The sequence below is a fragment of the Hemiscyllium ocellatum genome, chromosome 11 (assembly GCF_020745735.1).
Source record: "Hemiscyllium ocellatum isolate sHemOce1 chromosome 11, sHemOce1.pat.X.cur, whole genome shotgun sequence".
In the NCBI taxonomy this organism is placed as follows: domain Eukaryota; kingdom Metazoa; phylum Chordata; class Chondrichthyes; order Orectolobiformes; family Hemiscylliidae; genus Hemiscyllium; species Hemiscyllium ocellatum.
In genome coordinates, this window is record NC_083411.1 from 45,542,380 (window position 1) to 45,686,558 (window position 144,179).

Sequence of the window (144,179 nt, forward strand, 5' to 3'; positions counted from 1 at the left end):
TCTAAACTCTACCTATTCATATACTCATCCAGATGCCTCTTAAATGTAATTGTACCAGCCTTCACCAATTCCTCTGGCAACTTGTTCCATTCACGTACCACCCTCTGCATGAAAAAGTTGCTCCTTAGGTCCCTTTTATTATCTTTCCTCTCTCACCTGAAACCTCTAGTTTTGGACTCCCCCACTCCATGGAAAAGATCTTGTCAGTTTAACCTATCAATGCCCCTCATGATTTTATAAACGTCTATAAGGTCACCCCTCAGCCTCTGACGCTCCAGGAAAAACAGTCCCAGCCTATTCAGCCTCACCCTTTGCTCAAACCCTCCAACCCTGGCAGCATCCTTGTAAATGTTTTCTGAACTCTTTCAAGTTTCACAACATCCTTCCGATAGGAAGGAGACCATAATTGCACACAATATTCCAACAGTGGCCTAACCAATGTCCTGTACAGCCACAACATGACCTCCCAACACCTCTACTCAATACTGTGACCAATAAAGGAAAGCATACTAAACAGGAAGTTAATATCCTGTCAGACATGGGAGATTAGGGAGAATTTCAATGCTTCTGATGATTATAACTGCAGGAAGTGAGTTTGGTTATGAATCCTATCTGATCACAAGGATAGATTGGAGCGGTAGTTAGAGGCAAAGAAGAGTTTACAGGCACCAGGGTTGTGATGGATGACAGATACCGTCAGGTAGGTGGGTTTCCTCGAGGAAAGGTAGGAGAATGAGTCAGGAATCACCAGTGGCTATGCCCATCTTAAACATGTTTACTGTTTTGGAAGATGTAGCAAGTGTTGGATTCTGAGGGGAAAATAACACTGACAGCCAGATTTCTGTACTGAGACTGGTTCTACTGTCAGGAAGAGTACATCAGGTTCCAAGCGAACAGTTGTGATAGAGGACTCTCTAGTCCAAGGCATGTACAGGCATCTGCAGTTGGCAACAAAACTTCAGAATGGATTGTTGCCTCCCTGGTGACAGGATCAAGGATGTCTTGGAAAGGGTCCGGAATATTCTCAAAGGGAAGAGGAACCAGCAGGAGGTCATTTTACACATCAGAACTAATGATACCAAAAGAGAAAAGGACGCAATTTTGAGGAGAAAATATAAGAAATTAGGCAAGAGGTCAAAAAAGTAGGCCCTCGAAGGGAGTTATATCTGGATTATTCCCGATGCTGTGGGCCAATGAGAGTAGGAATAGGAGGATAGACCACATGAATGCATGGCTGAGGAGCTGGTTCAAGCGAGAAGCCTTCACATTTTTGGATCATTGAAATCTTTCTGGGGGTTAAGTGACCTGTATTAGAAGGATGGGTAGCACCTGAATTGGAATGGGGCTCATGTACCAGTAGGGAGATTGCATAGAGCTGTTCAGGAGGATTTAAAGTAGTGTTGGGAGAGGGTGTAGGGGTTAAGGGTTTGCGGGAGGAAGACAGATGGATCAGGGAGATAGTGAGGAAACCGATCAGTCTGAGACTGGTGCAGTTGGGAATAGGAGCAAATCAAACAGTCAAGGCAGACAGGAACAAACAGAGAATGAGGGAGGATTGATAAACTGCATTCATTTCAATGTAAGAGACTTGACAGGTAAGGCAAATGAGCTCAAGCTATTTTTAGGAACATGGGATTGGGATATCAAAGCAATTACAGAGATGTGGCCCAGGGATGGACAGGACTGGCAACTTCATGTTCCAAGGTATAGATACTATAGAAAGGGGGGCAAGAGAGGAATTGGAGTGTCATTTTTGATTAGGGATAACATTACGGCTGTACTTAGGGAGGATATTTGAGTATGTCCAGTGAAATTATTTGGGTGGAACTGACAAAAGGAAAGGGATGATCACCATATTGGGTCTGTACTGTCGACCCCGCAATAGTCAGCGGGAAATTGAGAAGCAAATTTGTAAGGAGATTTGTAAGAAATTTGCAAGAATAATTGTGGTTATGATAGGGGATTTTAACATTCCAAACATAAACTGGGTTTAGATGGAGAGGAATTTAAGTGTGTACAAGATCTGTATGTGGAAGTACCTGCTAGAGAAGGAGCAAAACTTGACCTCCTCTTGGGAAATAAGACAAGGCAAATGACTGAGGTGTCAGTGGCGGAACACTTTGGGGCCAGCGACCATGTTTTTGTTAGTTTTAAAATAGTGATGGAAAGGATGGGCCTGATCTAAAACTTAAAATTCTCTAAATTGGGGGAAGACCAATTCTGACGATATCAGGCAAGAACTTCCAAAAGTTGATTGATGGCAAATTTTCACAGGTAAGGGAAATCTTGAAAATGGCTTTAAAAATGAGAAAGCGAGAGTCCAGAGACAGCATGTTCCTGTTAGGGTAAAGGGCAAGGCTAGCAGGTGTAGGGAATGCTGGATGATTCGTGAAATTGAGGTTTTAGTCAAAAAAAACGAAGGAAGCAAATGTCAGGTATAGACGGTAGGGATCAAATGAATCAAAAGAGTCTAAAGCAGTAGAAGTAGAGGGAAATCAGGAGGGCAAAAGGGGATCATGAGATAGCTTTGGCAAACAGAATTCTCTCGATGTTCTTCTCGTGGGCTGCAGGAGTTGCATGTGAAACAATCTGTTCTATTCAATTTGCCTTTTGACAGAAGTGTGTTTCTGGAATGTTACTATATTGGAACAGTAAAATAGTGATAGTTCCTGTTTTTATTGTTGACTATGCATTTTAATGCAGTTACAGCTAAGCCAGTTCTTTTCTTTTATTTCTTCTTTCATTGCATTTTAACTATTGTGTATGAATAAACTGTGTTATGCTTAATGCTGAATAGTTTGACCAATCGAATTGCATCTGGGACGCAACACCCTACATTTAGCTTTGATGTTCAGATGAGGAAGAACGTGACAGACACTTGGAAGTACTCAAGCATACCCTCATAAGAACAGGGTATGATGCTCAACTCATCAACCACCAGTTCCAATGTGCCACAGTGAGAAACCGTAATGACCTGCTTAGGAGACAGGCATAAGCTGCAACCGATCGGGTACCCTTCGGTGTCCAGTACTTTCCAGGAGCCGAAACACTACGCCACATTCCTCACAACCTGCAACATATTATTGATGAGGATGGGTACCTCGCCAAGACCTTCTCCATACCTCCACTTCTCGCTTTTAAATAACCACGAAACCTCAAACCGATCATCATTTGCAGCAAACTGCCTGGCCTTCAAGACAACACCATGCAACCTTGTCACAGCAGATGCTGCAAGATATGTCAGAGTGTTGGCATGGTCACCACCATTACATGTGGGGGCATCACCTAGATACCCTGAGCATGGTACGTTGATGGGATCGATGAGAGGGTACGGCAATGGATGAATTGACATCATACAACAATCAATAGACAGGAATATTCCCTCCCAGTTGGGAACACTTCAACAATCCGGGACATTTGACCTTGGACCTTTGGGTGACCATCCTCCAGGGGGGACTTTGCGACCCTCAACAATGAAAAGTGGCTGAGCAGAGGCTGATAGCCAAGTTTGGCTCCATGGGGATGGCCTCAACCAGGATCTTGGGTTCATGTCACAGTACAGGTGACCCCACTGCACTACACACTCTCTCACACACACGCACACACTCCTACAGTCCCACAGACCCTCTGTCATACACAAGCTCTCTCTCGTACGTTCATACATAGTGCCTCCACGCTCACCCTCTCACAGACTTATACCCCATTCCACTCACACACATACACACACTCTTTCACAGACACCCACACACGCACATACTCTGTCTCCCCTGCACGCACGCATAAGTTTGTGGGGTGTATTTGTACTTGCAGAATTGCATTTTATTTTGTTCAATAAATTCTTGTAAGCTTCTGTCAATTCCACTTTAGAAATAGCAGCAGTCTGACCTAAGACTGGCACACAGACTTTAATGCATTATCTGAGCTGGAATGGCACCTATTGTTAAAAGGTACCTTGAGAATGTAACTTTTAAAAAGTTCTGGGATTTACGTATGAAGGAACAGAAAGTAACATGGTCATCTTAATAGACTCAAGCTAAATTTGTTTAATATTCCATTCCATGACACTGCAATCCTGTTGCTATAAATTGTGTCTTATGATTCTGCTCTACAACCACCTGATAAAGAAGCAGCGCTTTGAAATTTAATGCTTCCAATAAACCGTTCGACTATAATCTGGTGTTGTGTGACTTTTAAATAAGAAAAAGGTAAATTCTAGGGGAGTTCTTTAATATATTTTGAAGGGGGTTGGTCTGGTCCATAGCATTTCAGATATGCTGTCTGAAGTGAAACACTGTTGAAACATTTTCTGTTTTTAGTTCAGGTTTTCAGCATCTAGTGTATTCAGCATTTTGAGATATCTTGCCTCTCATTGCTTTGCAAGCCAAGTGCTGTGGGAAACTATTGAATTCAATTTTGCAGGATGAGTGTAGCTGTTGAGACAATACTATACGCACTCGGGCACAGACCAAGCAAAGGATAGAATAAATGCTTTTATTGGACTGAACACCTTTATTGTCACATACATTCAATGAGTGCAGTGGAAAGTGTATAGTATTGCTACTTGGTGCCATCTTAGGTACAGTTTACCTCGGGATAGATAAGCATGGGTCTAGAGTTTAAAATCAACTAGGAGAGAGTGAGGACTGCAGATGCTGGAGATCAGAGCTTAAAAATGTGTTGCTGGAAAAGCGCAGCAGGTCAGGCAGCATCAAAGGAGCAGGAGAATTGACGTTTCGGGCATAAGCCCTTCTTCAGGGATGAGGAGGGTATGCCAAGCAGGCTAAGATAAAAGGAAGGGAGGAGGGACTTGGGGGAGGAGCATTGGGAATACGATAGCGGGAAGGAGGTTAAGGTGAGGGTGATAGGCTGGAGCGGGGGTGGGGACAGAGAGGTCGGGAAGAATATTGCAGGTTAAGAAGGCGGTGCTGAAAAGTACAGAATGATAAAAGGAAGTGACAATAAATTACTTAAATTACTTGAAGTTCTCATCCATTCTAACATAAGCCCATGCCCATTGACTGCAGAACACGAGGCAATGCTACCTCCACTCCCAGCTGGGACTCCAGCCCATGCTCACCCTGCTGCTGGAGCCCCAACTTCAGTCCGTCCTTGCCCTGCTGCTGCTGATGTTGCTCCAACACTAGCCCACGCCTCACTGCGGACCCAGCCCATGCTCTGCTCTGCCGCTCTCATGCCGGGATTTTCAGCCAAGCCTGAACTCACTCCGCTACTTCTTCGGCTGTGTGGAATGCTCTGCCCCAGAGGGCAGTGGAGACCCAGTCTCTGGATTCATTTGAGAAAGAGTTGGACAGAGCTCTCAAGGATAGTGGAATCAAGGGTTATGGAGATAAGGCAGGAACTGGATACTGATTAAGGATGATCAGCCATGATCATATTGAATGGTGGTGCAGGCTCGAAGGGCAGAATGCCCTACTCGTGCACCTTTATCTATTGTCTATTTAGCTCCGGGATTCGGTCTGCGGTTCGGCCCATACTCGTTTCGCTGCCGCTGCAGATCACAGCCTGCATGCACAGCTCCTGCCCGTGACAGACCAGCTTCCCTGACACGCTCCTCGAGATAGGGGTAGTTAATGGTTGGGGGGTTGGAGGAAAAGGGGAGAAAAAGAGAAAGGAAATGAAACTAACAGAGGAGCTCCGATTTGGACCGTCTCATTCTGCCGCCCAAGTGTCCTGGTATGTGCTGATTGTGTTATTACGACTGAATGCAGGGTGCATTCTCTCTGGTCCCAGTGCTCCATGGCTCACACCATAAAGTAAAAATAATGTTTTTCCAGTTACCAGGATAACCAATTAAATACCCATCAATATAAGACTTAAATAAGACGCCACCAACTAGAATTCCCAACAATGAATGGTTTATTTGTAAAAGAGAACCTCTTCAATAAGGATGCAAAGATTGGTTAACATATACAGTCATTGTTCAAAAGCAGCTCCCACCCAGGTCAAAATCCAAACACGCTGTTATCATCGGTCATGTAATTTCCTCAGAAACATTGTTTTAAAAAAATTGCATTGTTCACAATGAACTTTCAGTGAGTTGCTTAAAGGAAATAATTGAGGTGTTGCCAGGAATTGAAATAAATCCATTTTCACAGTCCTGAAGTCCTCCAAACATATCGTATATATTAGATATAACATAGAATTGTCACGTGTATTTTAATTTAAAAAATGACAATGATGTGTTTTATAAGTTGCCATACCACAGAGCTTCCCCATTATTGAAAGAAGTCAAAGATAAGAAAAAAGTAAGATTGAGTTCATCTCAGACCAATTTCAGTTCAGGATAGAGCCAATTAAGATAATGATCACTGGAATACCTGGAAGCTGCCACCAAAGAAGCCCTTCCCACCAATGGGAACAAGGAAAATAATAGATCTGAGGAATGACAACAGTTTAGAATTCAGCAAAGAAGGACCAAGATATTGATTAAGAAGGAGAAAATACAATATAAAAGTAAGCTTGCAGGGAATGTAAAGACTGACACTAAGTTTTGTAGGTACGGAAAGAGAAAGAGATTGGTAATGGGAATGTATAATAGGGGACAAAGATTTGGTGAGTAACTGATTACAGGCTTTGGTGCTGTCTTCACAAAAGACAGATACTAGAAATGTTGGAGTTGCAAGATTTAGTGAGAAAGCAGAACTGAGGGAGGTGAATATTAATAGAGAAATGGTGCTGGGAAAATTGAGGTTGAAGGTGGATAAATCCCCAGGCTCTGATAATCTACGTTGTTGTGGTTCTGTTCGCCGAGCTGGGAGTTTTTGTTGCAAACGTTCTGTCCCCTTTCTAGGTGACATCCTCAGTGACAACGGAATGAGGACATGCCGCAACCCAAAGGACTGGCCACACTACCATACATCAGGAGCATTTCTGAACTGACAGCCAGACTACTGCAACCACTAGGACTCATAACAGCACACAAACCAACAGCCACGCTCAGACAACTACTCACCAGGACAAAGGACCCGATACCCAGCATGAGCAAAACCAACATAGTGTACAAAATCCCATGCAAGGACTGCACAAAACACTACATAGGACAAACAGGAAGACAGCTAACAACCCGCATCCATGAACACCAACTAGCCATGAAACGACATGACCAGTTATCCTTAGTAACCACACACTCAGATGACAAACAACATGAATTCGATTGGGACAACACCACTATTATAGGGCAAGCCAAACAGAGAATAGCCAGGGAATTCCTAGAGGCATGGCACTCATCCACAAATTCTATCAACAAACACATCGACCTCGACCCAATATACCGGCCACTGCAGCGGACAGCAACTGACAACTGGAAGCGGCAGAGACACACCACTATAAATGCCGGAGGAATCAGCACAGAAGCGCTTCACAGGAGGCTCCCAAGCACTGAGGATGTCACCTAGAAAGGGGACAGAACGTTTGCAACAAAAACTCCCAGCTCGGCGAACAACGAGCACCCGAGCTACAAATCTTCTCACATACTTTGACCTGATAATTTACATCCCAGAGTACTTAAGGAACTGACTCTAGAAAAAAATAAATGCATTTGTGGTCAGCTTTCAGGATTCTATCGACTCTGGAACAGTCCCTGCAGATTGGAAGGTAGCTAATGTCTTTCAGTATTCAAAAAGGCAGGGAGGGAGAAACCAGGGAATTATAGACCAGTAAGTCTAACATCTGGGGGAAAATTCATGAATCCATTATCAAGGACTTCATTGCAGAGTATTTAGAAAGCAGTGGCAGAATCAGAGAGTCAGCATGGATTTATGAAGGGGAAATCCGGCTTAACAAGTCTGTGGGAATTCTATGAAGATATAACTAGTAAAGTTGTATTATTTTAAATTTAAGAAAATGTTTGACAAAGTCCTACATAAGCGATTATTGCACAAGGTTAAAGCACATGGGATTAGGGGAAGTGTATTGCGATAGATAGAAAACTGGTTGGCATAGAGGAAGCAAAGATTGGAATTAATGGGTCTTGTTTAAATTGGCAGGCAGTAGCTAGTGGGATGGCACAGGGATCGGTATTGGGACCCCAGCTGTTCACAATGTATGTTAATGTTTTGGATGAGGAAACAATAACATCTCAAAGTTTGCAGATGGTACCAAGTTGGGTGGGAGGGTGGACTGTGACTGGGAAACAGAGATCCTTCAGCATGATCTGGACAGCTTGGGTGTGTGGGCAAATCGATGGGAGATGCAGCATAATTTGGATAAATGTGAGGTTATTCACTTTGGAAGCAAAAGCAAGAAGGCAGGTTACTAGCTGAATGGCTGTAAATTGGGAGAGGGGTGTGTGCAGTGGGACCTGGGTGTCCTTATGCACCAGTCGCTGAAGGTAAGCATGCAGGTACAGCAGGTGGTAAAGAAGGCAAATGCTATGCTGGCCTTCATTGTGAGAGGTTTTGAGTCCAGGAGCAGGGATGTGTTGGTGCAGTTATATAGGGCCTTGGTGAAGCCACACCTAGAATAGTGTGTGCAGTTTTGGTCTGGTTTTCTGAGGAAAGATGCTCTTGCTCTCAAGGGGGTGCAGCGAAAGTTTACCAGACTGGTTCTGGGGATGGTGGAACTGACTTCTGAGGAAAGATTGATTAGATTAGGACTATTTTTACTAGAGTTCAAATGAATGAGGTTGAAGGTGGAAATCTCATAAAGACTTATAAAATTCTGACAGGGCTAGACATGGTGGATGCAGGGAGGATGTTCCCGATGGTGGGATTGAATGGCCTCCTCCTGATCCTATCTTTGAGGTTTCTATCAGATCTACATGCCGGGACAAAACCACCAAATCTGGAGATCGCCACGCCAAGCCAAGCCAAGACCATCACAATGGAAGACTACTACCTCAGGATGGATTACAAGATCTCTTCACAGGAATGAGACCACAAAGCCACACTCCAAGATGAAACCTTCATGAAGGAACTGGATGAGATTTCCACACCAGGCCATTGGAATGCCCAGAAGCTGGAATTTTCTATCCCAAATGTGATTGTCAGATTTATGTTATAATTTTCTTAGTTTATTGTTGAGCAGGTGCTGCATGAAAGCACTATTGATGACACTTTCCACCACTTGACTCATGATCGCATGTAGACTGATGGAGAGGTATTTGGCTGGGTTGGATTTGTTGTGTTTTTTGTGTGCAGGACAAACCTGGGCAGTTTTCCACATTGTCGGGTAGATGCTGGTGTTGAAACTGTACTGGGACAGCTTGGTTCAGGGAGTGACATGTTCTGAAGCACAAGTGTGCAGTAATATTGCTGAAATGTTATCACGGTTTATAGCCTTTGCAGTATCCAATGCCTCCAACCATTTTTTGATATGCCATGGGGTAAGTTGAATTTGCTGAAAATTGACATCTTCGATGCTGGGACATCTGGGTGTTTCGTATGTAAGTTGTTGCAGCTTCACCAGATTGACATCTCAATTTTAGTTTTGCGTGGTGCTGATCCTGGCATGTTCTTGAAAATTCTTGACTCTTAAAAGATTGATCCCCTAACTTGATAGTAAGGGTTGAGTGAAAATATTCCAGCCCCTGAGATTGCAGGATGTGCCAAGTTGGAGATCTGTCTCTCAGAGCAGTCAATAACCAACAAAGTCATACTAATAAAAATTAGCTATAACTTTGCTGCAACTGACTAGCCACAGAGTCTCATGGATGCCCAGTCTTCAGTTACAAAAAATGTTTAAAATCTGTCCCATTGAACCTGGTGATTGTATCACGCAACATAATGTATTAATGTGAAGATAGGACCTTGTCTCCACAAGGACTCTGGAGTGGCCACTCTTATCGATACTGCTGTGTACAGATGTATCTGCTGCAGGTAGATTGGTGAGGATGAGGTCAAATATATTTTCCGTTTTGTTGCACACAGTCTAACAGCAATGTACTGTCGGGCTCAAACAATCAAGCTGCTGAGCCACACTTCGTGGTGGACATTGAAGTTCCTCAGCCAGGTACATTTTGTGCCATTATCACCCTCAGTGCTTACTCCAAGTGATGCTTAAAACAGGCAGGACTGGTTCATCATCTGAGGGAGGCTGTTACCTAGTAAACAGCGGGTTTCTTTGCCTGTGTTTGACCTGATAGCATGAGACCTCATGGTGTCCAAAATCAATGATGAGAACTTCAAGGGCAAATCATTCCTGTCTGTATACCACTGTGTGACTATACCTATTGACTTTATAATAGGGTTGTACGATTAGCGATTTTGGACATCCTCAGATATGGTGAAGATGATATCTGGAACATTGTCTATAAGATATGATTTTATTAGTATGACTTTATTGATTATTGACTGCTCTGTGAGACATATCTCTAACTTGGCTCACACCCCAGATGTTAATAAGGAGGATTTGGAGGGTTGGCAGAACTCAACTTGCCAATGTTGTTTCCAGAACAATGTGAGATGGTCTGAGAGTTTCATTCTGTTTTATTTATAAGTTACATGCATAATAGATTGTTTTACTTCTCTAACTCTGTGTAATGAAGTCTACTTTATTTGTCCAAAGTTCTGGAATCTTGTCATTTTATTCTGTTAGTAAGCATCTGGAATTTGAAACTTTATCAACATTAAGCAAGCTAAATTGTTAATGGTGCCCAATCAGATATTAACATAATGTGTCAGTCTTGATGATGCTCATAACAAGACATCTTTAACTGATCAGATATGGCACAGATTCACTGGATTGATTCAGTCCCAAATGCAGTGCTTATCACCCTCTGTGCATTCTCTGCAAAATCGTCTAGTGCGTCTTTAAGCAACATGTATGTCATAAGAAATGATGATCCAGCTCCAAAGAGAGAACCAATGATTGGAATATTACATACAGCAAGCTCAACTGCTGAGGTGGAGGCAGCAGTGAGACCCCAACGCATTCTATATATGACATCAGGAGTTATTTCCCTCATCAGGGGAGTTGTCACCACTGCTTTAAGATCTTCCACAGATTTTCCTGTCATGTTGGCCAATCTTTGAAGAGAGACATCATCCAGACCCATACACTTACGTAAATGTATTATTGCTCCAATCAGTATCCCGATGTCACAACCAAGGGAGACTCCAGGAATTGGCACTGTCCCCACTGCCCCAGAAAGAGTTGCCAGATTCCAGATTTGTTTCTTCAGCACTTCCCTTTCTTTCTCCACAAGCTCAAGATTTTGGATTAGAAGAAGTGGCCTGTTAGAAGAGGCATCTTTCTTCACATTTAGAAGATTATCTTCAAGAGCTTTATTTAACAGGTTAAAATCATACAGAGCAGGACAGAGATTTGATATCAGGAATACTCTGGGTGATGGGATCCCTGCCTCTTGCAACTTGCTGACACAGTCATTCCTGATCTTCTCTAGTTCGTCTTTGTCATTGAATTGTCTCCGTTCCTTTTTCATTGAATCAAGATGATTATCAATTTTTGATCGGATAAAATGGAATTGTTTACCCACTCGTTTAATCTCTTCAGCGAGTTTCACTTCACTTTCTGTGAATTGACGGTCTGAGATAATGATGAAGCAGTCATATTTTTGAAATTTCATTACTCTCGCGTATTCATTAGCTGATAATTTCATTGTTCCAACTCCAGATAAGTCCCAGAAATAAACATTTGGCAGGTTGGGATGTTTATATCCCATTAGCTCCATTGTGGTTTCTGTGTTACCGACTTTAGCTGCTCCTTTATCATCGTCCCGAAGTCCCCTGATCGTATTGATGAAGGTGGATTTCCCTGTGCCGGTTTCTCCAGTCACTGCAACATTACATTCTGAACTGTCCAGATCATTTACCTTCTTTGGTGTTAGCCCAGCTGTTTCACACACATTATTCAGTGTTTCTGTTGGACTGGAGCAAGTTGAGTTTGAAAATTGAGTGATCTCATCTCTGAAAGAAAACGTTTAACATGATGTTTTACAGCAGATGAAAGAAATGGGCACTTTTGCAGTACATGCTACAACCTCAAGATATCCAGAAACTCTTTAGGCAGAATCTTCCTCAGCCCTGAGCAATGTGTGCTATGTAAGGAATTTGTGATAATTGTGTGGAACGTCAGATGAGGACTTCCTTTACATTGAAATGACAAATCACATTTTCCAACCAGATTGCCAGAATTTGATCTGATGTACAATCTCCTTTAACCATTGCGCTGGCACCAAGGATACGGGGATATCCCAGAAGTAGCAAGTTCTTCCAGTAAAGGTGGGTCTGAGAATTGAGCTAGTATCAGACAAGAGGTGCACTATAGGGGCATTACAGGCAATTAATGAGGTGAGTTTGGGATGATTGCTTAAAAAATACCCACCGGACCTTGTGAAGAGAAATCCCTTTTTGAAACTTGTCGAAAATAGAACTTAGAGAAAATTAGACCATAAAACTAGAAGACCAGTAGGCAATTTAGTCTTTGAGCCAGCTCTGCCATTTAATACACCAACTGATATTTTATCTTGGCCTCAATTCCACTTTCCTACCCACTCTTTGTGATCCTTTGAACCAATACTGATTAAAGACCAATTTCTTCTTTAAATTTGTTAAATGTACCAGCACACTCTGGAATAGTGAATTCCATAGATTCAAAACCCATTAGAGAAGTATGTGGGCAGACCACATTGAGTTATTATGTTCAGTTCTGGGCTCTTTATTTAAGGATGGATGATAAAATCTTGGAGAGAGTGCAAAGTATATTTACTAAAGTAAAACCAAGAATTATGGATTTTAGATGTAAGGAAAGACGAGAGAAATGTGGCTTATTCTCCTTAAAGCAGAGAAGATTAAAAGTGTCCTCGCAGTGTTAAAAATTATGAACAAGTTTGACATGCTAAAGAAGAGCATTCTGTTTCACTTTATTGGAATGGCAGTGAGTAGGGGTCACAGTTTCACGATTGTCAGCAAGAATGCTAGGAGTGAGATGAGGGGAAACTTCTTCACTCAAAGTTGTTAGGATTTGGATTGCACTGCATGGGAGAATGTTGGTGATGGATTCCTTAGGATGTTTCAAAAGAGAACTAGATATGTACTTGAAAGTGACTACTGAGAAAGTGGGAAAGTGAGACTAGCTAGGTAGCTGTTCTGAAAGCTGGTGCAGAAACGATGAATAGATTCCTCCTGTACTGTAAATAATTCCTTCAAAATATGGGAAAATTCAGCTCTTCATGCCCAATACACTTCTGGTGAAATAGAAACACTGGTGTCATGTGGCCACATGTAACAGCTAATATCTACACTGTGAGATCCCATAAAAAAATGAAATGAATAATTCACAAATTTATCTTTGCTAGAACACAAGCACCCTCTTCCCTGAACTGTATTCTGATGCACTGCAGCAAAGGGCAATGATTTTCTATCTCTCCATATAGTAGAGATTGTTTCTCTGATCCCAGTTCAAATCTCTATTCTCCACTTTGTGTTGATGTATCACCATTGAGTCTCCCCTCACACTTACTCATCCTGACTGAATGGGTGTTTACTGGTTGCTGCTTCATAGTACTGATGCAGTGATAGAGTTGAAGACAGGGGGTTGAGGTGAAAGTCAAACGAGATCTCCGGATATTTAGGCTACTCCTCTTCTGTGGAAGTGCTATGGAAGAGGAGAGGTTAACATATCTTTTCAAGAAACTGTGTTTATTTGTAGCAGTTGTATGGATACATAGTGAAGGTGATAAATAAGATTAGATTTCCTACAGTGTGAAAACAGGCCCTCGGCCCAACGAGTCCACACTGACCCTCTGAAGAAGAACCCACCCAGACCAATTCCCCTACATTTACCCCTGACTCATGCACCTAACACTATGGGCAATCTAACTTGGCCAATTCACCTACCTGGACTGTGGGAGGAAACCAGAGCAAACGCAGACACGGGGAGAATGTGCAAACTCCACACAGTCATTTGCTCGAGATGGGAATTGAACCCGGGTCCCTGGTGCTGTCAGGTAGTAGTACTAACCACTGTGCCACCCAAATAGTTTTAATCACATTGGAGAGCTTGCATTGGGGCAGTTTGAGGGAAGTTCACTCAATCAATGTTTCTAAGAATGGGGCTGGATCATGAGGGTGGGACAGGCTGGAATTGAATTCATTGGAATTTAAAGGAGTGATGCATCATCTTATTGATCTTATTAGATTCTGAGGAATCTTGTAAGGGTGGTTTCTGAGAGAACTTTCTCCGAGGAATCTAGATCTTGGGGATACAGTTTCATAACAAAACATCTCCTGTTTAAAACTGAAACAATGAGAAATTTCTTCTTTCAGGGGGTCAGAATTCTTTGGAGTTTTCAACTCCAAGAGCAGTGTAGGAATTGACAGTTTGACAGTTTGGAATTAGACAAGGGAATCAAGGGCTATTTGGGTTTTCAAATAGATTAGGTCATTCAGTATTCTGTTCTCTTTTGTTTGTGTTTCATTTAGTAAACTTGTAAATAAATTCTGTTTTGTTTAAAACTACATGATTTGACCAACTGCATCCCTCTGGAATATCGGCATTACACCTGCTTAAAACAAAGTTAGGATTGGGGCTACTTCCTTGAAATGTTTTGAGGGGATCAGGCCTGGTCCATAACACATTACAGAGAAGGAGCTGGACATGGGAACTGAACCCTTCACTGTCATTGAGGTATGCAGACATTTCTGACTACGGACATGATGGACTGAATGGTTACTTTCAGTGCTGGATGCTTCAGTGATTCGGGCACAGGGAGGCTTCCTTGTTATTCTGTTTAATGAACAGAATTACCTGACTGCAATGTGTTTGTGAAATTAGCTGAGGTCTTTTAAACTTCATATCCTTCACATTTTCATGTAACGCTTTACCCAAACTCATTCACCAAACACTGATCCACAGACCCCTTCCCTGAAATGAGTAAGTAATATTTTCAGCAATAAACTCTTAAAACTGAAGTATAAATAAAGCAGAATCCCTGCAAAGTTCCAGCTTAGAGCCCTTTAATTATATCAGCAACCACATTGACTCACCGGATTGACTCAGTCCCGAATGCAGCATTCACCACACTCTCTGCGTTCTCTGTAAGATTATCTAGTGCAGCATTCAGCATCTTGTAGATCATAAGAAATGACGATCCTTCTTCAAAGAGGGAACTTATGACTGGTATAAAGTCAAGGCTGTATTTAAGTTCTGATATGGTGATAGCAGTGTGACCTTGTTGTAACTCTGTAATTAAATTGGGAGTTATTTCCCCTGCCAGGGGTGTTGTTACCATTACTCTCAGATCCTCCACAGGTTTAGCTGCCATCTTGGCCAGTCTTTGAAGAGAGGCATTCTCCAGATCCAGAGATTTACGGAAATGATGTATTCCTCCAATCAGTACCTCAATATTACAGCTAATGGCACTTCCAGAACCTGGCACTGCTCCCTTTTCCCCAGAAAGTGCTGCCAACATCCAGATTCTTTTCTCAAGCTCTCTCCTTTTTTTCTCAACAATCTCTGAGTTTAAGTTTGGAACAGACAGTCTATATAGACTTTTCTTTATATTTGGAAGATCATCCTCAATAGTTTCATTAAAAAGATTAAAATCGTAAAGATTCAGATTAAAATATGACATCAGGTACGCATTGTGTACTGAAATACCCGCCTTCAACAATTCACTAACACAGTTATTTTTAATCTTCTCCAGTTCTTCCTCTTCATCAATCTCTTTCCCTCCCTTTCTCAATGAATTGAGATCATTATCAACTTCAGCCCGAATGAAGTAGAAATTCTTCTTCTGACGTCCAATCTCTTTGGCAAGTTTTGCATCATTTTCTGAGAATTGATTGGCTGAGATAATGATGAAGAAATCAAATCTTTTAAAATTAATTTCCTTCAGGTATTTTTTAGCCTGGAATTTTGGCATTCTAATTCCAGGAAGATCCCAGAAATAAATATTTGGTATGTTGGGATGTTTATATCTGATTGGCTCCATTGTGATTTCTGTGTAGCCAACAATAACTGCTTCTTCATCATTCTCCTGAAGTCCTCTCACTGCATTGATGAAATTGGATTTCTCAGATTCTGTTTTTCCCATTACTGCGATGTTCAACACTGTATTGTCTATCTCATCTAACTTCTTCCATATCATTGGTTTAACCGCTTTAAGTGCACCTGTTTTGTAAGTTGATTGCAGTTTTTTTAATTCTCCTGGACTGAAGAATGAATCTCTGTAATGAAATATTTAGCATGCTGTGTTGAATCATGTAAAAGATCTTACATTTATTTTGCACATTGCCACATTCTCACGTTGCACATCAATTTAATTACTGGTGAATTACAATTAATACTGTTATGTAACCAAATATAACAATTTATGCACTGCGATGTCCCGCAATGAGCAATGAGCAGTTAATTGGTCTCTGCTTGCAAGTATCTAGTCTTTTTGAACTCATGAGTAGGCATCACAGCTGAGGAAGAACATCTCCTATATGCTGCTAACAAGGAGAGACTTGCTCTCATATACCACTCAAAGTTCTTCTCACAGTTGCCACTAAGGCTTTTTGTCTTCTCTTGTGAGCTATCACATTGGATGCGTGATATCAATGTGGGATGACCAATGCAAAGAGGTGATCAGTTTGGCAGTAATCCATATGAGGGGTAATCAGTATAATTGGTGGTCTATGTCAATGGTTCCCTAACTTTTTCCAATTTCTTGTATCACTACAGACTTCTCAAAACCATCACTGTTGCTTACCCTGACCCTATTCAATGGTCCTCCAATCATTGTCTGTTTCTCTCCGACGCTTGCAGCTGATAGGCCCAATTACACACCACCATTGAATCTACTGGCTGCAAGCACAAGGGAGGAAAGAAATCATGGTTGGAGAAAAAGTGGGAAGGTCCTGACCCTCAGAGGCACTTGTATTGGGGAATTTCCAGGACAACAGAAAGGAGAGGTGGAGATGAAAAAGATTTTACATCCCTGAAAATCTGCCATTAAAATCACCTGAGAGGCATCTTCACACCGACAGAGAAACACAAACTCCCTTTGGGAATTCCTGATCCATATTACGATGGTTTATAGGAGGGTTTGTGTCTCGCTTTAGCCCATCAGTCAGCATAATGAAATGACTGAGAACTGACCCTTTTTCTGACAGACACTGATAGGGGAGGTGACAGCCTTGTGGTATTTTCACGGGACATTAATCCAGAGACCCATAAAATGGTCTGGGAATTCTGGTTCAATATCTGCATTGCAGATGGTGAAATGTGAATCCACTAAAAATCTGGAATTCAGGAACTGAGGATTACCGTGAAAACATTGTTGATTGAAGTAAAAACTCAACTGGCTCACTAATCTCATTTAGGGAATAGAACCGGTATCAGGTCTAAACCAAAAGAACTGCAAATTCTAGAAATCAGAAGCAAAAGCAGAAATTGCTGGAAACACACATTAGGTCTGGCAGTATCTGTGCAGAGAAAAACAAAATTAAAGTTTCAGGTCCAGTGAGCCTTCAGAAGAAATACCTGTTTTTGGTGTCTGACCGACACGTGCCTCCAGATCCAAAGCAATGGGACTGATTCCCTCTGGGCAATTGCGGATGGGCAATAAATGCTGGTCTACATAACAATACCTACATTCTATGAATGAATTTTAAAAATCCAGCAATGATTCTAAGACCAGGGTGTATGGTTGAAGGTGGCCAAATGTTCTGGCATTATTAGAAAATGGGCTTGTTTCTCAATAACTGTTCGCATTGGTGTGTGTTGTCTGTTCCAGTAAAACTCCCCTTTTAATGTAATTACCTATTGTGACTATAACATAATGTGAATGACATATATGTGTGTGGAAATGTGAAAATTACCAATGCTCAGAGAATGAATCTCATAGAATAGAATTCACACAGTTCTGAAGCAGGCCATTTGGAGTACAATGGGACCTTGGTCAAATGAGCCAATGGGTTGCGTAGTTTAACTTAGAAATAGATGTGTTTTGGGAAAGCAAATCTTCGCAGGACTTATACACTTAATGGTAAAGTCCTAGGGAGTGTTGCTGAACAAAGAGACCTCGGAGTGCAGTTTCATAGTTCCTTGAAAATAGAGTCACACATAGATAGGATAGTGAAGAAGGCATTTGATATGCTTTCCTGTATTGGTGAGAGTATTGAGTTTCAGAGTTAGGAGGTCATGTTACAGCTATACAGGACATTGGTTAGGCCACGTTTGTAATATTGCATGCAATTATGGTCTCCCTCCTATCGGAAGGATATTGTGAAACTGGAAAGGGTTCAGAAAAGATTTACAAGGATGTTGCCAGGGTTGGAGTATTTGAGCTCTTGGGAGAGGCTGAATAGGCTGGGGCTGTTTTCCCTGGAGCATCGGAAGCTGAGAGGCATGGATAGGGCAAATAGAGAAGGTCTTTTCTCTGCGGTGGAGAGTCTAGAACTAGAGGGCATAGGTTTACGGTGAGAGCGGAAAGATATAAAGGAGACCGAAGAAGCATTTTTTTCATGCTTAGGGTGGTATGTGTATGGAGTGAGGTGCCAGAGGAAGTGATGGCGGCTAATACAATTGCAGATTTAAAAGGCATCTGGATAGGTATATGAAGAGGAAGTGTTTGGAGGGATATGGGCCAAATGCTGGCAAATAGGACTAGATTAACCTAGGATATCGGGTCAGCATGGATGGATTTTGGACAGAAGGGTCTACTTCCATGCTGTACATCTCTATGACTCTATGAGTTGGACTGAAGGGTCTGTTACCCTGCTATACATCTCTATGACTCTAAGTCCACACAGACCCTGTGAAGAGCGTCCCACCCCAGACCCAACCTGTACCTTATCCTTGTAGCCCTGCATTTGCCATGGCTAATCCCACTAGCTGGCACAGACCTGGACACTGTGGGCAATTTAACATGGCCAATCCACCTAATATGTGCATCTTTGGACTATGGGAGGAGAAAGGGGCACCTGGGCGAAACCCACACAGACATGGGGCGATTGTGCAACCCCACACAGACCATCACCCAAGGTGGAATTGAACCAGGGTTCTTGGTTCTGTGAGCCAACATGCCACCTCGTACATTATCATTGGATTTGTAAACCTTGGATTTTCCATTTCAGTCATGATGTTCTTGCTGTAGGTTTGGGATAGAAATGCAACACAAGTTTCCTTCCTGACTTGCACTAGTCATGTGACCTCTGCAATTAAATTCTCACTGAAGGCTTACGATCAGCTCATTAATGACACAGTGCAAGTCAGACTGTTATCCTGTGAGCTCACAACAATTATGAGTCAAAATACACAGGGTCTAAACAATGGAAATTAATATGAATACCATTGAAGAATCCAGGCATTTCTGAGTACAGGCATAATGGACTGAATGGTCAGATGCTGTGCTGGATGATTTTATGATTCTTGGAAAAGGATAAATATTTTTCATTTAGTTTTCAACAAAGGGAATGGACTGGCTACTGTGAATGCATGAAGTTGAGTAAACTCTTTAACATTTATTTGATTCAATTTCTTGTCCCATATTACATAGTGACAAGCTCTCAGTGCATGTTCATCCATAGACCCCTTCCCTGAAATGATTGAGGAACATTTTGAGGAATTATTTCACAAAAAGGGAATACCATGGAGTAGAATTCCTGAAACATTCATGGTTAAATCACCTTAATATATTAGTTACAGATTTGACTCACCGGATTGATTCAATCCCAAAAGCAGTCTTCACCACTTTGTGTGCACACTCTGTAAGATCTTCCAGTCCAACACTCAGCAGCTTGTAGGTCATAAGAAATGATGACCCTGCTCCAAAAATGGATCCAAGGACTGGTACAAAGTAAATGATAGTCTCAAGTATTGAGAAACTGACAACAGCAAGACGCAAGGATATTCTGCTCACTTTATCAACAGTTATTTCACCCCCCACCAGGGGGGTTTTCACCACTGCCTTCAGATTTTTCACAGGTTTCCGTACCCTATTGGCCAGTCTTTCAAGCGAGGCATCATCCAGACCCAGATACATTCGGAAATGTACTAGTGCCCCAATCAGTATGGCAATGTCACATGCAAAGGAGAGTCCAGGAACTGGTACTAATCCCAATGTTCCGGAAACTATTGCAAACATCCAGACTCGCTTCTTTAGCTGTTCATTTTTTTTCTTTATAATATCCAAATTTATATTTGGAAGGGACAGTATGAAGACACTTTGCTTTATCTCTGGAAGACTTTCTTGAAGAGCTTTATTTAATCGATCGTAATCATATAGATTCAGATCAAAGTTTGATATCAGGAAAACACTTGGTGATTCAAGCCCTTCTTTTTCCAACTTGCTGACACAGTCATTCCTGATCTTCTCCAGTTCTTCCTCTTCATTAAATTCCTTCCCTCCCTTTTCCATTGAATTTAGATCATTATCAATTTTGGATCGAACAAAGAAGAATTTCTTCCTCAGCCGATAAATCTCTTTGGCGAGTTTTGTGTCATTTTCTGTGAATCGACAGGCTGAGATAATGATGAAGAAATCGTACCTTTCAAATTGCATTTCCTTCAGATATTTATCAGCAGGGAATTTTGTAGTTCCAATTCCAGGCAGGTCCCAGAAACAAACATTTGGTAGGGTAGGATGCTTGTATTTGTTTGGTTTCATTGTAGTTTCTACAACGCCAGTAATGGCAGCTCCCTTATCATCATCCTGAAGCCCTCTGATAGAATTAACAAAGGTGGATTTCCCTGCTCCAGACTCTCCTGTTATGGCAATGTTCAGTTCTACACTGTCCAGCTCGTCTAATTTATTTTGTAACAGGGATTGAACCTCTTTCACTCCATTTCTTTTATAAGCCAAACTCATTTTCTTGAGCTCTTCTCGGCTGAAGTATAAATCCTTTAAATATTGCGCCATGTGATAGCTGAAAGAAACTATTTTACATGAGTTTTGTTTCAGACTAAAAAAATGCATTTATATAACATATTGCCACAACCTCAAAACATCCACACCACCCTCTACATCTAATTAATAACGATGGAGTATGAAATTTACGAACATAGTAGGTGTAAGCCACATTCCTTGATGTCATCAGTGACCAGAACTTTACAAAGCTGTGCCTGGAACCTACTCGGTTGAGCTATCACAATCAGAAGAGAAATCCAAAGATTCATCAGGCTTTGAATGAAGGTGTTTCTCATCACCTCAGTGCCAAATGCCTTGCTTTTTATTCCGAGACTATATCGCCTGTATTTAGATCCCACAGCTATGGGAAATATCATTTCTGCATTTACTCCAAACAATTGTGTAAGCTTCTTTGAGTTTAGGGGAAGTCAGAACTACAGAGGCTGGAGATTCTAGTCGAAGACTGTGCTGCTTGAAAAGCACAGCCAGTCAGACAGCATCCGAGGAACAGGAGAATCGACACTTTGAAGAACTTATTCTCGAAATGTCAGTTCTCCTGCTCTGTAATACTGCCTGACTGGCTGTGCTTTACCAGCACCATATGCTTCGACTTCTTTAAGATTATCTCTCAATGTCCTAATCAAAAGAGTACAGACCCAGTCTCCTCAATCTCTCCTCATAGGATAGTCCCACCATCCCAGGAATCAGTCTGGTGATTGTCAGCTGCACTCCTCCTACAGCATATGTGTCATTTCATTGGCAAGGGGACTCAAACTACACACAATACTCCAAGTATGGAATCATCAGTACTCCACCATTAGACCATAAGATATAGGAGTAGAATTAGGTCATTCATCCTATCAAGTCTGCTTTGCCATTCAACCAAGGCTGTTATGTTTCTCAACCCCATTTTCCTGCCTTCTTCTCATAACTGTTAAAGCAAAACATTATTGCTTCATACTCAAATGCTCTTGAGATAAAGGCTAGTGTACCATTTGTCTCCAGAATTGCTTTTGCAACCTGCATATCAAGTTTCAATGACTTAGGAACAAGGACACTGATATCCCTTTGAACATCAACATTTCTGTTCTCTCACCACTTAATAACTCTACATCAGTGTTTCTCAACGGGGGCAGAAGCAGCCCCTGAGGGGTGTTTGCTTTCCTTCGGTGGGCGTTGAAGTCAAAGGGGGCGGCAAGGGTCCAACGAACGACTTTGTAGAGAGCTTACCAATCACTTGGAAGACTGCTGTGTCCTTGAAGGAAACTGCTGTGTGCAGACGGATAATCGCATAACATGAGTCTGTTATTTTCCCTACACCCACGGAGGCGTGCGCTCTGATTGGTTGCTGCGCTATTATTGATAGTCTTCTCTGTGAATTGCAAACCATTTGAACTCGTTCGCAGTTGGCACTGATTCTACTGCTGAGATCAATATCACCTAACTCGTGTCACTTCTAGGAAGATGAAACACAGCTTTCCAAATGTTCTATCGGGTGGCGGAATGAATGCACACTACAACTAATTAGCCAATCCAGTTTTGCCACTTGTCTGAGCGTCTTAAAATTATTGTGATAAGGTAATACCCATGATTCCATCTGGGTATTTGAGTGACAGTGTAAAAATGGGCTCATTGAGTAAGAAAAAGTGCAGGCAGTATAGTATGGACTATTTGTGATATGGCTTTATTCAATCTCCATCTAATAAGCAGTTACCACTGTGTTTGCTCCATGAACAAAGTTTTTCCAACGCGGCCATGAAGCCTTCCTGTCATATTAAACATTTGGAAAAGAACCACAGTGACAAAAAGAACAAAGATTTGGCATATTTTCAAACATTAAGAATAAATTCAATCAGCGCCCAACGATTTCCACTGCTTTTTCAAAGATGGGAGCCACAAGTGTGGCATCAATCAACATAGCGAAACTAATTGCAAAATGTGGTAAACCTCAATCCGTGGGTGAATCGTTGGTGCTTCCAGCTATTGCCAAAATATTACCAACCGTGCTACATCAGGAACCATCAATGACTATCAAGCGTATTCCTCTTAGCAACGATTCCATGAGAAGGCGCATCGATGAAATGGCCTCAAATGTTGTGGATAAATGTGTTCCCTTTTGATATCGAAAGAACTCGCCTTACAAATTGATTAAAGTACTATATGTGGAAATCAAGCTTTATTTTTGGGGGGTGTTGCATGATTTCAAGGATAAGAAGGGTGTTGAATACGGAAAAGTTGAGAAGCATGGCTCCACATAAAAGCTTCTGAAATTCTGAATATATCACATCCATGGGTTTCCTCCTTGTTGGCTTCCATGAAGTTTGTTAAATATGACTTTCTTTGCATAAATTCAGGTTAATTCTATTCAATCAATTAGTTTCTAAATATCCAGGAATCGCATTTTTTAATAATTGATTCAATTATTTTCCCCACTGTTGACATCAGGCTAAAAGGTCTATTGTTCGTGGTTAACTCTGTTCCTGGAGTTAATGTATTTTACCAATCAGTCACAGCCAACTGTGACTTCCACTTTCATAGTTGCATGAATATAGTTTTAAAGCACTAATTTCAGAATGAACAACACATTTTGCGATCTCAATAGGAAATTCCATCATGCCAAGTACTGGCAAATGGGACGAGATTCATCTTGGATATCTGGTTGGCATGGATAAGTGGGACTGAATGATCTGTTTCCATTCTGTTCAGCTCCATGTCTCTACGGTGGTCACTATTTCTTAAAGATCCTTTTACAACAAGATGATGAAATAACCATTTCTCATTGCATCATACTGGATCTAAAATAATTGGGCCCCGCATGGTTCCTCCACATGTTGCTCCAGAAGTCTAACTCAAAGACATTCCAAGAAATCCTCTTCCACAGATTTCTCAGTTTATATATAAAATGAAGTTCTTCATGATTTCTGCATATCCTTGCTATTTGGATCCCCATACCCCCCCACCCAACACCACCCCCCCTCTCCATCGCCACCCAAACCTCCTGGCTTATTCTGTGCTCTGCATTACAACCATTATTTCATGACCTGTAAGCCAGTCCTACCAATGTCTCCTGCTGCTTTCTATTTATAGCAAACTACCACCCATTCTGTTTTTCCAAGGCAGTAAGAACAAGGGGTAAGCTTTTCAGAACTGTAATGAAGAAGAATTTTTTCACTCAAAGAGTTATGAAGCTGTGGAATTCTCTTCCACTGAAATCTGTTGAGCTGATTCTTTTGATATATTCAAGAAGGAGCTGGTTGTGACCCTTGCAGCTAAAGGGTTCAGGGCTATGGAGAGAAAGCGGTGTAGGATACTGAAATTGCATGATCAGCCATGATCATATTGAACGGTGGTGGAGGCTCGAAGGGCTGAATGGCTTAGTCCTGCACCTATTTTCAATGTTTCTGTGTTTAGAAATCCATTTGTCACTAATAAACTGATCCTCTTCCTTACTGTAAACACTACACCACCTAGAATCTCTACAGTGTGGAATGGAAACAGGCCCTTCATTCCAACAAGTCCACACCAACCCTCCGAAGAGTATCCCACCCAAACCCATTCCCCTACCCTGTATTTACTCCTGACTAATGCCCCGAAGCTGCACATCCCTGAACACTATGGTCAATTCACCCAACTTGCACATCTATGTGAGGGAACCAGGGCACGCGGAAGAAGGAAAAAATATGCAAGCTCCGCACAGATTATCACCCGAGGCTAGAATTGGTCCATGTCGCTGTGAGGCAGCAGTTCTAATGACTGAGCTACAAGGCCACCCCTGTTTTACTTTATTGTCAATTCATCCTTTAACACTCAGTTTCCAGTTTTCGTCACCTGCAGCCACATTTCAGGAATGACAATTAAATACGACATAGGTTTTTTGCTAGTGCATCAATTAGAATGGTGCATGCATTTAGATAGAGCGCTTTAAATTTTGCCTTTTAAATCTTCTTTGACCTCACTTTTCATCGTCATCCAGCTGAGTGTGAGGGACGGAATGGAATCTGAAGACTGTCATGTTTCCCCCAGTATTTCAGGGAAGGAGCTCTTGATGTGAAGCACAGTGATGGTGAGCTGAGTGGAAATGGAAAATGTGGGCCATTTTGCTGTCCAAGTAAAGCTGTCTAAGTAGCACACTATGGGTTGAAGTTTATGTCCCAACCAGGTACATAATCAATGACGGTTGTGTAAAACAGGGCACTTGTCATACCTGCCATCTTCCCACATGAGCTTAGTCCCATTTGAAAAAAAAATTCTCAACCACCGTGTATAATCCAATGACTATATTCTGAGCTTTGGAATATCCCTCCTCTCCAGAAATGGTGACATAAACTAATTTTGCACTGGATTGTGGTGACAGTTGAAATTTTCACTGTATTTTACTGTGTTATTCACTGTAAAATACAAGTGACAATAAATCATTCAATTCAAATCAAACAGAAAGACTAACAAGGAAGACACAGTGAGAGGTTGATTACCAACTTCCTCTCATCTGGAGTACATCCAGCTGCAGATGTTTTTGTGGTTGATTCCAACAGGGAAATATAATATAAAGAGATTTAAAAGTGAGCTCCAACACGGGTCTGTCTGTGTTAGTGACCTGATGTCATATATGTACACTAATGTGCTGTGAATGTCTCAGCTTCGAGGATAGCCATTTTAGCATTGTTGCACTTCAGGTAAAGGAAGAGAAGAGATTGTGAGTGATGCTGTTGAAAGGATCCAAATCCAAAGAATTTCTATCTGCAAAGCAAAGAATGTCAAATTTGAATGTTCAATTGCCAATGTCAAAACTAATGATCACTGCCAATGTAAGTATTGGTGAGTTCTGAGACCTACTTTTCATATACAACTTGGAGACTGACCTGTAGATCTTTATTTTAACCTTTAATCATGAATTGGACTCATATTTTATTCTTAATTGGTGTAAATGTGTGGTGCATCACTATTTCCTTTCTCATTGAGTAATTAGTGAATTCACCATTGGCCAACACAGGAAAGCCAGGTCAAGCTGGTTCCTTTTAGTAAAGTTTAATTTGGTTCAAATTCTATCAACAGACACATCGACCCAAAGCCTATATACCGGCCACTGCAGCGGACAGCAACTGACAACCGGAAGTGGCAGATTCAAACCACTATAAATGCCAGAGTAATCAGCACAGAAGTGCTTCACAGGAGGCTCCCAAGCACTGAGGATGTCACCTAGAAAGGGGACGAAATGTTTGCAACAAAAACTCCCAGCTTGGCGAACAGAACCACAACAGCGAGCACCCGAGTTACAAATCTTCTCACAAACTTTCATTTGGTTCGTTTGGAAGATATCCAAAAGGGAGGGATCATTCTGAAATTTACCTTTTTTCCACTAACTGAGGGGACTGGTGGATAGCCAAGATGAGCCTGTTCATCCCTGTCATTTGGGAGCTTAATAATTTGGGGTTTCCTGTCTGGCACCAAAAGAACTTGGTGCACGTGATCTTGACAAAATATTCTGTCCCTGTCCAGTGAATGCACAAAGGGATAGATGTGAATAAATGTCAGGGATTGAACTGTTCAACATTTTCTTTGCAGCTCCTCTTTGTCCTGTTCTGCAATTGTATTTAAAGGTAAAAGTAATGACTATTTTTAAAGCCATTGAAATTAATAATTATGTTAAAATAACATCACAACATATGAACATGAGTAGGTCATTCAGCACCTTGAGACTCCTGTTATGATGATGTGGGTGTATTATACCCTATCTTAAAAGCCAGTGACACAATCTGATGCTTTGGGGATATAAAACTGGAGAAAATTGAACAGCTGGCAGGAGAACTGTCAACCCAATGACATCTGTAAACTGCCCAGAGAATAGCTCTCTCAAAGGTACCTTTATCGATAAGTAACCTGTGAAGCAGAATCCCCAAGAAGACGAAAAGAAGAGAGGAATACAGTGAAGGCCAAAAACTGCCTGGTTTTGAGATAAGAAGTTATGTTTTGTAAATCTTAATCAGGAGTTTTATCAGACTAGTATTATAGAAGGGAAGGTAACTGATAGGTTAGAGGAAGGAGTTGTAAATAATTATTCTCTGTTATATTTTCAGAAATAAAGTTGTTAGTTTTTACTTTAACTAGTTCTTGTCCAATTACATTTTTACAGATTACTGCTTGGGATAAATCTTTTTCTGGTTTTAAATTAGCAGAGAGGTTTACTCAATGACGTAACTCTACCCTGCCATTCGATACAAACATGGCTGATCAAACACTTCAATGCATTTTTACTCACCCCATCCTGTACACCAACAGTAATCATAAATCTATCAATCTATGTTTTAAACACACTCAAAGACTAAGGTTCCACAGCCCCCTGTGGTAGAGGATTCAAAAGATTAAGAACTCAAAGTTAATTTTAAAAATTATCATCTCAGACATAAGTGGCAATCCCTTATTTTTAAATTGTGCTCTGAGTCTGGACTCCTCATCAAGATACAGGAATATTTTACATTAGCTATTTTTCATGCAGTAATATCAAACAGTAATATGACAGCTCACTATTGTGTTATATCTCATAGTCTGTGTTAGTATACCTTTAAGACACAGAATGTGCCAGTATACTTTTAACAGACTTGTTTATGAAATCACCACAGTATCATTGTATGTGACCTGCGGATTAAACATCGCACGCTCCAGCTTTCTTCAGACTACACACTGGTAAGGTGGTGATGGAGGAGGACTGGTATGGTGTTTCCGTTTTTTTTTCTTTATTTTTATTCTTTTTTTTAATTCTCATTTTTTCCTCTTTTTAAATTTTTTTGCTGACCTTTTGTTGAAGAGCTTGTTTGTGACAATGGCATTGGTATCAGCAAGTAGGCCCAGCATGGATTCATGGCGTTGGTGCGGACTTATTGTGGTCAGCAGGTAGGTCCAGTGCGGACTTTTGGTGGCCAGTGAGTGGGTCCAGCATGGACTTGTGGTGGTCAGTGAGTGGTCCAGTGCGGTCTTGTAGTCAGTGAATGGGTCCGGTATGGACTTGTGGTGGTCAGGAAGTGGGGCCAGTATAGACTTGTGGTCATCAGTGAGTGGGTCCAGAGTGGGCTTGTGGCGGTCAGTGAGTTGGTCGGTACGGGCTTGTGGTGCTCAGTGAGTGTGTCCAGTGCGGGCTTGTAGCAGTCAGTGAGTGGATCCAGCACGGACTTGTGGCGGTCAGTGTGTGGGTCCAGTGTGGGCTTGTGGCGGTCAGGGTGTGGGTCTAGCACGGACTTGAATTGGCTGGCATTTCTACAAGATGGCAGAGGAGCAGACTTGCCTTTTCTGTCTGCTCCTCTTCTCCCTTTTCGTTTTCATCATTTCTCTTCTTTCAGTTTTTTTTTTGTTTTCATTTTGTTTCTAATAACTTAGCTTCAGGTGAAAAACAGTGGTGGTGGTGATATTGAGCTTAATGAATTTGGCATTTGTCTAGGTGTCTAGCGTGAGGCAATAGCTGGGGACCTGTCCCATGACGCTTAGCACTGGCACCAAAGGTGAGCTGAGGTTTGGCATGGACAGCATCAGGATCAGGACTTTGGGAGTCTGAGATTCCCATGAACGAGCCCACATGGCGATGGAGGTTCTCCTAACATCTGCAGTGACCTGAAGCAAGCTGGGGAGATCAAGCTTGCACAGGGAAAGCGTGTCAAAGCAGAGCCAACATGGCTAAGCATTAAAGACTGCAATGTTTGAACTTTTAGCTTTATTTCTTTAGTTTTGGGCTTAATACTAAGAAGGACTGAAATATTTAACTTTTAACTTTGCTCCTTATTTCTTTCTACCTTGTTCTTAAGGTTTTGCATCTAGGCACTTGTTTGGCGACATTGACAACTTTATACTGTACTCCTGTAGTTTTGTACTTAAGTACATATAACAGTAAAGTCGAAATCTAATCTAAATCTAAATCCGAATCTTGTTGCATAACACTCTACTAGAAGCATGCTGTTCTGCTGGAACTGAATAGCTTAACATGAGGTCAGACACAAAGACGTGCCTGTGAATGCAATATTTGTCTGTAATAACCAGCTGCAATAAATATGTTGATACTTTCCATACCACATTACCCGCGTTTGGTTTCATATGTTATGGAATGCATCATAAGCATTACCTCATCAGGTGAAGATACCCTGCAAGTGCAAAGACATATCAGTGTGATTACTCATGATATCAAACAGTAAAAAGGCAGCTCATAGCTACCTCTTCAACGATAATCAGGTATGAAAGACAATAACTCACTTTTCCAGTTGTTAGGGCTGCCCAGGACTGAGGTTAATATGAAATGTCTGAATGTGGCTCTCAGTTAATATAAAATGGCGAAGGAGGAAAACAATAGGCTTCCATTGTCTGATACTTGAAGTTAAACTGTAAGTTGGAGTAATTGTAGCCAGTGTGAAGGAAGTATGTCCAAAGTTAAAACAACACAAAGGATCTTGTGAAATGCATACATTAGAGTCCCATTGAAGAAGAAATGAAAACGCAGCTGCTGTTTGCTCAGAGGTGATTTGGTGAAGACTATCTTAGAGTGATGCTGATAGAAGCCCGCTTTTCAGGCAAGCCCAAAGTTTCATTTTTAGCATGAGACAGAAAGGAATGGGCAGATCTACATTGGTTAAGACCCTTGTAAAATTGTAGCTACGTTTTATATATTTTTATACATTTGGATATATAAATATGTTTTATACATATATACATGGCGTTTTAAAGATATAGCCATGAAGGGATTTAACTCCATTCCTGCAGAAATTCAGTCAAAGACAGTTAGACTATTAACACAGGAGGGCTGAATAGTTGAGGCAGGGGCTAAAGCCTGGCATTTGGTTGAATAAGATGTATTGTGAAGGCCCAAGTGATGTAGGGGCGGACTGGGATCTGGTAAACATCCTGAGATCATGTGAGACATACACTGAACATTGATTACACATGTATGTAATTTTAGGTTCTACCGTGGGTGAGTGAAAGTGAAACTTTCATCAGCACATCAATCTGCAGGAAATGTCTGTTGATAAAATGTTGAAGGCAATATATTTACTGAAACAGGAAGGGCTTGGCACGAAGCAGGCTGCACAGATTGTTTTCAGAATTAAAAATCACACAACACCAGGTTATAGTCGAGCAGGTTTATTTGGAAGCACAAGCTTTCAGAGCGCTGCACCTTTATCAGGTAGCTAGTGGGGCAGGACCATCGGACACAAAATTTACAGTAAAAGATCAAAGTGTCATAAAAATGATGTGATGTATTGAACAAACCTAGATTGCTGTTAAATCTTTAATGGCTTTGAATGGGGATGCATAGTTTAATTGATTAATATATAAAGCCCAAAACTTCTGTCCCAAGACAATTTAAGGTTTTATGAAAAACAAATGACATCTCAGCTCAGACAATGCATTAAGGGAATGATGTTACAGTCAGTCTGTATCCCTACCTTGAGTCAGACTGATTCTATTTCCAAAGTAGGAAAATCTCAATGTTTAGTGCAGTGGATTCACCAATCGTGTTCGTGAAACCAAGATCCGGGTTGAGGCCATCCTCATGGGTACTAAGCATGGCTATCAGCCTATATTTGGCAACTCTGTACTGTTGCGTGTCCCAAAGTCTATCAAAGTAATCTATATACCCTTCATTTTACTATTATCCATGTGCCAAGAATCCTGCCTTTAACCCTGTAATCTGCATTCAAATTTGACCTTCCAAAATGAATGACTTTGCATTCTTCCAGGTTAAACTCCATCTGCCACTTTTCAGCCCATCTCTGAATCCTGTCAATGTCCCTTTGCAACCTACAACAGCCCTCCATACTATCCACAACTCCACCAACCTTTGTGTCATCGGCAAACTTACTAACGCACTCATCCAATTCCTTATCCAAGTCATTTATAAAAATCACAAAGCGCAGAGGTCCCAAAACAGATCCCTGCAGAACACCACTGGTCGCTGAGCTCCAAGCTGAATACTTTCCATCTCCTACCACTCTCTATGTTCTATGGGCCAGCCAATTCTGAATCCAGACAGCCACATTTCCTTGTATCCCACGCCTCCATGCTTTGTGAATGAGCTTACCATGGGGAACCTTATCAGACAGGTTGCTAAACCCATGTACAGCACATCCACTGCTTAACCTTCATCAATGCATTTTGTAATATCCTCAAAGAATTCAATAAGGCTTGTGAGGTATGACTGGCCCTTCACAATGCTGACTATCTCTAATCAAACTGTGCTTTTCCAAATAATCATTGATCCTGTCTCTCAATATTCTCTCCAATAATGTGCCCACCACTGACATAAGACTGACCGGTCTGTAATTCCCAGGTTTATCTCTATTCCCTTTCTTTAACAAGGGAATAACATTTGCCACCCTCCGTCATCTGGTATTACTCCAGTGGACAGTGAGGATGTCAAGATCATCGCCAAAGTTGCAGCAATCTCTTCCTGCATTACCCATAGAAGGCTTGAATATGTCCCGTCTGACCCAGGGGACTTATCTATCCTCATGGTTTTCAAAATTTTTAATACATCCTCCTTCTTAACATAAATCTGTTTAAACATATCAGCCTGTTTTACGCTGCCCTCACAAACGACAATGTCTCTCTCGCTAGTGAATACTGAAGCAAAGTATTCATTCAGGACCTCTCCTATCTCTTCTGACTCTAGGTGCAAGTTCCCTCCACTATCCCAGGTTGGCCCGCACCTCACTTGGCCATCTTCTTGTTCCTCAAATAAGTGTAGAACGCTTTGGGGTTTTCCTTAATCCTACCCACCAAGGCTTTTTCATGCCCCCTTCTAGCTCTCCTAAGTCCCTTCTTCAGTTCCTTCCTGGCTACCTTGTAACCCTCTAGAGCCCTATCTGATCCTTGCCTCCTCAACCTTAAGTAAGCTTCCTTCTTCCTCTTGACTTGATGTTCCACATCCCATATAACCCAAGGATCCTTCACCCTACCATCCTTTCCTTGCCTCAGAGGGACAAACCTATTCAGCATTTGCAGCAAGTGCTCCATAAACAATCTCCACATTTCTGTCATACGTTTCCCTGAGAACATCTGCTTACAATTTATGCTCCACAATTCTTGTCTAATAGCATGGTAATTACCCCTCCCCCATTTAAAAACTTTTCTATACCGTCTGTTCCTATCCCTTTCCATGAGTATAGTAAAGGTCAGGGAGTCGTAATCACTATCACCGAATTGCTCTTCCATCAAGAGATCTGGCAACTGGCCTGATTTGTTGCCGAGCACCAAATCCAATATCGCCTCCCCTCAAGTCAGCCAATCTACATATTGAGTCAGAATTTCTTCCTGGACACACCTGACCAAAACTGTTCCATCCAAACTATTTAAAGATTGTAAGTTTGCTGGAAGGTTTGTTTTCAGATGTTTTGTCACCATGGTAGGTAACCTCATCACTGAGCCTCCGGTGAAGTGCTGGTGTTGTGTCCCATTTTGTATTTATGTGTCTTGGTTTCTTAAGGTGAGTGATATCATTTACAGTTTTTTTTTCTCTGAGGTTGGTAACTGGGGTCCAGTTTAGATGGAGTTCTGGTTTGAACGCCAGGCCTCAACGAATTTCTGAGCATGTCTCTATTTAGCCTGTCCTAGGATAAATGTATAGTCCCAGTCAAAGTGGTGTCCTTCGTCTAAGGGTATTAGTGATAATAGGTCATGTCTTTTGGTGGCAAGTTGGTGTTTGTGGATACACGAACACCAATTAACCATCAAAAGATATGACCCACTATGGCTAGTATCCTTACATACAGATACAGGAGGATACCACTTTGACTAGGACATCACACCCATCCTGGAGCTGGTTAAATAGAGACACGTACGGAAATTTGAAGAGGCCTGGCATTCAAACCAGAACTCCATCGATAATTACATCAATTTGGACCCCATTTACCAACCTCAGAGAAAAAGAACTGGAAATGGTATCACCCACCCAAAGAGATCAAGAACATGAATATAAAACAGGACACATCACCAGTGCTTCACCGGAGGCTCACTGATGATGTTACTGAGCATGGTAACGAAACATCTGAAAACGAATCTTCCAGCTCAGTGAGCAAACCTTCAACCTGAGCTACAAATCTTTTTAAAAACCACAACCTATTTGAACTCTGGAGTTGAAGTTCAAGTCACCCATGACAACAATCCTGTTACTTTTACACTTTTCCAAAATCTGCCTCTCAATCTGCTCCTCCGTGTCTCTGTTGCTATTGGGCGTCTATAGAAAGCTCACAATAAGGTGACTGCTCCTGCAGCTGTGATAGTATTACTGATTAACAATTCCACTTCCCCACCTCTTTTACCTCCCTCCCTATTCCTTTTGAAACATCTGAACTCCAGAACATCTGACAACCATTCCTGCCCCTGTGATATCCAAGTCTCCATAATGGCCACAATATCACAGTTCCAAGTACTGATCCATGATCTAGGTTCATCATCCTTATTCCTGATACTTCTGGCATTAAAATAGACACATTTCAACCCATCACACTTACTGCAACTTTGCCCTATCAACTGTCCTTCCTCACAGACTCACTGCACGGTGTATCTCCCTGTTCACCCGCTACCTCATCCTCTAATCTTAGTTCAGGCTCCCATCCTCTGTCAAACTGGTTTAAACCCTCCCAAAGAGCTCTCGCAAATCTCCTGCACAGGATATTGGCGCCCCTCCAGTTCAGGCGTAACCACTCCTCCTTGTACAGGTCTTACCTTCTCCATAAAGTTTCCCAATGGTCCACACACCTGAAGCTCTCCCTCCTATACCAGCTCTGCAGCCACATGTTCAGCTGCGCTCATTCTTTGTTCTGAGTCTCTCTAGCCCATGGTACCGGTAGCAATCCTGAGGAAACTGCTCTACTCAACCTGCCTTTTAGTTTTCAACCTCTGGTGATGATCTTTGCATCCTCAATCTCCACGGGAGTAGTACCGGATGATTGGAGGGAGGTGAATGTTGTTCCTCTGTTCAAGAAAGGAAACAGGAAATCCCTGGAAATTACAGACTTGTCATCTTAAATCTTTGGTAAGCAATGTACTGGAAAGGATTCTGACAGATAGAATTTATGACTATTTGGAAAAACGCAGTTTGAGTAAAGATAATCAGCATGGCTTTGTGAGGGGGGGCAAGTCATTCCTCACAAGCCTTATTGAGTTCTTTGAGCATGTGACGAGAGAAGTTGACAAAGGTCGAGCAGTAGATGAGGTATGTATGAATATCACTAAGGCAGTTGATATGGTTACCCATGGTACACTGGCTGTTTGGATACAGGATTCACTGGCCAAAAGATGACAGCCAGTGGTAGCAGATGGAAAATATTCTGCCTGGAGATCAGTGACCAGTGGTGTCCCACAGGGATCTGTTCTTGGGCTTTTGCTGTTTGTAGTTTTTGTAAATGATTTGGATGAAGAAGTGGAGGGGTGGATTAGTAGGTTTGCCTATGACACAAAGGTTGATGGGTAAGTAGATAGTGTCAAGGGCTGTTGCAGACTACAAGAAAACGTTGACAGGATGCAGAGCTGGACTGAGAAGTGGCCCAATGGAGTTCAACCTGGATAAATGCAAAGTGATTCATTTTGGAAGGTCGAATTTGAATGGTGAATACAGGGTTAAAGATAGCATTATTGGCAGTGTGGAGGAACGGCGGGATCTTGGGTTCCACGCCCATAGACCTCTCAAAGTTGCCACCAAAGTTGATAGGGTTGTTAAGAAGGTGTCTGGGGATCCAAAATGGCAGCAATCTGATAGATCTGCTGTGCTGGGCTCTGCACCATAACCCAGTTAAGTGATGCTTTTACCTCCCCACTCATTAGCCATCAATGAGAAAATTCAGGAAAATAAAGGAAAGTAAAACCTGTAGAACCCTTTAAATATTGATTATATCATTTTAAGAAGAAGATGAAGATGAACAAAGGAAAGGGAATGCGAGGATCGCTGCAAGCAGGGCACTCCCCAATAGGCTTGGTACACCCGCGGCTGCAACTCCCACTGCGGCGCCTTGGAACCCGTTGGAACAACAGAACATAATCTCGGACTTTGTAAAACTCAGAGAGAAAGTCGAGTCATGCAGGAATTGATCTATGCTATGCTGTAGAAGCATGGGCAGGAGATCCATGTGCTGAATCGATGCGTCAAGGTAGCCGAGCAAAGGACCACGGCAGAGAATTCGGAGGGGAGGATCTGAATGCTGGAAAACTGGGTTCGGGCCCTACTGGACCAGGTCAACGACTTTAAGAATCAAGGTCAAAGGAAGAACTTATGGATAGTCAGGCTCCCAGAACGTGAAGAAGGTGAGAACCTGGTCAGCCTCCTGGCATAGTGGCTCCTGCAGGTTCTGGGGCTGGAGGTCGAGTCGGGCCCAGTGCATGTGGACTGAGCCCACTGGATCATGATGTGCAGGACCAGGTTGGATCAGCACCCTCACCTGGTCCTAGTGTGACTCCAGTGTTACAAGGAGAAGCAAAGGACAGTGGAAGCCTCCAGAAGGCTGGGATAAGACTCTCAGGCCTTGGTGTACTAGTGGTTGAAAATTATGTTTTTTCAAGACTTCTCTGGGGCTCTATTCAAGATGAGGAAATCTTTTGATTAAGTCAGGAAGAGGCTGAGAGACCTGAAGGAACCATGATGGTATGAGGGATTGGGACGAGTGTCCCCTACGAGTGAGTGGGGAAATGTCCTGTTATTTGTTGTTTGTACAGAGCTAACTTTGTGCAATTGTTTGAAAGGATAAAACAAGATCTTCAGTGTTTGGAAGGGTTAACAATATCACGGTTTGGCCGAGTAGCCCTGATTAAAATGAGCGTTCTTACTCAACCACGACACCACATGAAAATGCTCCCATTGCTGTTGCAAAGACAAATGCTGTGGATGCTCAATGGCTGGCTCGGATCCTTCACTTGGCATCGTAGGCACCCTCCTGTTGAATTCACCAAGTTGCAACTCCCACAGGGTATGGTGGGAGAATCTCCCAGATTTTAAATAATACCAAATAAGTGCCTTATTTTCCTATATGAGTGACTGGCTGTGGAAGGATCCAAGGTTGATATGGCTTGACATTGAGGCCTCCCAGGCAAGGTGCCCCCTCCTTAACTTGCTGTTTATGGATAGGATGAAATCTGTTGCTGAGCATTGTAGAAGCCCGATTATGATAAACACAGTCAAAACGTGGAGGATGAAGTGATAGGGCAAGGGCAATCTGTATAAGACCTCATCCTTTATCCCCTTCGCTGAAACCCTGGGATTCAGCTAAGGGGTCAATGGATTCCGGTTTTAAAGCATGGGAGGTCAAGTGAGTCTCCTGTTTGGGAGACCTATTTGAGGGAGAGGTCTTGATGTCTTATGACCAGTTAAGTCACAAATATGGGCTACCCATTATTTTCAGTTTAGGGATTATATACAGAGAAGGACCACACGTATAATTCAGGCCTACAAGTCTGAAATGGAGAGAAGAGTGCTCTGGTGTGCGGATACTCTCTCAGTCAGTACTCTGCATCATTTTCAGAGAGTGGGCAGCTTGGAAGTTATGGAAAACTCTCTGGAGTTGGGAACTACGGGTAGAAATATCATCTGAAACATGTGAGGACATATGGAAGAATGTGAAAACGATCTCGATATGCAATAACACACAGGCAATGCAACTAAAGATTCTTCACCGGGCCCATATGGCCCTGGAGTGATTAGCAACACTCAAGAAAGAAGCATCTTCAGGTTGCCCTAAATGTAAAGCAGGCACCGACCCTGACACTTTGTCTGTGGCTGTGCCATAAGATTCATAGGTACTGGGGTGCCATACAACATTCTCACATATTGTGTAAGGAAGGATATTTTAATGAGCTGGATCTCAGAAAAAAAACCCAGGTCACATGGGGTGACATAGATTTATGATGGATTACTTTCTCCTAGATGTTCCTACGAATGTGTTATGCCAGAAAACAGAACTGTTCTTTAAGACGTGGTGGCCCTTTTTAAATTACATAAACATGAATTTGTCAGCCATATTGACCAGGGCCTTTATATAGCCATGGGGCCAGACTTGGCAGTTTGGGGGCCTTGGAGGGAGGAAGCTTGAATAACTGCAAGTATAATAACTGATGGTCCTGTGGATGGGCGCTTTGGTGGGGGTGTGCTTGGTGGTGTAATTTAATTTAATTTAATTTGTGTTGAGTTAATTTACGTTGATTTTATCCAGTTTGACTTAAGCTAAGTCGTTAGGTTAGTTTAGTATAATTTAAACTAATTTACTAAGTTCAATTATTTCTCGAAATGTAATGTGGAAAGATTGCTCTGTACCTTTGTGATAGTTTTGGTTCATTTTGTAGAGCAGTAGGTAGTTTATTGTCAATGTTTTTGTAATATAAGAATGTTGTACTACCTTTTGTACTTAAATAATTTTGTAATAAGTAAAAACCTCTTTCAATAAAAAGAAGTGTTTTTTTTATTTTATTAAACAGTACAAAATACAAACAAACAGTTGACATGAACAGCTGTATACAAGAAACAGCAATTAACAAGGGAAAGGGGCGGCAAGGCCAGACCCCAAACCCCACCTCATGACCAGTTCGCAGGGAAACCAGGACGAACCTCGAATCCCACCTTTCGTTCTCAAGAAAAAAAATGCGTGTAATCACATACAGGCAATCTGATAAACCAAACAGTAAAACAGTGCATGTAGCACAGATGCCCCTGGCAGGCATATTGTGTTTTGGCCTTCATTAACAGGGGGATTGAGTTAGATTAAGAGCCGTGAGGTTTTGCTGCAGCTGTATAAAGCCCTGATTAGATCACATTTGGAATATTGTGTCCCGTTCTGGTCGCCTCATTATAGGAAGGATGTAAATACTTTAGAGAGGGTGCAGAGGAGATTTACCAGGATTGTGCCTGGACTGGAGGGCATGTCTTATGAAGAAAGGTTGAGGGACCTTGAGGGACTTTTCTCATTAGAGCAAAGAAGGATGAGAGGTGACTTCATAGAGGTGTACAAGATGATGAGAGGCATAACAGCCATCTATGTTTGTTCAAAGCACCAGCATCAGTTACATGACACTTTGATCATTTGCTAGACATTCTGTGTCCTATGATCCTGCTCCACTAGCTACCTGATGAAGGAGCAGTGCTGTGAAAGGTTGTACTCCCAAATAAACCTGGTGTGTGATTTTTCTCTCTGCAAACATCCTGTACAATGTGCTTTGTGCTAAACACTTCCTTTTTCAGCAAATATACTGCCCTCAACATTTTATCAACAGACATTTTTGGCAGATTGGTTTCATTTTCACTCGCACCCGTAGAATCTAAAATTAAATTCCTTATTTTTGCACGAATCCAGAATTTGACAACCGGACGCATTTGGAAACAAAATAAAACAATCTTTAAAGTTGGGCTGTAATTTTGTTTAAACTTGTCAAAAACAGTTTTTCATCTTAATTTCAATATTAGTCCTAGTTTGTTGTTTGATTCTTGGTCCTTACCTGTGCTGCTTCTTTGAAGGAGGAGAGTCTATCAGTGAAGTTCTCCCACTGTCAGCACCTTAATGCAGAGTGACTGCTCCTGCTGCTCCCTCTCACCAACAGCACTGAGCAACTGAGCACTGAACAGATACTATCACATTCCGTCAGCACATTACTGTACACTGTCCAATGGGAGTCACACACAGTGGATATTCACTTGCTACCGGGTAGATTATAGTTTTACAGTTTGCAATTCTCTGAACTCTGTATTTAGGATTTATTATTATCACTGGATGCAGAATCAGTGGGTTGGGAACATTGTGAACAGTCATGTGAAGGACTGGACTGAGAAGCTGTACTCAGTGGTGCACTTCATTTCTATTACAGAATCCTAGAAACAGAATGCAAGCAAGAGGCCATTCTGCCCTGCAAGACTATACTGGACCTAGCACTCAGGCATCCATCAGTCAGTTTCTTATCTCTAATTGTCCTTCTTGCTTAGCAGGTATGTAATATGAGATCTGTTTATCTGCGTGAAAGCAAATCTCTACAAATACCCATGTACTATCCTCACTCAAAACCACACTGGCAATATCCTTTTTTAAGAACTATTGTTAGTCCTTAAAGACACTTCATTGAAAATAATAGGTGTATTTCATTGGACAGACATATTTCATCATCACATTGTTACGTTAGCTGTCCCAATATTTCTATGTCGGAGGTTCACAACGTAAACTTTTAACCTCTTGTTCGACCTCACTGTCATTGTTTCAGTCTCATTCTACAACTCTTACCACCTGACACATTAGTTCTTCCTCATCCTCTTCCCTCCGATTAGATATTATCAGCATGCTTGTGTGGCATTATCAATTCTTCATCCGACATCAGGACTATTTATCAGATAATTTACTTTACGAAGCCTCCTAACTACTTTATATTGACCACTAAACTTCACCTTTAGAGGGTCACCTTGTAATGGTAACTCTGTTATTTCCCACTTGAAATGCTCTACTGCTGAATGTTTGTCTGCTCCCGTTATTTCATCCACACTCGTGAAACTTTCAAATGCTCTTGTTCTTCTCCATGGTCCTTTGAGTCTTTCTAAGAGCATGGACACATAATCCAATGTTGAGGATTCATCTTTTTGGTTCAAGAACTTCATAGAATCTCTACAGTGCAGAGAGAGGCAATTCAGCCCATTGAATCTGCACTGACCCTCGGAAGAGCATACTATCCTATCTCTGTAATCCCACACTATTCAATTTTAATGAACCTCTCATCTCATGACCGTTAATCAATTAAAATAGACTAAACTTACTGAATTGATTTGGGGAATCACTGGTAACTAATTAAATCACAAATAAATATGCAACTACAAAGCAGATTTGAAGGGAGCATCACACCAGAAATAAGTGAAAGGTGCCATTAATCGCAACCTTACAGGAGTTTTTGACATTGTCCACAGAGCACATGGATAAAATTGTAATTTCTGATACATAGATGACTTGAGTTTGTGCGAGCTGTAACTGAAATGGGTGAGCAAGGGCATTTAACTAATAATTTATTTTTGTCCATAGTGTAGGGAATTGTACTTTTGACATTGTTAATGTAACTGACTGTTTAAGGTAGAATGTAGATATTAGCCTTTATGTTCTTTGATTTTGGTAATGAAAATATCCTGACTGTTAAACATGGAATCAGAGGAGAATCATTCTTTTTGTAAATTCTTTTATTTTCAGATTTCCAAAATAAATAAAGATCCAAACACATTACTGGCCTCTGCTGAGATCTTAACACACAATGTAAAGTAAATCTGAACATGTATCAAACCACAATGCTGTAGATTCTGGAGACTGAAACAAAAAGAACAAATGCTGGAGAAACTCAATCGGTCAGGTAGCATCTGTGAATAGAGGTGTCTGCTGATGTTTATCAGAAGCCCACTGAGTCTCTCAGCTACCTCAACTGATCTTCCTCACATTCTCCTACCTGTAAAGCCTTCATTCCAAACTTCTCCATTCCTGTCACATCTATTATGATGATATCTACTTTCTACTTTAGCACTTGCAATTTTTAAAAAAACATTAATTAATTGGATGTAGCCTTTATTGGCCGTCACTGGAGAGGATGGTGATGACCTGTCTCCTTGAATTCTAACAGTCCATGTGCTATAGTTAGAGCACAGTGCCGTTAGTGGGGAAATTCCAGGATTTTGATCCAACGTCAATAACGGAATGGTGATAAATTTCCAAGTCAGGATGATGAGTGGATTGGAGAGGAACATATAAGTGGTGGAGTTCTCATTTACCTGCTGCCCTTGTCTTCTAGGTGGTAGTGGTCATGGGTTTGGAAGATGTTGTCAAAGGAGGTTTGGTGATTTTCTGCAGTGCAGCTTGTAAATAATACACACTGCTGCCACTGAACATTGGTAGTGAAAGAAGTGGACATTTGTGAATGAGGTGCCAACAAGTGAGCTGCTTTATCTTGGATGGTGTCGAACTTTTTTAGTGTCATTGGAATCAGGCTAGTGCAGAAGGTTCCATTACATTCCTGATTTGTGTCTTGTAACTGTTGGACACGATTTGGAGAGTCAGGAGGTGACTCAGGAAGTGCTGCAGGATTCCTTGCTTCTTGCCTGCTCTTATAGCCACTGTGTGTGGCAAGTCCAGTTGAGTCTTTCTTTGGTCAATGGTAACCCCTCAGAATGTTGGTTATAAAAGAATCAATGATGGTAACACCATTGAATGTCAAGTGGTGATGATGGTTTGTATCTTATTCCTGATGATTATTGCTTGGTGAGAGTTATTTGTGAGGTGCAAATGTTCCTTGTCACTTTCCAACCCAGGCCTGGATATTGTCCAGATCTTGTTGTATTTGAACATGGATGCTTCAGTACCTGAGGACGAGGAGTCGCCAATAGTGCTGAACTTTGTGCAATCATCAGTGAACATCCCCACTTCTGACCTTATGATGGAGGGAGGTTATTGATGAAGCAGCTGAAGGTGGGTGGGTACCAGGACACTACTCTGATGAACCCCTATAGAGATGTCCTCCAGCTGAGATGACTGACTTCCAGTAACCACAACCATCTTCCGATGTCTCAGGTATGACTCCAACCAGTGGATTCTCAGTTCCCCCAATTCCCATTTATTCCAGTATTGTTACAGTTCCTTGAGACCACACTTGGTCAGATATGGTTTTGATGTCAAAGACTGTCATTATCACCTCACATTTGATGTTTTTGAACCAATGGTGTAATGAGAGCACGAGTTGAGTTGTCCTGGCAGAACCCTGGCTTCATAACATTTTTTTGATGACACCTTCCAGTACTAGATTGAGAGTTTACTGGTGAGGTAAATAATTATGTGTTGGTTCTCTCACTACTTACCCCAGCATTTGTCTAGTAGCTATGTCATTTAGACCTTGATAAAACATGGATCTGGAAAGGCACAGCAGATCAGGCAGCATTGGAGGAGCAGGAAACTCGACGTTTCAGGTTAGGACCCTTCATCAGGACTGGGTAGGGAGAAGGAACCTGAGAAATAAATAGAGGAAAGGGATGGGGCTCGGGGAAAGCAAGATGGTATGGTGATAGATGGATGCAGGTGGAGTTATTGTGATTGGTCAGTGGAAAGGGTGGAGTGGATAGGTGAGAAGGAAGATTGATGGGCTAGGTCAGGTCAAGCAGACAGGGAGAAGACAAGGGCTGGACATGAGGTGAGCTTGGGGGTGGGGAGATTTTGTCTCTGACTTTTTATTGACTCTGACTTCCAACATCTGCAGTTCTTACTATCTCCATGTCATTTAGCACTTGACCAGTTTGATTGTTACTGATGCTGCCAAGTCACTGCTTGGTGATTGTCACCAATATCCCACACCCAAGTACATTCTGTACCCTTGCCTCACTCAGTAATTCCTTTAAATGTTGTTCAGTATGGATTCATCAACTGAGGTGGCATGGGGTTAGTACCTGGTAATCAGCAGGAGGTTTCATTGACCATGTTTGGCCGGATTTCATGGTGACCAGAGTCAATTCAGGGTTGGTGATGGCTGTGTCTCGGAAATTGTCTGAGAGATACAATTCTGTGACATGTCTACAAGACAGTTCTCCTAATTTTGCCAGAAGTCCTGATATATGATGTTATGGATCAGGCCAGACCCCCTCAAAACATTTTAAAAAGTAGCGCAGACCCTAACTTTTCTAATTGTTTTAGGCAGACGTGTAGTGGATGCTCCAGGAATGATGCAGCTGGCTAATCCACTCATCTTGATGCAAAACAGAATTTATTTTACACATGAACAAAAGAAACCAGAATTTAGAATAACAAAACTATTTGAAAACCCAACCGACATGAAAACACAACATAACCAAGAGCAGATCTAATTTCCTGCAACATCCCATAACCACATCCCTTGGGATATATGGGTTCTTATAGGAGAGACATTACAGACAGATGTCCACCAGATATGTCTGTTGAATCATGGAATCTCTTTTCACTGTAGCTCTCTTTGACTAGTAGCTTCTCTGGGTTCCCAGCTAAAATACTAAAACCAAACTAAAATAATACCGTGAACTGGGTGGACTGGCCACTCCCCTTTCATTGCACAAGTGCTTAAAAAAAACCTGAAAGCCCTTTTCCCTGATTGTTGCCTGAGGCAGTATCTGTTAGCCATTAGCAAAGTCCCGAACCAAGACAAATTGGAACCTCTGCCTTTATGAACCCTCTTCTTGGGAGAAAAAAACCTAAAGTCAACTTAACCTTGTTAAAGGAGCAGCATCGTCACATTTCCTCCCTTAAAAAAAATGAACCATCAATATCCAAAGATGGCTTCATTTTAAAACCCCTTAAACTTACATTGTTAGTACACTGCAACAAATACACATAACATTGACTACCACCATGCAAGCATGCACGACTACATTCTGTTTCAGTCTATTTACTCCTGCCAATGAATGCCTGCATTTCTCATCCAAGTCATAACAATGTGTCGGCAATCATGTTTTCTCACCCTGCTACACGTATGATTTTCAAATTGAATGGCTGTAATAACAAGCTCCATTTTAGCAGTCTAAATTTTTTGTCCTTAATTTTCTCCCAAAACCTCAATGATTATGATCAATGTATATGATTGTCTCAGATACATTACTGGTAACATAGGGCGGCACGGTGGCACAGTGGTTAGCACTGCTGCCTCACAGCGCCAGGGACCTGGGCTCAATTCCCGCCTCAGGCGACTGACTGTGTGGAGTTTGCACGTTCTCCCCGTGTCAGCCCGGGTTTCCTCCGGGTGCTCCGGTTTCCTCCCACAGTCCAAAGATGTGCAGGTCAGGTGAATTGGCCATGCTAAATTGCCCGTAGTGTTAGGTAAGAGGTACATGTAGGGGTATGGGTGGGTTGCGCTTCGGCGGGTCGGTGCGGACTTGTTGGGCTGAAGGGCCTGTTTCCACACTGTAAGTAATCTAATCTAAATGTTGAAATGTTGTAACACTAACACCAAGCTCAAAGTCTCCTTCTCAAGTGTTGAATATTTCTGTTGAATATTTCCTGGAGAAATAACCAAAGGTCTTTCTATCTTCTCATTGTCTTCCTGTAAGAGCGCAGTACTGACACTCACATCACTCGCATCAATAGCCACCTTGAATGGCTTTGTGTAATTAGGTGTGGCTAGTAGTGGGGCAGTGGTTAACAAAGTTTTCAGGCTATCACATGCCTTCTGACAGTCCGCCATCCACTAAAATGTCTTGGCTTTCTTTAGTAATTCAGTCAGTGGAGCGACCACACTGTTAAAATTTGGTACGAATTTCTAATGAAACCCACTCAATCCCAGGAATCGTAGTACTGCTTTGTTTGTCGAAGGGATGGGAAACTCCCCAGTTCCCTTTGTTTTTCATTCTGTGGTGCCATTTGTACATGTCCAATAACATGGCTCAAGAAGGTGACTCGCGCTTTGGCAAATTCACTCTTAGCCAGGTTTATCACCAAGCCTGCCTCCCGAAATCGATCGAATAATTCCGATAAATGATGCAAATGTTCCTTTCTTGAGTGACTAAAAATCACCAGGTCTTCAATATAAACTACCTAACTGGGTTATCTAGAAATGATCTCATTGGTTAGTCTTTGAAATGTGGCTAGAGCATTTTTCATACCAAATGGCATGACTTTAAACTGATACAGATCATTTGGCATTACAAAAGCCGCAATTGTCTTTGTTTTTTCGGATAAAGGTACCTGCCTGTATCCTGCGAGTAAGTCCAACTTAAAAATACAGGTTGCTTGCCCCACCTTTTCAATACAGACTTCCAAATGTGGAATTGGATATGAATCAAACTTTGTAACAACATTGACTTTGCGATTGTCCGCACATAACCGTTGGGTTCCATCTGGTTTTGACACCATTACTATGGGTGAGCTTCAGTCACTTAACTCACTTCAATTAGGTCATCTTGGAGCATGCGTTCTATCTCCTTTTGAATCTGTGCCAACTTGAGAAGGTTATGCCTATTGGCATATTGCTTAATTGGAATAGCATTTCCTATATCTACGTCATGTAATATTAGTTAGTACTTCCCAGCTTATTTTTAGATATCTCCCCATGTGATAGCATTAACTCTTTCAGGACATTTTGATTTTCCTCCGGAAGGTAACTCAATAATTTATTCCAATTTTTGACAACTCCTCATTGTCCAATTTAATTTGAGGAATGTCCAATTCAGAATCGTCTGAACTTGGTTCTTCACTCTGTGTTGTAACCAATAACAATTCTCCTTTTGCTTTCCTTCCCTGTCAAAATTTCTTTTGAGCATATTCACATGACACACTTTGTGAGATTTCTTTCTGTCTGAAGTCCTTATCAAATAGTTCACTTCACTCAACCTTCTTTCCCCTTGAAAAGGTCCACTAAGCCTTGTTTTTAAAGGTTCACTTATCGCTGCCACTATATGTTCACCAGCAAAATTGCGAGTTTTTGATTTCTTGTGTTGACTGAGTTCCTCAGCCATTTCTTTCTTCCCATTGACGACTCTCCAGTTGTATTAATTGTGAGGAAACTCTCATAAAGAAATGAAACTGAAAGAGCATCTGGCATCCAGCAAGGCACTGCAAAATTAAGCAAAAATAGCTGGGGACATAGCTGGGAATGCGAGAGGTAGGTGAAGGTGTGAGTGAAAATGATAGGTCGGAGAGGAGTGTGGAGTGACAAGATCCACAAGATAAGAAGGTTGATGAACAGGTAGGACAGTTCAAGAAGGCAGTGCTGAGTTGGACGTTTGGATCTGGGATCAGGTGTGGGGAGGGGATATGAGGAAACTGGTGAAATCCACATTGTTCCTGTATGGCTGGAGGATCCCAAGGTGGAAGATGAGGTATTCTTCCTCCAGGTGTCGGGTGGTTAGGGTTTGGCGGTGGAGGAGATGCAGGTCGTACATGTCCTTGTAGGATTGGGAGGGGAAGTTAAAATGCTCCGCCACTGGGTGGTGGGGTTGTTTAGCACTTTAGTCGCAGAGATGGTCTCTGAAGTGTTCTGCAAGTTGGCAAGACAGGATGCTCCACCTTCCTCTCTGACCTATCACCTTCACCCCCACCTTCATCTGCCTATCGCATTCCCTGCTGCCTTCCTCCAACAGCTCCACCTCCCTCCCATTTATCTCTCAGCCCCCTTGGGCTACAAACCTCATTCCTGATGAAGGGCTTATGCCTGAAACTTTGATTCCCTTGCTCCTTGGATGCTGTCTGACCAGCTGTGCTTTTCCAGCACCACGCTCTTTGACGAATATCATCACTTAACTTTCTTAAAGTTACATGCTTGTCTAATCGTAGATACTACAACAAGCTGAGTTTCCGAGCAGTGACTATCTCATGCAGATTGCCACGCTGCCTCTTCTTTGTTTTGCAAAAAAGAGCACAACCTTTCTGGCAGGAGATTTCAATCCAGTCTCCTTCAGAAATGTAGATCTGTCGTTCCACTCTTACAGTTCTCTCACAGTGCAGAGCCATCAGAGGAAGGCAAATCATGCTTCCTTTACACAGCAGGTCGGCTACTATATCCTGAAATCTAAGAGCCCTGACAGTCACATTGGTCACGCTGTTAATGATTGAGGTGTGATGTTATGATGCAGGATGGGTCAAGTGGTAAGGTACTAGGTAGGTAGGGTAGCAGGTTAGTATGGTGCCAGTTGGGATGGGTGCCAGCTGTGGAGAGTTAAGGGAGGCAAGGATATAATGCCAAAAAAGGCAATGTGCTAGCTTAAGAGATAGATAGGCCATTCAGCCCAACAAATCCACACGAATCCCCAAAGAGCATCCCACCTAGAACCTGTCCCTGCTTTCCCATGGCTAACCAACGTAACCTATTCATCCCTGGACACTATAAACAATTTAACACGGCAAGTCAACCAATTTGCACATCTTTGCGCTGTGGGAAGAAACCGAAACATCCGGCAGACACCCACGCAGAAACAGAGAGAATGTGCAAACTCAACACACCCAGAGTAGAGTAGTGTTAGCTCGTTAGGGTGCTAGCACTGTCAGGGTAATGGTGACAGGGTTGGATGCTGGATGAGTAGGGAGTAGATTGTCAGGAAATGGAATGCCAACTAGGTAAGGTGCCAAGTGAGAACAGTGGAAAGCAAGTAGGGTGCCAGGGTGCAAGGTGGCAAGGGGAGTGTTGCAGTGGTTTTTGGTAGGTCGGGTTGATTAAGTGACGTCAAGCCCAGCGGTTAGTGGGGAATGTGAGTGTTGAGTCTAGGGGAGTTCAGTCTCAAAGGTGGGGATTTCAGTCAGGTCTGGTTCAGTGGAGGTGTTGGATCAGGCTGGGTTGGTTCTGATAGCAGGGGGTTGGGGTCAAGATGGATTCAGTCTAGAAGGGGCAGAGGTGGAGGAGGGTTGGACCAGGTGACGGTGGTGCTGGTGCTGGTTTCTCAGGGTCTTGGAGGTTTTCAATTGTTCTAACAGACATATGGAAGGGAGTGTATGAGGTAAGTATGGAACCTGTTGAATAGTTATTCAGGAATGAGACTATGTAATACATAGTCTAACTTTTGCTCAGTATTTTTCTTAAATTCATTGGAATGTTCTAAAATGTCTGATTTAAAGGATTCAGCATGTAATGAATTTGCCCAGCTGAAGTCTCCAATCCCCAGGCAATTCTTTCAGAATCTGCACGATGGGGATTCCATAGTGTTCCCATGCTCTGCTGCTTCACAGCGCTAGGGATCCAGGTTTGATTCCAGCCTCAGGCGACTGTCTGTGTGGAGTTTGCACATCCTCCCCGTGTCTGCGTGGGTTTCCCCTGGGTGTTTCAATTTCCTCCCTCAATCCAAAGATGTGCAGGTTAGGTGAATTGTCATGCTAAATTGCCCATGGTGTTCAGTGCATTAGTCAGCAGGAAATGGTTCTGCATGGGTTACTCTTCGGAGAGTTGGTCTGGATTTGTTGGGCCAAATGGCATGTTTCCACACTGTAAGGAATCTAACTTAATGTAGGGAATCTAACCTTAAATAGTCTCACTGGAATTATGACCGTCTGGCCATCAGAAAATTCCAGGCCAATATCGCAACACTTTTTCTCTTGTCTTCAAATAATAAGAGTAAATATTATTCCCACGAGAGACATGCACAAGGGTACAGGTCAAAAGTAACAGGTCTACTTAGACTCATTATCATTGTATCTTGGGATAATATTTCAGTGGATATGTAACACAGCCAGATCACGTTCTTGTATCATTGTCAGGCTGCGATTACACGGTTTCATGCTGTTGTGTATAGATTGAAGTAAACCATTCAATGTGGATGTGTTCTGTCTTACATTGCCATTTGGTGTGCTGTTGCAGGATGTTAACAAAATACTTTGTGTCTTAATCGTCTTCTTTGATTACCCTGTGCATTTACATATGCAATTTGAATGTGTCTTCTAAGCTGTCTTATAGCAATATCACACAGTCCACTTTTTATCAGTATCGTTCCTTGTACCTGCATGTTGTTTATTGTCCCAAACTCTCATTTTGACCTGAGTGAAGCTAGTTTTCCAGGAAATTAAGTATGTGTCCACAGTGGAGGAAGAACCAACAATATGTCCAACAATTCTCTAGAGATTGTTCTTTTGAAGATTCTGTGATACGAATTTATGACTTGAGTACTTACAACAACAGAGCTTTAAAATCATTCACGCTGCAGGAAACTACAAGGTCATAGTAGATGTTTTGTCAAGAAAAAACATGTAAGAAAGCTGATTTTTTTGTAGGAAAGCTAATGTTGTTAGCAAAATGGGCTTGTGTAGAATTTAGCTGGAGCGAAAATCAATTTAATGTAAGTATTTTGTTTCTATCAAATTATAATTCAGTTAGCTGCAAAAGGAAATTTTGATAGAAAATAAAATGTCTCGGAAAGATACTTTTTCATATTTTGGAATGGGGTTGGTGTACTGTGGTATATTGTGAATACTTGGAAACTTGGTTTTGAAAGCAGAGGAAAATTCAATTTAAATTTCACTTCTTTGAAGGTGACTTGAAACTTTGTTAAAAAATTAGAAGTGTAGTACTTCACTGTCTGTGCTACTGACCCAGAGGTTTCACAGACTGGTCTCTGCTTGCTCTCTTTCTTACTTGAAATAGAAATATCAAAAGTCCTGATATTCACTGCATCAATTACCTTTGTTGCCGGGAAGTATGGATTGTAATGTGATTTATGAAGATATAAGTTACTTAATCCTCTTGAACACATTTTGTGAGTCTCAGTTTCCAACACCATTGTTGATCTTGTCTCAGTAGCTGTCAAATGGTTCATTTACTTCTTCAAAAACAATAGGAACTTACCCACTTGTTTCACCATTCCAAGGAATTATTGAAGTTCTGCTGCATTCCTAAATGATGGAAGTTCCCTGATAACTTTTGTTTTCAGTGAGTCACCCCTGACTCTGTTGACTTGCACTGTATGGTTGAAACATTCATTTTTTTTAATTTTATTTAGTGTTAGCCCAGCATCTTGTTCAGACTCAGACTCATATCAGACCTGCTCAGACTCTTCAGCCAGTTCCTTTCTCATGGATTCATGTATCTGGATGTCCATGTTGCCTTCCAATCTGTTTGACATCATTGACTGAAAAATTCCCATTGTGGGTACAATTCTGAATGGTAACGGATTCAAACATTGATGTCTGAAGAAAATTATGATTGTGGTCAGCTATCCATTTTCTTTGTCTTGGGGTAGTTGTCTTAATCCCATGAGATAAGCTCTTCATAAATTTTATTAGGTTCCTGTCCAGTGATACCATTAATTAAGATAGATCCAATTATTTTCAGATAGACCTATTTTGTTTGAGGACTGCAATCAAATCTGAAAACTAAAACCAAAACATGCAAAGAGGAGCACATCACCCTAAAATCTGTCAGAAGAGTGTAAAAAGTGGTGAAATCTGTTTTTCAGCAACTTCAAGTGATTAAATAAAATAAATCCCTGACACACACTTTAAAATCAAAAAGTATCAATTTATTTAAATAACTCTAACACTGAAGAAAATTAACTAAACTATTACCAAACTGGATAAATCCCTTTTAACTACTAACTATTCCTGAGTAAAACAAGGCGCTAATGGTATGCTGTCCCAATAAATGTAAGTACCACTCATATACAAACGAAAAGCAGAATTTCGACTCTCAAAATGACAGCCAGGTTAGGTGTCTTCCGGAATATTTTCCAATGATCTTTCTGGCAGGAATGCCTTCTCTGTCAATTCTTCTGCCAGGAACGTCTTCTCTGTTGTTGGTACCATTGCTATTTAGATTGCGATTTCTTTAATACATTGATGAGGCTGTGAGAGCCAGCAATTCTCTCTGAGAGCAGAGGGCTGGTATTTCTGGCAGACGCCAGTTAGCTGTGGGATCTTTGAGCAATTGTCCCTTTCTTTTATATCTATGATGACATATCAATATTTCTTACAATAGATTTGGTCCCAGGTTGTCAAAAGCATCAGTTTTAAATTTATTAGGTTTTTGTTGTCAAAGTACCTGGTTCAAATTGATTGGTTAAATTCAAAAGCCTGTTGACTTGGTGAAAACTACTGCTTGGCCTGCGAAATGTACGGCCTTTCAGTACAAATATTTCAATTCAAATGCTCTCTGTACTTGCAAGCTTTTAAGCTGCTGCTCACAGACATCCATTTTAAATCTCCAGGCACACAAAAAGCACCATCTTTTAAAGAGACTGAGCAATGCTTACCCCCACCCCAGCACTTTACAAACACCAAAATCTAACTTTTTGCCTCCCAAGCTACAAATACTCTACCCAATGTTGCAACATCTCCCCCCTTCAGAAAAAAATGAACCATCACTATGAAAAGAGTCTTCATTATTTTTCCCCTCTAATTTTTAATACTATCACTATGAAAGACATATGTCATTAACCTGAGTTATATGAATAGTATTGGTCCTCCCCATTCTATTTCTGAATATGTCCTCATACTGCTGCAACAAACCTTTCAATGCAGTTCTTTGCTCCTGAGACAGATAACTCACTATCCTATCCCATTCTTCAAGGGCTTACCCATCATTTAACATATTTTGAGGCACATCAAAATCCACCCCATCTGGATTTGATTCCTCACTCTGTGTCACAGTAACAAATATCTGTTTCTCTAGTTTTCTGCCTCTATTGTAGTAAGGTTTCAATATATACATATGACATACCAGAAACATTTTTTTTATATCCTGTATCTGTACCACGCAGTTTACTTGACTCAACATTTTCTCAATTTGATGGGGACCACTAAAACCTTGTTTTGAAGGGATCTTCTAACATTGATAACAATACTAATACATCATCGCCACAGGAAAACATCCGAAGTTTAGAGTTTTTATCTGCCACCTGCTTCATTCTCTGCTTGCCCTCTTTAAGTGCTGTTTAGCTAACTCGTTTACTGGTTTAATCTTTCCATCACCTCAGATACATAATCCAAGTATGAGATCTCCGACTTCAGTACTTTCTAGACTCACCAAGTTTAAGGGCATTTAAATGGTCATTGGATAAATATATGGATGATAATATAATAATGTATGTTAGATGGGCTTCAGATTGGTTTCACAGGTTGGTGCACCATCGAGGGCCGAAGGGCCTGGACTGCGCTGTAATGTTCTATGTACTATGTTTTAATATATTTCCATAAACGTCCTAGTCTTGATGATGCCTCTCTCCAAAGCCTGGCCAAGATTGCAGGGGAAAACTGTGGGAGATCTGAAAGCTTTGCTGACAACTGCCCTGGTGGATGAATTAATTCCTGATATAATTAAAAAACTGTAGGGGGATCTCATAACTGTTATCTCTTCAAAATTTGATGTCAACTTTGTCAGCCATTTGTTCCATCTCTGAAGCGAGATCATGATTCTTATGATTCACAAACTGCACGTGAGGATCTTACGGGAGAATGCAGGATCTTATGGAGAGTTGTGAAGGCTGCATTTGGAAATTAATCAATCCAGTTAATGCTATAGATCACCATGAACAAATGCTGAAAATTGATGAAATTCTCAACAATATTCTATTTGGGCTGAATACCTTCCTGGGAATATTCCCACCTGTTGTAAGGAATAATGTAAACACTACAGTTCACAAAAAAAAGAAATTGTTGGAGAAACTCAGCGGGTCTGGCAGAATTTGTGGAGAGAGAAACCAATTAAGGTTTCAAGTCCAGTGACCCTTATCCAGAAAACTAAAATGGTCAAAGGATGAGTTGGCCCAGTCATATTGCTGCTGGACTGTTATTCCAGAGACCAAGGTAATGTCCTGCAGTTGTGGCTTCAAATGCTGCTATGATAGATGGTGAAATTTTGAAATCAATTAATAATATGAGACTAAGAGTTGAATGATGACCATGAATCAACTCTTCATTGTTGGGAAAATCCACCTGGTTCACTAATGTCCTTGAGGAAAGACGATTGCTATCTTTACCTGGTCTAGACGACATGTGACTCCAGACCCACAGCAATCTGGTTGACTCTTCACTATCTTCTGGGCAATTAGGGGTTAGCAATAGATACTGGCCAAGCCTGTGGTGCCCTCACCCTGTGAACAAATATTTTTGTAAAAAACTCTGTTTCTCTTCCTCCAAATGTTGTCAGGTCTGCTGAGTTTCTCCAGCAATTTCTATTTTTGTCTGTTTCATATCTCCAGCATCTGCACTTCCTTATTTTGTTTCACAGCACAATGTTTGATGAAAAGATTTTTCTAGTTGTACTAAGACGAGAGGAATTGCTTTTCAAATAACTTTCATAAATCCTATCCAGTTTCACACACACATTGAACTCTGGCCATTCCTATCACTATAGACAACAAGAAATACATTTTCAGTTTCTGAAAATCATTGAATCATCCAACATAAGATGTGTCTATTCAACCATCATACCTGTACTCAGAAATTTCTGTTCTTCACAAACAGTGATGGAGATAGTTTCTATTTCTAATCCCTTCTCTGTGATGTTTCTGTTTAATTCCCAGTATAAGCATCATTATTTGACAACCAGGGATTTACAGAGCAGACAAATCCAAATAGCATAACGTCTTTCATTCTGTCTGGCTCATTTCCAAGTTGGTGCGTTTTTTCTATCTTCATACGTGCAGTTTTCACGCACATTTGTCCCCAGTATGCGTAGAGGTTAAAACTGCAGTCCCAACACATACTGAGCCCAGTACATTGAATGGTTAACAGAAAGTTCACATCCTGTCAGATGTGGGAGATTAGGGAGAATTTCAATGTTCTGATGATTATGTTTGGAGGAAGTGTGTTTGAATGCGATCATATCAGATTGTATGGATAGATTGGAGCAGTAGTTAGAGGTAATGAGGAATTTACTGGAGCCAGTGGTGTGATAGACAGTAGTTTCAAGAAGGTAGAAAAACCACAGTTGGGTGGATGGGTTACCTCCAGGAAATGTAGGAGAATGAGTCAGGAGTCTCCTGTGGCTATGCCCACCTTAAACAAGTTTACTGTTTTGGTAAATGGAGGGGGTGATGGATTCTCAAGGGAGTGTAGTAACGACAGCAAAGTTTCTGGTATAAAGACTGGTTCTACTGTCTCGAGGGGTATGTCAGGTTTCAAGTGACCGATTGTGAGAGGGAACGTTCTAGTCAGAGGCAGGGACAGATATTTCTGCAGCCAACAACTGAAAATCAGAATGATGTGTTGCCTTTCAAGTGCCAGAATCATGGATGTCTTGGAGAGAGTGCAAAATATTCTCAAATGGGAGAGGAACCAGCAGGAGGTTATTTTACACATTGGAACTAATGACACAGGAAGAGGAAAAATCAAGGTTCTGAGGAGAGAATATAGGAAATTCGGTGGGAATTTAATAAGTAAGTCCTTGAGGGTAGATTACTCCCAATGCTACAAGCTTGTGAGATTAGGAATGGGAGGATAGAGCAGATGAATGTATGGCTGAGGAGCTGATACAGGGAAGAAGGATTCACATTTTTGGATCATTGAAATCTCTTCTGGGGTAGAAGTAACTATTGAGTCATAGAGATGTACAGCTTGGAAACAGACCCTTCACTCCAACTCGTCCATGCCAGATATCCTAAATTAGCCCAGTCGTATTTGTCAGCACTTGGCCCATATCCCTCTAAACACTTCTTATTCATATACCCATCCAGATGCCTTTTAAATGTTGTAATTGTACCAGCCTCCACCATTTCCTCTGGCAACTCATTCCATACATGCACCACCCTCTGTGAAAAGTTGTCCCTTAAATCCCTTCTCACCTTAAATCTACGCCCTATTGTTCTAGACCTCCCCCTGCCCCCCACCCCCACCCCACCGCAACCAACCATAGGGTAAAAACCTGTCTATGTACCCTATCCATATCCCTCATGATTTTGCAAACCGCTATAAGGTCACCACTCATGCTCGGACATTCCAGGGAAAATAGCCCCAGCCCATTCAGCCTTTCATTATGGCTCAAACCCACCAACCCTGGCAACATCCTTGTAAATCTTTTCTGAACTCTTTCAAGTTTCACAACATTCTGCTGATAGGAGGGAGACCGGAATTGCACACATTATTCCAAAAGTGGCCTAACCAATGTCCTGTACAGCCACAACATGACCTCCCAACACCTGTACTCAATACTCTGACGAATAAAGGAAAGCATATCAAACGCCTTCTTCACTACCTTATCCACCTGTGACTCCACTTTCAAGGAACTATGACTTAAAAAATTTAACCTGTAGAAGAAGGATGGGTTGCACCTGAATTGGAAGGTGACTAATATACTGTCGACGAGATTTGCTAGAACTACTCAGGAAGATTTAAACTAGTAAAGTTGGGGCAGGGGGTACTCAGGGAGATAGTGAAAGAAGAGAAAAGTCTGATAGTGGTGCAGTTGGAAAAGGGTGCCAACCTCAGACGATTTTATGAGGAGTTTGCACGTTCTCACCATGTCAGCATGGGTTTCCGCTGGGTGCTCTAGTTTCCTCCCACAGTCCAAAGATGTGTAAGTTAGGTTGATTGGCCATGCCAAATTACCCATAGTGTTCAGGGTTGTGTAGGTTAGGTGTGTTAGCCATGGGAAATGCAGGGTTACCTGGATAGAGTAGGATATTGGGTCTGGGTGGGATGCTGTTCAGAGAATTGATGTGGACCTTATGGGCCGAATGGCCTGTTTCCACACTGTCGGGATTCTATGAAAGAAAATAGTCAAGGCAAGCAGGAACAGAGCAGAGAACGAGGTAGGACTAAATGTTAAACTGCATTTAATTTAATGCAAGAGGCCTAACAGGTTGGGCAGACGAATTCATGGCATGGTTGGGAACATGGAAATGGTTATCATAGCGATTACAGAGATGTGGCTCAGGATTGGACAGGTCTGACAGCTTAATGGTCCAGGGTATAGATGCTGTGGGAAGGATACAAAAAGTGCGGCAAGTGAGGAGGGGGAATGGTGTTTTTGACGAGCGATAACATTACGGCTGTACTTAGGCAGGGTATTTTGGAGTGTACTTCTAGGGAAGTTTTTTTGGTGGGACTGAGAAATAAGAGAGAGATGTTCCCTTTGTTAGGATTGTACCATTGAACCTCACCCCCACCTCACCCCAAAGAGTCAGCAGGAAATTGAGAAGCAAATACGTAAGGAGACCTCAGTTATCTGTAAGAGTAATAAGAGTGATAATGGGAAGGGATTTTAACTTTTCAAACATAGATAGGGATTGCCAACGTTTTAAAATTTTGGATGGAGAGGAATTTATTAAGTGTGTACAAAAAAAATTAGGGTAGCACAGTGGGTAGCACTGCTGCCTCACAGCGCCAGAGACCCGGGTTCAATTCCCACCTCAGGCAACTGTCTGTGTGGAGTTTGCCCATTCTCCCCGTGTCTGTGTGGGTTTCCTCCTCTAGTCTAAAAGTGTGCAGGTTAGATGAATTGGCCATGCTAAATTGCCCATAGTGTTAGGTGTAGGGGGATGGGTTGGTGTAGACTTGTTGGGCCAAAGGGCCTGTTTCCAACACTGTAGGTAATCTAAAATTTTCTGATTCAGTATGTATGTGCTTCTGTAGTTCAATATTTGATTAATGTGTGTGTGGCTTTCCTGTAAATGTTGGTTGGCAGTCTCCGGTGGTTTTTTTTGTGTGACGTCTAGGAAGGGGAGTTGGCTATTTTTCTCTTCCTTTCTGGTGAACTTTAAACCGGTCAGGATATTGTTTATATGTTTGTGGGTTTCTTCTCGATTGTTGCAGTTAATGATAACAAGAGTATAACCACATAGCGGACCCAAAGTTTGGACTGGATCGCGGGAAGAGCTGTTTGTTCTAACCTTTGTACAACTGCTTCTGCTAAGAGTCCTGATATTGGTGATCCCATAGGCATCCCATTCATTTGTCTGTCATTGAATATGAAGTGGGTTTTGTGGCACAGGTCCAGTAGTTTGAGGATGCTGTCCTTGCAGCTGGAATTGGTGCAGTTAGGTATTTGTGTCCATGGTTTATCTGGCAGTGTGGTCAGTGTTTCTTTGGCTATTGGTGTGAATAGGGCCATCACATCATGGCAAGGTCCTGGGGAGTGTTGCTGAACAGAGACCTTGGAGTGCAGATTCATAGTTCCTTGAAGGTAGAGTCACAGGCAGACAGGATAAGCAAGAAGGCTTTGATAAAGAATCCCTACAGTGTGGAAACAGGCCATTAGGGACACCAGTAAGAGACACCAGTAAGAGAATGTCCCATGACATTCAAAGGTTTTAGCATCACTAAATCCCCCATTATCAATATCCTTGGGGTTACCATTGACCAGAAACTCAAGTGGACTCGCACCATAAACCCAGTGACTACAAGAGCAGGTCAGGGGCTAGGCATATATGGCGAGTAACTCACCTCCTGATACCCAAACGTTTATCCATAATCTACAATGCACAAGTAAGGAGTGTGATGGAATACTCCCCACTTGTCTGGATAGATGCAGCTCCAACAAAACTCAAGAAGCTTGACACCATCCAAGACAAAGCAACCTGTTTGATTGGCACCACATCTAGAAATATTCAATCCCTCCACCACCATCGCTCATTTATGCACCGCAGAAATTCACCAAAGATTCTTAGACAGCACCGTCCAAACCCATGACCACTTCCATCTAGAAGGACAAGGGCAGCACATACTTGGGAACACCACCACCTACAAGTTCCCCTCCATGCCACACACCACCCTGACTTGGAAATATACCGCTGTTCCTTCACATTTGTTGGGTCAAAATCCTGGAATTCCCTCCGTACCGGCATTGTGGGTCAACCCACAGCAAGTGGAGTGCAGCGATTCAAGAAGGCAGCTCACCACCACCTTCTCAAGGACAAATAGGGATGGGCTATCAATACTGGCCAGCCAGCGATGCCCAAGTCCCACAAGTGAATTAAAAAAAAGCCCAAGTCCACACCAACCTTCCAAAGAGTAACCCATCCTCCTCCCCTTATTACTCTGCATTCACCCCTCACTAATGCATCTAATCTATACTCCCTGAACACTGTGGGCAATTTAGCATGGCCAATTTACCTAACCTGCATATCTTTGGAATGTGAGAGGAAACCCACACAGAAATGGGGAGAATGCGCCAACTCCAAATAGATAGTGGCACAAGGCTGGATTCAAACCAGGGTCATGGCACTGTGATACAGCAGTGCTAACCACTGAGCCACCTTGTTGCCATATGCTGGCCTTTATTGGTCAGTGCATTCAGTATAGGAGTTGGGAAGTCATGTTGCGGCTATGCAGAACATTGGTCAGGCCACTCTAGGAATATTGTGTGCAATTCTGGTCTGCCTGCTGTAGGAAAGATGTGAATCTTGAAAGGTTCAGAAAAGATTTACAAGGATGTTGCCAGAGTTAGTGGACTTGAGTTATCAGGAGAGGCTGAATAGGCTGGGGCAGTTTTCTGGAGAACATCGGAGGCTGTGTGGTGACTTTATGGAAGTTTATAAAATCATGAGGGGCATGAATAGAGTGAACACCCAAAATATTTACCCTAGGCTAGCGGAGTCCAAAACTAGAGTCTAGATTAGAGTGGTGCTGGAAAAGCACAGCAGTTCAGGCAGTATCCGAGTAGCAGTAAAATCGACGCAAAGGGCTTTTGCCCGAAACGTCGATTTTACTGCTCCTTGGATGCTGCCTGAACTGCTGTGCTTTTCCAACACCACTAATCCAGAATCTGGTTTCCAACATCTGCAGTCATTGTTTTAACCTATAAAACTAGAGGGCATAGGTTTAAGGTGAGAGTGGAAAGATTTAAAAGGGACCTTTGGGGCAACTTCTGCATGCAGAGAGTGATGTGTATATGGAATGTGTTGCCAGAGGAAGTGGTGGAGTCAGGTACAATTACAACATTTAAAAGGCATCTGGATGGGTATATGAATAGGAAGGGTTTAGAGAGATATGCAGCAAATGCCGGCAAATGGGACCAGATAATTTAAGATATCTGGTCGGCATGGACGAGTTAGACCGAAGGGTCTGTTTCAAGTTGTACAACCTTATGACTCTATGACAATGTTAATAAGTCCAGCAGCCACTTCCACTGCATTTCTGTCATTGTCGTGACTTTGGAATTTCTACTGACTGTTCTCTTTGTTGTGTGTTAGTTTGGCCATTTTTTCTTTTAGTGCTGTTTTGTTGCGTGTGTGGTCCTGTTCTGTCCTATGGTGACGGCCTGTTCTATGGTCCGGGTCCATTCCTGATTGGTGGTTTTTGAAATTAATGATTTTTGGCACACAAATACAGACAAGAATTTGCGTCAAATGGCCAAACTAACACACAACAGAGAGAACACCACAACACATACCTGTATTAGAAACTTCTCCTACAGGCAGCTCACAGACACAGAAGGAACAATCCTGGCCAAGAGACTCAACTACAACCACAGGGACGCCAAGACAGCAGACTTCCTAGCAGCACTAGAATACACACTCAGAAACAATGGACTGACAGAAGAGACACAACAAGCAGTGAGACAAAGTATCGTACCCCTGATAACAAGGAAAAGACAAACACATAACCTCAACACCAAGGAGAAGTAAGCACTAAAATCACTAAGAAACGATAAGAACATAATCATACTTCGAGCAGACAAAGGCAGAATGATGGTCATCCTGGACAAAGCAGAGTACATCCAGAAAGCGCAACAACTACTTGCAGATCCCAACACCTACCAAAAGCGGGAGTTTGACCCCACCCCACAGCTCACCAATAGGATAAACAACACACTGAGGAACCTGCAAAAAAACAGACAGATAACCAGGTTTGACCTACAGAGAATGAAACCTGAAATCAATAACACCCCCAGATTGTATGGACTACCTAAAGTACACAAACCAGACATCCCACTCAGACCCATAGTATCATTACCAGGGACACCATCACACAAACTGGCTAAAGAGCTACAGCAGAAACTGAAACACCTGATCTGCAGATCGAGACACTCTATACAGTCAACACAGGAATTCTTGAACATCATCAGAAATATACACATAGACAAGGTAGAAACTATGGTCTTATTCGATGTAACGGCACTGTTCACCTCTATCGACAAAACCCTATCCAGAGAAACAATAGCCAACCTGCTGGACATACAGAACAGACAACGAGATGGTGAACCTATCAACAAAGACAGCATACTCAAACTACTGGACCTGTGCCTCACAACACACCTCCCATTCAACAACCAAATATATGAACAAATCAATGGCACACCCATGGGCTCACCCATCTGTGGACTCATAGCAGAAGTGGTATTGCAAAGATTAGAACAGACAGTCTTACCACAAATTCAACCCAAACTCTGGGTCAGATATGTGGATGACACCTTTGTAATCAATAAAAAAGCAGAAATAGAGAACACACACCGGATCATCAACGCCACACTCACAGGAATCAGATTCACTGGAGAGGAAGTAAAGGACAATCAAATCCCATTCCTAGACATTCCTGAAGAAGGGCTCATTCCCGAAATGTCAATTCTCCTGCTCCTTGGATGCTGCCTGACCTGCTGCGCTTTTCCAGCAACACATTTTCAGCTCTGATCTCTAGCATCTGCAGTCCTCACTTTCTCCCATTCCTAGATGTGATACTACAGAGAACACCGAATAGAGAATTCACCACAAAAGTGTACAGGAAAGCCACACACACAGACCAAGTCCTGAAATACGAAAGCAACTACCCCAACACACACAAAAGATGTTGCATCAAGACACTGTTCAAAAGGGCCACAACACACTGCAGTACACCAAAACCTCAAAAAGAGGAAGAAGAACACCTTTACAATGTATTCACCAAAAACGGATACCCCCACAATTTCATCAACAGATGCCTAAGGGAAAGATAATGGAATGAGGACATGCCACAACCCAAAGGACTAGCCACTTTACCATACATCAAGAACATTTCTGAACTGACAGCCAGACTACTGTGACCACTAGGACTCATAACAGCACACAAACCAACAGCCACACTCAGACAACAACTCACCAGGATAAAGGACCTGATACCCAGCATGAGCAAAACCACTGTAGTGTACAAAATCCCATGCAAGGACTGCACAAAACACTATATACGACAAACAGGAAGACAGCTAACAATCCGCATCCATGAACACCAACTAGCCACGAAACGACACGACCAGCTGTCCTTAGTAGCCACACACGCAGATGACAAGCAACATGAGTTTGACTGGGACAACACTACTATTATAGGACAAACCAAACAGAGCACAGCCAGGGAATTCCTAGAGGCATGGCACTCATCCACAGATTCAATCAATAATCACACCGACCTGGACCCAATATACCGACCACTGGAGCGGACAGCTGGAACTGACAACCGGAAGCGGCAGATACAAACCACTACAAATGCCGGAGAAAAGATCACAGAAGCGCTTCACAGGAGGCTCCCAAGCACTGAGGATGTCACCTAGACAGGGGACAAAACGTCTGCAACACAAATTCCCCGCTCGGTGAACAGAACCACAATAGCCATATGAGGAATAGAAAGTTAGTTACTGTGAGTTCTAAGTTAGTTAGTATATTACTAAGAAACTTGTGTTTCTTTTCTGCCTTCAGCTAAAAAGAATTAGTTCGTAATTAATAGCTGTTTTCCCATTATGTACAGAAACCTGATGAGTGCTTTCATTTAACTTAGGTTGATCATTCCGGTAAATTTGTGACTTTGGATAGATCAACTGAATCTTTGCAAATTTGTGGTGACTCTGGGAACAATGGAACGGTTTTCAGCACACTGTCCCGGTGAGTCATGACACTGTCGGGGAGCACTTCCTTTCAGTATGTTGGAATGTAGATTATCAGGCCGTGGTGATATATCAGCCTTTAATCCCATTCATTTCCCCAGCTCCTTTTACTACTCATGTTAATTTCCTTCAATTCTTCCTTTTCACTAGATTCCTAGTTACCTGATATTTCTTGGAGGTATTTGTGCCCTTTTTTTGTGAAGATACAACCAGAGTACCTGGTCAGTTCTTCTACCGTTTCTTTGCGCTGCATTGTACTTTCGCAGCTCCTGAACATAAGGGACTTATATTTGTCTTTCCAAATTTTTTGTGCTTCCCATTTTTCACTTTACAGGAATGAGTAATTGTTAAATGCATACACATGCTTTTTAAATATGAACCATTGCCTGTCTGTCATCAACCCTTTAACACGGTTTTCCAATCTATCCCTGTCAATTCACACCTCATACCCATATAATTCCCGTTATTTAGATTGAGGTCCCTACTCTCGGACTTGACTGCTTTTCCTTCCATCTTGCTGAAGAATTTTTCATATTAATGTTCATTCTTTTCCAAAGTTAGCAATTATCCTTTTTCTCTGCGCAGTTCATAATTGAAAATAGCCTGTTTTCTAGTTGGTTCCTTAATGTATTGGAGCAAAAACCATTTTGCGTGCACTCCAGGAAATCCTCCATCACAATACTACTATTAATTTGTGTTATATAATCACATTGTAAATGAAAGTCAGTTCCTGATGAAGGGCTTATGCCCGAAACGTTGAATTTTCTGTTCCTTGGATGCTGCCTGACCTGCTACGCTTTTCCAGCAACACATTGTCAGCAGTAAATGAAAATCAGCCATGATTACAGTCGTACCTCACTACATGCATCTTTGCTTTCTTAAATGCAAGTCTTTACAGCCTTTGATTATTTGGGAGCCTGGAGACAATCCACAACAACGTTTTCTGCCCCAAGATTTTTCTTGTATCCATCCATACAGATTTCAAGCCAATATCCTTCCTCAATATTGCTTTGATTTACTTCTTTACTAAGAATGCTATTCCACCACCTTTCATTTTTGTCTGTTCTTCTGAATTAGGAATACCCCTGGATGTTCAACTCCCTGCACACATATGACTAGATTACTTACAGTGTGGAAACAGTCCCTTCGGTCCAACAAACCCACAGCGACCTGCCGAAGCACAACCCACCCATACCCCTCCATTTACCCCTTACCTATTACTATGGGCAATTTAGCATGACCTATTGACCTGACCCACACATTTTTGGACTGTGGGAAGAAACCGGAGCACCCGGAGGAAGCCCACGCAGGCACGGGGAGAACATGCAAACTCCACACAGTCAGTCGCCTGAGGTGGGAAATGAACCGGGTCTCTGGCATTGTGAGGCAGCAGTGCTAACCACTGTGCCACCGTGCCGCCCATGATTACATATGTCTTTAATCACACCTATATCTTCGTTGTTTATTTCTATTTGCACGGCTAATTCTCCTGTCTTCTTGCAAATCTTCCACACATTAAGACACAAAGCTTAGACTTGTCTTTTTAATTTTGCTGGAAGAACGTGAGGACTGCAGATGGTGGAAATCAAAATCGAGGAGCGTGGTGCTGGAAAAGCACAGCCAGTCAGGCAGGATCCATGGAGCAGGGGAATCGACGTTTCAAGCATCAGCCCATCATCAGGAATGGGGGAAGCCAAGAGGGCTGAGAGATAAATGAGGGGCATGGGGGTGGGGCTGGGGCTGGGAGGAAGGTAGCTGGGAATGTGATAGGTAGATGAAGTTGGGAATGAAGGTAATAGGTCAGAGGGTAGGGTGGAGCAGATAGGTGGGAAGGAAGATGGACAGATAGAACAGGTCAAGAGGGCAGTGCCCAGCTGGAAGTTGGATCTGGGATAAGGTGGGGGGAGAGGGAATGAGGAACCTGATGAAATCCAGACACAATAGATTATGTCTCTGAAACATTCCTCTGTAACTGTGGTCCCGATGTGGTCTCCTCTACTTTGGAGAGACAAGACACCAACTTGCAGAACATTTAAGAGAACATGGACAGATAGGACAAGTCAAGAGGGCAGTGCCCCGCTGGAAGTTGGATCTGGGATAAGGTGGGGTGCAGAACATTTCAGAGAACGTCTCTGGGACACACATACAAAACAACCCCAACGCCCCGCGGCTGAACACTTTAACTTCCCCTCCCAGTATGCCAAGGACATGCAAATCCTGGGCCTCCTTATTGCCAAACCATTACCTCCCAACGCCTGGAGGAAGAACGCCCCTTCTTCTGCTTTGGGACCCTCCAGACACACGGGATCAATGTGGATTTCACCAGGTTCCTCATTTCCTCTCCCCCCACCTTAACCCAGATCCAACCTTCCAACTTGGCACTGCCCTCTTGAACTGTCCTATCTGTCCATCTTCCTTCCCACCTATCTGCTCCACCCTCCTCTCCAACATTCACCCCAACTTCATCTACCCATCGCATTCCCAGCTATCTTCCTCCCAGCCCCACTTTTTCCGTTTATCTCTCAGACCCCGTGGGCTCCCCCCATATTACTGATGAAGGGCTTTTGCTCAAAACGTCGATTCTCCTGCTCCTCAGATGCTGCCTGACTTAGCTGTGCTTTTCCAGCAACACACTCTTTGACTTTTTAACTTTGCTGTAAGTTTTGTTTTGCACTGTTGCCCCATTTGTTTACCAACCCTGTTTGTTTTTCTGTCTTCCACTTTTACTTCTTACTTTTTTGTCTTTTGGTTCTATCTTGTTTCTTCCTCCTCCTTCTCCCTGCTCAGGTAGCCATCCTACCTCCATTCAACTTTAAACCCACCCAAACAGCACTAGCAAACACCATTCCCTGCTCCCCGCTCACCCACAAACACCACCTTGATGCTGGTCCTGGCCAGATGCAAACATCCTGCTTCCACTGTTCCAACTTTCCCAAATCCAGTTTATTTATCCCAGGAATCTGAATCCTTCCCTTCTATACCATTTCTCCAGCCATGTATTCATTTAATGTATTCCTTTATTTTTACTCTCACTCGCAGTGGTAATCATACAATTTAAATTTTTTTCCCTCTGGGATACCCTGATCCACTCCTCAGACACCCCAACATTCCAACCCCTCACCCTGGCTCCTTTCCATTGCAAGTGCAGAAGATGTAACACCTGTCCTCTCACCTCCTCTCTGCTTAGTATACATTGTCCAAAACATTCCTATCTGGTAAGGTAGCACTTCCTCCAATGTAGTCTACTGTGTTCAAATCCAGTCTAATGGACTGGTGAGATCAAACGCAGATCAGACAATTCCTTCTATTTAATTTTGAAATATGAAAAAGGTAGTCTACCTCCTTCGATTATTTTGAGGAGGTTCAGATTGGTCCATAACGCTCCACAGATACGATCTGAACTGCAACACCTTTTAAGGATTACCTGTTTTTAGATCGGGTTTCCAGCATCCATTGTATTCAGCTTTTTAAAACGTATTGCGTCTCACTGCTTTGCAAAGTGAGTGTTGTGAAAAACACAATATTGAATCTGATTTTGCAGGATGGGTGTAGCTGTTGAGTCAATACTATACCTACTCATGTACAGTTCAAGCAAAGAATGCAATAGCTGCCTGAAAGATTGTGCTGAGTGTGTTATTATAACTTACTGAAGAGCGCACTCTCTCTTATCTCAATGGCTCACACCAGAAATAAAAATAATATCTTTCCAGTTACCAGGATAGTCAATTAAATGCCCATCAATATCAAGTCTAAACAAGAGGTCTATCAACCAGGATTCTTAATAAGCACAATAAATGATTTATTAGTAAAACAGAAGCTCTTCAATGAAGATGTTATAATTGGTGAACATATACAGTCATTGTTCAAAAGCAGCTCCCACCCAGGTCTAAATTCAAGCAAGCAGTTATCATCAGTCATGTGATTTACTGAAAAGCTTGTCTAAAGAAAACTCCGCTGTTTACAATGAACTTTCAGTGACTTTCTTAAAAGAATTATTTGAGGTGTTGCCAAAAAAATTTTGAAATAAATCCATTTTCACAATCCGTTAAACTGAAGTCCTCTAAACAATATTATATATGGAATTGAATAGTAATTTATTGTTACATGCATTTTTATAAAAAAATGACAATGAAATGTTTTTTAAGTTACCATACCACAGCATCTGTATGAATGACATAAGCCACAGATAAGACAATAGTCTGACAGCCAGACTACTGCGACCACTCGGACTCATAACAACACACAAACCAACAGCCACTCTCAGACAACAACTCACCAGGACAATACCCAGCATGAGCAAAACCAATGTAGAGTACAAAATCCCATGCAAGGACTGCACAAAACACTACATAGGACAAACAGGAAGACAGCTAACAATCCGCATCCATGAACACCAACTAGCCACGAAATGACACGACCAGCTGTCCTTAGTAGCCACACACGCAGATGACAAACAACATGAATTCGACTGGGGCAACACTAGTATTATAGGACAAGCCAAACAGAGAACAGCCAGGGAATTCCTAGAGGCATGGCACTCATTCACAGATTCAATCAATAAGCACATCGACCTGGACCCAATATACCGACCACTGCAACGGACAGCTGGAACTGACAACCGGAAGTGGCAGATTCAAACCACTCCAAATGCCGGAGGAAAGAGCACAGAAGCGCTTCACAGGAGGCTCCCAAGCACTGAGGATGTCACCTAGACAGGGGACGAAATGTCTGCAACACAAATTCCCAGCAACAACGAGCACCCGAGCTACAAATCTTCTCCCAAACTTTGAACAATAGTAAAAATTAAGGCAGAGTTCATTATCAGCTCAATCTCAGTTTAGGAGAAAGTTGATCAAGATGACAGACACTGGAATACCCAGAAGCTGCTGCTGAAGAAGAAGCCACGAGATCTCCACGGAAGAACAAGACTTCCAAACCTGGAGACTGCCATGCCAAGCTCAGACTGCCCCTCAGAGCAAGGCTGCCACAATGGAAGACCGCTGCTCCAGGATGGGTTACAAGATTTCCATGCTGGAATGAGATCTCAATGTCATTTTCCGGGACAAGACCTTCACTCTGGTACTGAATTAGAGTGCCACTCCGAGCAGTTGGAATACTCAGAAGCTGGAATTGCCTTACACTGTTTTGATCCCAAATGAGTTCGTCCGATTTATATTATAATCTTCGGTTATTTCTGAGCAGGTGCTGTTTGAAAGCTCTGTTGATTACACTTTCCATCACTTTACTTATGATCAAGAGCACTAGTAGAGAGGTATTTGGCTGGGTTGTATTTGGCTGGGTTTTGTCATGCTTTTTGTGAGCATTTTTCCACATTGTCAGGTTGGTGCCAGTGTTGAAACTGCACTGGGACAGCTTGGTTTAGGAAGTGGCAAGTTCTGGAGCACCATGTGCAGTACTATTGCCGAAATGTTGTCAGGGCCAATAGCCGTGGCAGTATCCAGTGCCTGAGCGGTTTCTTAATTGCCCTTGAAGTTAACTCCATTGGCATCTTCACGAGATTGATATCTCAATTTTAGTTATGCCTGGTGCTGCTCCTGGCATGGCCTCCTGCACACTTCATTGTTCAAAGGTTGATCTCCTAATTTGATAGTAAGGGTTGAGAGGAAATATTCCAGCCCATGAGGTTGCAGATTGTGTTTGGCTGTAACTGTGCTCCCACAGAGTCTCATGGATGCTCAGTCTTCAGTTACAAAACGTGTTCAAAATCTGTCCCATTGAACCTGGTGATTGTATCACACAACATGATTTATTAATGTGAAGACAGGACCTTGTCTCTACAAGGACTGTGGAGTGGTCACTCTTATTGATACTGCTGTGTACAGATGTATCTGCAGCAGGTAGATTGGTGAGGATGAGGTCAAGTATGTTTTCCCTTTTGTTGGACAATATCCTTTTGGGCTGGAACAGTCATGCTGCTGCTCAGCCATTCTTTGTGGTGGTTACTGAAATTCCTCAGGTACATTATGTGTCCTTCTCATCCTCACTGTGATGACAAGTGATGCTTAAAACAGGCAGGATGGTTCATTAGCTGAGGGAGGGTGGTATCTAGCAGGGGTTTCTTTGCCTGTGTTTGACCTGATATCATGAGACTTCATGGAGTCAATGATGAGGACTACAAGGGCAAATCATTCTTGTCTGTTTACCACTGTGTCAGTATACCTACTGACCTTGTAATGGATTTATACAATCAGTGATTTGGACATCATCAGGTCATTTCAGATGATATCTGGAACATTGTCTATAAGATATGATTTTATTCATATGACTTTGTTAGTTATTGACTGCTCTGTGAGACAGATCTCCAACTGGGCATAAGCCCCAGATGTTAAGAGAAGGATTTGGAGGGATGGCAGGACTGAACTTGCCAATGTCATTTACAGATCGATGTTAGATGGTCCAACAGTTTTTTAAAAATAATTTATGTGTATAATAGATTGTTTTGTTTCTTTAACTCTGTATAATGAAGTCTATTATATTTGTCGAAAATTTTTGTCATTTTATTCTGTTAGTAAACATCTGAGATTAGAAACTTTGTCAACATTAAGCAAGTGAAATTGTTAATGGTGCCCAATCAAATATTAACATAATGTGTCAGTTTCAATCGTGCTCATAACAAGACATCTTTAACTGATCAGCTACGGCACAGACTCACTGGGTTGATTCAGTCCCAAATGCAGTGTTTATCACTCTCTGTGCATTCTCTGCAAAATCGTCTAGTGTGTCTTTAAGCAACACGTATGTCATAATAAATGATGATCCAGCTCCAAAGAGAGAACCAATGATTGGAATATTACATACAGCAAGCTCAACTGCTGAGGTGGAGGCAGCAGTGAGACCCCAACGCATTCTATATATGACATCAGGAGTTATTTCCCTCATCAGGGGAGTTGTCACCACTGCTTTAAGATCTTCCACAGATTTTCCTGTCATGTTGGCCAATCTTTGAAGAGAGACATCATCCAGACCCATACACTTACGTAAATGTATTATTGCTCCAATCAGTATCCCGATGTCACAACCAAGGGAGACTCCAGGAATTGGCACTGTCCCCACTGCCCCAGAAAGAGTTGCCAGATTCCAGATTTGTTTCTTCAGCACTTCCCTTTCTTCCTCCACAAGCTCAAGATTTTGGATTAGAAGAAGTGCCCTGTTAGAAGAGGCATCTTTCTTCACATTTAGAAGATTTTCTTCAAGAGCTTTATTTAACAGGTTAAAATCATACAGATCAGGACAGAGATTTGATATCAGGAATACTCTGGGTGATGGGATCCCTGCCTCTTGCAACTTGCTGACACAGACATTCCTGATCTTCTCTAGTTCGTCTTTGTCATTGAATTGTATCCGTTGCTTTTTAATTGAAACAAGATGATTATCAAGTTTTGATCGGATAAAATAGATTTGTTTACCCAGTCGTTTAATCTCTTCAGCGAATTTCACTTCACTTTCTGTGAATTGACGGTCTGAGATAATGATGAAGCAGTCATATTTTTGAAATTTCATTACTCTCGCGTATTCATTAGCTGATAATTTCATTGTTCCAACTCCAGATAAGTCCCAGAAATAAACATTTGGCAGGTTGGGATGTTTATATCCCGTTAGCTCCATTGTGGTTTCTGTGTTACCGACTTTAGCTGCTCCTTTATCATCGTCCCGAAGTCCCCTGATCGTATTGATGAAGGTGGATTTCCCTGTGCCGGTTTCTCCAGTCACTGCAACATTACATTCTGAACTGTCCAGATCATTTACCTTCTTTGGTGTTAGCCCAGCTGTTTCACACACATTATTCAGTGTTTCTGTTGGACTGGAGCAAGTTGAGTTTGAAAATTGAGTGATCTCATCTCTGAAAGAAAATGTTTAACATGATGTTTTACAGCAGATGAAAGAAATGGGCACTTTTGCAGTACATGCTACAACCTCAAGATATCCAGAAACTCTTTAGGCAGAATCTTCCTCAGCCCTGAGCAATGTGTGCTATGTAAGGAATTTGTGATAATTGTGTGGAACGTCAGATGAGGACTTCCTTCACATTGAAATGACAAATCACATTTTCCAACCAGACTGCCAGAATTTGATCTGATGTACAATCTCCTTTAACCATTGCACTGGCACCAAGGATACCAGGATATCCCAGAAGTAGCAAGTTCTTCCAGTGAAGGTGGGTCAGAGAATTGGGCTAGTATCAGACAAGAGGTGCACTATAGGGGCATTACAGGCAATTAATGAGGTGAGTTTGGGATGGTTGCTTAAAAAGTACCCACCGGACCTTGTGAAGAGAAATCCCTTTTTGAAACTTGTCGAAAATAGAACTTAGAGAAAATTAGACCATAAAACTAGGAGACCAGTAGGCAATTTAGTCTTTGAGCCAGCTCTGCCATTTAATACACCAACTGATATTTTATCTTGGCCTCAATTCCACTTTCCTACCCACTCTTTGTGATCCTTTGAACCAATACTGATTAAAGACCAATTTCTTCTTTAAATTTGTTAAATGTACCAGCACACTCTGGAATAGTGAATTCCATAGATTCAAAACCCATTAGAGAAGTATGTGGGCAGACCACATTGAGTTATTATGTTCAGTTCTGGGCTCTTTATTTAAGGATGGATGATAAAATCTTGGAGAGAGTGCAAAGTATATTTACTAAAGTAAAACCAAGAATTATGGATTTTAGATGTAAGGAAAGACGAGAGAAATGTGGCTTATTCTCCTTAAAGCAGAGAAGATTAAAAGTGTCCTTCTCGCAGTGTTAAAAATTATGAACAATCTTGACATGCTAAAGAAGAGTATTCTGTTTCACTTTATTGGAATGGCAGTGACTACGGGTTACAGTTTCAAGATTGTCAGCAAGAATGCCTGGAGTGAGATGAGGGGAAACTTCTTTACTCAAAGTTGTTAAGATTTGGATTGCACTGCATGGGAGATGTTGGTGATGGATTCCTTAGGATGTTTCAAAAGAGAACTAGATATGTACTTGAAAGTGACTACTGAGAAAGTGGGAAAGTGAGACTAGCTAGGTAGCTGTTCCGAAAGCTGGTACAGAAACGATGGAATAGACTCCTCCTGTACTGTAAATAATTCCTTCAAGATATGGGAAAATTCAGCTCTTCATGCCCAATACACTTCTGGTGAAATAGAAACACTGGTATCATGTGGCCACATGTAACAGCTAATATCTACACTATGAGATTGCATAAAAAAATGAAATGAATCACTCACAAATTTATCTTTGCTAGAACACAAACCTCCCCTTCCCTGATCTGTTTTCTGATGTACTGCAGCAAAAGGCAATGATTTTCTATCTCTCCATACGGTAGAGATTGTTTCTCTGGTCCCAGTTCAAATGTCTATTCTCCACTTTGTGTTAACGTATCACCATTGAGTCTCCCCTCACACTTACTCATCCTGACTGAATGGGTGTTTACTGGCTGCTGCTTCATAGTGCTGATGCAGTGATAGATTGAAGACAGAGGGTTGAGGTGAAAGTCAAACAGAGATCTCTGGATATTTAGGTTACTCCTCTTCTGTGGAAGTGCTATGGAAGAGGAGAGGTTAACATATCTTTTCAAGAAACTGTGTTTATTTGTAGCAGTTGTATGGATACATAGTGAAGGTGATAAATAAGATTAGATTTCCTACAGTGTGAAAACAGGCCCTTCGGCCCAACAAGTCCACACTGACCCTCTGAAGAAGAACCCACCCAGACCAATTCCCCTACATTTACCCCTGACTAATTCACCTAACGCTATGGGCAATCTAACTTGGCCAATTCACCTAACCTGGACTGTGGGAGGAAACCAGAGCAAACGCAGACACGGGGAGAATGTGCAAACTCCACACAGTCATTTGCTCGAGGTGGGAAATAAACCCGGGTCCCTGGTGCTGTCAGGTAGCAGTACTAACCACTGAGCCACGGTGCCACCCAAATAGTTTTAATCACATTGGAGAGCTTGCATTGGGGGCAGTTTGAGGGAAGTTCACTCGATCAATGTTTCGAAGAATGGGGCTGGATCATGAGGGTGGGACAGGCTGGAATCGAATTCAATGGAATTTAAAGGAGTGATGCGCATCATCTTATTGATCTTATTAGATTCTGAGGGATCTTGTTAGGGTGGTTTCTGAGAGAATTTTCTCCGGGTAATCTAGATCTTGGGGATACAGTTTCATAACAAAACCTCTCCTGTTTAAAACTGAAACAATGAGAAATTTCTTCTTTCAGATGGTCAGAATTCTTTGGAGTTTTCAACTCCAAGAGCAGTGCAGGAATTGACAGTTTGACAGTTTGGAATTAGACAAGGGAATCAAGGGCTATTTGGGTTTTCAAATAGATTAGGTCATTCAGTATTCTGTTCTCTTTTGTTTGTGTTTCATTTAGTAAACTTGTAAATAAATTCTGTTTTGTTTAAAACTACATGATTTGACCAACTGCATCCCTCCTGGAATATCGGCGTTACACCTGCTTAAAACAAAGTTAGGATCGGGGCTACTTCCTTGAAATGTTTTGAGGGGATCAGTTGGTCCATAACACATCACAGAGAAGGAGCTGGACATGGGAACTGAACCCTTCACTGTCATTGAGGCATGCAAACATTTCTGACTATGGACATGATGGACTGAATGGTTACTGTCAGTGATTCGGGCACAGGGAGGCTTCCTTGTTATTCTGTTTAATGGACAGAATTACCTGACTGCAATGTGTTTGTGAAATTAGTTGAGGTCTTTTAACATTCATATCCTTCGCATTTTCATGTCACATTTCACCCAAACTCGTTCACTGATTCACAGACCCCTTCCCTGAAATGAGTAAGTAATATTTTCAGCAATAAACTCTCAAAACTGAAGTATAAATAAAGCAGAATCCCTGCAATGTTCCAGCTTAGAGCCCTTTAATTATATCAGCAACCACATTGACTCACCGGATTGTCTCAGTCCCGAATGCAGCCTTCACCACGCTCTCTGCGTTCTCTGTAAGATTATCTAGTGCAGCATTCAGCATCTTGTAGATCATAAGAAATGACGATCCTTCTTCAAAGAGGGAACTTATGACTGGTATAAAGTCAAGGCTGTATTTAAGTTCTGATATGGTGATAGCAGTGTGACCTTGTTGTAACTCTGTAATTAAATTGGGAGTTATTTCCCCTGCCAGGGGTGTTGTTACCATTACTCTCAGATCTTCCACAGGTTTAGCTGCCATCTTGGCCAGTCTTTGAAGAGAGGCATTCTCCAGATCCAGAGATTTACGGAAATGATGTATTCCTCCAATCAGTACCTCAATGTTACAGCTAATGGCACTTCCAGAACCTGGCACTGCTCCCTTTTCCCCAGAAAGTGCTGCCAACATCCAGATTCTTTTCTCAAGCTCTCTCCTTTTTTTCTCAACAGTCTCTGAGTTTAAGTTTGGAACGGACAGTCTATATAGACTTTTCTGTATATTTGGAAGATCATCCTCAATAGTTTCATTGAAAAGATTAAAATCGTAAAGATTCAAATTAAAATATGACATCAGGTACGCATTGTGTACTGAAATACCCGCCTTCAACAATTCACTAACACAGTTATTTTTAATCTTCTCCAGTTCTTCCTTTTCATCAATCTCTTTCCCTCCCTTTCTCAATGAATTGAGATCATTATCAACTTCAGCCCGAATGAAGTAGAAATTCTTCTTCTGACGTCCAATCTCTTTGGCAAGTTTTGCATCATTTTCTGAGAATTGATTGGCTGAGATAATGATGAAGAAATCAAATCTTTTAAAATTAATTTCCTTCAGGTATTTTTTAGCCTGGAATTTTGGCATTCTAATTCCAGGAAGATCCCAGAAATAAATATTTGGTATGTTGGGATGTTTATATCTGATTGGCTCCATTGTGATTTCTGTGTAGCCAACAATAACTGCTTCTTCATCATTCTCCTGAAGTCCTCTCACTGCATTGATGAAATTGGATTTCTCAGATTCTGTTTTTCCCATTACTGCGATGTTCAACACTGTATTGTCCATATCATCTAACTTCTTCCATATCATTGGTTTAACCGCTTTAAGTGCACCTGTTTTGTAAGCTGATTGCAGTTTTTTTAATTCTCCTGGACTGAAGAATGAATCTCTGTAATGAAATATTTAACATGCTGTGTTGAATCATGTAAACGATCTTACATTTATTTTGCACATTGCCACATTCTCACATTGCACATCAATTTAATTACTGGTGATAAGTTGAAGATAGAAACAGTGACCAAAAAGAAAATGGCGCCCGGTGTGTCGGGTAAAATGGTCAATGTTTGTGGGGCATTGGCTGTATTGACCGACATGCTGAGCGAGACACAAACTGCTAACACTGCAACTTGTAAGGTTCCCTGAAAGAAGTCCGAATACACAAGTCCATAGTACACCCACCTAGTCAAGGGGCAGTCACCAGAGCAATGCTGATATCTGAATGTTTAACTTTCGAGCGATTCTGGTATCTGAATGTTTAACTTGCAGTACAAGAATGCTGATGTCTTAACTAAAGAAAATGTTGATAGCTTATCTTCAGAAAAATGCTAATGTCTTAACTTGAGGTAATGCTGGCGTTTGTATGTCGGACTTAGAACATTCCTGATGTGTACATTTATATTTAAGTATAACTTGATTAACATACTTTGTGATAACCCCATGACACGGGATTCTGCCTTACGTGAGAAGTTATGTATAAATATGACAACGTTCCCAATTGAGAGCGAGAGACCACTGTCTAGCATCCGGCGTGGGCTAGAGTGGATCTGCTCCCAAGCTTGTTTGTATACGTGTATACTGGCAATCTTGAATAAAGACAGTACTGTTGACTCTATTAATCAAGTGGAGGTTCTCTGTTCTCGGACAAGCGTTCACAAGAAGCCAGCAAGCTCGGGCTGGGCTTCCACATTTTGGTGGCAGCGGTGGGATCCCAACGGAAGGCGGCTCCTGGTGACGGTTGAACAGGATACGGTCTTGCCGAGGCAAGGTGGGCACGGGCGCAACTAGGACGTGAGTATACCGTTTGGGACTCGCGACTAGTGTCTCCCCAAGCCAGGGGCGGACCTGGATCCAACTCACCGCAGCAGGAACTGCTACCGGACGGGATCCAGAACGAACCCGTGAACAGCCTTTGAAAGGAACCACCACCCAAGCGCTGGGAGCGCTATAGAAGGTAGGAAACTTTAAAAAGCGCTGGGAGCGCGGGTAGAAATAAGAGTAGTTAGATACGTACGGGTTTAAAGTCCCATGAGGTTAGAGTCCTCATAAAAGCACCAAAGTACGTCTGGGTGGGAAGGTTTAAAGTCCTTTGAGCAGAATCTCATAAAAGCACCGCCCACAAGGTTTAGGGAACTTTTAGGGAACATTATGGGACAGTTCGTGGACAAATGGGAGGATCCGGGATCATTAATTGTAACAGTCTGCACAGAATATGCTGAGGATGCGCAGTCACTCAGGAAATTGTCAGGATGGCTAACAGAAAAATTGGGACTCGACGAATGGCCTGTAGGGGGTACGTGGAAATTGGAGATTGTAGAGAGAGCTACGGAGTTAGTATGGAAAAAGGGAACAGGGGGAAAGAAAAAATTATGGCCAAACTAAGAAATGCATGCTTAAGAAAGAAAGAGGAAGCTAAAAAACAACACGAGCAGAAGGTTTACAACAGTTGGTTACATAATGCTACCAAAAGGGGGTTAAGTGTCACCAAGGATGGGCTTCCTTTGACCCTCCATGAACTCAAGGTTGCATGTGCAAAATTTGAGGAAAATACTAACGAGAACAAACGGTTGGCCAACCAAGCGGTGGAGACGGCATTGTCAGACCTGAGGCTGGGTGCAGGATGGGAAGATAAGGGAAGTAGTTCCAAGAACATGGAATCCCATCCCCAACCCCCTTCACCAGGCACAACACCCCCGAAGGCACGTCCTGAAAGAAGTTTTACCCCAAGCACAGGGAAAAAGGGATATCGGCCTCCACCTCATTACGAACCCGAACAGCAATTGCCCTACCCTTGGACAGAGGAGGCTGACGATGACAGTTCAGAGATAGAAGAACCCTCAGGCCACATGTTCCCTATGCGTACTGTTCCTAATCCTCAAGCTGAACGGGTAATAGTCCCCGCCCAGCCGAACGCTAACCCTCCTGTCGCTGCGGTTCGTCTCCCCCCTACCCTAGAAATTTTTACGCCATGGAAACCGCAGGAAATTTTGGCATTGACTATGAATCTCCCTGACAAAGATAGGGACCCACAAAAATGGTGTGAATCAGTGGAAAGTATTTGGCAGGCTTACGGGGCAGTGGGAGAAGATATCTGGAACTTTTTGAGGGTTGTGTTTATTGGCTCTAAGTGGACAAAATTTTTGGAAATTTTAAATATGCCCCCTGGTGCCAACAGTTGGACTGCCTTTACAGCACAACACCCGAACCAACCACAGCAGGAACAGGAAATTAAGGGAGCAATGCGGCAGGTTCTCAGAAAACCGGTTGACTTAGCAAAAATCATTGATCTAAAACCAAAAAAGGGGGAGGGCGCTGATGAATACCTACAAAGGTTTAATGCAATTTATGGCACATATTCTGGGGACCTTCTTTTCCCCTTGGGAGCAGGGGCTGTCTCACAACAGTATAATAGTCTCTTGATGAGCACTCTGCCTAAACCCACACAAGATAGATGGAAAACTAACAACTTAAATTGGATCAATTCTTCACAGGGTGATACAGCTAGGGCAATTAAAGCATTATGGGGTGAGGGTGACGGTCCCAAGGCCGAGAAACCTATTAAATCTGAATTTGCGGTACGGGAAAGTGATCAAACTACCATGGCCCCTTGCGACAACCTCCCGCCCCTCCCCAGCAAACTCAGCAGCAAGGGCTGTGGAGATTACCCGGTCCCCAGCTGCAGTCTGACAATAGAGGCTATCAGCTGGAACCAGAGGTTTGTGTCCCAGGCTGGCAAAGGGGCGAGTTCCACGCGATGCAGCACCCAAATGGTCCAGCTAGGGGTGGTCCTTATACACCAGGCCCCCCTGACTGGCGTGACCAGGCATGGACTCCTAACTCCTGGAACTCGGGTTATCCTGGTAAGCCCCAGGCAATTCAGTTCACAAATAACTCTAAAGGGGAGGGTTGCTTTAACTGTGGACATCCTAGCCATTGGAGACGAGATTGCCCTAGACAGCCAAGAGGTCGAAGCATCAGAGGAGGAAGGGGCAGGGGTGCTATAGGCACACACACAGGTGGGTATGGCAATCACAATCCGTTCCGTGACATACCACCACCCCAACCGCCCCCACAACAATGACCTACTGAGACATTGCCTGTCTTTTCCCAACACCCCCTACCGGAGCCCGTTGTAACCCTATTAATTGAAGGTACCCCTGAACGCTTTTTGGTTGATACAGGGGCATGCGCATCCTCACTAGTAAGGATCCACTATCCTTGCGGTGACAAGATTCAACATTTGAAAGGTTTTGAGGGCAAGTCTGTGCCTTACCAAATTACCAAACCATTGAAAGCTAGCTGGGAAAACGAGGAATGGGAGCATGAATTTGTGATTAACCCCCACATTGGCATCAATATCTTGGGACGAGACATTCTGGGTGGTCTTGGGGTGGTCATCACCTGCACCCCAGAAGAAATCCGCTTGACACAGAAAGGCCAGTACTCCCTCCTCACTCCGGCACGCTTTTGGGCACTTTTCCCTGACTCTGACAGTGAACTCCAGACCCCTTATCATTACCCCCCTCATGTAACGCTCTGTTATGATAAGTCAGGAGTTGACCAGAGAAAGGAGGAGAAGTTTGAATCCTTGCTAGGCAATCAGTATACATTTATGCGATTGGCTAAAGTTAATGGGAAACAGGGTACGGCTTGGTACGTTTGGGTGCCACCAGAACTTTGGAACCAAACGCCCGGTATTGCCCCACATCAAACTATCTTAGTTCACAAGGTATATGCAGCAAAGGACTTAGGACCCATGGTAGCACAGGCTGTAGCCTTGTCAGATCCGAATGTAATTGGGTATCAGGACTTAAGAGACGGCCTTTCTATCATCTACCTCGACCATCCCGAACCGGTATTGTCCATGCTACGGCAGCATGAAGGTGGTTACAGCCAGGTCGAGATTGACCCTGCGGTTTGGGCCACCGACAAGTACTGTGTGGGTTTGGCGAAGGGAGTTGCCCCTGTCAGTGTCATGTTAAGGCCAGGAGCACGGATCCCCAGTGTCAAGCAATACCCTATCAAGAGTCAAGCCGTGGCCCCTCTATGTGGCCTGATTAATCATCTACTGGCTCAGGGAGTTTTGGTCGAGTGTCAATCGCAAGCCAATACCCCTATCCTTCCCGTGGCTAAACCAGGTAAACCTGGCGAGTATCGCTTAGTTCAGGATCTCCGTGAAATTAACAAAATCGTGGTGCCCTTGCACCCTATCGTCCCTAATCCTGCCACCATACTTGCAGCAATCCCTCCAGAGGCGTGTGTGTTCTCCTTGATAGACCTACAAAATGCCTATTTTGCTATTCCCCTAGCCCCTGACAGCCAATATTTGTTTGCCTTTACCTTTTTGGGCAAGCAATATACATGGACGAGACTACCACAGGGATTTTGTGATTCCCCCACAATATTTTCTCAGATTCTCCAAAGGCAATTAGACCAGATCCACTTGCCTTGTTGATCCACCCTGGTACAATACGTGGATGACCTTTTACTTGCCAGCTCTGATGCCTTGTCTAATGAAAAGGACACCAAGCATCTCCTCAACAAACTGGCTGAGTTAGGTTATGTAGTTAACTATGGCAAGGTCGTCGTTGGCCAACGTAAAATTAAGTTCCTGGGGGTGGAAATTTCAGCACATGAGCGTAGGTTGGCTCCAGATAGAATTGGTCCGATTGTCAATACTCCGGCCCCTACCACGGCTAAGCAGATGAGACGGTTTTTGGGATTAATTAACTTCTGCAGACAATGGATTCCTAACATTGCTCCCTTAGCAAAGGTTCTCACCCCCTTTACCACTGAGCGGCAGTCCTTCACTCTATCTGATGCTGCACTTGAGGCATTTAATCAGTTGAAACAGGCGCTAACAAATGCTCCTGCTTTAGGGAGACCCCTCTACGATAGGCCTTTCCAGCTTTTTGTGGCCACTAGTGCGGGTTGCGCGGTCGCGGTTTTGACGCAGGACCATGGAGGTTCCCGCAGACCGGTGGCATATTTTTCTACTAAGTTGGATTCTGTGATTAGTGGTCAGCCTCATTGTATTCAACAACTGGCTGCCACGTATTTGATGGTGTTGGCTGTAGCAAACACCACACTCCAACAACCGGTCACTGTTTTTAGTCCTCATGCAGTATTTTCTATGTTGGGCCAAATGCAGACGCAACACCTGACATCTGCCCGCCAGTCTCGCTATGAAATCTTCCTTTTAGGGAACCCCTCGTTGACCTTCAAATATTGTGCAAATATTAACCCGGCAACTTTTATGTCTGACATTCCTGCTGAGACTCCTGTCCCCGTTCACGATTGCGCCCAGGAAATCATGCTAGACACTAGGCCCAGACTTGACTTGACTGACCGCCCCCTCCCACATCCCGATGTCACTTTGTTCGTGGATGGTAGCTCCTCTGTAAACAAGAATGGAGAACAGGTGGCTGGATATGGTATAGTGGATGCGGGGGGCAGGATTATGGAGCAGCGTCGCCTCCTACCCGCGGTATCCGCTCAAAAGGCTGAATTAATTGCATTAACTAGGGCATGTGAGCTAGCCTCCGGACTTACAGCTAATATTTATACTGACTCTAGATATACCTTCGGGGTCGCCCATGATTTTGGGACACTGTGGGAAAATCGAGGTTTCCTCACCTCATCTGGGACCCCCATCGCACACAGGGAGGAGATTATTAATTTGTTACAGGCCATTCAAAGTCCTCGCGAATTGGCCATTATTAAATGTTCCGCGCACTCTGCCGGAACGGATCCAGTTTCTATGGGAAACAGACAGGCAGATGAAATTGCTAAACAGGCTACGGGGCTCCCATGCTCCTCTATGATGGTTCAGAGGAAATCTATTAGGGCCTCGGTTCCTGACAAGCAGCCTCCCTCCACTGCTGATATTGTTGCCTTACAGGGGGACGCCCCTGATAATGTACTTCATGAATGGACTGATCTGGGATGTTTCAAAGACGTTGAAGGTCTTTGGAAAACCCCAGCGGGCCAGGTGTGTATGACTGATGTTTTAGCTGTCTGGGTGGTCGATGTCATCCATCACTTAACGCATTGTGGGGCTAGACAAACTGCAGATTTAGTCTGGGAATCTTGGTGGCATCCCAGGGTCTTGCAATTGGCTAGAGCACAAAGCAAAAAATGCTTGACATGTATGCAGCATAACCCCGGCAAGGGGGTCCCCTGTGAACAGGGTAGAACCCCGCTACCTGAAGGCCCCTTCGACACGTTGCAAATGGACTTCATTGAGCTACCCAGAACGGCCAAGTGTAAATATGTTTTGGTTATTGTCGATGTTTTTAGTAAATGGATTGAGGCTTTCCTGCAGCCGATAACAAGGCTGACACTGTTGTTAAGACTTTACTCAAGGAGATCATCCCTAGATTTGGTGTGCCGCGGACACTCAGTTCCGATAATGGCCCTCACTTTGTGGCCCTTGTTAGTCAAGAACTTTGTAAAGTTCTAAATATCAAACAGCAGTTCCACTGTGCCTACCATCCTCAGAGCGCGGGTTTGGTTGAACGTGCTAATCAGACCTTGAAATCCAAATTGGCCAAACTGTCAGCTGACAACGGTCTCTCGTGGCTTCAAAATTTGCCCATTGCCTTGTTTCAACTCCGGGTGTCCCCGGCAGGGGCCCACCGTCTCTCCCCCGCCGAGATTTTGTATGGGCGGCCCCTCCGCACTCCCTTTAGCTCTGACTTCTCTGATTCTCCTGTTGACATCCATCAGATGTCGGATGGGATGATCTCCTATGTTTTATCCTTAACTGATGCCTTACGCATGAACCATGCGATGGTTAAAGCTGCCAGGCCTCTGCAGTCGGATTTGCCTTTGCCTCCAAACATCCGACCTGGCACCTTTGTATTGATCAAAAACTTTGCCAGAAAGCACGGCTTGGAACCCCGGTGGGAGGGCCCTTTCCAAGTCCTCCTTACCACCCCTACTGCTGTTAAGGTTGAAGGTCGTAAAGCCTGGATTAGCCTACACCATTGCAAGCTTACTGGGGAGGAATGATAATAAGGGGCAGCTACTGCTGTATGTATTTTCTCTTCCCTTGACATAGGTGCCACTAAGGAAGGAAGACTAAAGGAAAGTTGAAACGATGAAAACCACCATCTTCCTCTCTGGCCTCTGCCTAACTGTGGCATGGACATCGACGCAAATCAGTAACACCACCAACGGTGCACCTTCTACTCTTCAAGGGTCTACAAGCAACTCTAGTGCAGTCACCGCTGATACTTCAACAAGAGCAGGCACCCCTGCGACAACTTCAAACTCTACAGATGTTACTACTAATATGACTAATGGTTTTGTGAGTATGGCATCAAGCATTGTTCCTGGTGACCCCAATGGTGTAGTAATAACCCTTAGTGGCCTCGTGAGTACTATGAGTGACAATATGACTACCAGCACCCACCCAATGAGTTTACCACCGCCCAGAGTGACAGATACCCAGTTTAATAATATAAGTGAGTCCAGTCAGGCCCTAGCTATCCCTTGCAACCTTACCGGGGATTGGTGGATATGGAAACAGGAGAATAGCATAACGCTGAATAACACAGGCCCCACTAGAATAGTTCAGGTCAGATTGAACGCCACGTGCAATCATCATGGCTCGGATGGCAGGGGTTTTAACCAGACAATTTGTCCCTTGGTCGGCTTTCCCGACTACTCCAATGCCACTTTTAACTATAGCAGCATAGTCATCCAAAATATTGCATGGTCGCAGGATTGCGTAAATCATTTACAAAACTTAACAGGACTTAGACAGTGGTGCCCTGAAAATAATATCACAACTCTGGATGCCAGGACAGAATGTCCCCGTAATATAACAATTCATAACACTGGCACCTGCCAGGAAGTAATGTATGTGTGCCTACGCGGAAATGGCACCAAATCTGGTGATACCTATACGCACCTAAATGATACACGCACGTGTTGCCATGCTTTGTGAATAATACAGCAGCGGACCCCAGAAATTATTTGTTCAACTTTCCCGGTTGCTTAGAATCCAAAAACCTCGTCCGCCTACCGCACCGTTTCCTTGAGACCCACCGAAAGAAACGAAGCAATCCACTGGAAGCAACAAGTCTTATCGGCAACACCTTTATTGGCTTCCTTGAAAAATTAAAAAATCATCTTGACAATCAGACTGATGAAGGAAAGAATACCAAAATAGTCTGCGTCCCAGGCCCACACTCGGTAGGGTCCGGATTCCTCATGATCGCAGTCCCTACAAGTCAGGATGAACTCTGCAGTCTTACCTGTAGACATACCCAACAAATCCCAAAACTTATTCCCTATAGAGACATTTCTGACCAGTATCCGATCCATTATGGTTACCTCAGGAGTTGTTATAACACCTGGCAAGTGATACCGAAAGGTTTTGCAGTCGCGGTGGTGCCAGAATTTAAATGGTGCATTCACAGTGCTACAGGAACGCATGACATGGGGGACTTAGAAGACAACAGATGTCAGGAAATAATATATCAGGATGAAACCAAGTCAGACCCCTTTGAGGGCTTCCCAGAAGACGATTGGGACCAGTGTGTTAACGAAAAGCCTCATCCCGATGCACCTACAAGTCACATGGGTGCTGTCCTCTTTCATGCTAAACACTGCATTACGCCTGCACTTAACGGGACATTTTGGTTATGCAATCACACAGCCTATGAATACCTACCCATTGAGTTTAAGGGCACCTGTGCGCTGATATATTACCTCCCAGCATTCCGGTTATTGAATTCAACCCCAGAAGTTAACAGCAAGTGGAAGAAGTGGCACGACCTTAATTCAAATTACAAACCTCATACTCGAGGCCAGAGAGACCTGTTCCACCAACAGTCATTTTGGAGCAGATTCTTTGGCGCCCTTCTGCCCAATTAAGGTGTTATGCAAGCCCTGGACCAGATCCGCGATCTCAGCCACGAACTTGAGGCAATGGCCAGAGCTGCTGCGGATGCCCTGGGTCATTTGGCACACGAACAGGTTGCCATACGAATGGTGGTCTTACAGAATAGGATGGCTTTAGATTATCTCCTAGCAAGCCAAGGGGGAGCATGTGCAATTATTGGCCCTGAGTGCTGTACCTATATTGAGGATGAGAGCTTGGCTGTATATAATGACACTTCACTAATTAACGACGTTGCCACTAAGGCATATGATCTGGACCACACAGTCTCAGATGAGGCCTGTGCCTGGTGGAATCTACTGTGTCAGCTGCTGGGATGGCTAAAGTCTATTGGGTTGGACATTCTCTCCATTCTGGCCATCATTCTTGGCATTTGTATTTGTATCCGAATCGCTTGGGCCCTTATCAAAAGAAGTTGTCAGACTTGTCCTGCACGACGCCGACGTGAAAAAGAGTCAAGCCCGATATGGACACAGAAGGAAGGGTTGACATCTACACTTTTGGCTGATGACGGTTCAGATGTAGAAACAGGCAGGGAGTTTGCCCGACTTCAACGTATTAATATCTGAGTTTTATCATAAAATGATAAAAAGGGAGGAATGGTAAGTTGAAGATAGAAACAGTGACCATATAGAAAATGGCGCCCAGTGTGTCGGGTAAAATGGTCAATGTTTGTGGGGCATTGGCTGTATTGACCGACATGCTGAGCGAGACACAAACTGCTAACACTGCAACTTGTAAGGTTCCCTGAAAGAAGTCCGAATACACAAGTCCATAGTACACCCACCTAGTCAAGGGGCAGTCACCAGAGCAATGCTGATATCTGAATGTTTAACTTTCGAGCGATTCTGGTATCTGAATGTTTAACTTGAGAGCAGTACAAGAATGCTGATGTCTTAACTAAAGAAAATGTTGATAGCTTATCTTCAGAAAAATGCTAATGTCTTAACTTGAGGTAATGCTGGCGTTTGTATGTCGGACTTAGAACATTCCTGATGTGTACGTTTACATTTAAGTATAACTTGATTAACATACTTTGTGATAACCCCATGACATGGGATTCTGCCTTGCGTGAGAAGTTATGTATAAATATGACAACGTTCCCAATTGAGAGCGAGAGACCACTGTCTAGCATCCGGCGTGGGCTAGAGTGGATCTGCTCCCAAGCTTGTTTGTATACGTGTATACTGGCAATCTTGAATAAAGACAGTACTGTTGACTCTATTAATCAAGTGGTGGTTCTCTGTTCTCGGACAGGCGTTCACAAGAAGCCAGCAAGCTCGGGCTGGGCTTCCACACTGGTGAATTACAATTAATACTGTTATGTAACCAAATATAACAATTTATGCACTGCGATGTCCCGCAATGAGCAATGAGCAGTTAATTGGTCTCTGCTTGCAAGTATCTAGTCTTTTTGAACTCATGAGTAGGCATCACAGCTGAGGAAGAACATCTCCTATATGCTGCCAACAAGGAGAGACTTGCTCTCATATACCACTCAAAGTTCTTCTCACAGTTGCCACTAAGGCATTTTGTCTTCTCTTCTGAGCTATCACATTGGATGCGTGATATCAATGTGGGATGACCAATGCAAAGAGATGATCAGTTTGGCAGTAATCCATATGAGGGGTAATCAGTATAATTGGTGGTCTATGTCAATGGTTCCCTAACTTTTTCCAATTTCTTGTATCACTACAGACTTCTCAAAACTATCACTGTTGCTTACCCTGACCCTATTCAATGGTCCTCCAATCATTGTCTGTTTCTCTCCGATGCTTGCTGCTGATAGGCCCAATTACACACCACCATTGAATCTACTGGCTGCAAGCACAAGGGAGGAAAGAAATCATGGTTGGAGAAAAAGTGGGAAGGTCCTGACCCTCAGAGGCACTTGTATTGGGGAATTTCCAGGGCAACAGAGAAAGGAGAGGTGGAGATTGAAAAAGATTTTACATCCCTGAAAATCTGCCGTTAAAATCACCCGAGAGGCATCGTCACACCGACAGAGAAACACAGACTCCCTTTGGAAATTCCTGATCCATATTACGATGGTCTATAGGAGGGTTTGTGTCTCGCTTTAGCCCATCAGTCAGCATAATGAAATGACTGAGAACTGACCCTTTTTCTGACAGACACTGATAGGGGAGGTGACAGCCTTGTGGTATGTTCATGGGACATTAATCCAGAGACCCATAAAATAGTCTGGGAATTCTGGTTCAATATCTGCATTGCAGATGGTGAAATGTGAATCCACTAAAAATCTGGAATTCAGGAACTGAGGATTACCGTGAAAACATTGTTGATTGAAGTAAAAACTCAACTGGCTCACTAATCTCATTTAGGGAATAGAACCGGTATCAGGTCTAAACCAAAAGAACTGCAAATTCTAGAAATCAGAAGCAAAAGCAGAAATTGCTGGAAATAAATATTAGGTCTGGCAGTATCTGTGCAGAGAAAAACAAAATTAAAGTTTCAGGTCCAGTGAGCCTTCAGAAGAAATACCTGTTTTTGGTGTCTGACCGACACGTGCCTCCAGATCCAAAGCAATGGGACTGATTCCCTCTGGGCAATTGCGGATGGGCAATAAATGCTGGTCTACATAACAATACCTACATTCTATGAATTAATTTTAAAAATCCAGCTATGATTCTAAGGCCAGGGTGTATGGTTGAAGGTGGCAAAATGTTCTGGCATTATTAGAAAATGGGCTTGTTTCTCAATAACTGTTTGTGTTGATGTGTGTTGTCTGTTACAGTAAAACTCCCCTTTTAATGTAATTATCTATTGTGACTATAACATAATGTGAATGGCATTTATGTGGGTGGAAATGTAAAAATTACCAATGCTCAGAGAATGAATCTCATAGAATAGAATTCATACAGTTCTGAAGCAGGCCATTCAGAGTACAATGGGACCATGGTCAAATGGGCCAATGGGTTGCGTAGTTTAACTTAGATATAGATGTATTTTGAGAAAGTAAATCTTCGCAGGACTTATACGCTTAATGGTAAAGTCCTAGGGAGTGTTGCTGAACAAAGAGACCTCGGAGTGCAGTTTCATAGTTCCTTGAAAATAGAGTCACACATAGATAGGATAGTGAAGAAGGCATTTGGTATACTTTCCTGTATTGGTGAGAGTATTGAGTATAAGAATTAGGAGGTCATGTTACAGCTATACAGGACATTGGTTCGGCCACGTTTGTAATATTGCATGCAATTATGATCTCCCTCCTATCGGAAGGATATTGTGAAACTAGAAAGGGTTCAGAAAAGATTTACAAGGATGTTGCCAGGGTTGGAGTATTTGAGCTTTTGGGAGAGGCTGAATAGGCTGCGGCTGTTTTCCCTGGAGCATCGGAAGCTGAGAGGCATGGATAGGGCAAATAGAAAATGTGTTTTCTCTGCGCTGGAGAGTCTAGAACTAGAGGGCATACGTTTATGGTGAGAGCGGAAAGATATAAAGGAGACCGAAGAAGCATTTTTTTCATGCTTAGGGTGGTATGTGTATGGAGTGAGGTGCCAGAGGAAGTGATGGAGGCTAATACAATTGCAGATTTAAAAGGCATCTGGATAGGTATGTGAAGAGGAAGTGTTTGGATGGATATGGGCCAAATGCTGGCAAATAGGACTAGATTAACCTAGGATATCGGGTCAGCATGGTTGGATTTTGGACAGAAGGGTCTACTTCCATGCTGTACATCTCTATGACTCTATGAGTTGGACTGAAGGGTCTGTTACCCTGCTATACATCTCTATGACTCTAAGTCCACACAGACCCTGTGAAGAGCATCCCACCCCAGACCCAACCTGTACCTTATCCTTGTAGCCCTGCATTTGCCATGGCTAATCCCACTAGCTGGCACAGACCTGGACACTGTGGGCAATTTAACATGGCCAATCCACCTAATATGTGCATCTTTGGACTATGGGAGGAGAAAGGGGCACCTGGGCGAAACCCACACAGACATGGGGCGATTGTGCAACCCCACACAGACCATCACCCAAGGTGGAATTGAACCAGGGTTCTTGGTTCTGTGAGCCAACATGCCACCTCGTACATTATCATTGGATTTGTAAACCTTGGATTTTCCATTTCAGTCATGATGTTCTTGCTGTAGGTTTGGGATAGAAATGCAACACAAGTTTACTTCCTGACTTGCACTAGTCATGTGACCCCTGCAATTAAATTCTCACTGAAGGCTTACGATCAGCTCATTAATGACACAGTGCAAGTAAGGCTGTTATTCTGTGAGCTCACAACAATTATGAGTCAAAATACACAGGGGCTAAACAATGGAAGTTAATTTGAATGCCATTGAAAAATCCAGGCATTTCTGAGTACAGGCATATGGACTGAATGGTCAGATGCTGTGCTGGATGATTCGATGATTCTATGATTCTTGGAAAAGGATAAAAATTTTTCATTTAGTTTTCAACAAAGGGAATGGGCTGGGTACCGTGAATGCATGAAGTTGAGTAAACTCTTTAACATTCATTTGATTCAATTTCTTGTCCCATATTACATAGTGACAAGCTCTAAGTGCATGTTCATACACAGACCCCTTCCCTAAAATGATTGAGGAACATTTTGAGGAATTATTTCACAAAAAGGGAATACCATGGAGTAGAATTCCTGAAACATTCATGGTTAAATCACCTTAATCTATTAGTTACAGATTTGACTCACCGGATTGATTCAATCCCAAAGGCAGTCTTCACCACTTGTTGTGCACTCTCTGTAAGATCTTCCAGTCCAGCACTTAGCAGCTTGTAGGTCATAAGAAATGATGACCCTGCTCCAAAAATGGATCCAAGGACAGGTACAAGGTAAAAGATAGTCTCAAGTATTGAGAAACTGACAACAGCAAGACGGAAGGATATTCTGCTCACTTTATCAACAGTTATTTCACCCCCCACCAGGGGGGTTTTCACCACTGCCTTCAGATTTTTCACAGGTTTCCGTACCCTATTGGCCAGTCTTTGAAGCGAGGCATCATCCAGACCCAGATACATTTGGAAATGTACTAGTGCCCCAATCAATATGGCAATGTCACATGCAAAGGAGAGTCCAGGAACTGCTCCGGAAATTATTGCCAACATCCAGACTCGCTTCTTTAGCTCTTCATTTTTTTTCTTTATAATATCCAAATTTATATTTGGAAGGGACAGCATGAAGACACTTTGCTTTATCTCTGGAAAACTTTCTTGAAGAACTTGATTTAATCGATCGTAATCATATAGATTCAGATCAAAGTTTGATATCAGGAAAACACTTGGTGATTCAATCCCTTCTTTTTCCAACTTGCTAACACAGTCATTCCTGATCTTCTCCAGTTCTTCCTCTTCATTAAATTCCTTCCCTCCCTTTTCCATTGAATTAAGATCATTATCAATTTTGGATCGAACAAAGAAGAATTTCTTCCTCAGCCGATAAATCTCTTTGGCGAGTTTTGTGTCATTTTCTGTGAATCGACAGGCTGAGATAATGATGAAGAAATCATACCTTTCAAATTGCATTTCCTTTAGATATTTATCAGCAGGGAATTTTGTAGTTCCAATTCCTGGCAGGTCCCAGAAATAAACGTTTGGTAGGGTAGGATGCTTATATTTTGTCGGCTTCATTGTAGTTTCTACAACGCCAGTAATGGCGGCTCCCTCATCAACATCCCGAAGCCCTCTGACAGAATTAACAAAGGTGGATTTCCCTGCCCCAGAGTCTCCTGTTATGGCAATGTTCAGTTCTGCACTGTCCAGCTCGTCTAATTTATTTTGTAACAGGGATTGAACCTCTTTCACTCCATTTGTTTTATAAACCAAACTCAATTTCTTGAGCTCTTCTTGGCTCAAGTATAAATCCTTTAAATATTGCGCCATGTGATAGCTGAAAGAAAATATTTTACATGAGTTTTGCTTCAGACTAAAAAAATGCATTCATATAACATATTGCCACAACCTCAAAACATCCACACCACCCTCTACATCTAATTAATAACGATGGAGCATGAAATTTACGAACATAGTAGGTGTAAGCCACATTCCTTGATGTCATCAGTGACCAGAACTTTACAAAGCTGTGCCTGGAACCTACTCGGTTGAGCTATCACAATCAGAAGAGAAATCCAAAGATTCATCAGGCTTTGAATGAAGATGTTTCTCATCACCTCAGTACCAAATGCCTTGCTTTTTATTCCGAGACTATATCGCCTGTATTTAGATCCCACAGCTATGGGAAATATCATTTCTGCATTTTCTCCAAACAATTGTGTAAGCTTCTGTGAGATTAGAGAAAGTCAGAACTGCAGATGCTGGAGATTCTAGTCGAAGACTGTGCTGCTTGAAAAGCACAGCCAGTCAGGCAGCATCCGAGGAGCAGGAGAATCGACATTTTGAAGAACTTATTCTCGAAATGTCAGTTCTCCTGCTCTGTAATACTGCCTGACTGACTGTGCTTTACCAGCACCATATGCTTCGACTTCTTTAAGATTATCTCTCAATGTTCTAATCAAAAAAGTACAGACCCAGTGTCCTCAATCTCTCCTCATAGGATAGTCCCACCATCCCAGGAATCAGTCTGGTGATTGTCAGCTGCACTTCCCCCTACAGTATATGTGTCATTTCATTGGCAAGGGGACTCAAATTACACACTATACTCCAAGTATGGAATCATCAGTACTCCACCATTAGACCATAAGATATAGGAGTAGAATTAGGTCATTCATCCTATCAAGTCTGCTTTGCCATTCAATCAAGGCTGTTATGTTTCTCAACCCCATTTTCCTGCCTTCTTCTCATAACTGTTAAAGCAAAGCATTATTGCTTCATACTCAAATGCTCTTGAGATAAAGGCTAGTGTACCATTTGTCTCCAGAATTGCTTGCGCAACCTGCATATCAAGTTTCAATGACTTAGGAACAAGGACACTGAGATCCCTTTGAACATCAACATTTCTGTTCTCTCACCACTTAATACACTACATCAGTGTTTCTCAACGGGGACGGAAGTACCCCATGAGGGGTGTTTGCCTTCCTTCGGTGGGCGTTGAAGTCAGAGGGGGCGGCAAGGGTCCACTGAACGACTTTGTAGAGAGCTTACCAATCACTTGAAAGACTGCTGTGTCCTTGAAGGAAATTGCTGTGTGCAGACGGATAGTCGCATAACATGAGTCTGTTATTTTCCCTACACCCATGGAGGCGTGTGCTCTGATTGGTTGCTGCGCTATTATTGATAGTCTTCTCTGTGAATTGCAAACCATTTGAACTCGTTCGCAGTTGGCACTGATTCTACTGCTGAGATCAATATCTCCTAACTCGTGTCGCTTCTAGGAAGATGAAACACAGCTTTTCAACTGTTCTATCGGGTGGTGGAATGAATGCACATTACAGCTAATTAGCCAATCAAATTTTGCCACTTGTCTGAGCGTCTTAAAATTATTGTGATAAGGTCATCCCCATGATTCCATCTGGGTATTTGAGTGACAGTGTAAAAATGGCCTCATTGAGTAAGAAAAAGTGCAGGCAGTATAGTATGGACTATTTGTGATATGGCTTTATTCAATCTCCATCTAATAAGCAGTTACCACTGTGTTTGCTCCATGAACAAAGTTTTTCCAACGAGGCCATGAAGCCTTCCCGTCATATTAAACATTTGGAAAAGAACCACAGTGACAAAAAGAACAAAGATTTGGCATATTTTCAAACATTAAGAATAAATTCAATCAGCGACCAACGATTTCCACTGCTTTTTCAAAGATGGGAGCCACAAGTGTGGCATCAATCAACATAGCGAAACTAATTGCAAAATGTGGTAAACCTCAGTCCGTGGGTGAATCGTTGGTGCTTCCAGCTATTGCCAAAATATTACCAACCGTGCTACATCAGGAACCATCAATGACTATCAAGCGTATTCCTCTTAGCAACGATTCCATGAGAAGGTGCATCGATGAAATGGTCTCAAATGTTGAGGATAAATTATGTTCCCTTTTGATATCGAAAGAACTCACCTTACAAATTGATTAAAGTACTATATGTGGAAATCAAGCTTTACTTTTGGGGGATGTTGCATGATTTCAAGGCTAAGAAGGGGGCGTTGAATACGGAAAAGTTGAGAAACACTGCTCCACATAAAAGCTTCTGAAATTCTGAATATATCACTTCCATTGGTTTCCTCCTTGTTGACTCCCATGAAGTTTGTTAAACATGACTTTCTTTGCATAAATTCAGGTTAATTCTATTCAATCAATTAGTTTCTAAATATCCAGGAATCACATTTTTTAATAATTGATTCAATTATTTTCCCCACTGTTGACATCAGGCTAAAAGGTCTATTGTTCATTGTTTACTCTGTTCCTGGAGTTAATGTATTTTACCAATCAGTCACAACAACTCCCTCCTTCCACCTTCATAGTTGCATGAATATAGTTTTAAAGCACTAATTTCAGAATGAACAACACATTTTACGATCTCAATAGGAAATTCCATCATGCCAGGTACTGGCAAATGGGACTAGATTCATCTTGGATATCTGGTTGGCATGGATAAGTGGGACTGCATGATCTGCTTCCATTCTGTTCAGCTCCATGCCTCTACTGTGGTCACTATTTCCTAAAGATCCTTTTACAACAAGATGATGAAATAACCATTTCTCATTGCATCATACTGGATCTAAAATAATTGGTCCCCGCATGGTTCCTCCACATGTTGCACCAGAAGTCTAACTCAAAGACATTCCAAGAAATCTTCTTCCACAACATTGGTGCTCATTAGATTTCTCAGTTTATATATAAAATGAAGTTCTTCATGATTTCTGCATATCCTTGCTATTTGCATCCCCCGCTCCCCCCGGCTCCCCCAAACCTCCTGGCTTATTCTGTGCTCTGCATTACAACCACTATTTGATGACCTGTAAGCCACTCCTACCAATGTCTCCTGCTGCTTTCTGTTTACAGCAAACTGCCACCCAAGCAGGTTCTGCATTCTGTTTTTCTAATTCGGAGAATAAGAATAGGCAGCAAGAACAAGGGGTAAGCCTTTCAGAACTGTAATGAAGAAGGTTTTTTTCACTCAAAGAGTTATGAAGCTGTGGAATTCTTTTCCACTCCAATCTGTTGTGCTGATTCTTTTGATATATTCAAGAAGGAGCTGGTTGTGGCCCTTGCAGCTAAAGGGATCAGGGCTATGGAGAGAAAGCGGTGTAGGATACTGAAATTGCATGATCAGCCATGATCATATTGAACGGTGGTGGAGGCTCGAAGGGCTGAATAGCTTAGTCCTGCACCTATTTTCAATGTTTCTGTGTTTAGAAATCCATTTGTCACAAATGAAATGATCCTGTCCCTTACTGTAAACACTACACCACCTAGAATCCCTACAGTGTGGAATGGAAACAGGCCCTTCATTCCTCAGGGCCTGCCTCCGTAACCAACTCTTCCCATACGGACTCCGAACCACCTTTATACCAGCAGAGTTCGGACCCGAATAGGACAAACAGTACAGACTACAGATTCAAAAACACCAGCAACAGTTCTCTTTCAGGATCCTCCGCTCCACGCTCGCAGCAATGCACCGGCACCTAACCTCTCTACAGTCATCCCTGCCTCAGCTGAGGGCCACACTCTCTCAGAGTTGCAAAGGACCCACTCTGTATTACATCCTCAGGAGAATTCATACTCTCAACAAACAGTATTTCAATTCCATCTCAAACATCAAAAACTGTAAGTACAACAAACTTTTATCCACCCACCACCATAACCAGCGCTCCTCAAACATTCCAGAAGATTCCCCTGGCGTTGGAAACACCATTAGCCATGCGGCTGATGCAGCTACCACCCCCACGCTGATTGATGATGTCACTTCCGCCCTCATCATGGCCATTCCCACAGCCACTTCCGGCCCTCACATCATCGCTGATGCCACATGCTCAGTGACTTCAGACACCCGTACTGCTGTGCCTGCCACCACCTCTGCCCCCACCCGCGCCACTTGCCTGCATTCTGCTGACACGCCCCCCACAGACCCCAATGTAACTAAACCCATCCCCCAGAACCCTGAGGGGAACACTACCCTGCTCATGACTCCATCCCCATTCCCCCCACCACCGCACCCACTCCAGTTACATGTTCCGCCCCCACTCCCAGCTCCACACCCACACCAGATCCCAGCTCCCAGCCCTGCTGAGTTTTCACCATCCCTCCAGACCTCCCCCTCACTGAGGACAAACGATCAGTCCTCAGCAAAGGACTCACCTTCACCCCCCTCCATCCATGCATCAATGAATTTAATACATGCCGTGATGTCGAACAATTCTTCCGTCGCCTCCGCCTCCGAGCTTACTTTCACAATCAGAATTCCCGCCCACCTTCTGAGGACCCCTGTGCCCACCTCCAACACACTGCATCCACCTGGACACCCCGCGCTGGCCTATTACCTGCCCTCGACCTCTTCATTTCCAATTGCCGCCGGGACATTAACCACCTCAACCCTGTCTACCCCCTTCCCCCACTCTAACCTCTCACCCTCACAATGCGCAGCCCTCCAATCCCTCTGCTCCAATCCCAACCTCACCATTAAGCCAGCGGATAAAGGGGGCGCAGTGGTAGTCTGGCGCACTGACCTCTACACCGCTGAAGCCAAACGCTAACTCGAGGACACCTCTTCCTACTGCCCCCTCGACCATGACCCCACCCCCCATCACCAAACCATCATCTCCCAGACCATACAGAACCTCATCACCTCAGAAGATCTCCCACCCACAGCTTCCAACCTTATAGTCCAGGAAGCCCGCACTGCCCGGTTCTACCTCCTTCCCAAGATCCACAAGCCTGACCATCCTGGCCGACCCATTGTCTCAGCATGCTCCTGCCCCACTGAACTCATCTCTACCTACCTCGACACTGTCCTATTCCCCCTAGTCCAGTGGGAAGACTGGGCGCCTCCTAGCAGAGTGCTTTAGGGAACATCTCTGAGACAACCGCACCAATCAACCACACGGCCCTGTGGTCCAACATTTCAACTCCCCCTCCCACTCTGCCAAGGACATGGACGTCCTGGGCCTCCTTCACCGCTGCTCCCTCACCACCAGACGCCTGGAGGAAGAACGCCTCAGAACACTTCAACCCCAGGGCATCAATGTGGACTTCAACAGCTTCATCATTTCCCCTTCCCCCACCTCATCCTAGTTTCAAACTTCCAGCTCAGCCCAGTCCCCATGACTTGTCCGGACTTGTCCGACCTTCCTCGCTCCTTTTTCACTTATCCACTCCACCCTCTCCTCCCTGACCTATCACCTTCATCTCCTCCCCCACTTACCCATTGTACTCTATGCTACTCTCTCCCCACCCCCACCCTCCCCAAGCTTATCTCTCGACGCCTCAGGCTCACTGCCTTTATTCCTGATGAAGGGCTTTTGCCCAAAACGTCGATTTCACTGCTCGTTGGATGCTGCCTGAACTGCTGTGCTCCTCCAGCACCACTGATCCAATATCTGGTTTCCAGCATCTGCAGTCATTGTTTTCACTTCGTCCCAACAAGTCCATGCCAACCCTCCGAAGAGTGTTTGTGTGGTTCTGTTCGCCGAGCTGGAAGTTTTTGCTGCAAACGTTTCGTTCCCTGGCTAGGGAACATCATCAGTGCTATTGGAGCCTCCTGTGAAGCGCTGCTTTGATGTTTCTTCCGGTATTTATAGTGGTTTGTTCTTGCCGTTTCCGGGTGTCAGTTTCAGCTGTAGTAGTTTGTATGTGGGGTCCAGGTCGATGTGTCTGTTGATGGATGTTCTTGCCGCTTCTGGGTGTCAGTTTCAGCTGTAGTGGTTTGTATATGGGGTCCAGGTCCATGTGTCTGTTAATGGAGTTTGTGGATGAATGCCATGCCTCTAGGAATTCCCTGGCTGTTCTCTGTCTGGCTTGTCCTATGATGGTAGTGTTTTCCCAGTCAAATTCATGTTCCTGGTTGTCTGAGTGTATGGCTACTAGGGATAGCTGGTCGTGTCGTTTTGTGGCTAGCTGATGTTCATGGATGCGGATTGTTAGCTGTCTTCCTGTTTGTTCTATATAGTGTTTTGTGCAGTCCTTGCATGGTATTTTGTAAACTACGTTAGTTTGGCTCGTGCTGGCTATTGGGTCCTTTGTTCTAGTGAGTTGTTGTCTGAGTGTGGAAGTTGGCTTGTGTGCTGTTATGAGTCCTAAGGGTCGCAGTAGTCTGACTGTCAGTTCTGAGACGCTCCTGACGTATGGTAGTGTGGCTAGTCCTTTTGGTTGTGGCATGTCCTCGTTCCGTGGTCTATCTCTTAGGCATCTGGTGATAAAGTTGTGTGGGTATCCGTTTTTGGCGAATACCTTGTATAGATGTTCCTCTTCCTCTTTTCGCAGTTCTGGTGTACTGCAGTGTGTTGTGGCTCTTTTGAATAGTGTCCTGATGCAGCTTCATTTGTGTGTGTTGGGGTGGTTACTTTCATAGTTTAGGACTTGGTCTGTGTGTGTTGGTTTCCTGTGTACCCTTGTGGTGAATTCTCCGTTGGGTGTTCTCTCTACTAACACGTCTAGGAATGGGAGTTGGCTATCCTTTTCCTCTTCTCTCGTGAATCGTATTCCTGTGAGTGTGGTGTTGATGATTCGGTGTGTTTTTTCTATTTCTGTGTTTTTGATGATTACAAAGGTGTCATCGACGTATCTGATCCAGAGTTTGGGTTGGATTTGTGGTAGGGCTGTATGTTCTAACCTTTGCATAACTGCCTCTGCTATGAGTCCTGAGATTGGTGATCCCATGGGTGTTCCGTTGATTTGTTCGTATATCTGACTCATAACAGCACACAAGCCAACTTCCACACTCAGACAACAACTCACTAGAACAAAGGACCCAATAGCCAGCACGAGCCAAACTAACGTAGTTTACAAAATACCATGCAAGGACTGCACAAAACACTATATAGAACAAACAGGAAGACAGCTAACAATCCGCATCCATGAACATCAGCTAGCCACAAAACGACACGACCAGCTATCCCTAGTAGCCATACACTCAGACAACCAGGAACATGAATTTGACTGGGAAAACACTACCATCATAGGACAAGCCAGACAGAGAACAGCCAGGGAATTCCTAGAGGCATGGCATTCATCCACAAACTCCATTAACAGACACATGGACCTGGACCCCATATACAAACCACTACAGCTGAAACTGACACCCAGAAGCGGCAAGAACATCCATCAACAGACACATCGACCTGGACCCCACATACAAACTACTACAGCTGAAACTGACACCCGGAAACGGCAAGAACAAACCACTATAAATACCGGAAGAAACATCAAAGCAGCGCTTCACAGGAGGCTCCAATAGCACTGATGGTGTTTCCTAGCCAGGGAACGAAACGTTTGCAGCAAAAACTTCCAGCTTGGCGAACAGAACCACAACAACGGACACCCGAGCTACAAATCTTCAACCAGACCTCCGAAGAGTATCCCATCCAAACCCATTCCCCTACCCTGTATTTCCTCCTGACTAATGCCCATAATCTGCACATCCCTGAACACTATGGTCAATTCACCCAACCTGCACACCTATGTGAGGAAACCAGGGCATCCGGAAGAAACCCACACAGACAAGGGGAAAATGTGCAAGCTCCGCACAGATTATCACCCGAGGCTAGAATTGGTCCCTGGCGCTGTGAGGCAGCAGTTCTAATGACTGAGCTACAAGGCCACCCCTGTTTTACTTTATTGTCAATTCATCCTATAACACTCAGTTTCCAGTTTTCGTCACCTGCAGCCACATTTCAGGAATGGCAATTAAATACGACATAGTTTTTTTGCTAGTGCATCAATTAGAATGGTGCATGCATTTAGATAGAGTGCTTTTAATTTTGCTTTTTGAATCTTATTTGATCTCATTTTTCATCGTCATCCAGCCCGAGTGTGAGGGACGGAATGGAATCTGAAGACTGTCATGTTTCCCTCCAGTATTTCAGGGAAGGAGCTCCTGATGTGAAACACAGTGATGGTGAGCTGAATCGAAATGGAAAATGTGTCCAAGTAAAGCTGTCTAAGTAGCACACTATGGGATGAAGTTTATGTCCCAACCAGGTACATAATCAATGACGGTTGTGTAAAACAGGGCACTTGTCATACCTGCCATCTTCCCACATGAGCTTAATCCCATTTGAAAAAAAAATTCTCAACCACCGTGTATAATCCAATGCCTATCAAATGAATATCCCTCCTCTCCAGAAATGATGACATAAACCAATTTTGCACTGGATTGTGGTGACAGTTGAAATTTTCACTGTATTTTACTGTGTTATTCACTGTAAAATACAAGTAACAATAAATCATTCAATTCAAATCAAACAGAAAGACTAACAAGGAAGACACAGTGAGAGGTTGATTACCAACTCTCTCATTTGGAGCACATCCACCTGCAGATGTTTTTGCTGTTTACCCCAACAGGGAAATATAATATAAAGGGATTTAAAAGTGAGCTCCAATACTGGTCTGTCTGTGTTAGTGACCTGATGTCATATATGTACACTAATGTGCTGTGAATGTCTCAGCTTCGAGGATAGCCATTTTAGCATTGTTGCACTTCAGGTAAAGGAAGAGAAGAGATTGTGAGTGATGCTGTTGAAAGGATCCAATTCCAAAGAATTTTTATCTGCAAAGCAAAGAATGTCAAATTTGAATGTTCAGTTGCCAATGTCAAAACCAATGATCACTGCCAATGTAAACATTGGTGAGTTCTGAGACCTACTCTTCATATACAACTTGGAGACTGACCTGTAGATCTTTATTTTAACCTTTAATCGTGTATTGGACTTATATTTTATTGTTAACTGGTGCAATTGTGTGGTGCATCACTATTTCCTTTCTCACTGAGTAATTAGTGAATTCACCATTGGCCAACACAGGAAAGCCAGGTCAAGCTGGTTTCTTTTAGTAAAGTTTCATTTGGTTCGTTTGGAAGATGTCCAAAAGGGAGGGATCATTCTGAAATTTACCTTTTTTCCACTAACTGAGGGGACTGGTGGATAGCCAAGATGAGCCTGTTCATCCCTGTCATTTGGGAGCTTAATGATTTGGGGTTTCCTGTCTGGCACCAAAAGAACTTGGTGCACGTGATCTTGACAAAACATTCTGTCCCTGTCCAGTGAATGCACAAAGGGATAGATGTGAATAAATGTCAGGGATCGAACTGTTCAACATTTTCTTTGCAGCTCCCCTTTGTCCTGCTCTGCAATTGTGTTAAAAGGTAAAAGTAATGACTATTTTTAAAGCCATTGAAATTAATAATTATGTTAAAATAACATCACAACATATGAACATGAGTAGGTCATTCAGCACCTTGAGACTCCTGTTATGATGATGTGGGTGTATTATACCCCATCTTAAAAGCCAGTGACGCAATCCGATGCTTTGGGGATATAAAACCGGAGAAAATTGAACAGCTGGCAGGAGAACTGCCAATCTAATGACATCTGCAAACTGCCCAGAGAATAGCTCTCTCAAAGGTACCTTTATCGATAAGTAACCTGTGAAGCAGAATCCCCAAGAAGACGAAAAGAAAAGAGGAATAAAGAGAAGGTCAAATACTGCCTGGTTTTGAGATAAGAAGTTATGTTTTGTAAATCTTAATCAGGAGTTTTATCAGACTAGTATTATAGAAGGGAAGGTAACTGATAGGTTAGAGGAAGGAGTTGTAAATAATTATTCTCTGTTATACTTCCAGAAATAAAGTTGTTAGTTTTTACTTTAACTAGTTCTTGTCCTATTACATTTTTACAGATTAGTGCTCAGGGTAAATCTTTGTCTGGTTTTAAATTAGCAGAGGGGTTTACTCAATGACGTAACTCTACCCTGCCATTTGATACAAACATGGCTGATCAAACACTTCAATGCATTTTTACTCACCCCATCCTGTACACCAACAGTAATCATAAATCTATCAATCTCTGTTTTAAACATACTCAAAGACTAAGGTTTCACAGCCCCCTGTGGTAGAGGATTCAAAAGATTAAGAACTCAAAGTTAACTTTAAAAATTATCATCTCAGACATAAGCGGCATTCCCTTATTTGTAAATTGTGCTCTGAGTCTGGACTCCTCATCAAGATACAGGAATATTTTACATTAGCTATTTTTCATGCAGTAATATCAAACAGTAATATGACAGCTCACTGTTGTGTTATATCTCATAGTCTGTGTTAGTATACCTTTAAGACACAGAATGTGCCAGTATACTTTTAACAGACTTGTTTATGAAATCACCACAGTATCATTGTATGTGACCTGCGGATTAAACATCGCACGCTCCAGCTTTCTTCAGACTACACACTGGTAAGGTGGTGATGGAGGAGGGCTGGTATGCTGTTTCCGTTTTCTTTTTCTTTATTTTTATTCTCATTTTTTTTATTCTCATTTTTTAAAATCTCATTTTCTCGTCGTTTTAAATTTTTTTGCTTACCTTTTGTTGAAGAGCTTATTTGTAACAATGGCATTGGTGTCAGCAAGTAGGCCCAGCATGGATTCATGGCGGTTGGTCCGGACTTATTGTGGTCAGCAGGTAGGTCCAGTGTGTACTTTTGGTGGTCAGTGAGTGGGCTCAGCACAGATTTGTGATGGTCAGTGTGTTGGTCCAGTGTGGGCTTGTGGTGGTCAGTGATTGGGCCCAGTGTGGGCTTGTGGCGGTCAGTGAGTGGGTCCAGTGCAGGCTTGTGGCAGTCAGTGTGTGGGTCCAGTGTGGGCTTGTGGTGGTCAGTGAGTGGGCCCAGCACAGATTTGTGGCAGTCAGTGTGTGGGGGTCCAGTGTGGGCTTGTGGTGGTCAGTGAGTGGGCCCAGTGTGGGCTTGTGGCGGTCAGTGAGTGGGTCCAGTGCAGGCTTGTGGCAGTCAGTGTGTGGGTCCAATGTGGGCTTGTGGTGGTCAGTGTGGGCTTGTGGTGGTCAGTGAGTGGGCCCAGCACAGATTTGTGGCAGTCAGTGTGTGGGGGTCTAGTGTGGGCTTGTGGTGGTCAGTGAGTGGGCCCAGGGTTGGCTTGTGGCGGTCAGTGAGTGGGTCCAGTGTGGGCTTGTGGCAGTCAGTGTGTGGGTCCAGTGTGGGCTTGTGGCGGTCAGTGAGTTGGTCGGTACGGGCTTGTGGCGCTCAGTGAGTGGGTCCAGTGCAGGCTTGTAGCAGTCAGTGAGTGGGTCCAGTGTGGGCTTGTGGCGGTCAGTGAGTCGGTCGGTACGGGCTTGTGGCGCTCAGTGAGTGGGCTCAGTGCGGGCTTGTAGCAGTCAGTGAGTGGGTCCAGTGTGGGCTTGTAGCAGTCAGTGAGTGAGTCCGGTGCAGGCTTGTGGCGGTCAGTGTGTGGGTCCAGTGTGGGCTTGTGGCGGTCAGTGAGTTGGTCCAGTGTGGTCTTGTGGCGGTCAGTGAGTGAATCCAGCACGGACTTGTGGAGGTCAGTGTGTGGGTCCAGTGTGGGCTTGTGGCGGTCAGGGAGTGGGTCGAGCACGGACTTGAATTGGTTGGCATTTCTGCAAGATGGCAGAGGAGCAGACTTGCCTTTTCTGTCTGCTCCTCTTCTCCCTTTTCGTTTTCTTCATTTCTCTTCTTTCAGTTCATTTTGTTTTCATTTTGTTTCTAATAACTTAGCTTCAGGTGAAAGGCAGTGGTGGTGGTGATATTGAGCTTAATGAATTTGGCATTTGCCTAGGTGTCTAGTGTGAGGCAGTAGCTGGGGACCTGTCCCATGACGCTTAGCACTGGCACCAAAGGTGAGCTGAGGCCTGGCATGGACAGCATTAGGATCAGGACTTTGGGAGTCTGAGATTCCCATGAACGAGCCCACATGGCGATTGAGGTTCTCCCAACATCTGTAGTGACCTGAAGCGAGCTGGGGAGATCAAGCCTGCACAGGGAAAGCGTGTCCAAGCAGAGCCAACATGGCTAAGCACTTAAAGACTGCAATGTTTGAACTTTTAGCTTTATTTCTTTAGTTTTGGGCTTAATACTAAGAAAGAATGTAATATTTAACTTTTAACTTTGCTCCTTATTTCTTTCTACCTTGTTCTTAAGGTTTTGCATTTAGATACTTGTCTGGCGACATTGACAACTTTATCCTGTACTCCTGTAGTTTTGTACTTAAGTACATATAACAATAAAGTCGAAATCTAATCTAAATCTAAATCCGAACCTTGTTGCACAACACTCTACTAGAAGCATGCTGTTCTGCTGGAACTGAATAGCTTAACCTGAGGTCAGACACAGAGACGTGCCTGTGAATGCAATATTTGTCTGTAATAATAATGTTGATACTTTCCATACCACATTACCCGCATTTGGTTTCATATGTTATGGAATGCATAATAAGCATTACCTCATCAGGTGAAGCTACCCTGCAAGTGCAAAGACATAACAGTGTGATTACTCATGATATCAAACAGTAAAAAGGCAGCTCATAGCTACCTCTTCAACGATAATCAGGTATGAAGGACAATAACTCACTTTTCCAGTTGTTAGGGCTACCCAGGACTGAGGTTAATATGAAATGTCTGAATGTGGCTCTCAGTTAATATAAAATAGCGAAGGAAGAAAACAATAGGCTTCCATTGTCTGATGCTTGAAGTTAAACTGGAAGTTGGAGTAATTGTAGCCAGTGTGAAGGAAGTATGTCCAAAGTTAAAACCACACAAAGGAGATTGTGAAATGCATACATTAGAGTCCCATTGAAGAAGAAATGAAAACGCAGCTGTTGTTTGCTCAGGGATGATTTGGTGAAGAATATCTTAGAGTGATGCTGATAGAAGCCCGCTTTTCAGGCAAGCCCAAATTTTCATTTTTAGCATGAGACAGAAAGGAATGGGCAGATCTTTAAGGTTAAGACCCTTGTAAAATTGCAGCCACGTTTTATATGTTTTTATACATTTGGATATATAAATATGTTTTATACATATATACATGGCATTTTAAAAATATAGCCATGAAGGGATTTCACTCCATTCCTGCAGAAATTCAGTCAAAGACAGTTAGACTATTAACACAGGAGGGCTGAATAATTGAGGCAGGGGCTAAAGCCTGGCATATGGTTGAATAAGATGTATTGTGAAGGCCCAAGTGATATAGGGGCGGACTGGGGTCTGGTAAACATCCTGAGATCATGGGACACATACACTGAACATTGATTACACATGTATGTAATTTTAGGTTCTACAGCGGGTGAGTGAAAGTGAAACTTTCATCAGCACATCAATCTGCAGGAAATGTCTGTTGATAAAATGTTGAAGGCAGTATATTTACTGAAACAGGAAGGATTTGGCACGAAGCAGGCTGCACCGATTGTTTTCAGAATTAAAAATCACACAACTCCAGGTTATAGTCCAACAGGTTTATTTGGAAGCACAAGCTTTCAGAGCGCTGCACCTTTATCAGGTAGCTAGTGGGGCAGGACCATCGGACACAAAATTTACAGTAAAAGATCAAAGTGTCATAAAACTGCTGCGATGTATTGAACAAACCTAGATTGCTGTTAAATCTTTAATGGCTTTGAATGGGGGGGTGCAGGGTTTAATTGATTAATATATAAATCCCAGAACTTCTGTACCAGGATAACTTAAGGTTTTATGAAAAACAAATGGCAACTCAGCTCAGACAATGCATTAAGGGAATGAGGTTACAGTCAGTCTGTATCCCTACCTTGAGTCAGACTGATTCTATTTCCAAAGTAGGAAAATCTCAATGTATAGTGCAGTGGATTGACCAATCGTGTTCGTGAAACCAAGATCCGGGTTGAGGCCATCCTCATGGGTACTGAGCATGGCTATCAGCCTATATTTGGCAACTCTGTATTGTTGCGTGTCCCAAAGTCTATCAAAGTAATCTATATACCCTTCATTTTACTATTATCCATGTGCCTATCCAAGTCACTTAAATGGCCCTAATGTATCTGACTCTACCACCACAGCTGGCAGTGCATTCCACACATCCACACTCTCTGTGTAAAGAACCTACCTCTGACATCTCCCTTAAACTTTCCTTCAGTTACCTTAAAATTATGCCCCTTCATGATAGCCATTTTCACCCTGGGAAAAAAGTTTCTGACTGTCAGCTTTATCTATGCCTCTCATCCTCTTATACACCTCTATGAAGTCACCTCTGATCCTTCATTGCTCTAATGAGAAAAGCTCAAGCTCCCTCAACCTTTCTTCATAAGACATGCCCTTCAGTCCAGGCAGCATCCTGGTAAATCTCCTCTACACTCTCTCTAAAGCTTTCACATTCTTCCTATAATGCGGTGACCAGAACTGGACATGATATTCCAAGTGTGGTCTAATCAGGGCTTTATAGAGCTGCAGCATAAACTCAATCCCGTTATGAATGAAAGCCAACACACCATATGCTTTCTTACCAACGTTCACAACTTGGGTGGCCACTTTGAGGGCTCTATGGATGTGGAACCCAACATTTGTGGGCAGCACAGTGGCACAGTGGCTAGCACTGCTGCCTCACAGTGCCAGAGACCCGGGTTCAATTCCCGCCTCAGGCGACTGACTGTGTGGAGTTTGCACGTGCTCCCCATGTCTGCGTGGGTTTCCTCTGGGTGCTCCGGTTTCTTCCCACAGTCCAAAGATGTGCAGGTCAGGTGAATTGGCTAAATTGCCCGTAGTGTTAGGTAAGGGGCAAATTTAAGGGTAGGGGTATGGGTGGGTTTCGCTTCGGCGGGTCAGTGTGGACTTGTTGGCCGAAGGGCCTGTTTCCACACTGTAAGTAATCTGTAAGTAATCTAATCTAATTTAATCCCTCTGTTCCTCCACACTGCCAAGAATCTTGCCTTTAACCCTGTAATCTGCATTCAAATTTGACCTTCCAAAATGAATGACTTTGCATTCTTCCAGGTTAAACTCCATCTGCCACTTTTCAGCCCATCTCTGAATCCTGTCAATGTCCCTTTGCAACCTACAACAGCCTTCCATACTATCCACAACTCCACCAACCTTTGTGTCATCGGCAAACTTACTAACTCATTCGTCCACTTCCTTATCCAAGTCATTTATAAAAATCACAAAGAGCAGAGGTCCCAAAACAGATCCCTGCAGAACACCACTAGTCGCTGAGCTCCAAGCTGAATACTTTCCATCTCCTACCACCCTCTGTGTTCTATGGACCAGCAAATTCTGAATCCAGACAGCCAAATTTCCTTGTATCCCACGCCTCCTTGCTTTGTGAATGAGCCTACCATGGGGAACCTTATCAAACGCATTGCTAAACCCATGTACAGCACATCCACTGCTTAACCTTCATCAATGCATTTTGTAATATCCTCAAAGAATTCAATAAGGCTTGTGAGGTATGACTGGCCCTTCACAATGCTGACTATCTCTAATCAAACTGTGCTTTTCCAAATAATCATTGATCCTGTCTCTCAATATTCTCCCCAATAATGTGTCTACCACTCACATAAGACTGACTGGTCTGTAATTCCCAGGTTAATTCCTATTCTCTTTCTTGAACAAGGGAATAACATTTGCCACCCTCCGTCATCTGGTATTACTCCAGTGGACAGTGAGGATGCCAAGATCACCGCCAAAGTTGCAGCAATCTCTTCCTGCATTTCCCATAGAAAGCTTGAGTATATCCCGTCTGACCCAGGGGACTTATCTATCCTCATTGTTTTCAAACTTTTTAATACATCCTCCTTCTTAACATAAATCTGTTTAAGAATATCAGACTGTTTCATGCTGTCCTCACAAACGACAATGTCTCTCTCGCTAGTGAATACTGAAGCAAAGTATTCATTCAGGACCTCTCCTATCTCTTCTGACTCTAGGTGCAAGTTCCCTGCACTATCCCAGATTGGCCCGCACCTCACTTGGCCATCTTCTTGTTCCTCAAATAAGTGTAGAATGCTTTGGGGTTTTCCTTAATCCTACCCACCAAGGCTTTTTCATGCCCCCTTCTAGCTCCCCTAAGTCCCTTCTTCAGTTCCTTCCTGGCTACCTTGTAACCCTCTAGAGCCCTATCTGATCCTTGCCTCCTCAACCTTAAGTAAGCTTCCTTCTTCCTCTTGACTTGATGTTCCACATCCCATATAACCCAAGGATCCTTCACCCTACCATCCTTTCCTTGCCTCAGAGGGACAAACCTATTCAGCATTTGCAGCAAGTGCTCCCTAAACAACCTCCACATTTCTGTCATACGTTTCCCTGAGAACATCTGCTTACAGTTTATACTCCACAATTCTTGTCTAATAGCATGGTAATTACCCCTCCCCCATTTAAAAACTTTTCTATACCGTCTGTTCCTATCCCTTTCCATGAGTATAGTAAAGGTCAGGGAGTCATAATCACTATCACCGAATTGCTCTCCCATCAAGAGATCTGACAACTGGCCTGATTTGTTGCCGAGCACCAAATCCAATATCGCCTCCCCTCAAGTCAGCCAATCTACATATTGAGTCAGGATTCCTTCCTGGACACACCTGACCAAAACTGTTCCATCCAAACTATTTAAAGATTGTAAGTTTGCTGGAAGATTTGTTTTCAGATGTTTTGTCACCATGGTAGGTAACCTCATCACTGAGCCTCTGGTGAAGTGCTGGTGTTGTGTCCCATTTTGTATTTATGTGTCTTGGTTTCTTAAGGTGAGTGATATCATTTACAGTTTTTTTTCTCTGAGGTTGGTAAATGGGGTCCAAATTGATGTGTTTATTGATGGAGTTCTGATTTGAATGCCAGGCCTCAATGAATTTCTGAGCATGTCTCTGTTTAGCCTGTTCTAGGATAAATGTGTAGCCCCAGTCAAAGTGGTGTCCTTCGTCTAAGGGTATTAGTGATAATAGGTCATGTCTTTTGGTGGCAAGTTGGTGTTTGTGGATACACGAACACCAACTAACCATCAAAAGATATGACCCACTATGACTAGTATCCTTACATACAGATGCAGGAGGACACCACTTTGACTAGGACAACACATCCATCCTGGGGCTGGTTAAATAGAGACACGCATGGAAATTTGTAGAGGCCTGGCATTCAAACCGGAACTCCATCAATAAACACATCGATTTGGACCTCATTTACCAACCTCAGAGAAAAAGAACTGGAAATGGTATCACCCACCCTAAGAGATCAAGAACATAAATAGAAAACAGGACACATCACCAGTGCTTCACCGGAGGCTCACTGATGATGTTACTGAGCATGGTAACGAAACATCTGAAAACAAATCTTCCAGCTCAGTGAGCAAACCTTCAACCTGAGCTACAAATCTTTTTAAAAACCACAACCTATTTGAACTCCAGAGTTGAAGTTGAAGTCACCCATGACAACAATCCTGTTACTTTTATACCTTTCCAAAATCTGCCTCCCAATCTGCTCCTCCGTGTCTCTGTTGCTATTGGGCGTCTATAGAAAGCTCACAATAAGGTGACTGCTCCTGCAGCTGTGATAGTATTACTGATTAACAATTCCACTCCCCCACCTCTTTTACCTCCCTCCCTATTCCTTTTGAAACATCTAAACCCCAGAACATCTGACAATCATTCCTGCCCCTGTGATATCCAAGTCTCCATAATGGCCACAATATCACAGTTCCAAGTACTGATCCATGATCTAAGTTCATCACCATTATTCCTGATACTTCTGGCATTAAAATGGACACATTTCAACCCATCACACTTACTGCAACTTTAGTCCTATCAACTGTCCTTCCTCACAGACTCACTGCACGGTGTATCTTCCTGTTCACCCGCTACCTCATCCTCTGATCTTAGTTCAGGTTCCCATCCTCTGTCAAACTGGTTTAAACCCTCCTAAAGAGCTCTCGCAAATCTCCTGCACAGGATATTGTGCCCCTCCTGTTAAGGCGCAACCACTCCTCCTTGTACAGGTCTTACCTTCTCCATAAAGTTTCCCAATGGTCCACACATCTGAAGCTCTCCCTCCTATACCAGCTCTGCAGCCACATGTTGAGCTGCACTCACTCTCTGTTCCGAGTCTCTCTAGCCCATGGTACCGGTAGCAATCCTGAGGAAACTACTCTACTCAACCTGCCTTTTAGTTTTCAACCTCTGGTGATGATCTTTACATCCTCACTCTCCACGGGAGTAATACCAGATGATTGGAGGGAGGTGAATGTTGTTCCTCTGTTCAAGAAATGTAACAGGGAAATCCCTGGAAATTACAGACCAGTCATCTTAGATCTTTGGTAAGCAATGTACTGGAAAGGATTCTGACAGATAGAATTTATGACTATTTGGGAAAACGCAGTATGAGTAAAGTTAGTCAGCATGGCTTTGTGAGGGGGGGCAAGTCATTCCTCACAAGCCTTATTGAGTTCTTTGAGCATGTGACGAGACAAGTTTTCAAAGGTCGAGCAGTAGATGAGGTATGTATGGATATCAGTAAGGCAGTTGATATGGTTACCCATGGTACACTGGCTGTTTGGATACAGGATTCACTGGCCAAAAGATGACAGCCAGTGGTAGCAGATGGAAAATATTCTGCCTGGAGGTCAGTGACCAGTGGTGTCCCACAGGGATCTGTTCTTGGGCTTCTGCTGTTTGTAGTTTTTGTAAATGATTTGGATGAAGAAGGAGAGGGGTGGATTAGTAGGTTTGCCTATGACACAAAGGTTGATGGGTAAGTCGATAGTGTAAAGGGCTGTTGCAGACTACAAGAAAACGTTGACAGGATGCAGAGCTGGACTGAGAAGTGGCCCAATGGAGTTCAACCTGGATAAATGCAAAGTGATTCATTTTGGAAGGTCGAATTTGAATGGTGAATACAGGGTTAAAGACAGGATTCTTGGCAGTGTGGAGGAACAGCGGGATCTTGGGTTCACGTCCATAGATCTTTCAAAGTTGCCACCAAAGTTGATAGGGTTGTTAAGAAGGTGTATGGGGCTCCAAAATGGCAGCAATCTGATAGATCTGCTGTGCTGGGCTCTGCACCATAACCCAGTTAAGTGATGCTTTTACCTCCCCACTCATTAGCCATCTATGAGAAAATTCAGGAAAATAAAGTAAAGTAAAACCCGTGGAACCCTTTAAATATTGAATATATCGTTTTAGGAAGAAGATGAAGATGAGCAAAGGAAAGGGAATGCGAGGATCGCTGCAAGCAGGGCACTCCCCAATAGGCCTGGTACACCCGCGGCTGCAACTCCCACTGCGGCACCTTGGAACCCGTTGGAACAACAGAACATAATCTCGGACTTTGTAAAACTCAGAGAAAAAGTCGAGTCATGCAGGAATTGATCTATGCTATGCTGTAGAAGCATGGGCAGGAGATCCATGTGCTGAATCGATGCGTCAAGGTAGCCGAGCAAAGGACCACGGCAGAGAATTTGGAAGGGAGGATCCGAATGCTGGAAAACTGGGTTCGGGCCCTACTGGACCAGGTCGACGACTTTAAGAATCAAGGTCAAAGGAAGAACTTACGGATAGTCAGGCTCCCGGAACGTGAAGAAGGTGAGAACCTGGTCAACCTCCTGGCATAGTGGCTCCTGCAAGTTCTGGGGCTGGAGGTCGAGTCGGGCCCAGTGCCTGTGGACTGGGCCCACTGGATCATGATGTGCAGGTCCGGGTTGGATCAGCACCCTCACCTGGTCCTAGTGTGACTCCAGTGTTACAAGGAGAACCAAAGGATAATGGAAGCCTCCAGAAGGTTGGGATAAGACTCTCAGGCCTTGGTGTACTAATGGTTGAAAATTAGGTTTTGACAAGACTTCTCTAGGGCTCTATTCAAGATGAGGAAATCTTTTGATTAAGTCAGGAAGAGGTTGAGAGACCTGAAGGAACCATGATGGTATTAGGGATTGGGACGAGTGTCCCCTACGAGTGAGTGGGGAAATCTCCTGTTATTTGTTCTTTGTACAGAGCTAACTTTGTGCAATTGTTTGAAAGGATAATACAAGATCTTCAGTGTTTGGAAGGGTTAACAATATCACGGTTTGGCCGAGTAGCCCTGATTAAAATGAGTGTTCTTACTCAACTACTACACCACATGAAAATGCTCCCATTGCTGTTGCAAAGACAAATGCTGTGGATGCTCAATGGCTGGCTCGGACCCTTCACTTGGCATCGTAGGCACACTCCTGTTGAATTCACCAAGTTGCAACTCCCACTGAGTATGGTGGGAGAATCTCCCAGATTTTAAATGATACCAAATAAGTGCCTTATTGTCCTATATGAGTGACTGGGTGTGAAAGGATCCAAGGTTGATATGGCTTGACATCGAGGCCTCCCAGGCAAGGTGCCCCCTCCTTAACTTGCTGTTTATGGAAAGGATGTAATCTGTTGCTGAGCATTGTAGAAGCCCGATTATGATAAACACAGTCAAAACGTGGAGGATGACATGATAGGGCAAGGGCAATCTGCATCAGACCTCATCCTTTATCCCCTTCGCTGAAATCCTGGGATTCAGCTAAGGGGTCAATGGATTCCGGCTTTAAAGCATGGGAGGTCAAGTGAGTCTCCTGTTTGGGAGACCTATTTGAGGGAGAGGTCTTGATGTCTTATGACCAGTTAAGTCACAAATATGGGCTACCCATTATTTTCAGTTTAGGGAACATATACTGAGAAGGACTACGCTTACAAATCCGAAATGGAGAGAAGAGTGCTCTGGTGCACGGATACTCTCTCAGTCAGTACTCTGCATCATTTTCAGAGAGGGGGCAGCTTGGAAGTTATGGAAAGACTCTCTGGAGTTGGGAACTACAGGTAGAAATATCATGTGAAAAATGAGAGGACATATGGGAGAATGTGAAAAAGATCTCGATATGCAATAACACACAGGCAATGCAACTGAAGATTCTTCACCGGGCCCATAAGGCCCTGGAGTGATTAGCAAAATTCAAGAAAGAAGCATCTCCAGGTTGCCCTGAATGTAAAGCAAGCACCAAACCCTGACACTTTGTCTGTGACTGTGCCATAAGATTCGTAGGTACTGGGGTGCCATACAACATTCTCACATATTGTGTAAGGAAGGATATTTTAATGAGCTGGATCTCAGAAAAAAACCCAGGTCACATGGGGTGACGTAGATTTGTGATGGAGCACTTTCTCCTAGATGTTCCTACGAATGTGTTGCGCCAGAAAACAGAACTGTTCTTTAAGACGTGGTAGCACTTTTAAATTACATAAACATGAACTTGTCAGCCATATTGACCAGGGCCTTTATATAGCCATGGGGCCAGACTTGGCGGTTTGGGGGCCTTGGAGGGAGGGAGCTTGAGTAAGTGCAAGCTGATGGTCCTGTGGATGGGCGCTTTGGTGGGGGTGTGCTGGGTGGTGTAATTTAATTTAATTTGTGTTGAGTTAATTTACGTTGATTTTATCCAGTTTGCCTTAAGCTAAGTTAAGTTAGGTTAGTTTTCGTATAATTTAAACTAATTTACTAAGTTCAATTATTTCTCGAAATGTAATGTGGAAAGATTGCTCTGTACCTTTGTGATAGTTTTGGTTCATTTTGTAGAGCAGTAGGTAGTTTATTGTCAACGTTTTTGTAATATAAGAATGTTGTACTACCTTTTGTACTTAAATAATTTTGTAATAAGTAAAAACCCCTTTCAATAAAAAGTGTATTTTTTATTTTATTAAACAGTACAAAATACAAACAAACAGTTGACATGAACAGCTATATACAAGAAACAGCAATTAACAAGGGAAAGGGGCGGCAAGGCCAGACCCCAAACCCCACCTCATGACCAGTTCGCAGGGAAACCAGGACGAACCTCGAATCCCACCTTTCGTTATCAAGAAAAAAAATTGCATGTAATCACACACAGGCAATCTGATAAACCAAACAGTAAAACAGTGCATGTAGCACAGATGCCCCTGGCAGGCATATTGTGTTTTGGCCTTCATTAACAGGGGGATTGAGTTAGATTAAGAGCCTTGAGGTTTTGCTGCAGCCGTATAAAGCCCTGATTAGACCACATTTGGAATATTGTGTCCAGTTCTGGTCGCCTCATTATAGGAAGGATGTAAATGCTTTAGAGAGGGTGCAGAGGAGATTTACCAGGATTGTGCCTGGACTGGAGGGCATGTCTTATGAAGAAAAGTTGAGGGACCTTGAGGGACTTTTCTCATTAGAGCAAAGAAGGATGAGAGGTGACTTCATAGAGGTGTACAAGATGATGAGAGGCATAACAGCCATCTATGTTTGTTCAAAGCACCAGCATCAGTTACATGACACTTTGATCATTTACTATACATTCTGTGTCCTATGATCCTGCTCCACGAGCTACCTGATGAAGGAGCAGTGCTGTGAAAGGTTGTACTTCCAAATAAACCTGTTGGACTATAACCTGGTGTTGTGTGATTTTTAGCTCTGCAAACATCCTGTACAATGTGCTTTGTGCTAAACACTTCCTGTTTCAGCAAATATACTGCCCTCAACATTTTATCAACAGACATTTTTGGCAGATTGATTTCATTTTCACTCACGCACCCGTGGAATCTAAAATTAAATTCCTTATTTTTGCACAAATCCAGAATTTGACAACCGGACGTATTTGGAAACAATACAAAAAAATCATTCAAAACAACCTTTAAAGTTGGGCTGTAATTTTGTTTAAACTTGTCAAAAACAGTTTTTCATCTTAGTTTCAATATTAGTCCTAGTTTGTTGTTTGATTCTTGGTCCTTACCTGTGCTGCTTCCTTGAAGGAGGAGAGTCTATCAGTGAAGTTCTCCCACTGTCAGCACCTTAATGCAGAGTGACTGCTCCTGCTGCTCTCTCTCACCAGCAGCGCTGAGCAACTGAGCACTGAACAGATACTATCACACTCCGTCAGCACATTACTGTACACTGTCCAATGGGAGTCACACACAGTGGATATTCACTTGCTACCGGGTAGATTATAGTTTTACAGTTTGCGATTCTCTGAACTCTGTATTTAGGATTTATTATTATCACTGGATGCAGAATCAGTGGGTTGGGAACATTGTGAACAGTCATGTGAAGGACTGTACTGAGAAGCTGTACTCAGTGGTGCACTTCATTTCTATTACAGAATCCTAGAAGCAGAATGCAAGCAAGAGGCCATTCTGCCCTGCAAGACTATACTGGACCTAGCACTCAGGTATCCATCAGTCAGTTTCTTATCTCTAATTGTCCTTCTTGCTTAGCAGGTATGTAATATGAGATCTGTTTATCTGCGTGAAAGCAAATCTCTACAAATACCCATGTACTATCCTCACTCAAAACCACACTGGCAATATCCTTTTTTCAAGAACTATTGTTAGTCCTTAAAGACACTTCATTGAAAATAATAGGTGTATTTCATTGGACAGACATATTTCATCATCACATTGTTACGTTAGCTGTCCCAATATTTCTATGTCGGTGGTTCACAACGTAAACTTTTAACCTCTTGTTCGACGTCACTGTCATTGTTTCAGTCTCATTCTACAACTCTTACCACCTGACACATTAGTTCTTCCTTATCCTCTTACCTCCGATTAGATATTATCAGCATGCTTGTGTGGCATTACCAATTCTTCATCCGACATCAGGACTATTTATCAGATAATTTACTTTACGAAGCCTCCTAACTATTTTATATTGACCACTGAACTTCACCTTTAGAGGGTCACCTTGTAATGGTAACTCTGTTATTTCCCACTTGAAATGCTCTACTGCTGAATGTTTGTCTGCTCCCATTATTTCATCCACACTTGTGAAACTTTCAAATGCTCTTGTTCTTCTCCATGGTCCTTTGAGTCTTTCTAAGAGCATGGACACATAATCCAATGTTGGGGATTCATCTTTTTGGTTCAAGAACTTCATAGAATCTCTACAGTGCAGAGAGAGGCAATTCAGCCCATTGAATCTGCACTGACCCTCAGAAGAGCATGCTGTCCTATCTCTGTAATTCCACACTATTCAATTTTAATGAACCTCTCATCTCATGACCGTTAATCAATTAAAATAGACTAAACTTACTGAATTGATTTGGGGAATCACTGGTAATTAATTAAAACACGAATAAATATGCAACTAAGTAGATTTGAAGGGAGCATCACACCAGAAATAAGTGAAAGGTGCCATTAATCGCAACCTTACAGGAATTGTTGACATTGTCCACAGAGCACATGGATAAAATTGTAATTTCTGATACGAAGATGACTTGAGTTTGTGCGAGCTGTAACTGAAATGGGTGAGCAAGGGCATTTAACTAATAATTTATTTTTGTCCATAGTGTAGGGAATTGTACTTTTGACATTGTTAATGTAACTGACTGTTTAAGGTAGAATGTAGATATTAGCGTTTATGTTCTTTGATTTTGGTAATGAAAATATCCTGACTGTTAAACATGGAATCGGAGGACTTCATTCTTTTTCAGATTTCCAAAATAAATAAAGATCCAAACACATTACTGGCTTCTGCTGAGATCTGAACACACAATGTAAACTAAATCTGAACATGTTGTTATAAAACCACAATGCTATGGATTCTGGAGACTGAAACAAAAAGAGCAAGTGCTGGAGAAACTCAATCGGTCAGGTAGCATCTGTGAATAGAGGTGTCTGCTGATGTTTATCAGACGCCCACTGAGTCTCTCAGCTACCTCAACTGATCTTCCTCACATCCTCTCACCTGTAAGGCCATCATTCCAAACTTCTCCATTCCTGTCACATCTATTATGATGATATCTACTTTCTACTTTGGCACTTGCAATATTTCAAAAACATTACTTAATTGGATGTAGCTTTTATTGGCCGTCACTGGAGAGGATGGCGATGACCTGTCTCCTTGAATTATAACAGTCCATGTGCTGTAGTTAGACCACAGTGCCGTTAGTGGGGAAATTCCAGGATTTTGATCCAATGTCAATAACGGAATGGTGATAAATTTCCAAGTCAGGATGATGAGTGGATTGGAGAGGAACATATAAGTGGTGGAGTTCTCATTTACCTGCTGCCCTTGTCTTCTAGGTGGTAGTGGTCATGGGTTTGGAAGATGTTGTCAAAGGAGGTTTGGTGATTTTCTGCAGTGCAGCTTGTAAATAATACACACTGCTGCCACTGAACATTGGTAGTGAAAGAAGTAGACATTTGTGAATGAGGTGCCAACAAGTGAGCTGCTTTATCTTGGATGGTGTTGAACATTTTTCGTGTCATTGGAATCAGTCCAGTGCAGAAGGTTCCATTACACGCTTGATTTTTTAGATTAGATTACTTACAGTGTGGAAACAGGCCCTTCAGCCCAATAAGTCCACACCGACCCACCACCCACCCATTTACCCAATACTGTGGGCAATTTAGCATGGCCAATTCACCTAACCTGCACATCTTTGGACTGTGAGAGGTAACCGGAGCCAGTGCAGAAGGTTCCATTACATTCCTGATTTGTGTCTTATAACTGGTGGACACGCTTTGGAGAGTCATGAAGTGAGTTACTTGCTGCAGGATTCCTAACTTCTTGCCTGCTCTTATAGCCACTGCGTGTGGCATGTCCAGTTGAGTCTTTGGTCAATGGTAACCCCTCAGAATGTTGGTTATAGGAAAATCAATGATGGTAACACCATTGAATGTCAAGCGGTGATGATAGTTTGTATCTTATTCATGAAGATTATTGCTTGGCGAGCGTTATTTGTGAGATGCAGATGTTCCTTGCCACTTTCCAACCCAGGCCTGGATATTGTCCAGATCTTGTTGTATTTGAACATGGATGCTTCAGTACCTGAGGACGAGGAGTCGCCAATAGTGCTGAACTTTGTGCAATCATCAGTGAACATCCCCACTTCTGACCTTATGATGGAGGGAGGTTATTGATGAAGCAGCTGAAGGTGGGTGGGTACCAGGACACTACTCTGATGAACCTCTGCAGAGATGTCCTCCAGTTGAGATGACTGACCTTCAGTAACTACAACCATCTTCCGATGTCTCAGGTATGACTCCAACTAGTGGATTCGCAATTCCCCCAATTCCCATTTATTCCAGTATTGTTACGGCTCCTTGAGACCACACTTGGTCACATATGGTTTTGATGTCAAAGACTGTCATTACCACTTCATGCTTGATGTTTTTGAACCAATGGTGTAATGAGAGCACGAGTTGAGTTGTCCTGGCGGAACCCTGGCTTCATAAGATTTTTTGATGACACCTTCCAGCACTAGATTGAGAGTTTACTGGTGAGGTAAATAATTATGTGTTTGTTCCCTCAATACTTACCTCAGCACTTGTCTAGTAGCTATGTCATTTAGACCTTGATAAAACGTGGATCTGGAAAGGCACAGCAGATCAGGCAGCATCGGAGGAGCAGGAGACTTGACCTTTCAGGTTAGGACCCTTCATCAGGACTGGGTAGGGAGAAGGAACCTGAGAAATAAATAGAGGAAAGGGATGGGGCTGGGGGAAAGCTAGATGGTATGGTGATAGATGGATGCAGGTGGAGTTATTGTGATTGGTCAGTGGAAAGGGTGGAGTGGATAGGTGAGAAGGAAGATTGACGGGCTAGGTCAGGTCAAGCAGATAGGGAGAAGACAAGGGCTGGACATGGGATGAGCTTGGGGGTGGGGAGATTTTGTCTCTGACATTTTATTGACTCTGACTTCCAACATCTGCAGTTCTTACTATCATTTAGCACTTGACCAGTTTGATTGTTACTGATGCTGCCAAGTCACTGCTTGGTGATTGTCACCAATATCCCACACCCAAGTACATTCTGTACCTTTGCTTCACTCAGTAATTCCTTTAAATGTTGTTCAGCATGGATTCATCAACTGAGGTGACATGGGGTTAGTACCTGGTAATCAGCAGGAGGTTTCATTGACCATGTTTGGCCGGATTTCATGGTGACCAGAGTCAATCCAGGGTTGGTGATGGCTGTGTCTAGGGAATTGTCTGTGAGATACCATTCTATGACATGTCTACAAAACAGTTCTCCTAATTTTGCCAGAAGTCCCAATATATGATGTTATGGATCTGGCCAGATTCCCCCCCCCCCCCACCAAATATTTTAAAAAGGTAGCGCAGACCCTAACATTTCTAATTGTTTTAGGCAGACGTGTAGTGGATGCTCCAGGAATGATGCAGCTGGCTAAATCACTCATCTTGAAGCAAAACAGAATTTATTTTACACATGAACAAAAGAAACCAGAATTTAGAATAACAAAACTATTTGAAAACCCAACCGACGTGAAAACACAACATAACCAAGAGCAGTTCTAATTTCCTACAACATCCCATAACCACATCCTTTGGGAAACATGGGTTATTATAGGAGAGACATTACAGACAGATGTCCACCAGATATGTTTGTTGAATCATGGAACCTCTTTTCACTGTATCTCTCTTTGACAACAGCTTCTCTGGGTTCCCAGCTAAAATAATACCGTGAACTGGGTGGACTGGCCACTCCCCTTTCATTGCACAAGTGCTTAAAAAAAAACCTAAAAGCCCTTTTCCCTGATTGTTGGCTGAGACAGTATCTGTTAGCCATTAACAAAGTCCTGAACCAAGACAAATTGGAACCTCTGCCTTTACGAACCCTCTTTTTGGGGGAAAAAAACCGAAAGTCAACTTAACCTTGTTAAAGGAGCAGCATTGTCACACCTCCTCCCTTAAAAAAAATGAACCATCAATATCCAAAGATGGCTTCATTTTAAAACCCCTTAAACTTACATTGTTAGTACACTGCAACAAACATACAGAACATTGACTACCACCATGCAAGCATGCACGACTACATTCTGTTTCAGTCTGTTTACTCCTGCCAATGAATGCCTGCATTTCTCATCCAAGTCATAACAATGTGTCGGCAATCATGTTTTCTTGCCCTGCTACACGTATGATTTACAAATTGAATGGCTGTAATAACAAGCTCCATCTTCACAGTCTAAATGTTTTGTCCTTAATTTTGTCCCAAAACCTCAATAGATTATGATCAATGTATAAGATTGTCTCAGACATATTACTGGTAACATAAATGTTGAAATGTTGTAACGCTAACACCAAGCTCAAAGTCTCCTTCTCAAGTGTTGAATATTTCTGTTGATGAATGATCAATTTTCTGGAGAAATAACCAATGGTCTTTCTACCTTTTCATTGTCTTCCTGTAAGAGCGCAGTACTGACACTCACATCACTCGCATCAATAGCCACCTTGAATGGCTTTGTGTAATTAGGTGTGGCTAATACTGGGGCAGTGGTTAACAAAGTTTTCAGGCTATCACATGCCTTCTGACAGTCCGCCATCCACTAAAACGTATTGGCTTTCTTTAGTAATTCAGTCAGTGGAGCGGCCACACTGTTAAAATTTGGTACGAATTTCTAATAAAACTCCACTCAATCCCAGGAATCGTAGTACTGCTTTGTTTGTCGAAGGGATGGGAAACTCCCCAGTTCCCTTTGTTTTTCATTCTGTGGTGCCATTTGTACATGTCCAATAACATGGCTCAAGAAGGTGACTCGCGCTTTGGCAAATTCACTCTTAGCCAGGTTTATCACCAAGCCTGCCTCCTGAAATCGATCGAATAATTCCGATAAATGATGCAAATGTTCCTTTCATGAGGGATTATAAATCACCAGGTCTTCAATATAAACGACCAAACTGAGTAATCCGGAAATGATCTCATTGGTTAGTCTTTGAAATGTGGCTAGGGCATTTTTCATACCAAATGGCATGACTTTAAACTGATACAGATCATTTGGCATTACAAAAGCCGCAATTGTCTTTGTTTTTTCGGATAAAGGTACTTGCCTGTATCCTGCGAGTAAGTCCAACTTAAAAATACAGGTTGCTTGCCCCACCTTTTCAATACAGACTTCCAAATGTGGAATTGGATATGAATCAAACTTTGTAACAACATTGACTTTGCGATTGTCCACACATAACCGTTGGGTTCCATCTGGTTTTGACACCATTAATATGGGTGAGCTCCAGTCACTGTAACTCACTTCAATTATGTCATCTTGGAGCATGCGTTCTATCTCCTTTTGAACCTGTGCCAACTTGAGAAGGTTATGCCTATAAACATATTGCTTAATTGGAATAGCATTTCCTATATCTACATCATGTAAAATTAGGTTAGTACTTTCCAGCTTATTTTTTGATATCTCCCCATGTGATAGCATTAACTCTTTCAGGACATTTTGATTTTCCTCCGGAAGGTAACTCAATAATTTATCCCAATTTTTGACAACTCCTCATTGTCCAATTTAATTTGAGGAATGTCCAATTCAGAATCGTCTGAACTTGGTTCTTCACTCTGTGTTGTAACCAATAACAATTCTCCTTTTGCTTTCCTTCCCTGTCAAAATTTCTTTTGAGCATATTCACATGACACACTTTGTGAGATTTCTTTCTGTCTGAAGTCCTTATCAAATAGTTCACTTCACTCAACCTTCTTTCCCCTTGAAAAGGTCCATTAAGCCTTGCTTTTAAAGGTTCACCTAACACTGCCACTTTATGTTCACCAGCAAAATTGCGAGTTTTTGATTTCTTGTGTTGATTGAGTTCCTCAGCCATTTCTTTCTTCCCATTGACGACTCTCCAGTTGTATTAATTGTGAGGAAACTCTCATAAAGAAATGAAACTGAAAGAGCATCTGGCATCCAGCAAGTCACTGTAAAAATAAGCAAAAACAGTCTTCACGACCCTTCAAAGACATCCTTACTAATTGTGACGATGCTGCTCCTTTAACAAGGTTAAATTGTCCTTAGTTTTTTTTTCAAGAGATATGGTAATGATAGAGGCCCTGATTTGTCTAGGATAGGAACCTTGCTAATGGATAACAGAAACTGCCTAAGACAATAATTAGAGGAAAAGGTTTTTAGTTTTTTAAAAAACACTGTGCAATGAAAAGGGAGTGGCTAGTTCTCTCAGTGAAGGTTTCTTTTTAATTCGGTTTTGATGTTTTAGCTGGGGGGAGCCCAGAGAAGCTAGAAGAAAGTGAGGACTGCAGATGCTGGAGATCAGAGTCAAAGATTGTGGTGCTGGAAAAGCTCAGCTAGTCAGGTAGCATCCGAGGAGCAGAAGAATCGACGTTTGAAACATAAGACCTTCATCAGGAACGAGACTTGTGGCCCAAGGTGGCTGAGAGATAAATGGGAGGGGCTGGGGGTGGGGTGGGGGGAGGGGACAAAGCTGAGAATGTGATAGGTAGGTGAAGGTGGGAGTGAAGGTGATAGGTCGGAGAGGAGTGTGGAGTGACAAGATCCACAAGATAAGAAGGTTGATGGACAGGTAGGACAGTTCAAGAAGGCAATGCTGATTTGGATGTTTGGATCTGGGATCTGGTGTGGGGAGGGAATATGAGGAAACTGGTGAAATCCACATTGTTCCTGTATGGTTGGAGGGTCCCAAGGTGGAAGATGAGGTATTCTTCCTCCAGGTGTCAGGTGGTTAGGGTTTGGCGGTGGAGGAGGCGCAGGTCGTACATGTCCTTGGAGGATTGGGAGGGGAAGTTAAAATGTTCCGCCACTGGGTGGTGGGGTTGTTAAGCGCTTTAGTCCCAGAGATGGTCACTGAAGTGTTCTGCAAGTTGGCAAGACAGGATGCTCCACCTTCCTCTCTGACCTATCACCTTCACCCCCACCTTCATCTGCCTATCACATTCCCTGCTGCCTTCCTCCAACAGCTCCACCTCCCTCCCATTTATCTCTCAGCCCCCTTGGGCTACAAACCTCATTCCTGATGAAGGGCGTATGCCTGAATCTTTGATTCCCTTGCTCCTTGGATGCTGTCTGACCGGCTGTGCTTTTCCAGCACCACGCTCTTCGACGAATATCATCACTTAACTTTCTTAAAGTTTCATGCTTGCCTATTCATAGATCCTACGACAAGCTGAGTTTCCGAGCAGTGACTATCTCATGCAGATTGCCACGCTGCCTCTTTGTTTTGCAAAACAGAGCACAACCTTTCTGGCAGGAGATTTCAATCTGGTCTGCTTCAGAAATGTAGATCTGTCGTTCCACTCTTACAGTTCTCTCACAGTGCAGAGCTATCAGAGGAAGGCAAATCATGCCTCCTTTACACAGCAGGTCGGCTACTATATCCTGAAATCTAAGAGCCCTGACAATCACGCTGGTCATGCTGTCAATGATGGAGATGTGATGTTATGGTGCAGGATGGGTCAAGTGTTAAGGTACTAGGTAGGTAGGGTAGCAGGTTAGTATGGTGCCAGTTGGGATGGGTACCAGCTGTGGAGAGTTAAGGGAGTCAAGGATATAATGCCAAAAAAGGCAATGTGCTAGCTTAAGAGATAGATAGGTCATTCAGCCCAACAAATCCACACCAACCCCCCAAAGAGCATCCCACCTAGAACCTGTCCATGCTTTCCCATGGCTAACCAATGTAACCTATACACCCCTGGACACTATAAACAATTTAACACGGCCCGTCAGTCAACTTGCACATCTTTGCGCTGTGGGAAGAAACCGAAACATCCGGCAGATACCCACGCAGAAACAGAGAGAATGTGCAAAATCAACACACCCAGAGTAGAGTAGCGTTAGCTCGTTAGGGTGCTAGCACTGTCAGGGTTATGGTGACAGGGTTGGATGCTGGATGAGTAGGGAGTAGATTGTCAGGAAATGGAATGCCAACTAGGTAAGATGCCAAGTGAGAACAGTGCAAAGCAAGTAGGGTGCCAGGGTGCAAGGTGGCAAGGGGAGTGTTGCAATGGTTTTGGGTAGGTCGGGTTGATTAAGTGACGTCAAGCCCAGCCGTTAGTGAGGAATGTGGGTGTTGAGTCTCAGGGAGTTCAGTCTCAGAGGTGGGGATTTCAGTCAGGTCTGGTTCAGTGGAGGTGTTGGATCAGGCTGGGTTGGTTCAGATGGCAGGGGGCTGGGGTCAAGATGGATTCAGTCCAGAAGGGGCAGAGGTCGGGGAGGGTTAGGCCAGGTGACGGTGGTGCTGGTGCTGGTGCTGGTTTCTCAGGGTCTTGGAGGTTTTCAATTGTTCTAACAGACTTATGGAAGGGAGTGTATGAGATAAGTATGGAATCTGTTGAATAGTTATTCAGGAATGAGACTATGTAATACATAGTCTAACTTTTACTCAGTATTTTTCTTAAATTCATTGGAATGCTCGAAAATGTCTGATTTAAAGGATTCAACATGGAATAAATTTGCCCAGCTGAAGTCTCCAATTCCCAGGCAATTCCTTCAGAATCTTCACGATGGGGATTCCATAGTGTTCCCATGCTCTGCTGCTTCACAGCGCTAGGGATCCAGGTTTGATTCCAGCCTCAGGCGACTATCTGTGTGGAGTTTGCACATCCTCCCCGTGTCTGCGTGGGTTTCCCCAGGGTGTTTCAATTTCCTCCCTCAATCCAAAGATGTGCAGGTTAGGTGAATTGTCATGCTAAATTGCCCATGGTGTTCAGTGCATTAGTCAGCAGGAAATGGTTCTGTATGGGTTACTCTTCGGAGAGTCGGTCTGGACTTGTTGGGACAAATGGCATGTTTCCACACTGTAAGGAATCTAATCTAATGTAGGGAATCTAACCTAAAATAGTCTCACTGGAATTATGACTGTCTGGCCATCAGAAAATTCCAGGCCAATATCGCAACACCTTTTCTATTGTCTTCAAATAATAAGAGTAAATATTATTCCTACGAGAGACACGCACAAGGATACAGGTCAAAAGTAACAGGTCTACTTAGACTCATTACCATTATATCTTGGGATAATATTTCAGTGGATATGTAACACAGCCAGATCACATTCTTATATCATTGTCAGGCTGCGATTACACGGTTTCATGCTGTTGTGTGTAGATTGAAGTAAACCGTTCAATGTGGATGTGTTCTGTCTTAATTGTCATCTGGTGTGCTGTTGCATGATGTTAACAAAATGCTTTGTGTCTTAATCGTCTTCTTTGATTACCCTGTACATTTCCATATGCAATTTGAATGTGTCTTCTAAGCTGTCTTATAGCAATATCACACAGTCCACTTTTTATCAGTATCGTTCCTTGTACCTACATGTTGTTTATTGTCCCAAACTCTCATTTTGACCTGAGTGAAGCTAGTTTTTCGGAAAATTAAGTATGAGTCCACAGTGGAGGAAGAACCAACAATATGTCGAACAGTTCTTCAGAGATTGTTCTTTTGAAGGTTGTTTGATATGAATTTATGACTTGAGTGCTTACAACAACAGAGCTTTAAAGTCATTCACACTACAGGAAACTACAACATCATAGTAGATTTTTTGTCAAGAACAAACATGTAAGAAAGCTAACTTTTTGTAGGAAAGCTAATGTTGTTAGCAAAATGGGCTTGTGTAGAATTTAGCTGGAGCGAAAATCAATTTAATGTAAGTATTTTGTTTCTATCAAATTATAATTCAGTTAGCTGCAAGAGGAAATTTTGATAGAAAATAAAATGTCTCAGAAAGATACTTTTTCATTTTTTGGAATGGGGTTGGTGTACTGTGGTATATTGTGAATACTTGGAAACTTGGTTTTGAAAGCAGAGGAAAATTCAATTTAAATTTCACTTCTTTGAAGGTGACTTGAAACTCTTTTAAAAAATTAGAAGTGTAGTACTTTACTGTCTGTGCTACTGACCCAGAGGTTTCACAGACTGGTCTCTGCTTGCTCTCTTTCTTACTTGAAATAGAAATAGCAAAAGTCCTGACATTCACTGCATCAATTACCTCTGATGCTGGGAAGTATGGATGGTAATGTGATTTATGAAGATATAAGTTACTTAATCCTCTTGAACACATTTTGTGAGTCTCAGTTTCCAGAACCATTGTTGATCTTGTCTCAGTAGCTGTCTCAATGGTTCATTTACTTCTTCAAAAACAATAGGAACTTACCCACTTGTTTCACCATTCCAAGGAATTATTTAGGTTCTGCTGCATTCCTAAATGATGGAAGTTCTCTGATAACTTTTGTTTTCAGTGAGTCACTCCTGACTCTGTTGACTTGCACTGTATGCCTGAAACATTCATTTTTTAAAAATTTTGTTTAGTGTTAGCCCAGCATCTTGTTCAGACTCAGACTCATATCAGACCTGCTCAGACTCTTCAGCCAGTTCCTTTCTCATGGATTCATGTATCTGGATGTCCATGTTGCCTTCCAATCTGTTTGACATTATTACTGAAAGATTCCCATTGTGGGTACAATTCTGAATGGTAACAGATTCAAACATTGATGTCTGAAGAAAGTTATGATTGTGGTCAGCTATCTGTTTTATTTGTCTTGGGGTAGTTGTCTTAATCCCATGAGATAAGCTCTTCATGAATTTTATTAGGTTTCTGTCCAGTGATACCATTAATTAAGTTAGATCCAATTATTTTCAGATAGACCTATTTTGTTTGAGGACTGCAATCAAATCTGAAAACTAAATCCAAAACATGCAAAGAGGAGCACCTCACCCTAAAATCTGTCAGAAGAGTGTAAAAAGTGGTGAAATCTGTTTTTCAGCAACTTCAAGTGATTAAATAAAATAAATCCCTGACACACACTTTAAAATCAAAAAGTATCAATTTATTTAAATAACTCTAACACTGAAGAAAATTAACTAAACTATTACCAAACTGGATAAATCCCTTTTAACTACTAATTATTCCTGAGTAAAACAAGGCGCTAATGGTATGCTGTTCCAATAAATGTAAGTATCACTCATATACAAAAGAAAAGCAGAATTTCGACTCTCAAAATGACAGCCAGGTTAGGTGTCTTCCGGAATATTTTCCATTGATCTTTCTGGCAGGAATGCCTTCTCTGTCGATTCTTCTGCCAGGAACGTCTTCTCTATTGTTGGTACCATTGCTATTTAGATGGCGATTTCTTTAATACATTGATGAGGCTGAGAGAGCCAGCAATTCTCTCTTGAGAGCAGAGGCCGGTAGTTCTGGCAGATGCCAGATAGCTGTGGGATCTTTGAGCAATTGTCCCTTTCTTTTATATCTATGATCTCATATCAATATTTTTTACAATAGATTTGGTCCCAGGTTGTCAAAAGCATCAGTTTTAAATTTATTAGGTTTTAGTTGTCTAAGTACCTGGTTCAACTTGATTGGTTAAATTCAAAAGCCTGTTGCCTTGGTAAAAACTACTGCTTGGCCTGCGAAATGTACGGCCTTTCAGTACAAATATTTCAATTCAAATGCTCTCTGTACTTGCAAGCTTTTAAGCTGCTGCTCACAGACATCCATTTTAAATCACCAGGCACACAAAAAGCACCATCTTTTAAAGAGACTGTGCAATGCTTACCCCCACCCCAGCACTTTACAAACAGCAAAATCTAACTTTTTACCTCCCAAGCTACAAATACTCTGCCCAATGTTGCAACATCTCCCTCCTTCAGAAAAAAATGAACCATCACTATGAAAAGACGTCTTCATTATTTTTCCCCTCTAATTTTTAATACTATCACTATGGAAGACATATGTCATTAACCTGAGTTATATGTTTTGTATTAACTCTGCACACATATATAACATTGGAATCAGTCCAATCTTGTCTCCACTTTTTCCTTTAAATCCGCGATAACGCATCTGCTATTTTATTTTTTTGATCTGCAACATATACAATATGTAAATTAGAAGCCTGCAGCATAAGTCTCCAACTTTTGTCTTTAAACCTTTCCAAAAATGTGTGAGGATTGCGGTCTGTGTTTCCAACTGTCTCCGATACATTGTTTGTCACGTAAACATTAAACTGTGTACGGCCGATACCAAACTCAACAGTTCTTTTTCAATGCTGGCATACTTTCTCTGGTGGGTGTTGAGTTTTTTGAAAAGTGGTCAATTGGCCATTCAATTCCATCATCATTTTCCTGCTCCAACTCCTACATCGCTAGCATCGATTGCAAATTTGAAGGGTTTCAAAAAATTTGGTGTACAGTGGTTAATACAGCTTTTAAATTCTCAAATGCCTCCTGGCATTGTTTTGTCCACTGAAATGTTGTGTTTATCTTCAGTCAATCCATCAGCGTTGCCACCATGCTGCTGGAGTTTGGAACAAACTTGCGGTAGAATCCGTTCAGTCCCAAAAATCGAAGCACTTCTTTCTTCAAGGATGGTCATGGAAATTCCTCAATGCCTTAGTCTTCATGTTCCTTGGGGTCAACCTTCCATGTCTGATGTTATGTCCCAAGAGCATCACCTCTGCTTTCACGAATTCTGTTTTCTTTAGGTTTATTAAAAATTTTGCTTCTCATGTTCGTTCAAAGAGCTCTGCCAACTGTATCATGTGATCTTTCTATGACTTGCTAAAGACCACAATAAACTACACAATTTGTTAACCACCCATAACTATGTTCATGAGCCATTGGAATGTGGTTGCCATGTTCTTCAATCCAAAAGGCATCACTTTGAATTGATATCGCCGATTTGGGGTTACAAATGCAGAAGCTTCTTTCACTTTCTCTGATAAAGGTACCTGCCAATAACAACTCAGTATGTCCAACTTTATGATCTAAGTGGCTTGTCCAACTGTCTCTATACAGTCCTCCAACCTTGGTTTTGGATTGGAGTCTCATTTAATTATGGTGTTGATCTTCCGATGGTCCACACAAAATTGTTAAGTCCTGTCAGGTTTGGGAACTAATATGATCAGCGATGTCTATTCACTCTGACTCTGTTCGAGGATGTCTTTGTTGAGCATTGCGTCCACTTCCTTGTAGACCAGGGCAGCTTTGAGAGGATTAAGCCAGTAGAGGTATTGTTTTATTGGAACAGCATTCCCTACTTCCATCTCATACAGAATAGTATTGGTCCTCCCCATTCTATTCCTGAATATGTCCTCATACTGCTGCAACAAACCTTTCAATGCAGTTCTTTGCTCCTGAGGCAGATAACTCATTATCCTATCCCATTCTTCAAGGGCTTACTCATTATTTAACATATTTTGAGGCACATCAAAATCCACCCCATCTGGATTTGATTCCTCACTCTGTGTCACAGTAACAAATATCTGTTTCTCTAGTTTTCTGCCTCTATTGTAGTAAGGTTTCAATATATACATATGGCATACCAGAAACAATTTTTTTTTATACCTTGTATCTGTACCATGCACTTTACGTGACTCAACACTTTCTCAATTTGATGGGGACCACTAAAACCTTGTTTTGAAGGGATCTTCTAACACTGATAACAATACTAATACATCATCGCCACAGGAAAACATTCGAAGTTTAGAGTTTTTATCTGCCACCTGCTTCATTCTCTGCTTGCCCTCTTTGGGTGCTGTTTAGCTAACTCGTCTACTGGTTTAATCTTTCCATCACCTCAGATACATAATCCAAGGATGAGATCTCCGACTTCAGTACTTTCTAGACTCGCCAAGTTTAAGGGCATTTAAATGGTCATTGGATATACATATGGACGATAATATAATAATGTATGTTTGATGGGCTTCAGATTGGTTTCACAGGTTGGTGCACCATCGAGGGCCGAAGGGCCTGTACTGCGCTGTAATGTTCAATGTACTATGTTTTAATATATTTCCATAAACGTCCTAGTCTTGATGATGCCTCTCTCCAAAGCCTGGCCAAGATTGCCGGGGAAAACTGTGGGGGAGATCTGAAAGCTTTGCTGACAACTCCCCTGGTGGATGAATTAATTCCTGATATAATTAAAAAACTGTAGGGAGATCTCATAACTGTTACCTCTTCAAAATTTGATGTCAACTTTGTCAGCCATTTGTTCCATCTCTGAAACAGGATCATGATTTCTTATGATCACAAACTGCACGTGAGGATCTTACGGGAGAATGCAGGATCTTATGGAGAGTTGTGAAGGCTGCATTTGGAAATTAATCAATCCAGTTAATGCTATAGATCACCATGAACAAATGCTGAAAATTGATGAAATTCTCAACAATATTCTATTTGGGCTGAATGCCTTCCTGGGAATATTCCCATCTGTTGGAAGGAATAATGTAAACGGTACAGTTAACAACAAAAAGAAATTGCTGGAGAAACTCAGCGGGTCTGGCAGAATTTGTGGAGAGAGAAACCAATTAATGTTTCAAGTCCAGTGACCTTTCTCCAGAAAACTAAAATGGTCAAAGGAGGAGTTGGCCCAGTCATATTGCTGCTGGACTGTTATTCCAGAGACCCAGGTAATATCCTGCAGTTGTGGCTTCAAATGCTGCTCTGATAGATGGTGAAATTTTGAAATCAATTAATAATATGAGACTAAGAGTTGAATGATGACCATGAATCAACTCTTCATTGTTGGGAAAATCCACCTGGTTCACTAATGTCCTTGAGGGAAGACGATTGCTATCTTTACCTGGTCTAGACGACATGTGACTCCAGACCCACAGCAATCTGGTTGACTCTTTACTATCTTCTGGGCAATTAGGGGTTAGCAATAGATACTGGCCAAGCCTGTGGTGCCCTCACCCTGTGAACAAATATTTTTGTAAAAAACTCTGTTTCTCTCCCTCCAAAATGCTGTCAGATCTGCTGAGTTTCTCCAGCAATTTCTATTTTTGTCTGTTTCAGATCTCCAGCATCTGCAGTTCCTTATTTTGTTTCACAGCACAATGTTTGATGAAAGGATTTTTCTAGTTGTACTAAGACGAGAGGAATTGCTTTTCAAATGACTTTCATAAAATCCTATCCAGTTTCACACACACATTGAACTCAGGCCATTCCTATCACTATAGACAACAAGAAAGAAATTTTCAGTTTCTGAAAATCATTGAATCATCCAACATAAGATGTGTCTATTCAACCATCATACCTGTACTCAGAAATTTCTGTTCTTCACAAACAGTGATGGAGATAGTTTCTATTTCTAATCCCTTCTCTGTGATGTTTCTGTTTAATTCCCAGTATAAGCATCATTATTTGACAACCAGGGATTTACAGAGAAGACAAATCCAAATAGCATAACGTCTTTCATTCTGTCTGGGTCATTTTCAAGTTGGTGCGATTTTTCTATCTTCATATGTGGAGTTTTCACGCACATTTGTCCCCAGTCGGTGTAGAGGTTAAAACTGCAGTCCCAACACATACTGAGCCCAGTACATTGCATGGTTAACAGAAAGTTCACATCCTGTCAGATGTGGGAGATTAGGGAGAATTTCAATGTTCTGATGATTATGTTTGGAGGAAGTGTGTTTGAATGCGATCATATCAGATTGTATGGATAGATTGGAGCAGTAGTTAGAGGTAATGAGGAATTTACAGGAGCCAGTGGTGTGATAGACAGTAGTTTCAAGAAGGTAGAAAAACCACAGTTGGGTGGATAGGTTACCTCCAGGAAAGGTAGGAGAATGAGTCAGGAGTCTCCTGTGGCTATGCCCACCTTAAACAAGTTTACTGTTTTGGTAAATGGAGGGGATAATGGATTCTCAAGGGAATGTAGCACCGACAGCAAAGTTTCTGGTATAAAGACTGGTTCTACTGTCTCGAGGGGTATGTCAGGTTTCAGTTGACCGATTGTGAGAATATAGGAAATTCGGCGGGAATTTAAAAAGTAAGTCCTTGAGGGTAGATTACTCCCAATGCTACAAGCTTGTGAGATTAGGAATGGGAGGATAGAGCAGATGAATGTATGGCTGAGGAGCTGATACAGGGAAGAAGGATTCACATTTTTGGATCATTGAAATCTCTTCTGGGGTAGAAGTAACTATTGAGTCATAGAGATGTACAGCTTGGAAACAGACCCTTCACTCCAACTCGTCCATGCCAGATATCCTAAATTAGTCCAGTCGTATTTGCCAGCACTTGGCCCATATCCCTCTAAACACTTCTTATTCATATACCCATCCAGATGCCTTTTAAATGTTGTAATTGTACCAGCCTCCACCATTTCCTCTGGCAACTCATTCCATACATGCACCACCCTCTGTGAAAAGTTGTCCCTTAAATCCCTTCTCACTTTAAGTCTACGTCCTATTGTTCTAGACCTCCCCCTGCCCCCCACACCCACCCCACCGCAACCAACCATAGGGTAAAAACCTGTCTATGTACCCTATCCATATCCCTCATGATTTTGCAAACCGCTATAAGGTCACCACTCATGCTCGGACATTCCAGGGAAAATAGCCCCAGCCTATTCAGCCTTTCATTATGGCTAAAACCCACCAACCCTGGCAACATCCTTGTAAATCTTTTCTGAACTCTTTCAAGTTTCACAACATTCTGATGATAGGATGGAGACCAGAATTGCACACATTATTCCAAAAGTGGCCTAACCAATGTCCTGTGCAGCCGCAACATGACCTCCCAACACCTGTACTCAATACTCTGACCAATAAAGGAAAGCATATCAAACGCCTTCTTCACTACCTTATCCACCTGTGACTCCACTTTCAAGGAACTATGACTTAAAAAATTTAACCTGTAGAAGAAGGATGGGTTGCACCTGAATTGGAAGGTGACTAATATACTGTCGACGAGATTTGCTAGAACTACTCAGGAAGATTTAAACTAGTAACGTTGGGGCAGGGGCTACTCAGGGAGATAGTGAAAAAAGAAAAAAGTCTGACAGTGGTGCAGTTGGAAAAGGGTGCCAACCTCAGACGATTCTATGAGGAGTTTGCACGTTCTCACCATGTCAGCATGGGTTTCCGCTGGGTGCACTAGTTTCCTCCCACAGTCCAAAGATGTGTAAGTTAGGTTGATTGGCCATGCCAAATTACCCATAGTGTTCAGAGTTGTGTAGGTTAGGTGTATTACCCATGGGAAATGCAGGGTTACCTGGATAGAGTAGGATATTGGGTCTGGGTGGGATGCTGTTCAGAGAATTGATGTGGACCTTTTGGGCCGAATGACCTGTTTCCACACTGTCGGGATTCTATGAAACAAAATGGTCAAGGCAAGCAGGAACAGAGCAGAGAACGAGGTAGGACTAAATGTTAAACTGCATTTAATTTAATGCAAGAGGCCTAACAGGTTGGGCAGACAAATTCATGGCATGGTTGGGAACATGGAAATGGTTATCATAGCGATTACAGAGATGTGGCTCAGGATTGGACAGGTCTGACAGCTTAATGGTCCAGGGTATAGATGCTGTGGGAAGGATACAAAAAGTGTGGCAAGTGAGGAGGGGGAATGGTGTTTTGTACTTAGGCAGGGTATTTTGGAGTGTACTTCTAGGGAAGTTATTTTGGTGGAACTGAGAAATAAGAGAGGGATGATCACTTTGTTAGGATTGTACCATTGAACCTCACCGCCACCTCACCCCAAATAGTCAGCAGGAAATTGAGAAGCAAATACGTAAGGAGATCTCAGTTATCTGTAAGAGTAATAAGAGTGATAATGGGAAGGGATTTTAACGTTTCAAACATAGATAGGGATTGCCAACATTTTAAAATTTTGGATGGAGAGGCATTTATTAAGTGTGTACAAAAATTAGGGTGGCACAGTGGGTAGCACTGCTGCCTCACAGCGCCAGAGACCCGGGTTCAATTCCCACCTCAGGCACCTGTCTGTGTGGAGTTTGCACATTCTCTCCGTGTCTGTGTGGGTTTCCTCCTACAGTCCAAAAGTGTGCAGGTTAGATGAATTGGCCATGCTAAATTGCCCGTAGTGTTAGGTGTAGGGGGATGGGTTGGTGTAGACTTGTTGGGCCGAAGGGCCTGTTTCCAACACTGTAGGTAATCTAAAATTTTCTGATTCAGTATGTATGTGCTTCTGTAGTTCAATATTTGATTAATGTGTGTGTGGCTTTCCTGTAAATGCTGGTCGGCAGCTCTCCGTTGGCTTTTTGTTCTACTGTGATGTCTAGGAAGGGGAGTTGGCTATTTTTCTCTTCCTTTCTGGTGAACTTTAAACCGGTCAGGATATTGTTCATATGTTTGTGGGTTTCTTCTCGATTGTTGAATTTAATGATGACAAGAGTATAACCACATAGCGGACCCAAAGTTTGGGCTGGATCGCAGGAAGAGCTGTTTGTTCTAACCTTTGTACAACTGCTTCTGCTAAGAGTCCTGATATTGGTGATCCCATAGGCATCCCATTCATTTGTCTGTCATTGAATGTGTAGTGGGTTTTGTGGCACAGGTCCAGTAGTTTGAGGATGCTGTCCTTGCAGCTGGAATTGGTGCAGTTAGGTATTTGTGTCCATGGTTTATCTGGCAGTGTGGTCAGTGTTTCTTTGGCTATTGGTGTGAATAGGGCCATCACATCATGGCAAGGTCCTGGGGAGTGTTGCTGAACAGAGACCTTGGAGTGCAGATTCATAGTTCCTTGAAGGTAGAGTCACAGGCAGACAGGATAAGCAAGAAGGCTTTGATATAGATTCCCTAAAGTGTGGAAACAGGCCATTAGGGACACCAATAAGAGACACCAGTAAGAGAATGTCCCATGACATTCAAAGGTCTTAGCATCACTAAATCCCTCATTATCAATATCCTTGGGGTTACCATTGACCAGAAACTCAAGTGGACTCACACCATAAACCCAGTGACTACAAGAGCAGGTCAGAGGCTAGGCATATATGGCGAGTAACTCACCTCCTGATACCCAAAAGTTTATCCATAATCTACAATGCACAAGTAAGAAGTGTGATGGAATACTCCCCACTTGTCTGGATAGATGCAGCTCCAACAAAACTCAAGAAGCTTGACACCATTCATGACAAAGCAACCTGTTTGATTGGCACCACATCTAGAAACATTCAATCCCTCCACCACCGGCGCTCATTTATGCACCGCAGAAATTCACCAAAGATTCTTAGACAGCACCGTCCAAACCCATGACCACTTCCATCTAGAAGGACAAGGGCAGCACGTACTTGGGAACACCACCACCTACAAGTTCCCCTCCATGCCACACACCACCCTGACTTGGAAATATACTGCTGTTCCTTCACATTTGTTGGGTCAAAATCCTGGAATTCCCTCCGTACCGGCATTGTGGGTCAACCCACAGCAAGTGGAATGCAGCGATTCAAGAAGGCAGCTCACCACCACCTTCTCAAGGGCAAATAGGGATGGGCTATCAATACTGGCCAGCCAGCGATGCCCAAGTCCCACAAGTGAATTTAAAAAAAGCCCAAGTCCACACCAACCTTCCAAAGAGTAACCCATCCTCCTCCCCTTATTACTCTGCATTCATCCCTCACTAATGCATCTAATCTACACTCCCTGAACACTGTGAGCAATTTAGCATGGCCAATTTACCTAACCTGCATATCTTTGGAATGTGAGAGGAAACCCACACAGAAATGGGGAGAATGCGCAAACTCCAAATAGATAGTGGCACAAGGCTGGATTCAAACCAGGGTCATGGCACTGTGATACAGCAGTGCTAACCACTGAGCCACCTTGTTGCCATATGCTGGCCTTTATTGGTCAGTGCATTCAGTATAGGAGTTGGGAAGTCATGTTGCAGCTATGCAGAACATTGGATGGGCCACTCTAGGAATATTGTGTGCAATTCTGGTCTGCCTGCTGTAGGAAAGACGTTGTGAATCTTGAAAGGTTCAGAAAAGATTTACAAGGATGTTGCCAGAGTTAGTGGATTTGAGTTATCAGGAGAGGCTGAATAGGCTGGGGCTGTTTTCTGTAGAACATCGGAGGCTGTGTGGTGACGTTATGGAAGTTTATAAAATCATGAGGGGCATGAATAGGGTGAATAGCCAAGATAGTTACCCTAGGCTAACGGAGTCCAAAACTAGAGTCTAGATTAGAGTGGTGTTGGAAAAGCACAGCAGTTCAGGCAGTATCCGAGTAGCAGTAAAATCGACGCAAAGGGCTTTTGCCCGAAACGTCGATTTTTCTGCTCCTCGGATGCTGCCTGAACTGCTGTGCTTTTCCAACACCACTAATCCAGAATCTGGTTTCCAGCATCTGCAGTCATTGTTTTAACCTACAAAACTAGAGGGCATAGGTTTAAGGTGAGAGAGGAAAGATTTAAAAGGGACCTTTGGGGCAACTTCTGCATGCAGAGGGTGATGTGTATATGGAATGTGTTGCCAGAGGAAGTGGTGGAGTCAGATACAATTACAACATTTAAAAGGCATCTGGATGGGTATATGAATAGGAAGGGTTTAGAGAGATATGCAGCAAATGCCGGCAAATGAGACCAGATAATTTAAGATATCTGCTCAGCATGGACGAGTTAGACCGAAGTGTCTGTTTCAAGTTGTACAACCTTATGACTCTATGACAATGTTATTAAGTCCAGCAGCCACTTCCACTGCATTTCTGTCATTGTCGTGACTTTGGAATTTCTACTGACTGTTCTCTCTGTTGTGTGTTAGTTTGGCCATTTTCTCTTTTAGTGCCGTTTTTTTGCGGTGTGTGGTCCTGTTCTGTCCTATGGTGACGGCCTGTTCTATGGTCCGGGTCCATTCCTGATTGGTGGTTTTTGAAATTAATGATTTTTGGCACACAAATACAGACAAGAAATTGCGTCAAATGGCCAAACTAACACACAACAGAGAGAACACCACAACACATACCTGTATTAGAAACTTCTTCTACAGGCAGCTCACAGACACAGAAGGAACAATCCTGGCCAAGAGACTCATCTACAACCACAGGGACGCCAAGACAGCAGACTTCCTAGCAGCACTAGAATACACACTCAGAAACAATGGACTGACAGAAGAGACACAACAAGCAGTGAGACAAAGTATCGTACCCCTGATAACAAGGAAAAGACAAACACATAACCTCAACACCAAGGAGAAGTAAGCACTAAAATCACTAAGAAACGATAAGAACATAATCATACTTCGAGCAGACAAAGGCAGAATGATGGTCATCCTGGACAAAGCAGAGTACATCCAGAAAGCGCAACAACTACTTGCAGATCCCAACACCTACCAAAAGCGGGAGTTTGACCCCACCCCACAGCTCACCAATAGGATAAACAACACACTGAGGAACCTGCAAAAAACAGACAGATAACCAGGTTTGACCTACAGAGAATGAAACCTGGAATCAATAACACCCCCAGATTGTATGGACTACCTAAAGTACACAAACCAGACATCCCACTCAGACCCATATTATCACTACCAGGGACACCATCACACAAACTGGCTAAAGAGCTACAGCAGAAACTGAAACACCTGATCTGCAGATCGAGACACTCTATACAGTCAACACAGGAATTCTTGAACATCATCAGAAATATACACATAGACAAGGTAGAAACTATGGTCTCATTCGATGTAACGGCACTGTTCACCTCTATCGACAAAACCCTATCCAGAGAAACAATAGCCAACCTACTGGACATACAGAACAGACAACAAGACTGTGAACCTATCAACAAAGACGGCATACTCAAATTACTAGACCTGTGCCTCACAACACACCTCCCATTCAACAACCAAATACATGAACAAAACAATGGCACACCCATGGGCTCACCAATCTTTGGACTCATAGCAGAAGTGGTAATGCAAAGATTAGAACAGACAGTCTTACCACAAATTCAACCCAAACTCTGGGTCAGATATGTGGATGACACCTTTGTAATCATTAAAAACACAGAAATAGAGAACACACACCGGATCATCAACGCCACACTCACAGGAATCAGATTCACTGGAGAGGAAGAAAAGGACAACCAACTCCCATTCCTAGACATTCCTGAAGAAGAGCACTTGCCCGAAACGTCGATTCTCCTGCTCCTTGGATGCTGCCTGACCTGCTGTGCTTTTTCAGCAACACATTTTCAGCTCTGATCTCCAGCATCTGCAGTCCTCATTTTCTCCCATTCCTAGATGTGATAGTACAGAGAACACCGAACAGAGAATTCACCACGAAGGTATACAGGAAAGCCACACACTTAGACCAAGTCCTGAAATACGAAAGCAACTACCCCAACACACACAAAAGAAGTTGCATCAAGACACTGTTCAAAAGGGCCACAACACACTGCAGTACACCAGAACTGCAAAAAGAGGAAGAAGAACACTTTAACAATGTATTCACCGAAAACGGATACCCCCACAATTTCATCAACAGATGCCTAAGGGAAAGACAACGGAATGAGGACATGCCACAACCCAAAGGACTAGCCACTTTACCATACATCAAGAACATTTCTGAACTGACAGCCAGACTACTGTGACCACTCGGACTCATAACAGCACACGAACCAACAGTCACACTCAGACAACAACTCACCAGGACAAAGGACCCAATACCCAGCATGAGCAAAACCACTGTAGTGTACAAAATCCCATGCAAGGACTGCACAAAACACTACATAGGACAAATAGGAAGACAGCTAACGATCCGCATCCATGAACACCAACTAGCCAAGAAACAACACGACCAGCTGTCCTTAGTAGCCACACACGCAAATGACAAGCAACATGAGTTTGACTGGGACAACACTACTATTATAGGACAAGCCAAACAGAGAACAGCCAGGGATTTCCTAGAGGCATGGCACTCATTCACAGATTCAATCAATAAGCACATCGACCTGGACCCAATATACCGACCACTGGAATGGACAGCTGGAACTGACAACCGGAAGCGGCAGATACAAACCACTACAAATGCCGGAGAAAAGATCACAGAAGCGCTTCACAGGAGGCTCCCAAGCACTGAGGATGTCACCTAGACAGGGGACGAAACATCTGCAACACAAATTCCCAGCTCGGCGAACAGAACCACAATAGCCATATGAGGAATAGAAAGTTAGTTACTGTGAGTTATAAGTTAGTTAGTATATTACTAAGAAATTTGTGTTTCTTTTCTGCCTTCAGCTAAAAAGAATCAGTTCATAATTAATAGCTGTTTTCCCATTATGTACAGAAACCTGATGAGTGCCTTCATTTAACTTAGGTTGATCAGTCAGGTAAATTTGTGACTTTGGATAGATCAACTGAATCTTTGCAAATTTGTGGTGACTCTGGGAACAATGGGACGGTTTTCAGCGCACTGTCCCGGTGAGTCATGACACTGTCGGGGAGCACTTCCTTTCAGTATGTTGGAATGTAGATTATCAGGCCGTGGTGATATATCAGCCTTTAATCCCATTCATTTCCCCAGCTCCTTTTACTACTCATGTTAATTTCCTTCAATTCCTCCTTTTCACTAGATTCCTAGTTACCTGATATTTCTTGGAGGTATTTGTGCCCTTTTTTTGTGAAGATACAACCAGAGTACCTGTTCAGTTCTTCTACCGTTTCTTTGTGCTGCATTGTACTTTCACAGCTCCTGAACATAAGGGACTTATATTTGTCTTTCCAAATTTTTTGTGCCTCCCATTTTTCACTTCACAGGAATGAGTAATTGTTAAATGCATACACATGCTTTTTAAATGTGAACCATTGCCTGTCTGTTATCAACTCTTTAACATGGTTTCCCAATCTATCCCTGTCAATTCACACCTCATACCCATATTATTCCCGTTATTTAGATTTAGGGCCCTAGTCTCAGACTTGACTGCTTTTCCTTCCATCTTGCTGAAGAATTTTTCATATTAATGTTCATTCTTTTCCAAAGTTAGCAATTATCCTTTTTCTCTGCGCAGTTCATAATTGAAAATGGCCTGTTTTCTAGTTGGTTCCTTAATGTATTGGAGCAAAAATCATTTTGCATGCACTCCAGGAAATCCTCCATCACAATACGATTATTAATTTGTTTTATCTAATCTCATTGTAAATGAAAGTCAGCCATGATTACAGTCGTACCTCACTACATGCATCTTTGCTTTCTTAAATGCATGTCTTCACAGCCCTATGATTATTTGGGAGCCTGGAGACAATCCACAACAACGTTTTCTGCCCCATGATTTTTCTTGTATCCACCCATACAGATTTCAAGCCAATATCCTTCCTCAATATTACTTTGGTTTACTTCTTGACTAAGAATGCTATCCCACCACCTTTCATTTTTGTCTGTCCTTCTGAATTAGGAATGTCCCTGAATCTTTGGTAACCCTGCACACATATGTCTGTAATCACACCTATATCTTAGTTGTTTATTTCTATTTGCACGGCTAATTCTCCTGTCTTCTTGCAAATCTTCCACACTTTAAGACACAAAGCTTAGACTTGTCTTTTTAACTTTGCTGGAAGAATGTGAGGATTGCAGATGGTGGAAATCAGAATCGAGGATCGTGTTGCTGGAAAAGCACAGCCAGCCAGGCAGGATCCATGGAGCAGGCGAATCGACGTTTCAAGCATCAGCCCATCATCAGGAATGAGGGGAGCCAAGAGGGCTGAGAGATAAATGAGGGGGGTGGGGGTGGGGGTGGGGCTGGGGCTGGGAGGAAGGTAGCTGGGAATGCAATAGGTAGATGAAGTTGGGGATGAAGGCAATATGTCGGAGGGGAGGGTGGTGCAGAGAGGTGGGAAGGAAGATGGAGAGATAGGACAGGTCAAGAGGGCAGTGCCCAGCTGGAAGTTGGATCTGGGATAAGGTGGGGTGCAGAACATTTCAGAGAACATCTCTGGGACACACATACAAAACAACCCCAACGCCCCGCGGCTGAACACTTTAACTTCCCCTCCCAGTATGCCAAGGACATGCAAATCCTGGGCCTCCTTATTGCCAAACCATTACCTCCCAACGCCTGGAGGAAGAACGCCCTTTCTTTTGCTTTGGGACCCTCCAGACACACGGGATCAATGTGGATTTCACCAGGTTCCTCATTTCCTTTCCGCCCACCTTAACCCAGCTCCAACCTTCCAACTTGGCACTGCCCTCTTGAACTGTCCTATCTGTCCATCTTCCTTCCCACCTATCTGCTCCACCCTCTTCTCCAGCATTCACCCCAAATTCATCTACCCATCGCATTCCCAGCTATCTTCCTCCCAGCCCCACTTTTTCCGTTTATCTCTCAGACCCCGTGGGCTCCCCCCATATTACTGATGAAGGGCTTTTGCTCAAAGCGTCGATTCTCCTGCTCCTCAGATGCTGCCTGACTAAGCTGTGCTTTTCCAGCAACACACTCTTTGACTTTTTAACTTTGCTGTAAGTTTTGTTTTGCACTGTTGCCCCATTTGTTTACCAACCCTGTTTGTTTTTCTGTCTTCCACTTTTACTTCTTACTTTTTTGTCTTTTGGTTCTATCTTGTTTCTTCCTCCTTCTTCTCCCTGCTCAGGTAGCCATCCTACCTCCATTCAACTTTAAACCCACCCAAACAGCACTAGCAGACATCATTCCCTGCTCCCCCCTCACCCACAAACACCACCTTGATGCTGGTCCTGGCCAGATGCAAACATCCTACTTGCACTGTTCCTACATCCCCAGATCCAGTTTATTTATCCCAGGAAGCTGAATCCTTCCCTTCTATACCATTTCCCCAGCCATGTATTCATTTAATGTATTCCTTTATTTTTACTCTCACTCGCAGTGGTAATCATACAAGTTAATTTTTTTTCCCTCTGGGATACCCTGATCCACTCCTCAGACACCCCAACATTCCAACCCCTCACCCTGGCTCCTTTCCATTGCAAGTGCAGAAGATGTAACACCTGTCCTCTCATCTCCTCTCTGCTCATAATACATTGTCCAAAACATTCCTATCTGGTAAGGCAGCACTTCCTCCAATGTAGTCTCCTGCGTTCAAATCCAGTCTAATGGACTGGTGAGATCAAACGCAGATCAAACAATTCCTTCTATTTAATTTTGAAATACGAAGAAGGTAGTCTACCTCCTTCGTATATTTTGAGGAGGTTCAGATTGGTCCATAACGCTCCACAGATACGATCTGAACTGCAACACCTTTTAAGGATTACCTGTTTTTAGATCGGGTTTCCAGCATCCATTGTATTCAGCTTTTTAAAACGTATTGCGTCTCACTGCTTTGCAAAGCGAGTGTTGTGGAAAACACAATATTGAATCTGATTTTGCAGGATGGGTGTAGCTGTTGAGACAATACTATACCTATTCATGTACAGTTCAAGCAAAGAATGCAATAGCTGCCTGAAAGATTGTGCTGAGTGTGTTATTATAACTTACTGAAGAGCGCACTCTCTCTTATCTCAATGGCTCACACCATAAATAAAAATAATATTTTTCCAGTTACCAGGGTAGTCAATTAAATGCCCATCAATATCAAGACTAAACAAGAGGTCTATCAACCAGGATTCTTAATAAGCACAATAAATGATTTATTAGTAAAACAGAACCTCTTCAATGAAGATGTTATAATTGGTTAACATATACAGTCATTGTTCAAAAGCAGCTCCCACCCAGGTCTAAATTCAAGCAAGCAGTTATCATCAGTCATGTGATTTACTGAAAAGCTTGTCTAAAGAAAACTCCGCTGTTTACAATGAACTTTCAGTGACTTTCTTAAAAGAATTATTTGAGGTGTTGCCAAAAAATTTTGAAATAAATCCATTTTCACAATCCGTTAAACTGAAGTCCTCTAAACAATATTATATATGGAATTGAATAGTAATTTATTTTTACATGCATTTTTATTTTAAAAAAATGACAATGAAATGTTTTATAAGTTACCATACCACAGCATCTGTATGAATGACATAAGCCACAGATAAGACAATAGTCTGACAGCCAGACTACTGCGACCACTCGGACTCATAACAACACACAAACCAACAGCCACTCTCAGACAACAACTCACCAGGACAATACCCAGCATAAGCAAAACCAATGTAGAGTACAAAATCCCATGCCAGGACTGCACAAAACACTACATAGGACAAACAGGAAGACAGCTAACGATCCGCATCCATGAACACCAGCTAGCCACGAAACGACACGACCAGCTATCCTTAAAGCCACGAGATCTCCATGGCAGGACAAGACTACCAAACCTGGAGACTGCCACGCCAAGCTCAGACTGCCCCTTAGAGCAAGGCTGCCACAATGGAAGACCACTGCTCAAGGCTGGGTTACAAGATTTCCATGCTGGAATGAAACCTCAATGTCATTTTCCGGGACAGGCCCTTCACTCTGGTTTTGGATGAGAGTGCCACTCTGAGCAGTTGGAATACTCAGAAGCTGGAATTGCCTTACACTGTTTTGATCCCAAATGAGGTTGTCCAATTTATATTATATTCTTCTTTGGTTATTTCTGAGCAGGTGCTGTTCACAAACACTGTTGATGACACTTTCCATCACTTTACTTATGATCAAGAGCACTGGTAGAGAGGTATTTGGCTGGGTTGTATATGGCTGGGTTTTGTCATGCTTTTTGTGGGCATTTTTCCACATTGCCAGGTTGGTGCCAGTGTTGAAACTGCACTGGGACAGCTTGGCTTAGGAAATGGCAAGTTCTGGAGCACCGTGTGCAGTAATATTGCCGAAATGTTGTCAGGGCCTATAGCCGTGAGAGTATCCAGTGCCTGAACGGTTTCTTAATTGCCCTTGAAGTTAACTCAATTGGCTGAAAACTGGCATCTGTGATGCTGGGGACATCTGAGAGTTTGACATTTCATTTGTCCTGCGTTGCAGCTTCATGAGATTGATATCTCAATTTTAGTTATGCTTGGTGCTGCTCCTGGCATGACCTCCTGCACACTTCATTGTTCAAAGGTTGATCTCCTAATTTGATAGTAAGGGTTGAGAGGAAATATTCCAGCCCATGAGGTTGCAGATTGTGTTTGGCTGTAACTGTGCTCCCACAGAGTTTCATAGATGCTCAGTCTTCAGTTACAAAACATGTTCAAAATCTGTCCCATTGAACCTGGTGATTGTAACACACAACATGATTTATTAATGTGAAGACAGGACCTTGTCTCTACAAGGACTGTGGAGTGGCTACTCTTATCGATACTGCTGTGTACAGATGAATCTGCAGCAAGTAGATTGGTGAGGATGAGGTCAAGTATGTTTTCCCTTTTGTTGGACAATGTCCTTTTGGGCTGGAACAGTCATGCTGTTGCTCAGCCATTCTTTGTGGTGGTTACTGAAATCCCTCAGGTACATTACATCATCCTCACTGTGATAACAAGTGATGCTTAAAACAGGCAGGACTGGTTCATCAGCTGAGGGAGGGTGGTACCTAGCAGTGGGGTTCATTGCCCGTGTTTGACCTGATATCATGAAACTTCATGGAGTCAATGATGAGGACTACAAGGGCAAATCATTCCTGTCTGTTTACCACTGTGTCTGTATACCGACTGATCTTGTAATGGATTTATACAATCAATGATTTGGACATCCTCAGGTCATTCCAGATGATATCTGGAACATTGTCTATAAGATATGATTTTATTCATATGACTTTGTTAGTTATTGACTGCTCTGTGAGACAGATCTCCAACTGAGCATAAGCCCCAGATGTTAAGAGGAGGATTTGGAGGAATGGCAGGACTGACCTTGCCAATGTTATTTACAGATCGATGTGAGATGGTCGAATACTTTTTTAAAAAATAATTTATGTATATAATAGATTGTTTTGTTTCTTTAACTCTGTATAATGAAGTTATTATATTTGTTGAAAATTTTTGTCATTTTATTCTGTTAGTAAACATCTGAGATTAGAAACTTTGTCAACATTAAGCAAGCAAAATTGTTAATGGTGCCCAATCAAATATTAACATAATGTGTCAGTTTCAATCGTGCTCATAACAAGACATCTTTAACTGATCAGCTACGGCACAGACTCACTGGGTTGATTCAGTCCCAAATGCAGTGTTTATCACTCTCTGTGCATTCTCTGCAAAATCGTCTAGTGTGTCTTTAAGCAACACGTACGTCATAATAAATGATGATCCAGCCCAAAGAGAGAACCAATGATTGGAATATTACATACAGCAAGCTCAACTGCTGAGGTGGAGGCAGCAGTGAGACCCCAACGCGCTCTATATATGACATCAGGAGTTATTTCACTCATCAGGGGAGTTGTCACCACTGCTTTAAGATCTTCCACAGATTTTCCTGTCATGTTGGCCAATCTTTGAAGAGAGACATCATCCAGACCCATACACTTACGTAAGTGTATTATTGCTCCAATCAGTATCCCGATGTCACAACCAAGGGAGACTCCAGGAATTGGCACTGTCCCCACTGCCCCAGAAAGAGTTGCCAGATTCCAGATTTGTTTCTTCAGCACTTCCCTTTCTTTCTCCACAAGCTCAAGATTTTGGTTTAGAAGAAGTGGCCTGTTAGAAGAGGCATCTTTCTTCACATTTAGAAGATTATCGTCAAGAGATTTATTTAACAGGTTAAAATCATTCAGATCAGGACAGAGATTTGATATCAGGAACATTCTGGGTGATGGGATCTCTGCCTCTTGCAACTTGCTGACATAGTCATTCCTGATCTTCTCTAGTTCGTCTTTGTCACTGAATTGTCTCCGTTGCTTTTTCATTGAATCAAAATGATTATCAATTTTTGATCGGATAAAATAGAATTGTTTATCCAGTTGATGAATCTCTTCAGCGAGTTTCACGTCACTTTCTGTGAATTGACGGTCTGAGATAATGATGAAGCAGTCATATTTTTGAAATTTCATTACTCTCGCGTATTCATTAGCTGATAATTTCGTTGTCCCAGAAATAAACATTTGGCAGGTTGGGATGTTTATATCCCGTTGGCTCCATTGTGGTTTCCGACTTCAACTGCTCCCTTATCATCGTCCCGAAATCCCCTGATCGTATTGATGAAGGTGGATTTCCCTGTGCCCGTTTCTCCTGTCACTGCAACATTACATTCTGAACTGTCTGACCATTTACCTTCTTTGGTGTTAGCCCAGCTGTTTCACACACATTATTCAGTGTTTCTGTTGGACTGGAGCAAGTCGAGTTTGAAAATTGAGTGATCTCATCTCTGAAAGAAAACATTTTACTCAATGGTTTTACAGCAGATGAAAGAAATTGGAATTTTTACAGTACATGCCACAACCTCAAAATATCCAGAAGTTCTTCAGGCAGAACCTTCCTAGGCCATAAAGACCGTGTGCTATGTGAGGAATTTGTGATGGGTTAATAAATTTGCAAATGGCGCGAAGGTCAGTGGAGTTGTGGATAATACTGCAGAGCTGGGCTGAGAGGCGGTAAATGGTGTTTAATATGGAAAAATGTGAGGTGATTCACTCTGAAAGGAGTAACAGAAATAAAGAGTACTGGGCTAATGGTAAGATTCTTGGTATTGTAGATGAGCAGAGAGATCTCAGTGTCCATGTACATAGATCCCTGAAAGTTGCTACCCAGGTTGGTAGGGTTGTTAAGAAGGCATACTTTTATTGGTAGAGGGATTGAGTTTCAGAGCCACGAGGTCATGCTACAGCTTTACAAAACTCTGGTGCAGCTGCACTTGGAGTATTGCGTACAGTTCTGGTCACTGATTATAGGAAGGATGTGGAAGCTTTGGAAAGGGTTCAGAGGAGGTTTACTAGGATGTTCCCTGGTACAGTGGGAAGGTCTTATGAGGAAAGACCTGAGGGACTTGAGGCTGTTTTTGTTAGAGAGAAGAAGGTAGAGAGGTGACTTAATTGAGACATATAAGATAATCAGAAGGTTCGATAGGGTGGTCAGTGAGAGCCTTTTCCCCAGATGGTGATGGCTAGCACAGCTTTAAATTGAGGGAGATAAGTATAGGACAGAAGTTGGGGGCAGTTTCTATACTCAGAGAGTAGTAGGGGGCATGGAACTACCGCCTGCAACAGAAGTAGACTCACCAATTTTAATGGTATTTAAATGGTTATTGGATAAACATATGGATGAAAATGGAATAGTGTTGGATGGATGGGCTTTAGATAGGTTCCACAGGTCAATACAACATGTACTGCTATAAAAGACATAGACTCTGAAAAATCTGGGTTTGAAGGTTTCAGAGCTAGTTGCTCGAGGTTGGAATCAAATCCGGGTCCCGGGCGCTGTGAGGCAGTAGTACTAACCACTGAGCCATTTTGCAAGTATTGGTCACAGTGTCATTAAGTTAGGATGATCTGTTGGGTTTTGGATAGGTCAAGTTATTCAGTATTCTGTTCTTATTCAGTAATCTTGTAAATAAATTCAGTTTTGTTTAAAACTACGTGGTTTGACCAACAGCATCCCTCCTGGAATATCCACATTACACCTGCTTAAAACAACTAGCAAAGTTAGTGTCAGGGCTACTTTCTTGAAATGTCTTGAGGGGGTCTGGCCTGGTCCATAACAGGGGGTGGGGCTCTTGTAGGATTTGTTCTCTAATTCAAAATTGGGATTAGGATTGTTGGGCTCAAAGGCAGTGAGTTGTAGGTGTTAATGTCTTTTATTCTGGCTGTTGAATTCGGTTGGTTTAAACAATGCTTGGGATAGCAATGGTTCTTTCAGTAACCAGAGATTTCTGGGGTGCAAGAAGTGACTTTGGAGGTTTTATACAAGGTAAGTAAGGCCAAGGTGCTGGAATTAGCAGACAAGCTGGAGTTGGAGCTGCCTCCTTCCATGAGGAAAGGAGAGATAATTATAGGAATAGCTCAGCATTTAAATTTGCTGGAAATGCCATCAGAATCTTTAGAGACGGCTAAAATTCAATTGAAAATGAAGCAGCTTGCATTAGAAGCAAAAGACAAGGAATTATGATTAAAAGCAGAAGAGAGAGAAAAGGAAGGAAAGGAAGAAAGAGGGAGTTTGAACTTCAGACATTGGCACTTAGACAGGAAGGTCAGCTTAAAAGGATGGAGATGAGGGCTAAATGTAAGCTTAGTGAGGATGAACAAACCTATGGTAACCAAAGGCCTGTGGGGATCTGTTTCAATATAATCAAGCATTGCCTAAATTTGGTGAGAAAGATGTGGAAGCCCTTTTTATCTGATTTGAGAAGGTGGCTAAGCAAATGCGGTGGCCAGATACCATGTGGGTTTTGTTGATCCAAACAAAACTTGTATCAGAGGAGGTATCTGGTAAGCATGAGGAGGTGAGAAAAGCTATTTTAAGTGCATACGACCTTGTACCAGAAGCCTACAGACAATGTTCAGGAATTTAAGGAGTGACCCTGGTCAAACCTATGTTGAGTTTGAAAGGATTAAACAAAGTAATTTTGATTGGTGGATAAGGGCATTAAAAATAGAGCAAGGAGTTCAAAAAATCACTTCCAGGAGTAGTGAGAACTCTGTGGAAGAGCAGAGAGTTAAAATGGCAAGATTAGGAGCTGAAATGGATGATGATTATGAGTTGGTCCATAAATCAAAGTCGGGCTTCCAAAATCAGTTTCAATCCATGAGGGATAGAAATCGGGGTAAAGAGAAATCCTCATGTGGAAAGGGAAAGGTAAATCTTGGTGAAGATCATAAGGATAACTTACCACAAGGTAAAAAGGACTTCCTTGAAGGGGAATGGGTAGTTAAAACGCTCC

At 42.6% G+C, this 144,179-nt stretch overlaps 2 protein-coding genes across 2 annotated transcripts; both read right to left on the reverse strand.

Annotated features, from left to right (window-relative positions):
* Positions 1-14,962: 14,962 nt before the first annotated feature.
* LOC132820326 (uncharacterized) lies at positions 14,963-38,351 on the reverse strand. Its single transcript, XM_060832348.1, has 3 exons — positions 38,264-38,351; positions 19,626-20,834; positions 14,963-16,148 (listed from the first exon to the last, which is right to left on the reverse strand). The coding sequence occupies exons 2-3, from the start codon at positions 20,825-20,827 to the stop codon at positions 14,963-14,965; spliced, it is 2,388 nt and encodes a 795-aa protein (XP_060688331.1). The 5' UTR covers positions 20,828-20,834; positions 38,264-38,351.
* Positions 38,352-64,781: 26,430 nt separating this feature from the next.
* Positions 64,782-110,815, reverse strand: LOC132820438 (uncharacterized). Its single transcript, XM_060832573.1, has 4 exons — positions 110,730-110,815; positions 86,810-88,003; positions 71,924-73,105; positions 64,782-68,849 (listed from the first exon to the last, which is right to left on the reverse strand). The coding sequence occupies exons 2-4, from the start codon at positions 87,994-87,996 to the stop codon at positions 67,658-67,660; spliced, it is 3,561 nt and encodes a 1,186-aa protein (XP_060688556.1). The 5' UTR covers positions 87,997-88,003; positions 110,730-110,815; the 3' UTR covers positions 64,782-67,657.
* Between the last annotated feature and the right edge of the window lie 33,364 nt (positions 110,816-144,179).

Coding starts and splice junctions, on each gene's coding strand:
- LOC132820438 (XM_060832573.1), bottom strand. CDS start 87,996: ATGGCGCAATATTTAAAGGATTTATACTTGAGCCAAGAAGAGCTCAAG. Junction 73,106..86,809: donor TTTGGGATTGAATCAATCCG/GTGAGTCAAATC, acceptor ATTTCATTACAG/AGATTCATTCTTCAGTCCAG. Junction 68,850..71,923: donor TTCGGGACTGAGACAATCCG/GTGAGTCAATGT, acceptor ATTTTCTTTCAG/AGATGAGATCACTCAATTTT.
- LOC132820326 (XM_060832348.1), bottom strand. CDS start 20,827: ATGGCGCAATATTTAAAGGATTTATACTTCAGCCGAGAAGAGCTCAAG. Junction 16,149..19,625: donor TTTGGGATTGAATCAATCCG/GTGAGTCAAATC, acceptor ATTTCATTACAG/AGATTCATTCTTCAGTCCAG.